This window comes from Apium graveolens, chromosome 2, assembly GCF_009905375.1.
Source record: "Apium graveolens cultivar Ventura chromosome 2, ASM990537v1, whole genome shotgun sequence".
NCBI lineage: Eukaryota > Viridiplantae > Streptophyta > Magnoliopsida > Apiales > Apiaceae > Apium > Apium graveolens.
In genome coordinates, this window is record NC_133648.1 from 55243833 (window position 1) to 55388011 (window position 144179).

General features: G+C 35.5%; 3 protein-coding genes across 3 annotated transcripts; 2 read left to right on the plus strand and 1 right to left on the minus strand.

Annotated features, from left to right (window-relative positions):
* Window positions 1-4625: 4625 nt before the first annotated feature.
* On the plus strand, window positions 4626-107749 carry LOC141689775 (uncharacterized). Its single transcript, XM_074494167.1, has 4 exons — window positions 4626-4842; window positions 4922-5304; window positions 5386-5756; window positions 107707-107749. The coding sequence occupies exons 2-4, from the start codon at window positions 4975-4977 to the stop codon at window positions 107747-107749; spliced, it is 744 nt and encodes a 247-aa protein (XP_074350268.1). The 5' UTR covers window positions 4626-4842; window positions 4922-4974.
* A 25501-nt stretch (window positions 107750-133250) lies between these two features.
* LOC141689782 (uncharacterized) lies at window positions 133251-134486 on the minus strand. The gene is made up of 2 exons (XM_074494174.1): window positions 134320-134486; window positions 133251-134148 (listed from the first exon to the last, which is right to left on the minus strand). The coding sequence occupies exons 1-2, from the start codon at window positions 134484-134486 to the stop codon at window positions 133251-133253; spliced, it is 1065 nt and encodes a 354-aa protein (XP_074350275.1).
* Window positions 134487-139810: 5324 nt separating this feature from the next.
* On the plus strand, window positions 139811-142789 carry LOC141707437 (uncharacterized). The gene is made up of 11 exons (XM_074510601.1): window positions 139811-140084; window positions 140167-140238; window positions 140324-140416; window positions 140524-140582; window positions 140797-140904; window positions 141173-141246; window positions 141479-141555; window positions 141693-141776; window positions 141864-141956; window positions 142051-142158; window positions 142273-142789. Exons 1-11 carry the CDS (start codon window positions 139899-139901, stop codon window positions 142648-142650), a joined length of 1332 nt encoding a protein of 443 aa, XP_074366702.1. The 5' UTR covers window positions 139811-139898; the 3' UTR covers window positions 142651-142789.
* The last annotated feature ends 1390 nt before the right edge of the window (window positions 142790-144179 follow it).

Here is a 144179-nt window from a genome sequence, read left to right on the forward strand (position 1 = left end):
GAATGTGGCAGCCTATTTGCAGGATTTAGAGAACAAAGAAGCATATCCATTTCCATGCTGAACAGATAATATTCAAAGATGTTGGAAAGAGAAGTGTAGCAGCATGAAATTAGACTAGAAATAGTTTGTCTTATTATCTTGTCTTTTTGTCATGTAACTTGATGATATATAAACCAAGGGTAGCAAGTTGAATTCCATCTAAGAGAGTTAGTAAGCAATTACCAGAGAAATAGATAAGGCAAAATCTGTAAAGAATTTCTCTGTTCTTGTATTTTAACTTGTAAGCAGCTGTGAACAATTTTGTTACACAGAGTTCTCAACTTAATATATATCTCTGGTGGAAAAGTTCAATCCACCAGAAAGTTTTTAAATACTTGTATTTGATTACTTTGTGATTTGATTTTTTTACTAGTTTCATTCCACACCATTGCTAAATCAAACACAGTTATATATTTATAGTAGAACTGTTCTTAAAATTAAAAAGAAGCCAGAATTACATTCAACCCCCCTTCTGTAATTCTTGTTTAGATTGTTTGGGAATAACAAAGTGCATCTTTCTCCCCCTTACTGACTGGGACAAGTGCATTTTTCTCCCCTTTTTTGTTATCATCAACTGCAACGCCCCCAAATCCGGGGTCAGGAATCTGGGTCGTCACGCCATCCTTCACTCATGTGTAACCTGATATTGATTCAATAATCCAACAGACCCCAATCTCATACTCGCACACACAAGTTATAGCCTTAGAAACGACGTAAAAATGTAATCTTCTTTTATTACACTCAAATGTACTTTACAGGATCTCAAACAATTATTTATAACCTCTACATGAAGTTACAATAATTACGATCGATATCTTATATCTATCTGATACTCTAGCACACCTGAGACAAAGCTTCCAGGTGTAATAACCCCAATTTTTGGAATTTTTGAAACCCTTATTAATAGTGCTTTTGCTGATTATGCTGAGTAAGAAAACTTTTCATACCAAACTATGTAGGGGTTCTTTTATTGATCTTTCGAGATATTATTAGTACTCTATATGGTATATAAGTGTATGTAAAGATCGTCAGAATCCAAATCTGAACACTTTGATTTTTCCCGAAAATCCACCAGATACCGAAAGAATTGAGTATAAGGTAACATGATTAAAAGGATTTAAATTCAAGGATTTTAAGAGAGGATCATAAAAGGAATATAATGTATTGAGAAATGTTAAGGGAGCCCAAGTAATAAGATCCCGGGTATGATCTCTCAAACGATAAACGAGAACGAAAGTTAAGCGAACCGTAAAATAAATAAATGGTCAAGAAACAAGCTTGTAAAAGAAGCAAGGGAGATTAATCAAGTGGAGTAGAAAATAGATGACATCATCACTCCATAAGAATTAGACAAGTGGCTAGATGGTGAGGTAAGCATGGTGATTGTTATGGATAAAAAGCTAAGGTTATTATTTGCTGTATTTATTACTAAGATTCGGGAGCTCAAGGCCTTTAATGGCTGCTCTCGTGCTTCGTGACTCAATCTGCCTTTACGAGATGCCTACGTATCTCTGTGAATTAGAGAATCAAGCCAAAAAACGTAGTTCTGATTTGTGGGGTGAGGCCCCTTATATAGATGTTGGTGGTCCTTAAATTGGACTTGGTATAGGAGACTTGGTGGGCAAGTCTCATAATTAGAATGGACTTTGGAGTCCTAGATAGTAGGAAACTGATTCCTTATCCTTTTAGGTCCCCTTGAGGATAATCTATAAGGATTTATATCCTTATCAGGACTCTTCTCAATAGCTGATTTTTCCCTTATTAATTAATTACGAAATTAATTAATAATCAGGGCTTTTGGGCCTCTTTTATTCCATCAGACCTGATCTGGTCCATCAGGCTTAACCTTTCTGGTCTGAATATCATACATCTTCTTATTGGGCCTATCAGCCCATTAATTATAAAATCAGGACTTATTTATCCCTATCATTTGCCCCCCAACTTTTGGGAAACATTGATTAGGTTTCGCAGAAGTTAAATCTATTCGTTCCCTTTCAGGGTTTCATCTTTGCGTAAAGTGTGGAGCGACCTACACATTTACAATGAATCTTCCTTTTGTTCAGAAATTATCTTAATTTCCAGGAATTTTTCCCTAATTTTCTGGGATTTTCCCTAATTTTCTGGGATTTTTCCCTAATTTTCTGGGATTTTCCCTAATTTTCTGGGATTTATCCTTAATTTCTGGATTTTTCCCTTAATTTCTGGATTTTTCCCTTAATTTCTGGGATTTATCCTTAATTTCTGGATTTTTCCCTTAATTTCTGGGATTTATCCTTAATTTCTGGATTTTTTCCCTAAATTTCTGGGATTTATCCTTTAATTTTCTGGATTTATTCCTTATTTCTGAAAATATTAACATTTTTCAGAAATTATTTAAGGAATTTCCTTATTTTCTGGATTTTTTCCCTAATTTCTGGGATTTATCCTTTAATTTCTGGATTTTTCCCTTAATTTCTGGGATTTATCCTTAATTTCTGGATTTTTTCCCTAAATTTCTGGGATTTATCCTTTAATTTTCTGGATTTATTCCTTATTTCTGAAAATATTAACATTTTTCAGAAATTATTTAAGGAATTTCCTTATTTTCTGGATTTTTTCCCTAATTTCTGGGATTTATCCTTTAATTTTCTGGTTTTATTCCTTATTTCTGAAAATATTAACATTTTTCAGAAATTATTTAAGGAATTTCCTTATTTTTTCTGTAATTTTTCAGATTTTTTTTTTTTTTTTTTAAAATTTCGACCAGGAATCCATTCGACCAGGATCCTGGTCGAATTAACCTTCAGATTGCCCTGGTCGACAGGGTTTCGGGCAGGATGCTTTCGATCAGGAATCCTGGTCGAATTTCGGCCAGGATTTCCTCCCTTCGGTCAGGATTCTATTTCGATCAGGATTTTCTTCTTTCGGTCAGGATTCAATTTCGATCAGAATTTTCGGTCAGGATCTCCATTTTTGACCGAATTAACCCCCTTTTGGTTGCCCAGGTCGACGCCAATTCGGGCTCGAGGATTTCGATCAGGAATTCTTCATTATTTCTGGTCGAATTAGTCCTGGTCCTGGTCGAATTAAGGCCGTTTTTTACCCCTGATCGACAGGGTTTCGACCTCAGGCCATTCGACCAGGATTTCTTCGTGTTTTCTGGTCGAACAGGTCAGGAATATATACATATTTATATATATATTATTTATTTATTTATTTTCATACACTTGGATTTAGGCCCTTAACCCTGGGCTGAATTTGTTGGGCTGATCTTTGGGCTTATTTTTTCAACAGGGCTTTGGCTCATGGGCCTGATATAACCCCTTTCTTAAATATAGTGGGCCTTATCCCTGGGCCTCCAACTTCAATTATCTGGGCCCTTTTCTGGGCTTGTTTCTTATTGGGCATCTTTTCCACAGGCCTTGTTAATTGGGCCCCTAGTTTTTCCTGGTTTTTTGAAGATAATACTCACATATATTTTCTTCCAGATTTTGGACCCTGGTGCAGGGCTTTGATTTGAATATTTGGGCCCTTATCTGGGCTTGATATTTTTTTTTAGGCCCAATAATATTTAATTTCATTATTTTTCCTGAACTGGGCTTTTATTTTGGGTCAAACCTTTCACTGGGCTCTCTTCGGGTCAAACCTCTTACTGGGCTCTTATTTATAGGCTCCAAATTCTTCTGGGGTGTTTCTGGATCCTTCCAGATTCTTCAAAAAATCAAGTTTTCTTCTGATTTTTGCTAGAATTCTCTTGAATTTTCCAGGAATTTCCTGGATAATTCCAGAACCTTCTAAGTTTTGGGCCCAAATGGGCTTTTTAAGGCCCATTATCCCCCTTCCTTGGCTATATAAAGGTGGGGTGAGAGTTTGATTTCTCCACACCTCTCATTTCACCTCTCTACTCATTCTACAACTTCTCCTCATCCTTCCTCTAACTTTCTAACCTTTCCTCTCTCAAATCCCCTCCCTTAGTTTTCCAACCTCTCCTTCAGGCTTTTTCTAGCTTACTAATGGCTGACAAGAATTCTGAGAGGGCGGCAAAGATAGCCTCGGCTTCAAAACGAGGTAAGGATATCGATATTCGTTCTTCGTATATGTCTTTAATCGATATGATTAACACTAGGGGGGATGAATATCCCTCCACTACACATCTCGACTCTTTTAATCATTGTAATACTTGGCACAACATAGACTTCAATAAACTAAATGCTCGTTATAACGTCCTTCCTCCTCTTAGATTAGTTCCAGTCTCTGGTGGTGATCGTACTTGCCACTGGAGACCCGATACTCTTTTCATTTACACAGATGCCCTTAATGCTGGGCTTAGGTTTCCTTTTCACCCCTTTATTCCTCATCTTTTGGCTGATTTACAAATCAACCCGTGTCAGCTTCCTCCAAACGCCTGGAGGAACATTCTATGTTTTATGGTCTGCTGTCTTAGGGAGGGCTTTCCTCTTTCCGTAGCTATTTTTAGGAAAGTCTTTCAGTGTTACAATAGTTCTTCCAATATCTGCGGCTGGGTCTATGTCAAGCAAAGGCCCAAAAGCAAACATATCTTTAACAGCGCCTCTATTCCTGATAATAATCAAAATTGGAGGAATAGTTTCGTCGGGTTACGTTGGGAGAATGGTGACTGGGGCACACTTTTTCGATCTTCTTTTGGGAAGGTCAGTGATGGTAGCCTCAAATCCATTCACTTAACTCCTGAAGAAACTATTATTTATAATGGGCTTACTCAGGATGATGGCTCGACCACCAGCTGGACTCTCTTAGAGGAGTTTTCCCTGATTCATGTGGGACTATCCTCTGTTTCTCAACAGGGTATTTTTCTTCCCTTCTCAATTTTACTTCATTTCATGCATTATTAACTTCACTTATTTTGTCCTTTGCTTTGTTTCAGCTGCTAAGGAGATTAACGAGGACAATGTTCCTTTGGTTGAGGAAACAGCTAGGATGAAGAAAGCTCGGCTCGCAGGCCTAGACACCCGGGGAAAGGCCACGGAGCCTATCTTTTTGAAGAAGCACAAAGAGCCTATAGGGGAGGCCTCAACTGAAGGAGCTGGAGGCCATGGTACTCCTATCACTGCTGCTGCCCCTACTGCTGCTGCCACAGGCGCCTTTCAGCCTCTCTGGGGATTCCGCCGAGGGGACACCGTAGTTGGTTCCACGAAACATGCTTGGGATTGGTCTTACCATAGCGTGACCCCCAAGGATTTTACTGATGTGGTGGCCACCCCTGATCTTGAGAGGATCAAGCTCATGGGAGCTCAGTCTCTGGCTTCGGTATGCCTTCTCTTTTTTGAACTTATTTTTCGTTCTTGTAGCATTTTCTTGCCTTATACTTTGTTAATTGCTTTGTTTCAGTCTAACGCCTATTTTCAAGGCGCTGTGAGGCAAGCCGAATCATGGAAGCGGGCTTCTGATAAGGCCGATAATGCCCTCAGGAGGCAACAGAAGAAGTACGCTACCCTGGAGAAGAAGCTCAAGCGCAAGGAGGAAGAACTCGGAGAGTCTAACGCCGAGCTGGTGGTACTTCGGGCGGAGAAGGATAAAGCTATAGACAACTATCTGGACTCGGAGGAGTTTGCCCAATCCATGAGGATTAGGGATGATTCAGTCTTTCCTGGGTTTTTTAGGACTGGTTGGGACACGGCCCTTGGGACCGTGAACGAGGCTTGTCCTGATATTAACCCGGCGGACTATATCTGCCCTGATGACGAGGCTTTGCTACAGAGGTTTCATACCCGAGTAGTTGTCTCGGACCATGTTCCTCAGGATCCACTCCTTCCTCCTCCCGAGTCTTCTTCCAGACCTGCTGAGGACGACAGCTCTTCCTCCTCCTCCGAGACGACAGAGACATCCAGCGAGAGTGGAGAGGACGATGATATGGATGCCGAGGGTACTTCAGCTCCTTAGAGCTTTTTCAGCCCTGCGTGGCTTGTTTTTTTTTATTTTCGAGACTTTATTTATCAAACTTTTGTAACATCTATCAGATCTATTTCATTTATCACCTTTTATGCTTGCATCCATGCATTTGATTTTTATTTGTTAGGCCACAAACATACTTTGAAGAACTCATGAATTTCATAAAATTGTCTGGGATTCGTCCCTTACACAAGTCTTAATAAACTTCGTAATAAAACTAAAACATATAAATCCTAAGCAAGCAAAGCTTCAAGGTGCTTTTCAACCTACTCGCCATCCTGACGAGTGAGAATCGTATCCGGCTTCCCTACACATAGTAAACCTTCAGGTTTTGTGCATGCCAAGTTCTCGGGACTTCAAAACCATCCATAGTCTCTAGCTTGTAGGTTCCTCTACCTTGAACACTCTTGACTCTGTACGGCCCTTCCCAATTCGGGGCAAGCTTCCCTTTTTGTCCTACACCAGATGCTTCTATCTTCCTCAAGATTAGATCGCCTTGTTTAAAAAACCTTTCTTTAACCCTTAGGTTGTAGTAGAATGAAGCTTTTTTTTGATATTCTACTATCTTTGCATGTGCTTTATCTCGCACTTCATCAATTAAATCCAGGGCTAATCTCTGCCCTTCCTCATTTTCTTTCTCATCGAAAGCCTGAATCCTTGGAGAGGAATGTGATATCTCCACGGGAACTACTGCTTCCGCCCCATATGCCAACATGAAAGGAGTTGCATCTGTCGTGACTCTACAAGTAGTCCTGTAGGCCCATAATATTGGAAGTATCTCATCTACCCAATTATTTCTTGACTTCTCGATCCTCTTCTTTAGTCCATCCAGGATTATCCGATTTGCTACCTCTGCTTGTCCATTGGCTTGCGGGTGAGCCACAGAGGTGAATCGTAACTCAATTTCATTTTCTTCACAATACTTCTTGAATTCCTCATTGTTGAATTGTGTTCCATTGTCAGTGACAAGGATACGGGGAATTCCATATCGGCACATAATGTTTTCCCACAGGAATTGTGCAACCTGCTTAGTAGTGATTTTGGCCAAGGGTTTGGCTTCGATCCACTTGGTGAAATAATCAATGGCTACAATCAGAAATTTCCTTTGTGCCGTGGCCATAGGAAAAGGCCCTAGAATATCCATCCCCCACATGGCAAAGGGAATAGGCGAGTTGATAGAGGTCAGCATCTCAGGGGGTTGTCTAACAATTGGTGCATGCTTCTGACAGCAGTCACACTTCTTTACATATTCTTTGGCATCAGCCATCATTTCTGGCCAATAGAAGCCTAAACGAGTTATCTTATGAGCCAAGGCCCTGCCCCCGAAGTGTTGTCCACAAATACCTTCATGCACTTCTTCAAGAGCCAAGCGTGCCTCATCGGGCCTGAGACACCTCAAGTAGGGAACCACGAAAGATCTTTTGTAAAGAATCCCATCTATCAAAGAGTATCTTAGTGCCCGAACAGTTAACTTCCGTGCTTCAGTTGCATCACTTGGCAACCAACCGGTCTGAATGTGAGCCTTGATGGGATCAATCCATGACGTCCCCAAGCCTATGGGAGCCACTAGCTTAACATCTATGCTCCGTGTCTTCAAAACACGGAAGTACACACTTCCTGAACTTTCTTCAATCTCAGACGAAGCGAACTTTGATAGCGCATCTGCCTTAACATTTTCTTCCCTCGGAATGTGTTCAACATGGCATTCATTAAATTGGGTCATCACAGCCCTTACTAGGCGGACATACTTAGCCATCGTATCATCCCTTGCCTCAAATTCTCCCTTTACCTGGGATATGATCAGCTTCGAGTCTCCACGGACCTTTAAGTTTTTGACTCTAAGTGTCCCAGCTAGACCAAGGCCAGCTATCAGGGCTTCATACTCTGCCTCATTGTTTGTGGTTGGAAAATCTAACTTCATAGCATACTCAATTAAGAACCCATCAGGGCTTTGCAAAACCAACCCTGCTCCACTGGAATTTGTTTTTGATGCTCCATCAAAATAGAGAACCCAATATTCTTTCTCCTTGTCATTCTTCTCCCTGTCCCCATTGTCGACTCTCTTGTCTTGAGGTATGGTATCTTCCTGCCCCCCGACTTCTTGGTTGGGTATGGTACATTCCACCACGAAGTCAGCTAGTGCCTGGGCTTTTATGGCCGTACGTGGCTTATACTTGAGATCGAACTCTCCCAACTCTATTGCCCACTTAATCAGTCTCCCACTTGCCTTGGGACTGTGAATGATATTTCTCAGTGGCTGATTTGTTAGCACTTCAATTTGGTGAGCTTGAAAATAAGGACGCAGCTTTCTTGAAGCCATTACCAAGGCTAAAGCGAATTTCTCAATGGCTGAATAATTCAACTCAGCACCATACAAAATTTTGCTGACATAGTATACGGGTTTCTGGATTTTCAGTTCCTCCTTAACCAACACCGCGCTCAAGGCGCTTTCTGAAACAGCCAAGTATAAGAATAAAACTTCACTCAGAACTGGCTTGGCCAACAACGGGGCCTGGCCCATATACTTCTTTAACTCTTCAAATGCCTTCTGATTTTCCTCACTCCATACAAAGTCTTTAATGTTCTTTAATGACTTGAAGAATGACAAGCACTTGTCTCCTGACTTGGAGATGAATCGTCCTAGCGCAGCAACCCTTCCTGTGAGTTTCTGAACATCCTTGACAGTTTTTGGGGGTTCCATGTCCAGGATTGCCTTTATTTTATCGGGGTTAGCCTCAATTCCCCTCTTTGAGACCATCAATCCCAAGAATTTTCCAGATCCTACTCCGAAAGCACACTTCGTAGGATTCAACATCATCTTGTGGTACCTCAGGACCTCAAAAGCTTCCCTCAAATGGGTTATATGATCAGTCTTTACTAGACTCTTGACTAGCATGTCATCAACATAGACTTCCATAGTCTTCCCAATAAGATCCTTAAAAATTTTATTCACCAACCTCTGATAGGTGGCTCCTGCATTCTTGAGACCAAACGCCATAACAAGATAACAATAAACACCAAAGTCAGTGATAAATGATACCTTTGGAATGTCATTCTTATGCATTTTGATCTGGTTGTATCCGCTAAACCCATCCATGAAACTCAGCATCTCATGTCCAGCGGTGGCATCAATCAAAGTATCAATTCTAGGCAGCGGAAAACAGTCTTTGGGGCATGCATCATTCAGATCGGTGAAGTCTATACACATCCTCCACTTTCCATTAGCCTTCTTCACCATTACAGGGTTTGCTAACCACTCCGGAAATTGAATCTCCTCAATGAAACCGGCCTCTAAGAGCTTTTCCACTTCCTGCTTTATAGCCTCTTGTCTTTCCGGGGCAAAATTTCTTTTCTTTTGTTTCACTGTCTTCCGGCTTGGATCTACGTTTAGCTTGTGAGTAATCAACTCCGGGTCTATGCCTGGCATATCAGCTGCTGACCATGCAAACACATCACTATTTTCTTGCAAAAATTTCACTAACTTCCCTCTAAGGGGCTCCTCTAATGTGGCTCCAATGAAAGTCGTCCTCTCAGGATTCTCGGGGTCTAAAGGAACCGAGACCAATTCTTCTGCTGGCCTTCCTCTATTCTCATCATTTTCTCGAACATCCATATCTTCAATAGGAAGAACCTGCCCCCCGACTCCATCTGCCCTCAAAGAGGCCACATAACAGCTTCTAGCCATTTTTTGATCTCCTCTTTCTTCTCCAATCCTGTTTCGGGTGGGAAACTTCATGACTGAGTGGTAGGAAGAGGGAACTGCCTTGAAGGCATGTATCCCTGTTCTTCCCATGATAGCATTATAAGTCGAACTAGCCTTTACCACCACGAAATCCAGCATCTGCGTTGCTTGCCTTGGCTCCGTACCTATGGTGGTTGGCAATTTGATTATCCCTTCCACAGGACATTCTACTCCAGCAAATCCATATATCGGCATGTCGGTTGGTGTTAACTGGGAGTCGTTATACCCCATCCTTAGAAAGTGTCGTGGAGCAAGATATCCACAGAAGCACCATTATCCACAAGGACCCTCTTAACCGGGCTATTTCCTACTATTGGTGTTATGACCAGCGGGTCGTCATGGGGAAACTTCACACCCTCTAGGTCGGAATCATCAAAAGCCAATGTTACTTCTGTCCTGGCCCTCTTCGGGGCTTCTCCAACAATATACATAACCTCTCTAGTATATGCCTTTCTGGAATTTTTGGACAATCCAGCAGCAGTTGGACCTCCAAAGATCGTGTTTATCACAGGCCCTCGAGGTCTCGGCCCTCCATAAATGGTGTTTATAACTGGTCCTCTCGGCTGGGGGTTTCGCCCCTGATCGTCTTGGTCCCTCCTACGATCTTCAAAGTTCTTCCTTCCATTATTATTTCTGTCCCCTCCATCTCCAGTATACTTGTTCAATCTTCCTTTTCGAATCAAAAACTCAATTTCATCTTTCAATTGCCTACACTCATCGGTGTCATGGCCAACATCTTTGTGAAACCTGCAATACTTGCCCTTATCTAGCTTGGCGGGATCAGCCTTCAAGGGCTTAGGCCAGCGAATATCTCTGTCTTTCTCAATCTCCATCAAAATCTGACTTCTGGGAGCATTCAGCTTAGCGTATTCAGTGAACTTTTGCCCAGGTCCTCCCTTCTTGGGGGTTGAATCAGGGTTTTGTTCGGTTCTAGGATATTTGTCCTTAGCGATATACTCCAAATCAGTTTTTCGTTTCTTGCCTCCAGTGGGCTCATTACTTACTACGGTCTTCCTCATACTTTCTTCAACCTTGATATACTTCCCTGCCCTCTCTTGGAGCTGCAACATGCTCTCAGGGGGTCGTTTGGCCAAAGACATCTTGAAAAACTCATCCCTAGTTCCTTGTTGCAGTGCTATCATGGCTACCTTATCATCAAGGTCTGGGACTTTTAAAGCTTCCTTTGTAAAACGATTCAGGTAATCTCTTAAGGATTCCTTAGCTCCCTGCACAAGACTCATAAGAGATGCTGAACTTTTTTCATGGACTCTTCCACTGATGAATTGCTTAATAAAAGCCTGACTTAATTCTCTGAATGATCCAATAGAATTTGGGGGTAGGCGACTGTACCATCTTTGAGCCATACCCGACAGGGTTTGAGGGAAGGCCCAGCATTTTATAGCATCATTCACGGGTTGCAGCAACAGTGCATTAGAGAATGTCCTAACATGATTAGCGGGGTCTCTCGTGCCATCATAGGCTTTGATAGTGGGCATCTTGAATTTCCTTGAGATATGGGCATTCATTATCTCTTCTGTGAAGGGTGGAGTTGGATCGTCAGGATCTCCAAGGGGAAGGAGATTGCTTGGATCAGTTCTTGGGACAGTAGCCCTTCTTCTTACCGGACCATCCAGGTCTATGATAGGAGGAGGATTTCTCCCCCTAGGAGGTATGTGGGGTCTGGTGGCTTGGTGAGCCTCCAAATCACGCCTCAGCCTTTGGATTTCAGCCTCATGAGCCCTGATCTTTTCCTGCACTTCTTGGGGATTCACCCCTGGGGTGCTTTGGGGGCGTTGCCTTCCATCGGCCATTGGCTCTTTTCCAGGACGCCTCCTTCTCGGGGCCACTTCATCATCCGAAGATTCGGAGTCTCTCTCAGTGTATGGACCAGAAAATTCCCGATCCTCAGGGATAGGATCCAAACCTCGTATATAGGGGGGCGACCGCCCTCGTGCTTCACTTCGCCCAGCATATCCGCTTCCTCCAACCTCAGGGTGAAGGGGCATCCCATAAGGGGGGTTAGTAGTAACAACAGTTGAATATTCATACCCGACGGGTCGAGAATTCACAGGTATATGTACTTGTTGAACTTGAGGATTCGTACCTTGAATAGTCGGGGGAGTTGTCCCTTGTGGCTGAGGTTGAGTTGCCCCTGTCTGGGCTTCCCCCTGAGTAGATGCATAAGTTGAATGGGGAGGAACCTCTACGGTTGATGAAATCACCTGGGTTGTCTCTGATGGTGTTCCTTCCTCTAGAGCTCCAATTGTTCTCCGTGTTCTCGCCATGGTTGTTGTTTTTCCCACAGACGGCGCCAAATGTTATGGATAAAAAGCTAAGGTTATTATTTGCTGTATTTATTACTAAGATTCGGGAGCTCAAGGCCTTTAATGGCTGCTCTCGTGCTTCGTGACTCAATCTGCCTTTACGAGATGCCTACGTATCTCTGTGAATTAGAGAATCAAGCCAAAAAACGTAGTTCTGATTTGTGGGGTGAGGCCCCTTATATAGATGTTGGTGGTCCTTGAATTGGACTTGGTATAGGAGACTTGGTGGGCAAGTCTCATAATTAGAATGGACTTTGGAGTCCTAGATAGTAGGAAACTGATTCCTTATCCTTTTAGGTCCCCTTGAGGATAATCTATAAGGATTTATATCCTTATCAGGACTCTTCTCAATAGCTGATTTTTCCCTTATTAATTAATTACGAAATTAATTAATAATCAGGGCTTTTGGGCCTCTTTTATTCCATCAGACCTGATCTGGTCCATCAGGCTTAACCTTTCTGGTCTGAATATCATACATCTTCTTATTGGGCCTATCAGCCCATTAATTATAAAATCAGGACTTATTTATCCCTATCAGTGATGCAAGCATTAATCAAGATATTTATCCAAGATTAAACCTCCACCAAGTATTCTAATCACATTTTTAACCAAGTAATCAACCAATCAACTCCTTTCTTCTTTCCCCACCTTGTAGCTTCGACTTTTTCATGAAAAATGGAGGTTTAGAAATTCAAAGTCCAAGCTTGGCTCATTCATAATTCTCAAGGTAATTCCCATGGCTTCTTGATATTATAACTTAGTTATCCTAGAAGTTTGAGCTTCAAAAATCATGTCTTTCTTAGCTAATTAATTCATCAAAGATGATGATGAATAGTAATGAATAGTAACTTTCAAGAACTAACTTTGATTTCTTGATTTCTTTTGGAAGTTCAAGGTTGTTTAAGCTTAGATCAGGGCTCTCTTAGAAATTTCAAGGCTCTTTGATGGTATTAAGAAGCTCCAAGAAGGTATAACCAAGCTTTCCCCTTTGATTTAAGTTATAAGTTTGTATGAACTTGGATTGTAAATGGAGGTTTAAATGGTTGAATTAGTGAATGAGAGATTAAGCATGTTTAGTTATGTATGTATGTTATTGTAGTTAATTATTGAGCCGTTATTATACTTGGTATTAAAATTATGATTGATGGATGTTTTGACTTAGAAAATGGTGGAGTAGTATGTTGGTTTGTTTGTGGTTGATGTTTGGATTGTTGATTGGTGGTGATTTGATATTGAATTGATTTGGTAAAATTTGGGAATCGCTAAGGTATAGCCGTCATAATGCCCAATTTTCCTTAGACTGTTTTGTGCATGCCTTTTGCACCCGAACACTAACTACCATGAACTGACCATTACCATTATTAGATAGTTTATGATTCAATCTTCGTTTTGATATGTGGTTCGCTTGAATCCGATGTACGGTTTAGGAGAAACGACCGTTTTAAGTAACGACGTTTCGCGAACGAACCATTACCCCTCACCTTACTTTGAAACCTTGGTTAAGGCCCTTAAATGACTAATTGGAGTATGAAACAATTATGTAAAGTGGAGTAGGCAGTTGTAGAGTACTCGCGAAAGAATCGCCTAAAAATTCTTAATGGTTAATTTATTAAAAATGGTAGAGCCGAGGGTACTCAAATGACTTATGTGATTCGTTAAGCGTAGAAGTGACCATAAGCGAACGTTAGGGTTCAATTGGTTAAAGTCTAGTTTCTTAAGCGACCGGGGTTTAATTCCGACTTATGTTGTTGTTCATAGGTTATCGGACCCACTCTAAGCTTAAGTCTATCCGGGAACACTCAGGCAAGTTTTCTACCTGTTATACTATTGTTGTGATGTATATATATATATGCATTATCTTGTGATAAGTGCATGATTATTATTAGCAAAGTCTTGCGATATATTGGAGCATGTGATATGATATTTATATGCATGCCTGTTTCGTAATTTTGATATTCTATTATCAATTCAAATGCTTATAAGTTGCATAATACCTATGCTAGAGATAAGCAGTAGTTGCGTGTACCCTTAGTATAGGGGACCCAAAGGTGAACATTTTTCTAAACTGAGAGTCGATGTTCCCGAGTATAATATATATATATATATATATTGATATAGTTTTCAAAACTATTAATTGAATATGGTTTATTCGATAACTTTATTTTATTTAATGAATATTATTCTGAATATTCATTCGAGGACTTATGACTCCGCTTACTTTATTTAATGAATATTATTTTGAATATTCATTCGAGGACTTAAGACTCCGTTTATTTTATTTAATGAATATTATTTTTGAATATTCATTTGAGGACTTATGACTCCGCTTATTTATTAAATAATATTCTTTATTTTATTAAAGAATAATGTTTCGATATTCAAACTTATTTTCGATTATTCAAATAAAGATCGTACTTTCGTATAAGTATATCTTTGGTTATTTACTATTCATTTCAAGTATAAGTTTTAAAACTTCTACTTCAATTATTTTTATAAGGATTATCCTTTTGAGAATATTATTTAAATAATAATATTCAGATATTTTCTAATATATCGGGACTGATTTATTTCATTAAATCAGCATTACTCCAAACATTCTTAAAAATGTTTTCGAGTCTTCAAAATGATTTTAAAAGTTAGAGCGGATCCCAAAACTCGTTTTCAGATTTAAGATCTTCCTTTCGAAGGAGACTTGAATATTCGCTCAAAAATCTTGGGGATCCGGCTCTGTGGTGTATTTTATATTCGCAACGAGGTTGCTGTTTTGAGAAAACAATTTGATTACTTGCCCAACGTTCGGGAAGTAAGTCCATCTAATTGAGTCTGCATAAGCGACAGGCCGGGGTACGGTCTATGAAGGTGTAAGAGGCTGGGTGATAGTCCATCCACGCGTGAGTGGCCGGGTAACGGTCTAGCGCGAGGTCCTAATGCGGCCAGGTTGATGACCGGCGAGGAATTCATCCATCTACAGTAGAAAAAGTTACTTATTGGTATCTTCGCCTGATCAGCAAGATATCAGGTTTATGCCAAGGTTTTCTCCTTTCCAAATTCATTGGATATTGCAACTCTGTTTATTATTTTCATAACAGAGGTTTTAAAGGAGTGTATAAAATGTATATATATAGGTGTATATATATATCGGGACTTAATGAAGTATCTCGTAACTTAATTATTTATAATGATATTTCAAGGATTGAATCTATTCAAGTCTTATCTTGTAGTCTCATCTATGTAATGAACTTTTGAAACTGATTATAACTTGAACGGTGGTAGTTCAAGTAGTATTTGGGAAAGATATAAGTATATTGGGGTATCTTGTAACTTCATCTTTTCAACTTATATCTGGTTATTGATTATCTTATGCATGACAAAAATTTTCAGAAAAACGTTGAGACAATGTTAGATATATGAGATCACCTTGCAACGATATTTTTATACAGTTATAAACTGGAACTCTGTGTATATTATACATGTCAGAGGATTTCAAAGATTGTGAAAAGTATATATGTATATATATACTGAATATTTTGTGACTTGGTCGCGTTAAGATAACAAACTTGGTTCATTTCTTCTTGACCAAGACTTTCATGAGTACTATGAGAATGCTCATATATTGTTAATTATTAAACATATTATTTCGGTGGGCTTGTTGCTCACCCTTGCTTTCTTCTTTCATCACACAACAACAGATAGATAAGATGAACATGATCAAGCTCCCAATTCGCGAGCGGATAGGAAATGTTCCGCAGTTTCCTGTAGGCGTTGATGCCGTTGTAGCTGAGGTAGGATCTACCAATAGGCTAGACTTTCAACTTTTGATATACCACACTTATGTATATTTATAAATTGTAATAATGGAAAAGAAATGTAAATTTATTCAGAAACCCTTTTAAGGTGTAATGACATATAATTGTGGAATAAAACGACTCGTGTTATTTTTGGATATTCATCTCTGAGACTATAACTTGTGGTGTGTGTGTTTATTGTGGGGTCACAGTACAGAGTAGTTGATTATTTATTAAGATTGGGTGTTATTAAGGGAAATGGAACTCGTGACAACCTGGATCCCCGACCCCGGATTTAGGGGTGTTACACCAGGGATCCTCCCCATGACTGCAAGCGACTAAGTCCCACACCGGCATACTGGTTATCTGTTGTGTTGTGTCATTTAAAAGAAAGCAAGAGTGAGCTATAATGCCCAGCATAACAATGTACGGTATGAAAATGACTGTATGATAAACTCACGTAAAATATCATATTTGATATATACGTTTTCTTCAAAAATAGTTTTCCTTGGTGATACACACCTCTTTATGAAAACAATCCTTTAATGTATTTTATTAACCTGCGAATACCTTAATTGTAAACCCAACACCTAGGCTTGGGTTATGATATTGCATCACAATTCCAATTGGAAGAATAGGACATTCGTTGGAGCTACCGCATACAATGATCAGTCGTACTACGATAAAAGTGACCTTTTCAACTAGTAGAAGGACGATTTCCTTTTTATTATCGGTTATCACCCTGGCCGCATTCGGGCCTTTTCTGTGTCCATCCCTCTCAGGTACACACTTTGTAGATCCATAGGTACATATTGTACCGTCTCATACGGAAGCAGTAGTCTATCCAATACACGAAGTACTTGGATCCTACCCCTCCCTTGTCCTTTAGGAAATCCTATCATATCTCGAGAACTCGAACCACATCGAAGTTCCTCCAAGCGTTTTGCTTATTGATAGCCTTACTGTATATATATATATATATATATATATATATATATATATATATAGTTCCGAAAGTTTCGGAGGAAGTACTAAGGATGTGAGTTGACCGTTGTCAACAGATAATTAATAAGGGGGAAAAGTTTCTCTTTGAAACTATATTCAAAATATTAATAAGTCGGGATAATATTCACCGACAATCTGAAATTATTCGAATGATATTCCGAAATCGGAAAGTATATTTTAAATCAGGATCTATGATTTTTAAATCAATAATAAACCCTTTAAGAATAATAATTAAATAAATGAGAATTGATAAATAATTAACCTCAAATAAGTTTACTCTTGTAAAAGAATATTTAAAATAATATTCCTCAACTAGTTTCTGTCTATGAAATTAATAATCTTTAATGATTAATCATGTTTGAATAAATAAGCGTTGGAGAATACTTCTCCTATAATAAATGATTAGTAGATAAATAATTCTTGTCTGAACGATAAAGTATAGTTGAGGGAATACGGTCTTTGGAAATTATTTTAATAAAAGTTCGAGGTATTTTAATATTTCGTAAGTGGACGTTGAGTCCCTTTAAAACGTACTATTATGGACTTATAACCGTCCTATAATATCACTGGGATGATTTTCGGGTTTATATTTTTAAAACAAAACTGACCGACTCTCGGTCTTACGACTTATACATCACGCTCTACTATAGCGTTAATATTCTTAAATAATCACCTCCGGAATACTTCCGGGTTTTCATCAATTTTTACTGACCGATCCTCGGTCTAAAATATATACATGTCACGCTACTCGCTAGCGTTAACGTTCTCAATTATAAACTCCTCTGGGATACCTCCGGGTTTTTATAAGCTTACACCGATCAACTCTCGGTCTAAATATAATATTTCGAACTCGGTATGAACATATATTAGAAATTATCAATAATTGAGTAATGTAATACATCTCAAACTTCGTAAAACAGTTTAAAGCAATCTTATGCATATATCACAGTTTTGTAAAATATTCACAACACAACAGTTCTTAAAAGGTAGGGATTGAAAACTTGCCTGGGTATCTTGAGGTGGAGGATGCTCTATGTTCCGCTCAGAAATCTATAATCATAAACACAATTCGTTTTGTTAGGTCCCGTCCTAATTTACGGCGACTCGCACTCATGCGCTACTTATTATGCACCCTCTCAACTTATACTACCCTTATTATTCCTTTAAGTCCTTATTCAAATCATGGTCGCTTCATTTTTCTAAGTATCTTAGGTTCATTCTCTTTATCGTCGTCGGCTCCGCTTATGGATTCAAGAAAAAGTTTCAAGAATTCCATTCAACCCCCCTTCTATAATTCTTGTTATATTGTTAAGGGACTAACAAAAAATGAGGCTTATATACTTTCTCAGAAATAAACAAGTAAAAAATTGTAAAGTAAAATAAAGTACCCAATGAAATTTTCCCAAAATAGCAGTTCAGAAATAAAATAAATTGTAGAAATTCTAAAGGTTATCCATCGAGATATACTTACAGACTGTAAGTAAATGCGATGGTTAAAAAATAGAATAAATAGCTATGATTAAAGCAATTCGACGGATGAAGATTAAATAGATATCCGTCAAGATAAAAAGTACCCAGAATTATATATGATTTTTCAACAGATAATAAAATGCAACGGATATTCATTTTCGACGGATAATGAAAATCCGTCGAGATGTAAATTCTGACAACCAAAATTTCATCTTTGACAAGAAACATCAAATTTTATTCTGGATGCATCATATTGCTTAGACATCAAAACAGATCATGAGTAATTAAGAATACCTAACTCACTTACCAACCTAGTAAAGGTGGACTCATCAAGTGGTTTGGTAAATATTTCTGCAAGTTGTTTCTCACTTGGAACAAAATGAAGTTCAACAGTACCATTTATGACATGTTCTCTAAAGAAGTGCTACTTGATTTCAATGTGCTTTGTCCTTGAATGCTGCACATGATTTTCAGTAATAGCAATGGAACTTGTATTATCACAGAAAATTAGGATCCCATGTAGACCATAGTCCAATAGTTGATTCTTCATCCATAAAATCTATGCACAACAACTGCCAGCAGCAATATATTCAGCCTCAGCTGTAGAGGTCGAGACTGAATTTTGTTTCTTACTAAACTAGGACACTAGCTTGTTTTCTAGAAATTGACAGGTTCCTGCTATACTTTTCCTATCAATTTTACAATCTGCATAATCTGCATCTGAATAACCAATTAGATCAAAATCAGAATCTCTAGGATACCAAATGCCAAGTTTTGGTGTTCATTTGAGATATCTGAAAATTCTCTTAGTAGCTACTAAATAAGAATCTCTAGGATCCGCTTAAAATCTAGCACAAAGACAAGTAGTAAACATTACATCTGGCCTACTAGCTGTTAAATATAAAAGTGAGCCAATCATGCTTTTATAACTTGAAATGTCCACAGACTTTTTAGTAGTGTTCAATTCAAGTTTAGTGGCGTGGCCATGGGATTGCAGATGTGCAATCCATCAAGTCAAACTTCTTTAAAAGATCATAAATATATTTGATTTGACTTATGAATATTCCATCATTAACTTGCTTAACTTGTAAACCAAGAAAGTAAGTTAGTTCTTCCATCATGCTCATTTCATATTTACTTTACATTAATTTGGCAAACTTTTTGCAAAGTTTCTCATCTATAGAGCCAAATATAATATCATCTTCATAAATCTGAACAAGTATGCTAGAGCCATTAACATTTCTAAAGAAAAGGGTTTTATCAACGGTACCTCTTATGAAATTAATTTTTAGAAGGAACTTTGACAAAGTATCATACCAGGCTCTAGGTGCTTGCTTCAATCCATAAAGTGCTTTTAAAAGATAGTAGACATAATCTGGAAATTTGGGGTCTTCAAAACTAGGAGGTTGACTGACATAGACTTCCTCCTCCAAATCTCCATTCAGAATGCACTTTTAACATCCATTTAATAGACCTTGAAATTGGCATGCACTACATATGCTAGAAAAATTATGATGGCTTCAAGTCTTGCAACATGAGCAAATGTTTCATCAAAATCTATTCCTTCTTGTTGACAATAGCCCTTAGCAACCAATCTAGCTTTATCCCTGACTACTATGTCATTTTCATCCATCTTATTTATGAATATCATTTTAATTTCAATAGGATTTTTGCCTTTAGGTTTGGGTACCAGCTTCCAAACTTTATTCATTTCAAATTGATTTAGCTCTTCACGGAAGCTAAACCCAATCAGGATCCAACAAAGCAATTTCTACTTTCTATGGTTCTTCCTGAGATAGGAAGCTGCTGTATAGACATTCTTCATGAGTTGCTTTCCTAGTCTACACTCTTGAAGTTGCATCACCAATAATGAGTTCAAATGGGTGATCTCTAGTCCATTTTCTTTGTTTTGGTATGTTATGTGGCTCCCTCCAAACCCGGGTCAGAAGTTTGGGGTCCACACACACAAACACCTTATTTATAACCTGCTTATAACAATAATAAAGAAAATAATAATAATATGCAGTGACCCTACTTACCAACTACCACGGACCGCAACAGGTTAAAGTATGTACACAAGCCATACACACACTTTATATTACAACCATTCAAATCCCAACCATTCAAACTCAGAACTGAGTATTAAACATTATTACAAACTTTTACAGACTTAAATTATCCCAAAAGATGCCTACTAGCTAAACTCGATCAACCTGGACCCCTAGCTCTCGTGCTAGATTGGGGATCCTCGCTACCAACTGGTTCCTTCTTAACTGGAAAAGAACATAAACAACATCGCACAAATGAGCTAACTAGCTCAGCAAGTCACAATGACAAGACTGAGAATAATGATCATCAAGTGAAAAGGGTTATGATATCAAGTGAACAATGAGTTATGATTTAGAATTGGATATTATATTTTTATTTTAAAAACCAAGGTTAGGCTGCTGATCAGTCATGCACTAACCCCGAGCAAAGCAAACAGCACTGCTCTATCTACTGGATCCAAGGCACACATTGGCCTAACTTGACCGTTAATATGGTCTGACCATGAATCTGGTCCATAATTTTATAAAAAACAATCCAATTCTAACATAATAACAGAATAAATAATGTAAAGCAATAACAGAATCATAAACAACATTGGATGTTTGATAATGAAATGGTTTCAATCTTCACAATCAATATGGCAATTTCAAAGCTTGGCTGTTTGGTAATGAAAGAATTTGATAAGGAATCAACATTTTAAGGTTTCAAGGATTTGGTCTTTCAAAGCATAAGGTACAATGGTTTGAATATGTAAGTAATCCGGTTCAGTGTTTGATATTCAGTTTGTATGTATTTGTGGAGTAGTATCGTATATTTATGGTTCATATTTGGGTATACAACAATCAATGGTTTAGAAAGAATAAGGTTTACGGCTCAAGATCAATAATTGGAATTAGGGTTTAGGGTTCAGTGCTTTAAAACACTTCTAATATAAAACAGGACTATTAATCAACTACAATATAACTCGAGAAAGTTCTGAACACTTGCCTGGTACTAGCTTGCTATACTGCACTAACTTCCAATCACAACCGTCTACTCCTCGACTATCTGTTTCCCTTTCCTATGCCTTGCCTCTTCTGCTCACATATCATAAGCATCTATCATTACTCAACTTATAAGATTCTATTCGATACACACTTCTATCTACCCTTCGTTTTACCCGAATCCGATTAACGGATTGAAAGTTATACTATAAACAAGTAAATACCGAACATATAGACCGATAGTCAACCAACAAGTCACATATAGCACATAACACGTCAAACAATCAATGATATATCATTTATAAAGGAGTCTCGGGTTATAAATAGGCTTTCGGGTATTTAAAATGATTTTTAAAACATTTTTCGGAATTAAAACGGATCATTGGATCAATTTTAAAGTAATAAACAGGGTTCGGTTGGCCAAATCTGGCTTCAAAACAATTTTATAATAATTATCGAGCCTTGAAAACAATTTAAAATAATATTTTAAAGCTCGAAACTATTTTTCAGAATTTTTAAATAATTTTTAAATAATTAAATCTAATTAAATAATTAATTAAAATCAATTAATAATTAATTAAATCAATTAATCAATTAATTTTCGAATTAATTGACCAGTTAATAAATTAAATATTAACTAAAATTAATTAACTAATTAATTCAGATTTATTTTTGAATTAAAAATAATTTTTAGAATTAAAATCATAATTTTTGGAATTTTTCAGAAATTAAAAACGAATTTTTTTATAATTAAAATAAATAGAAAATATGATTTTTAAATAATTTAGAAACAGGAATCCAGTTTTTGAAACTTCTGGAAATCTCAGGGACTAATCTGTATATTCTTCAAAAGTTCAGGGGCCTGTTTGTAATTTTGCAGCCCCCGTCGTCGACTCATCGGAGTGTGGCCGGAGAACACGATTCCGGCCACCTCAGGTCCCCAAACTCTCCAGAATTGGAGTACAGATCACTAGGAACATATACATATAATCAAAACACATAACCTATTACGGGATTCGCCGGAAAATGGCCGGGAAATGAAGAACACTGGCGAACTTTCAAAAGACAACTCCCTTCGATTCACACATCCTCTGTTAACGAGCTATATACCAATCGATTGCAAATTTTATAAGGAACACAACCCACTGTAATACAACAGCTAATAACTCCTAGATCAAAAAGCCCTAAATTTCAATTAAAAACATTCATACGGGTTATAAACCCTAATTTCAGAATTCGAAAATCAAACTCAATTTTGAACATGTTATTGAACTCCAAATCAGTCATATGACATATGAAAATCATCAGGAAAACAAGCTCTACAACATGCAATCATCAAATCATTCAAATAATCATCCGAACAAAAATTCATATTTTTAATTAAAATAATTCAAAAAAAAATAAAATTATAAAAAAATAACCTTGATTTCTGCAGGTGTATGGATCACAGATTCTGAAAGTACTCCTCAAGACCTTCGATTTGGTTACTCGAGCTTTCCAAACAGAGATCACTAACACCTTGATTTGTTGGTTTGATTCTCAGAAAAGTTTATGAATATATAAATTTTCTCTGGAAAATTATATAATTACTGTTTGCAAATGATTTTCGGTACGAAATAAAATACGGTAAAGGCTATTTATAATTACGGAAAATTAGTATCCCGTTGGATCATTCCGGATATAAAATGGTACGTTTATTTATAAAAACTGATCCAAACGATACCGGTTTCGGGATAATTATCCAAATCAGTACAATTTGTACTGCGGTCTTGGTCTCAGCGCCTGGTTACACGTATTACGAGGTGATAATTGTGATAGTTTAATAAAAAGATCTCGTTTATCGAAAATACGAGTTTTATTGATTTACGGAAACGAATAATGTATCGAAAATGTTGCGCCGGGACCCGCGCAGGACAAACCGTACGCCGGAACGAAAAAGTCGAAACATGGAAAATGCTCGGAATATTGCAATTAAGTTAGGAATGAGTTTTCGGAAGAGTTCCGGGTTATAAAAACGTAAAAACGGATGACGTCGGTTGGTTCCCGATTGCATAAAATAGTTTTTAAATACTAAGAAAAAGATTATATAAAATCCATATATTTCCTATAAAATCATAAATCAACATAAAAATAATTAGGAAGATATGACAATTATCTATATTTTATTTTGGACATATAAAAATTAAAATACTCAATTAATATTAGTTTTAAACATCCAAACACATTTAATACTTAACAAATAATTCACAGAATAGATACTAAACATACATAATAATTATTTATTAGTAAAATAATTACATGGTATATCCCTTATTTACATCCTTCCCCCCTTAAAAGGATTCTGTCCTCAGAATCTTCTAAGAAATCAAATGAGGGTACTTTTCTCTCAAATCACTTTCTAACTCCCAGGTTGACTCTTCAACCTTTGGGTTTCTCCACAATACTCTTACTAACTTTACCACTTTATTTCTCAATACTTTCTCTCTTTCTTCTAGAATCTTTATCGGACTTTCTACATATGACAAATCTGCCTGAAGCTCTATTGGGTCATATTCTATTACATGCCTGGAGTCTGGATTATACTTATTAAGCATCGATACGTGAAAAGAAATGTGAATGTGCTCCATGTGCGGAGGTAACGCCAATTGGTAAGCTACTTTGCTAACGCGCTTTAGAATCTTAAAAGGTCCAACATATCTTGGACTCAGTTTTCCTTTCTTTGCAAATCTCTTCAATCCCTTCCACGGTGATACTTTCAGTAATACCAAATTCCCTTCTTCGAATTCCATATATTTCCTTGATTGATCTGCATACTTCCTTTGACGGTCTTGTGTTACTATCAATCTCTTTTGGATAACTTCAACAACTTCCTTCGTCTGCTGCACTAATTCAGGTCCAAGTATTTTGCGTTCTCCTACTTCATCCCAATACACTGGAGATCTACATTTGCGTCCATAAAGGGCTTCATAGGGTGGCATCCCAATACTGGCATGATAACTGTTATTGTAAGCAAATTCTACCAGGGGTAAATGCTCGTCCCAACTTCCTTTGAAATCAATAGCACAAACACGTAACATGTCTTCGATTGTCTGGATCGTTCTTTCACTCTGGCCGTCCGTCTGTAGATGGTAAGCCGTACTCATATTTAGTCTCATTCCCAAACATTCTTGAAAACTCTTCCAAAATCTTGAATTAAATCTTGGATCTCGATCCGATACGATAGACACGGGAACTCCATAACGAACTACAATTTCTTTCAGGTACATATGGACTAACTTGTCTAGTGAAAATCTTTCATTTATAGGCAGAAAATGAGCTGACTTGGTAAGTCTATCCACTATAACCCAGATGGCATCATGACTAGCCTTTGTCCTTTGTAATCCAACTATGAAATCCATGGCAATATGCTCCCACTTCCACTCTGGAATCTCCAATGGCTGTTGCAATCCACTTGGTCTCTGATGATCTGCTTTAACTCTCTGACATGTATAACATCTGCTAACCCATTTCATAATTTCCCTCTTCATATTTGGCCACCAATAATTTTCCTTTAAATTTTTGTACATCTTGGTACTCCCTGGATGGATGGAATACCTTAAACTATGAGCTTCCTGTAAAATTTCATTCTTCAACTCCGTTACTGGTGGAATCCAAATTCTAGAAGAAAACCTAAGAATACCTTGATCGTCCTTTTGCGTGCATAATTCTTCACCTACCAAACGATTTATGTCCTGATCCATTACTTCTTCCTGACATTTTTTTATCTTCTCTAACAACTCCGGCTCGAAAGTCATACTATACACTTTTGCTTCATCAGGCTTACAAATTCTAATTTCCAATTCCAATTTCTGAAAGTCCTTATATATTTCTCCGGGTACTGATAACACATTTAACTTTTCTTTCCGACTTAACGCGTCCGCTACAACGTTTGCTTTACCGGGATGATTGTTAATCATGCAGTCATAATCCTTAATCAATTCTAACCATCTCCTCTGCCTCATATTAAGCTCCTTCTGTGTGAATATGTACTTCAAGCTTTTATGATCCGTGTAAATATCGCATTTTTTTCTATATAGATAATGTCTCCAAATCTTCAAAGCGAAAACTATGGCTGCTAGCTCCAAATCATGAGTAGGGTATTTCTGTTCGTGTGGTTTCAGTTGTCTTGACGCATACACAATCACCTTATCGTGCTACATCAGAACGCATCCGAGTCCTTTATGGGAATCATCGCTATAGATTACAAAATTTCCTTGATCGTCTGAAAGTGACGAAACAGGTGTCGTGAGTAATTTCCGCTTCAATTCCTGAAAACTTTCTTCGCATTTATCGTTCCATATAAACTTTTCATTCTTCCGTGCAAGCTTTATCAATGGTGTTGCAATCCTTGAGAAATTTTGAATGAATCGACGATAATATCCCGCTAATCCCACGAAACTTCTTACTTCTGTTGGTGTTCTCGGTCTTTCCCAATTTGTAATTGCCTCAATCTTTGCTGGGTCCACTTTGATCCCTTCATTACTGACTATGTGTCCTAAGAACTGAACTTCCTGCAGCCAAAACTCACACTTCGAGAATTTAGCATATAACTTCTTTTTCCTTAAAATCTCCAAAGCTGTTCTTAAATGTGCTGCATGATCCTCTTCTGTCTTTGAATAAATCAAAATATCGTCTATAAACACAATAACAAACTTGTCCAAGTATTACTTGAAAATTCTGTTCATCATGTCCATAAACGCTACCGGAGCATTGGTCAATCCAAAAGACATCACTAAAAATTCATAATGTCCATACCTTGTTCTGAAAGCTGTCTTCGATATATCTTCTGGCTTAATCTTTAGTTGCTGATGTCCTGATCTCAAATCGATCTTGGAGAAGTACTTGGCTCCTTTTAATTTGTCAAATAAATCATCAATTCTGGGTAACGGATACTTGTTTTTGATTGTAAGCTTGTTGAGCTCCCTATAGTCGATGCAAAGTCTCATGCTTCCATCATTCTTCTTGACAAATAGTACCGGTGCACCCCACGGGGATACACTGGGTCTGATTACTCCTTTCTCTAACAACTCTTGCAATTGTTTTGCTAGTTCCTTCATCTCAATGGGCGTCATTCTATACGGGGCCTTGGATACTGGTTCTGTTCCAGGTGCTAAGTCGATCACAAATTCAATTTCTCTATCTGGAGGAAGTCCTGGTAATTCATCAGGAAACACGTCTGGAAATTCATTAACTACTGGAATATCTTCAAGTTTTACTGGCTCCTGACTTCTATCAATCACATATGCCACGAAATGCTCGCATCCTTGTCATAGTAACTTATTGGCTTGAATCATCATTAAGAATTTCTTTACCTGCTTCTGGCCCTTAAACGTTACTATCCTCTCATCTGGCATCTTCACCATTACCTTCTTATTTCGACAATCTATCTGGGCATCGTGCTTAGATAACCAATCCATTCCTAAGATAACGTCAAATTCTCGTAACTTAAATGGTATCAAATCTATACAAAACTTTCTTTCGGAAATCTCAATCTCACAATTCCCACATACTTGATTAACAGATATACGTTCTTGATTTGCTAATTCCACAGTCATTATTTCATTTAAATACTCAACTGGACAATTTAGCTTATTAACAAAATCTTGTGAAATAAACGATCGAGTTGCTCCCGAATCTATTAACACTTTGGCACATAAAGAATTCACATTAAGCGTACCTGCCATGACATCAGTATCCTGGATAGCGTCCTTCATAGACATATCGAAAACTCTAGCCCTTGGAGTCTCACTGCTGGGGTAGATCCCATAATTCTCAATGCATTACTGACTGGGGCTGGTGTCTTGCAATCCTTGGCTATATGTCCTGGCTTTCCACATTTAGAGCATGTAAATCCAATAGCTGGAACCTTAACTGCTAGATTCCGGATAGGCTGATCCTTGTTTGCTGGCTCTCTTGCTGGCTGATTTCGGCACTCCCTCGAATAGTGCCCTTTCTGGTTAGACTTAAAACAAACTACATTCAACTTGTTACAAACTCCTCCATATTTCTTCCTACATACCTGACAATCTGGAAGAGTTAACCTTAACTGATTCGACTGATTCATATTGACTGGATGGTTGCCCTGGCCTTCGTCGCCTGCATTTGGTCTCTTGAAATTAAAATTTCTCCCTGGCTGAAACTTGCCCTTCTTAAAATTTGGAAACTTCCCTGGTTGTGACTGACCTTCATTCCCTTCAAATTTCCTTTTCTTACTTTCTTTTTCCTTCTGTGGCATCTCACTCTCTGTCTCTGCAATCATGGCCTTCTGTACAACTCCTGCATAGGTATCCAATTCAAAAATGGCTACCTTCCCTCTGATCCATGGCTTCAGACCTTGATGGAATCTTTTAGCCTTCTTCCTATCAGTATCCATATATGACGGCACATACCTTGACAACTCTTGAAACTTACTCTCATAATCTGCCACCGACATATTTCCTTGCTTTAACTCTAAAAACTTCAGCTCCATCTGATCCTAGAAAAACTGAGGAAAATACTTTTCTAAAAACAATTCCTTAAACCTCTCCCAAGTAATAGCATTTGTACCTTCCAATATCTTCACAGTCTCCCACCAATAGGTGGCCTCATTCTTCAAGTAATAACTTGCAAACTCAACCTTCTGTTCTTCCTTCACTTTTACTAGAGCAAATGACTTCTCTATTTCCTTTAACCAAACATTTGCTTCAATCGGATCCAGGGAACCCTTGAATTCAGGTGGGTTTACTGCCTGAAAAGTTTTGAAAGTTACCTGGGAATTGGTCTATCTTTGTTGTTGTTGTGCCAGGTGAACTGTTTGTTGGGCCAAGATTTGAAGAATCTGGGCTATTGCTGGGTCTATGGGTCCTGGGTTCATATTCTGGTTTGTATCATCTTGGTTGTTATTATTGTTGTTGTTGGTTTCTTCATTCTGGGTGTTGGTGCGGGTATTTCTTCTGGGAGGCATTTTTCTGTAAAGATTCAAATAACTTATTTAGCTTTTAAATCAAATCCTTTATATAAAAGAGAAGTTTTGTAAAAGAAAAATATCTTATTTTTGAAAACAGTTGTAACGGTTGAACTAAGTAAATTGCATGCTTCTTTACAGAATATAAACAGTTAAGGGAACAGGGTACATGGTATCACAGGGGTATAACTGGTGCAATAAATAAGGTAAAGTAAAACAGGTGCAGTAAAGTAAATGACAGTATTGGAAAGGAAAAGTTACTGATATATATAGATCAAAAGTTTTAAGTAGTACAAGTGTAAAGACTCTTCGGAAGTAAAAGCAAAAATGGATACAACAACCTGCTCACTAGTTAGTAGATCTAGTCTATAAATACAACCCAAAAGTCTACTGATACATACTACACACTACTGTACATACTACACAACCCTAACAGCTCTGATCAACATCTCCATCTCTAGAACTCTGGCTCAACTCCAAGGAAACTCTGTAATAGTATGGGCTGCAACACAGGTGGAGGTAGAATAGCCAACACTGGTGGAATAGCAGGACATGGATCTGAAGATGGTACTCCAACTGAAGGCTCTTAGTGATCAGCTGATACGGGTATGAAAGAGTCGGCCATCGCAGCTATCTGAAATCATATCGCAATATAAGAATCTCGAACCACGACGTAAATTATAATAATACCTATTATACCATAGCACTCAACCTCTCGACATTCTATTTTTCTATTTCTTACTTCTAACCCTAACCCTCTACCCATTCCCATCAACCTAGGATTGTATCAGTGACTTATAACCTGTAGCTCTGATACCAAACCTGTGGCGCCCTCCAAACCCGGGTCAGAAGTTTGGGGTCCACACACACACACACACCTTATTTATAACCTACTAATAACAATAATAAAGATAATAATAATAATATACAGTGACCCTACTTACCAAATACCACGGACCGTAACAGGTTAAAGTATGTACACAAGCCACATACACACTTTATATTACAAACATTCAAATCCCAACTATTCAAACTCAGAACTGAGTATTAAACATTATTACAAACTTTTACAGACTTAAATTATCCCAAAAGATGCCTACTAGCTTAACTCGATCAACCTGGACCCCTAGCTCTTGCGCTAGATTGGGGATCCTCGCTACCAACTGGTTCCTTCTTAACTGGAAAAGAACATAAACAACATCACACAAATGAGCTAACTAGCTCAGCAAGTCACAATGACAAGACTGAGAATAATGATCATCAAGTGAAAAGGGTTATGATATCAAGTGAACAATGAGTTATGATTTAGAATTGGATATTATAATTTTATTTTAAAAACAAAGGTTAGGTTGCTGATCAGTCACGCACTAACCCCGAGCAAAGCACACAACACTTCTCTATCTACTGGATCCAAGGCACACATTGGCCTAACTTGACCATTAATATGGTCTGACCACGAATCTGGTCCATAATTTTATAAAAACAATCCAATTCTGACATAATAACAGAATAAATAATGTAAAGCAATAAAAGAATCATAAATAACATTGGATGTTTGATAATGAAATGGTTTCAATCTTCACAAGGATCAATATGGCAATTTAAAAGCTTGGCTGTTAGGTAATAAAAGAATTTGATAACAAAGGAATCAATATTTTAAGGATTTTATCTTTCAAAGCATAAGGTACAATGGTTTGAATATGTAAGTAATCCGGTTCAGTGTTTGATATTTAGTTTGTATGTATTTGTGGAGTAGTATCATATATTTATGGTTCATATTTGGGTATACAACAATCAATAGTTTAGAAAGAATAAGATTTACGGCTCAAGATCAATAACTGGAATCAGGGTTTAGGGTTCATTGCTTCAAAGCACTTGCAATATAAAACAGGACTATTAATCAACTACAATATAACTCGAGAAAGTTCTAAACACTTGCCTGGTACAAGCTTGCTATACTGCACTAATTTCCAATCACAACCGTATACTCCTTGACTATCTATTTCCCTTTCCTACGCCTTGCCTCTTCTGCTCACATATCATAAGAATCTATCAAAACTCAACTTATACGATTCTATTCGATACACACTTCTATCTACCCTTCGTTTTATCCGAAGCCGATTAACGGTTTGAAAGTTACGCTATAAACAAGTAAACACCGAACATATAAACCGACAGTCAACCAACAAGTCACATATAGCACATAACACGTCAAACAATCAATGATATATCATTTATAAAGGAGTCTCGGGTTATAAATAGGCTTTCGGGTATTTAAAATTATTTTTAAAATATTTTTCGGAATTAAAACGGATCGTTGGATTAATTTTAAAGTAATAAACATGGTTCGATTGGCCAAATCTGGCTTCAAACCAATTTTATAATAATTATCGAGCTTTGAAAACAGTTTAAAATAATATTTTAAAGCTCAAAACTATTTTTTCAAAAATTTTAAATCTTTTTTAAATAATTAAATCTAATTAAATAATTAATTAAAATCAATTAATAATTAACTAAATCAATTAATCAATTAATTTTCGAATGAATTTAACCAATTAATCAATTAATTATTAACTAAAATTAATTAACTAATTAATTCAGATTTATTTTTGAATTAAAAATATTTTTTAGAATTAAAATCATAATTTTTGGAATTTTCAGAAATTATAAACGAATTTTTTTATAATTAAAATAAATAGAAAATATGATTTTTAAATAATTTAGAAACAGGAATCCAGTTTTTGAAACTTCTGGAAACCTCAGGGACTAATCTGTATCTTCTTCAAAAGTTCAGGGCCCTGTTTGCAATTTTGTAGCCCCGGCCGTCGACTCGCCGGAGTGTGGCCGGAGAACACGATTCCGGCCAACTCAGATCCCCAAACTCTCCAGAATTGGAGTACAGATCACCAGGAACATATACATACAATCAAAAAACATAACCTATTACGGGATTGGCCGGAAAATGGCCGGGAAATGAAGAACACCGGCAAACTTACAAAAGACAACTCCTTCGATTCACACATCCTCTGTTATCGAGCTATATATCAATCGATTGCAAATTTTATAAGGAACACAACCCACTATAATACAACAGCTAATAAGCCCTAGATCAAAAAGCCCTAAATTTCAATTAAAAACATTCATAGGGGTTATAAACCCTAATTTCAGAATTCGAAAATCAAACTCAATTTTGAACATGTTATTGACCTCCAAATCAGTCATATGACATATGAAAATCATCAGGAAAACAAGCTCTACAACATGCAATCATCAAATCATTCAAATAATCATCCGAACAAAAATTTATATTTTTAATTAAAATAATTCAAAAATAAATAAAATTATAAAAAAATAACCTTGATTTCTGCAGGTGTATGGATCACAGATTCTGAAAGTACTCCTCAAGACCTTCGATTTGGTTACTCGAGCTTTCCAAACAGAGATCACTAACACCTTGATTTGTTGGTTTGATTCTCAGAAAAGTTTATGAATATATAAATTTTCTCTGGAAAATTATATAATTACTGTTTGCAAATGATTTTCGGGACGAAATAAAATACGGTAAAGGCTATTTATAATTACGGAAAATTAGTATCTCGTTGGATCATTCCAGATATAAAATGGTACATTTATTTATAAAAACTGATCCAAACGGTACCGGTTTTCGGGATAATTATCCAAATCAGTACAATTTGTACTGCGGTCTTGGTCTCAGCGCCTGGTTACACGTATTACGAGGTAATAATTGTGATAGTTTAATAAAAATATCTCATTTATCGAAAATACTAGTTTTATTGATTAACCGAAACGAATAATGTATCGAAAATGTTGCGCCGGGACCCGCAGACGACAAACCGTACGCCGGATCAAAAAAGTCGAAACATGGAAAATGCTCAGAATATTGCAATAGGTTAGGAAGGAGTTTTCGGAAGAGTTCCGGGTTATAAAAACGTAAAAACGGATGACGTCGGTTGGTTCCCGATTGCATAAAATAGTTTTTAAATACTCGGAAAAAGAGTTTATAAAATCCATATATTTCCTATAAAATCATAAATCAACATAAAAATAATTAGGAAGATATGACAATTATCTATATTTTATTTTGGACATATAAAAATTAAAATACTCAATTAATATTAGTTTTAAACATCCAAACACATTTAACACTTAACAAATAATTCATAGAATAGATACTGAACATACATAATAATTATTTATTAGCAAAATAATTACAAGGTATATCCTAGATATTACAGATTAGCTCTAGATGAAGAGGCCACATAATTGTCTTGATGTGTGACTGAGTTTTGATTAGAAGAAACTTCCCCTGAGTTTGTGGATTTTTGACTTAAAGTTGGGGTCCTTTCTGATTGTGATCTGTGTTGAGAGGCATTTATGACACTTTATTATGCTCCGTAAAGCTTTGAATTGGTGTATTTGTACTCAAGTTATTGGTGTTTTAATGTATTTTCTAGTGTTTTTGCATTTTCAGGCATTATCCAGGTAATCAGGTGAATTAGCATTGTTTTGGTGCTAATTTGGTTTTAGGAAGGTGTTGGAATAAAAGCTCTTGGAAAACCGGCTCAAATCAGCAAGGAAATTGAAGAAGTCAGAATTTTTATCAAGAATTAATGAAGGACCATATAAGCCTATCAAGCTCTATGTTGTAGTTGCTGATCTACCAGCAAAGACCATACCAAAGGAGAAAGGTGAGTACATAGCTGAAGACATCTCATATATTGCCAAGGATGCAAGGGTAAGGCATTTGCTGCATAGTGCCATTGATAATGTCATGTCAAACAGGGTAATTAATTGCAAAACTGCAAAGGAGATACGGGATGCTTTGGAGACAAGATGCCAGGGAACTGATGCAATCAAGAAGAATAGGAGGACAATACTCACTCAAGAGTATGAGCACTTTGACTCAAAAGGTGATGAGTCATTAACTGACTTATATGACAGGTTTGTTAAACTCTTGAATGATCTGTCACTAGTGAACAAGGAATATGATCTTGAAAATTCAAATCTAAAATTCCTTTTAGCTCTTCCTAAAAATTGGGATTTGAAGTCTACTACCATAAGAGACAACTATGACCTTACTGAAACTACTCTTGATGAAATTTATGGTATGCTCAAGACTTATGAACTTGAGATGGATCAAAGGAGCAAGAGGCATGGAAGGATGTCAAGGACAGTTGCTCTTAAAGCTGAAGAGGAATCTCCTAAAGTTGTTGCCTCAAAGAGGGCAAAAGGAAAGGCTCTCATCATAAAGTCTAATTCAGAGTCATCATATTCTGATGATGATGATTCAGAAATTGAAAGTTTACCTGAAATAGATGTTGATGAAGAGATGATGAAATTGTGTGCCCTTATGGTAAAGGGTATCACAAAGATAGCCTACAGGAAATTCAGAAAAGGCAAGAAGTTTTCCAGGAAAAGTGGAAGTTCTGATAAGAAAGGTTTCAGAATGTCTGAAGGCAAAGGAGGAATGTCTGACAAAGGAGACAACACAAATGTCAAATGCTACAATTGTGGTGAAAGAGGCCACATATCTCCTGAATGCAAGAAAGAAAAAAGTGACAAAGGCAAGGCACTTGTCACAAAGAAGAAAAGCTGGACAGACACTTCAGATTCTGAACATGAGGTGAACTATGTCCTGATGGCAAATGCTGACAGCAGTCCTGAAATTGCTGAATTGAAGGTATCTCAAACAACTTATGCCTTTCATACTGATGATATTACTGAGTTGAGATTATATCTTAAAATCATATTCATTAGTTATTGAGATCAGACTTTAACATGTGAAAGATTAACATTTGAAAATCTTGCTTATAAAAAATGAAATGATTATTTAGAAAAGGATTTAGTTTTTCTTCATCAAACTAAGAAAGAAAAAGATGATGCTTTATATGTTAGAGATAAAGTGTTAAAATTGAATGAATCTCTAAAATCTGACTTAGAAAAGGAAAGAGAGATTATCAGAACTTGGACTAACTCTGGCAGAACAACTTAGAATTTATTAAGTAGTGGAAACTGGAAAGAGGGCTTAGGTTATGGAGATAATAAAAGTCAAAAATGAACTGAACAAATTGAGCCAATTGTTGTTAAATAGACTGTTAATCCAAAGGAAAATCCTGTTAATTTGTAGCAAAAACTGTAAAGTCTGATTCTGAAAAGATGAAAGAGTCTGTGATAGAAGTTAAGGAAAAGTCAACTTCTGACAAATTAGAATAGGATAAACTAGCTGAAGTAAACATAGGCTTAATGACAAAGAAGCAGCTTAAGCATAAGCTGAAAGAGATTAGGAATGTCAACAAGATAAAGGAAGCTAAAAAAAATAGGAATGGAAAGGAAGGTATGAATAAAAGCAATAATTATATGCCTGTTCCTAATGCTCCTAGAAAGAAATGTTACAACTGTGGAAACTCTAACCATCTTGCTTCTTTTTGCAGGAAAAATAAAGATAAAAACTCTTTATCTCCTAAATCAGGAGTTAAGAGTCAGTCTATTAGGTTTAAACCACAAAATCCTTGTTTTCATTGTGGTAGTTTATGGCATTCCATTTATACTTGTAAGGAATATCATAGTTTGTACTATGATTATTATCAAATAAAACCTTCTTTGAAGAAAGTTAGAATTGTTCTTTCTAGTATAAAGTCTAATGCAAAGTCTGATATAAATTCTGATAAACAACATGTTAGCATAAACTCTGAAACTAAATCCGCTGCAAATGCTCACAAACTTAAAAAGGCCAAAGGATCCAAGCAAGTCTGGGTCCTTAAAACTAACCAATAGTGGTCTTTGTGATTGCAGGGCAACAGGAAAAACATCCTAGTTTTGGACAGTGGATGTTCAGGACATATGATTGGAAATAAAGCCCTGCTATCAGACTTTGTGGAGAAAGCTGGCCCAGGAGTTTCTTATGAAGATGGAAATATGGGAAAAACTCTGGGATATGGCAATATTAATCTTGGGAATGTCATCATTGAATCAGTAGCTCTTGTCTTAGGACTTAAACACAATCTGCTAATTGTGAGTTAAATCTGTGAGAGAGGTTATCATGTGGATTTCTTTGAAGAAAACTGTGAAGTTGTAAGCAATTCTACAGGCAAAGTGGTTCTGAAAGGTTACAGGCATGGTAACATTTATGAAGCCAGACTTTCAACAAGTTTTGATGGTTCTGCAATCTGTTTGTTGAGTAGAGCATCAATTGAAGAAAGCTGGAGTTGGCACAAAAGACTCTCTCATTTAAATTTCAACAACATAAATGAGCATGTAAAGAAAGATCTTGTGAGAGGACTGCCAAAATCAGTATTTGCTCCTGATGGTCTTTGTGATTCATGTCAAAAGGCAAAACAAAGAAAATCTTCTTTCAAGAGCAAAACTGAATCTTCAATTCTTGAGCCTTATCACCTAATGCATGTTGATCTATTTGGTCTAGTCAATGTCATGTCTATTGCAAAGAAGAAATATGCTATGGTTATAGTGGATGAGTTCACAAGGTACACTTGGGTGTATTTCTTGCACAAGAAGAATGAAACTTCATCTACTCTAACTGATCATGTCAGACAGCTGGATAAGTTGGTCAAAGATTATATTAAAATTATAAGAAGTGATAATGGCACTGAGTTCAAGAATTTAATCATAGGAGAGTTCTGCAAAGAGCATGGAATCAAACAGGAATTTTCTGCACCTGGAATTCCACAGCAAAATGGAGTTGTAGAAAGAAAGAACATGACTCTCATTGAAGCTGCACGAACTATGCTTGATGAAGCAAAGCTATCAACCTACTTTTGGGTTGAAGCTGTGGAGACTGCTTGTTTTACACAGGATGCTACACTCATAAACAAGCATGGAAAAACACCATATGAGATGGTGAAGAAAAAGAAGCCAAATTTAAAATACTTTTATGTATTTGGTTGTAAGTGTTTTGTTCTTAAGACTCATCCTGAATAGCTGTCAAAACTTGATCTAAAAGATGATGAAGGAATTTCTGTTGGATATCCACTTTCCACAAAAGCCTTAAGAGTCTACAATTTAAGAACAAGGGTTGTCATAGAATCTATCAATGTATCTTTTGATGATAAGAAGATTACTGGACTTGAAGATTTCAATGATCATGATCAGCTGAGATTTGAAAATGAAGATTTAAACTATGATACTGTAAATTCTGATGACTTAAACTCTGATCATGTAAGTTCTAATGGGTTAAGTTCTGATGTCATTGAAACTGTGGTAATAACTCCAAAGGAAAATGCACCTGTCCAGGGGGAGCAAGCTGAAGATCCTACCACAACTCAAGACTCTCAAGAATCATCAGAACCTTTCACTGGCTCTTCAAGTTCTGTTTCATCAAGTTCTGATGAGCCAAATTCTGATAATTCTAGAAACTCTGATTCTTCAAATCCCGAAGAATCTAAATCAAATTCTGAAGTCTCAAAGAGCATAACTATAGGGGGAGCATCAGAAAATGCTTATAGAGACAGCATGGATCATGGGGGAGGATCCAGTTCTAGAAATCAACTTCCATCTGCAAGGAAGTGGACCAAATCACATACACCTGACTTAATAATTGGAGATCCTGAAGCAGGTATCAGAACTAGAACTGCAACATCAAATGAATGTCTCTATCATTCTTTTCTATCTCAGACTGAACCAAAGAAAGTGAAAGAAGCTCTTCAAGATGCTGATTGGGTGCAAGGAATGCAGGAAGAGTTAAATGAATTTGAAAGAAATAAAGTCTGGACCCTAGTACCAAGACCAAAGAACAGATCTATGGTTGGCACAAAATGGGCGTTTAGAAATAAAATTGACAGGGATGGCATAATTACAAGGAACAAAGCAAGGTTGGTTGCTAAAGGCTACTCTCAACAGGAGGGTATTGATTATGATGAAACATTTGCACCAGTTGCTAGATTGGAAGCCATAAGAATCTTTTTGGCTTATGCTTCTCACAAAAAGTTTAAAGTCTTTCAAATCGATGTGAAAAGTGCTTTTCTCAATGGAGAATTGAAAGAAGAGGTATATGTTGAACAACCTCCAGGATTTGAAGATCCAAAATTTCCAAAACATGTCTACAGATTAGACAAAGCACTTTATGGCCTTAAGCAAGTTCCAAGAGCATGGTATGAGACTTTAGCTCAATTTCTTCTGGAAAGTGGATTTCATAGAGGTACAATTGATAAAACACTGTTCTACCTTAACCATGGAAAGGACTTACTTTTGGTACAGATATATGTTGATGATATCATATCTGGTTCTACAAATGCCAAGCTCTGTGAAAGATTTGCAAAGCTAATGCAGTCTAGATATCAAATGAGTATGATGAGAGAACTTAGCTATTTTTTGGGACTTCAAGTCAAACAAAATGAAGAAGGTACTTTTATCAATCAATCCAAGTATACCAGAAATTTACTGAAGAAATTTGGAATGCAAGACTGCTCAACTGCATCCACTCCCATGGCCACTGCAACCAAGTTAGATAAAGATACTGGTTCATCAGTAAATATTACTAACTACAGAGGTATGATTGGCTCTTTACTCTATTTAACTGCAAGTAGACCTGATATCATGTATGCTACCTGTCTTTGTGCAAGATTTCATGTGGCGCCCTTCAAACCCAGGTCAGAAGTTTGGGGTCCACATACACACCTTATTTATAACCTGCTTATAACAATAATAAAGATAGTAATAATATGCAGTGACCCTACTGTTGGGAACCACGGACTTAGGGTGTTACTACGTTTTACGATAAAGATTACGAAAAGAGGATTACCTTGTTAATGGTTGATTCCACGCTCTTCTATTGTATTCCCAAATTCCCTTGAGCGAAGTGTGGCCTCCATCTTCTCAAGTTATCCTCTCTTCTTGCTCCTTGGTGGCTACAATATGTTTTCACACAATCCCAAGCAAGAAGAGAATAAGAATATATATAGGCTACAATAGGGACCATGGATAATTAGGTTGGGCCTTCTAATTACATCTTGAGCCTAGCCCAATGTAATTAAATATTAATTCAATCCGCTAAATAATTAATATTTGCACTACCTTTCCTAATACCGTAATTTAATTAATTCGGTTCCAATATTATTTGCTTATTAAATTCCCCATGTTTAAAATATCATATGTCCATTAATTAAATAAATTATTGATAATTTATTTAATTAATATCTTTTATCCTTGATCATCCACTCAACCTTTATTTAATTATGCCAGAATAAATTCCACCTGCAGGGTTTCACATAATTAAATCTTTTTGAGCTTTCAAGGGGACATCATTAACCCGAATATTATCAGGACATGGATTCCTTCAATAAATAATATCCACCATGTATATAATTCCATCACCCAAAATATAATGATATAATTCAAAAGAATTATTTCATATATAAATCAAAGCATGTAAATAATATACACGTGTCAATTATTATTTCCGGATTAAGAACCTAAGCATTAATAATAACATAGAATCTTAGTTCTCCTTCTTAATCAGTATTAAGGGAACAATTCTAAATTTGATCATGTTCAATATACACAAAGTATACTAGTATTCTTTATTAGTCAATATAAACTAATCTAAATAATACTACAGCCATACCAGTGGATTGTCCAACACCACCTGTGCTGTGAACCTTATTATATTATATAACCGTATTTAACAATCTAATATTCTGTATCCCATTTGATACTAGATTGTTCACAATATATAATATTAGACAACATGTAAACATTTAAATGATTCTCAAATAAACTGGCCAAAAATAAATGTACATACTTCAAATAAATATTTTCAGTATACACTAACAATCTCCCACTTATACTCAAAATATTCTATGTGTACATCAGTGTTTTTTTTAATCCACTATTACATAAAAATCTATGTGTCCATCCATCTGACTCCTATCGCTTCCACATGCTTGTCAAGAACCTTGGTTGGCAAGCTCTTTGTGAAAGGATCTGCTCGGTTGTCTTCTGATGATATGTGAGCCACAACTATATCCCCTCGCTTTGCGATTCCTCGTATGAGATGATACTTACGTTCAATATGTTTAGCTGCTTTGTGGTCTCACGGTTCCTTTGAATTTGCCACAGCACCAGTGTTATCACAATACACCGTCAAGCTCCTAGGCAAATTAGGTACCACATCTAAGTCCAAAAGGAAGTTCCTGAACCATACAGCCTCCTTGGCAGCCTCAGAGGCCGCCACGTACTCGGCCTCCATGGTGGAGTCTGCAATGCATTTCTGCTTTACACTCCTCCATATAATGGCTCCACCTCCCAAATTAAAAACATATCCCGAGGTTGATTTCCTCTTATCCCTATCTGATTGGAAATCTGAATCAGTATATCCCAAAGGAAATAGATCTGAGGCCTTGTAAATTAACATATACTCTTTAGTCCTTCTCAGGTACTTGAGTATAGTTTTTACTGCACTCCAATGTTCCTGACCTGGGTTCGACTGATATCTACTAACCATGCCTACAGCAAAGCAGATGTCAGGCCTCGTACATAACATAGCATACATTAAGCTTCCACATGCTGAAGCATAAGGAACTGCTTTCATGCTCTCTATATCCTTAGGTGTCGAAGGACACTGCTTCTTAGATAGAGCAACTCCATGCTTAAAAGGTAAAAAACCTTTCTTGGAGTTCTACATGTTAAAACGAGCTAATACTTCATCAATGTAGGGCTCTTGAGATAAAGCCAACATCCTTTTCTTGCGATCCCTTATAACTTTGATCCCAAGGATGTATGTCGCTTCACCTAAGTCCTTCATGTCAAATTGTTTGAAGAACCATGCATTTACTGATGACAACATCTCAACATTGTTTCCAATGAGTAAAATATCATCTATATATAGTACTAGAAAAACCACTGCATTACCTTCACTTCTCTTATACATGCACGATTCGCTTGGACTTTGATCAAATCCATATGACTGGACTGCCTGATCAAAACGAATATTCCAGTCTCTAGAAGCTTGTTTAAGTCCATAAATAGACCTCTTAAGCTTACATACCGGATGCTCTTGGCCTTCCTTAATGAATCCTTTTGGTTGTTGCATATAGATGGTTTCTTCAAGACTTCCATTAATAAAAGCTGTCTTGACATCCATTTGCCAAATCTCATAATCGAGATGAGCTGCTATAGATAAAAGAATACGGATTGACTTAAGCATGACTACCGGTGAAAAGGTTTCCTCATAATCGATACCTTCTTTCTGAGTATACCCTTTCGCAACAACCCTTTCGCAATAAGTCTTGCTTTCCAGGCTTTCACCTTTTTATCTAATCCCCTATTTTTCTTGTAGATCCACTTACATCCAATAGGTTTTATACCTTTGGGTGGTTCCACGAGCTCCCAGACCTGATTAGAATACATTGATTCTATCTCAGATTCCATCGCCTTTCGCCAAAGATCTGCATCTTTGTCTTGTACTGCCTCTTCGTATGTACGGGGATCATCATCATGTCCACCAGGGACCAAGTCTGAAGACTCTCCCAAAAACATGAATCTATCAGGCTGTTGAACAACCCTCCCACTACGACGAGGCACTGGTGCGGTATTAGTGACAGGTTGTACATTATGTTATGGTTGTTCTACTTGTACTACAGCTTCATGGGTATTATTTGTCCCTCCCACTAGTTCCTCTAAAATGACACTACTCATGGGTTTATGATTCATTATATAGTCCTCCTCCAAGAATCTTGCATTGGTGCTAACAATGACATCCCGATTCTTCGGACTATAAAATAAATATCCTTTCGTTCCCATGGGGTAGCCTACAAACAACCTTACTTCTGTACGAGATTCTAACTTAGTCGCGTTCTTGTTCAGTACATGTGCTGGACAACCCCATATTCAAATATGTCTTAGACTCGGTTTATCCCCGGTCCACAATTCTAAGGGGGTTTTAGGAACCGACTTAGAAGGTACTAAGTTCAGAAGATAAGCTGTTGTCTCTAAGGCATGTCCCCAAAATGACTTGGGTAAATCCGAATAACTCATCATCGATCTAACACTCTTTAAAAGAGTCCGGTTCCTTCTCTCTGCTACATCGTTCTTCTGGGGTGTGCCTGGTGTAGTTAACTGGGATTCTATCCCATTTTCTGATAAATATTCCCTAAATTCTCCAAGCAAGTATTCGCCACCACGATCTGATCGTAGTTACTTGATACTTTTATTAAGTCGCTTCTCCGTTTTAGCTTTGTACTCTTTGAACTTATCAAAGCACTCAGACTTACGGTGCAACAAATAAACTTACCCATATCTAGAATAATCATTAATGAAAGTGACGAAATATTCATAACCACCTCTTGCTTGGATATTCATGGGTCCACATAAATCAGAGTGAACCAATTCTAACAGTTGTTTGGCTCTATTCCCTTTTGCCTTGAAAGGCCTATTAGTCATTTTACCTTCCAAGCAGGATTCACAAACCAGAAATGGCTCCACTGCCAATGAGCTTAAAGGCCCGTCTACTACCAGTCTTTGAATCCTCCTCAAGTTAATATGACCTAATCTCAAGTGCCAAAGATATGTTTGGTTCAAACTAGAAGGTTCCTTTCTTTTAGTAGAGTTAGAAGATGTGTTGTTCAATTCCCTAAATTGCAGTTGCAGTGCAGGTTGACTAGGATTAATTATATACAAATTGTCTTGCAATGTACCAGAACATATAATTCATTTATTCATCATAATAGAAACATTACGATCCAAACAAACATTATAACCATCCAAAGCAAGTTTAGAAACCGAAATTAAATTCCTTCTAAAAGAAGGTACATAAAGATAATTGTTCAAAACCAAAATCCTATCAGAACCAAAAGATAAATGAATAACTCCTACTGCAACTACTGCTACTTTCGTAGCATCTCCCATGAACACGTATATCTCACCATCTCTAAGCATTCTGGATAGTTGGAACCCCTGCATAGAATTACAAACATGATCAGTGGCTCCTGTATCTACACACCAAGTTCTCGTAGATATAGCCGCTATAAATGTTTCTGTAACTAGAGAAAGAGACATACCAGTATTGTTTGTCTTCTTAGGAAGAGGACAATCTTGTTTCCAGTGACCTGACTATTTGCATCTGAAGTACTTTCCTTTAGGCTTTTTCACACCACCCTGAACTCCCACTGCCTTCACAGCTTTCTGTTTCTGAGCCTTTTTCTTCTTCTTAATACCTTTCGGCTTAGAGGAAGAACCTTTCTCAGCCACATTCACTTGAACACTCTGCCGAAATAATCCTTCAGCTTCCTGAAGTTCTGTCAGCAGTTCCGTGAGACTATACTGCCTCTTGTTCATGTTGTAATTCAAGCGGAACTGCTTAAAACTCTTAGACAAGCTCATAAGGATAATGTCAATCTGGGTTTCCCCGTCAAGTTCAGCACCAAGGATCTCTATCTCATTCAGATGAGACATCATCTTGAGAACATGATCCCTTACAGGTGTGCCTTCAGCCATCTGAGTGTTCATTAAAGCCTTCATGGCTACTTGCCTAGCAGCCCTATTCTGATCTCCAAAAAGTTCCTTGAGATTAAAGAGTATGTTGTGAATATGTTGTGTACTTGATGATTACCTAAACAAAACATCTAAGTAAATTTTACTTAGTGAAATAATGTAACACTCCACGGATAAGAATTATAGTCCCGACGGGTAACTCGTTTTAGTCCCGACGGATGAGTAACTTATTATCCATCGAGTGAGTAGCTTATGTAATAATAAGTTTGTAGCACAGTGTTGTATGCACCTTTGTATAGAATCTGTAGTAGTATATAAGTCATGTTGACTTTAACTAGATATGCAGAATAGGTTGATTAACTGTACATAAGCAATGTCTTGTAATTCTGTATAAGTGAAATGAAGTCAAGTGCCAAAATAGCTATCAACGGATACTTAACAAAGCTTCGACGGATGATCAAATGACTTTCAACGGATGTTTAAAATAGCAGTCGACGGATGATCAAGTAACTCATCGACGGATGATCTGAAAGTCGACGGATGATCATATCAAGATTCAAACATCAGTTGAACAGTGAAAGCTGACACACAACCGTCGAGTTGGATACAAACACACTGTGGAAGCCCATTAACTGGGTAATAGAGGACGAAAAGCAGCAAAGATCAAGACTGTTAGATTTTATATTTATTCAGTTCTTTTGACTTTGTAATCTTGGTAATATATAAACCAAGAGAGTAGCAAATAGAAAAACAACTAAGAGAGCTAAGAAACAAACACAGAGAAATCTTTGTAAGCACTATCTTTAGCATTTCCTGTGTTCTTAGTAGTTCTATTTTGTATAAGCAGCTGTGAGCATTTCTGCACACAGAGTCCTCTCGATATATTAAATATATCTCTGGTGGAATTGTTTAAATCCACCAAAAAGTTTTTAAAGACTCTTGTTTTTAATTACTCTTATTTTGATTCATTAAAGTTTATATTCCGCACTGTGCTAATCAAAACAAATATATCTATAATCGAGTTGAACATTTTTATTTCAAGAAAAAGTTCAAGAATTCCATTCAACCCCCCTTCTGTAATTCTTGCTATATTGTTAAGGGACTAACAATTGGTATCAGAGCAGGCTCTTAATCTACAAAGAGTTTAAAGATCAAAACAATACAGCAAGATGAACAAGAAAGATGTTGGAGTCAAGATTCCTTTTCTTGATAAAGATAATTACCATCATTGGAAGGTAAAGATGCATCTTCATATGCTTTCTCAAGATGAGGCCTATGTGGACTGCATAGAAAGAGGCCCTCATGTTCCAATGAGAGCTGCAACAGGAAATGAACCATCTGTTCTAAAGCCAAGGCATGAATGGTCTGAACCTGATCTTGAACAAGTCAAGAAAGATAAAAAGGCCATGAACATTCTGTTCAATGGTGTTGATGCAGATATGTTTGATAACATCATCAACTGCAAGACTGCCAAGGAAGTTTGGGACACAATACAGATAATCTGTGATGGTACTGAGCAAGTAAGAGAAAATAAAATGCAGCTCCTGATTCAGCAATATGAGCATTTTCATAATGAAGAAAGTGAGTCACTCACTGATATTTTTAGTAGATTCCAAAAGCTACTAAATGCTCTTAAATTGCATGGAAGAGTCTATTAGACTAAAGACTCCAATCTGAAATTTCTCAGATCTCTTCCAAAGGAATGGAAACCAATGACAGTCTCATTGAGAAACTCTCAAGATTATAAGGAGTTTACTTTGGAGAGACTGTATGGCATTCTGAAGACCTATGAGCTTGAAATAGAGCAGGATGAAAGAATGGAGAGAGGAAAGAAGAAAGGAGGATCCATTGCACTAGTGGCTGAACTGGAAAAGGAGAAGGAAGTGAAGATGGAAGCTGTGGAATCAACTTCAAAGGCCTGTGAAAGCAAGGGTAAAGGGCTAGCTGCAGAAAGTGAAGATTCTTTGAGTCAAGATGACATGGAGGACATTGATGAGCACCTAGCATTCCTTTCAAGAAGATTTGCCAAGCTCAAGTTCAAGAAAAACTTTGGAGCTGCCAAGCCAAATAGAAACATGGTGGATAAGTCAAAATTCAAGTGTTTCAAATGTGGCTTGGCAGGGCATTTTGCAAATGAGTGTAGAAAGTCAGATTCCAGTAAGAAGAGATTTGAGTCTGTGGATTATAAGCAAAAATACTTTGATCTACTCAAACAGAAGGAAAGGGCTTTTATTACACAAGAGAATGACTGGGCAGCTGATGGTTTGGATGAAGATGAGGATGTCAGCTATGTCAATCTAGCCCTTATGGCCAAATCTGATGAAACAGAGACAAGTTCCTCAAGCAATCAGGTAATTACTACAAACCTTGCACATTTATCTAAAGCTGAGTGTAATGATGCAATAAATGACATGTCTACAGAATTGTATCATTTGCGTGTTACACTTAAGTCCCTCACTAAAGAAAATGCTAAAATCAAAGAAAACAACTTGTTTTTGAGTGAGAGGAATAATGTGCTTGAGTCTCAGTTTGTTGAGTTTGAGAAACTAAAAATTGAGTGTAGAATTGCTAAGGAGGAATTAAATGAGTCCTTGAAAAAGGAAGAAATTTTAAAGAAGCAGCTTGATCGTGAACAGGAGGTGATTAAAGCATGGAAAACATCCAGAGATGTTCATGCTCAAATCACCAAGGTTCAAGGAATTGAGTCCTTTTGTGATGAAGCCTGGAAAAAGAATAAGGAGAAACTAGAACCTATTTTGGTAGATGGATTGCTGACAGATATCTCGACGGATGATGAGGACTATCCGTCGGATAACAAAATGTGTTATCCGTCGAATGATAAAAATCCTAATCCGTCGGCTGTGAGCAAACCCATTAGCAAAGCCAAATTAACCAAGCTAAATGAAAAGTATGGGTCTGTTTCCAAGAACTTTGTTTCAGGGGAGTCAAGTCAAGCCAAGAAAGGGAAGAAGGCTAATGTTGGTCACATGACTGTCAAACAGTTGAGTGACAGACTTGAGAAGATAGAGGTAAAAACAGAGACTAAAAGGAAAAACAATAGGAATGGTAAAGTAGGGATTAACAAACATAATAACTACACACCTGACAAATATGCTCCTAAAAAAATCTGTGTCAAATGTGGTAGTGTAAATCATTTGTCTGATAATTGCAAATCTGCCATGCCTACTCCCATGTCTGTTCAGCCTCAATTCTCTAACATGAATGCCATGCCTCCTATGCATGTTAATGCTATGCCTACACAGAACATGAATGCACATTTTGCTAACATGCCATTTGCACCTAATCCATATTATTCTGCATACAATATGCCTCAAATGCCATTTAGCATGCCTTACTGGAATAACATGTTTGCACCAAGCATGCCATTTCCTGTTAGCCATAACATGCATAATAATTCTGTTGCATCTAGTGGTTTCAAAGGCCCAACCCAAATGACTAAGGAAGAATCTGAAATTCCTAAGTCAAATGAGTTAAGACCTAAGAAACAGAAGAAGAAAGCTAATAAGGCAGGACCCAAGGAAACTTGGGTACCAAAATCAACTTGATTTGATTTTGATGTGTGCAGGGAAACAGAAGGAATCTTTGGTACTTGGATAATGGTTGTTCAAGACACATGACTGGTGATTCTACCCTGCTCACGGAATTTAAAGAGAGAGCTGGCCCAAGTATCACTTTTGGAGATGACAGCAAAGGTTATACTGTGGGATATGGCTTGATTTCAAAGGACAATGTCATCATTGAAGAGGTTGCCTTAGTGGATGGTCTGAAACAGAATCTGTTGAGTATCAACCAGCTTTGTGAAAAAGGCAACTCAGTAACCTTCAACAAAGAAACCTGTGTTGTGATTAATAATCAAAACAACAAAGTGGTTCTCACTGGTGTGAGAAGAGGAAATGTGTATCTAGCTGACTTCAACTCAACTAAAGCAGAATCTGTAACTTGTCTTCTCAGTAAAGCAAGTCACGATGAAAGTTGGCTATGGCACAAGAAGCTATCCCATTTGAACTTCAAGACCATGAATGAGCTGGTAAAAAAAGAGCTGGTTAGAGGCATTCCTCTGGTGGAGTTTACAAAGGATGGACTGTGTGATGCCTGCCAAAAAGGGAAGCAAATTAAAGCATCTTTCAGGAAGAAACTTGATTCAGCAATTGAAGAACCTCTGCAACTGCTTCACATGGATTTGTTTGGACCAGTCAATGTATTGTCAATCTCAAAGAAAAGATTTTTCCTAGTAATTGTAGATGATTTCTCAAAGTTCTCTTGGACCTGTTTCCTAAAGTCCAAAGATGAAGCTAGTGAAATCATCATCAATCACATAAGGCAAGTTAACAATCATCCTGATTTCAAAGTTAGAAGAATCAGGAGTGACAATGGAACTGAGTTCAAGAACTATGTCATGAGAGCATTCTGTGAGGAAAATGGGATCTTGCATGAGTTTTCAGCAGCAAGGACTCCACAACAGAATGGAGTAGTGGAAAGAAAGAATAGATCTCTTATTGAAGCTGCAAGGACAATGCTTGAAGAATCAAAATTACCAACATATTTCTGGGCTGAAGCTATCAACACTGCATGCTACACTCAGAACATCTCTCTGATTAATCAAGCAAAATGCAAGACACCTTATCAATTGTTCAAAAACAAGAAGCCAACTCTGAACTTTCTTCATATCTTTGGCTGTAAATGCTATATTCTGAGAAATCAAACTGATCAAAATGGGAAGTTTGATGCTAAAGCAGATGAAGGAATTTTTGTTGGATATACTGTTGGTAAAGCATATAGAGTCTACAATCTAAGAACCAACATTGTTGTTGAATCTATACATGTTGTGTTTGATGATAAAAAGATTGAAGGACTAAAAGATGGAGATTACCATGAGAGCCTCAAATTCGACAATTTTGAGATGGTCAGTGATGATGAGAGTGATCAAGAAAAAGTGTCTAAGGATAATGCAGACAAATCTACTACAAATGAAGCACAAAACTCAACATCCGTCGAGTTACATAATGCTTCATCCGTCGGAAGGCAATCTGTATTATCCGTCGGAAGACAACCTGCCTCATTCGTCGATACTCAAAATTCACCATCCGTCGGGTTATCAAAAGGAGCAAGAAGTCAAGGCAGATCACCCATAGAAAGCACCCCAATCTCAAATCAAAGATCCACAAACTCAGGGGGAGTTTCTAGCAATCAAAACTCAATCACACATCAAGACAACATTGAGTTCTCTTCATCTAGGGCTAATCTACCTCAACCAAGAAAATGGACAAAAGATCACCCCTTTGAACTGATTATTGGTGATATTTCTTCCAGAGTTCAAACCAGGAGAGCAACTCAAGAAGAATGTCTATACAACAGCTTCCTGTCTGAGGAAGAACCAAAGAAGGTAGAAGAAGCCTTATTAGATCCTGATTGGATTTTAGCTATGCAAGAGGAGCTAAACCAATTTGAAAGGAATAAAGTATGGAAGCTGGTACCCAAGCCTAAAGGAAAGAATCCAATAGACACCAAATGGGTATTCAGAAATAAGATGGATGAAAATGGCATAGTAGTAAGGAACAAAGCAAGATTGGTTGCTAAAGGCTATTGTCAGCAAGAAGGGATAGATTTTGATGAAACATTTGCTCCTGTTGCAAGACTTGAAGCCATCAGAATCTTCTTAGCCTATGCAGCCCATTCCAATTTCAAAGTCTATCAAATGGATGTCAAAAGTGCCTTTCTGAATGGAGATTTGGAGGAAGAAGTGTATGTAAGTCAACCTCCTGGCTTTGAAGATCCAAATTTCCCAGATTATGTCTATTATCTACTGAAAGCACTTTATGGACTGAAGCAAGCACCTAGAGCCTGGTATGACACTTTATCAAAGTTCCTTTTGGAAAGTCACTTCACAAGAGGTACTGTAGATAAAACTTTATTTTTCAGAAATGTGAATGGCTCTAACATACTTGTTCAAATTTATGTAGATGATATTATTTTTGGCTCTACAGATGAGAAACTTTGTAAAAAGTTTGCCAAACTGATGCAAAGCAAGTATGAAATGAGTATGATGGGAGAACTAACTTACTTTCTTGGTTTACAAGTTAAGAAAGTTAGTGATGGAATATTCATTAGTCAAACTAAATATATTTTTGATCTTTTAAAGAAGTTTGATCTAATGGATTGCACATCTGCAAAAACTCCCATGGCCACTGCAACTAAGCTTGAACTAAACACTACTGAAAAGTCTGTGGACATTTCAAGTTATAGAGGCATGGTTGGCTCACTTCTGTACTTAACAGCCAGTAGGCCAGATATAATGTTTGCTACATGTTTGTGTGCTAGATTTCAGGCTGATCCTAGAGAGTCTCATTTGATAGCTATTAAAAGAATTTTCAGATATCTCAAACGAACACCAAACCTTGGCATTTGGTATCCTAGAGATTCTGGTTTTGATCTAACTGGTTATTCAGATGCAGATTATGCAGGTTGCAGAATTGATAGAAAAAGCACAACAGGAACCTGTCAATTTTTAGGAGACAAGCTTGTGTCCTGGTTCAGTAAAAAGCAAAATTCAGTTTCTACTTCCACAGCTGAAGCTGAATATATTGCTGCTGGCAGTTGCTGTGCACAGATTTTATGGATGAAAAATCAATTGCTAGACTATGGTTTGCAAGTTGAAAGGATTCCTATTTTCTGTGACAACACAAGTGCAATTGCCATCACTGAAAATCCAGTGCAATATTCAAGGACAAAGCATATAGACATCAAGTACCATTTCATAAGGGAACATGTAATGAATGGTACTATAGAGTTACATTTTGTTCCAAGTGAGAAGCAACTTGCAGATATTTTTACCAAGCTACTGGATGAATCCACCTTTTCTAGGTCGGTAAGTGAGTTAGGTATGCTTAATTACTCTTGAATTTATCTGTATTATTCTTGCAATTTGAAAAGAAGCCAGAAATTTAGTTGATTTTTAGTCTTGGATGAAATTTTGGCTAAGTCAAAATTTGTATCTCGACGGATGACCATTATCCATCGGGTTGAGTCATCCGTCGATATACAAATTGTAAATAAAAATTAATTACTTTTCTGGAATATGTTAAAGCTCGACGGATAACATTTTATCCTCATCCGTCGAAGTATCTAAATCTGAACCGTTAATTCCCTGAACATTATCCATCGAGTATACTTACAGTTTATAAGCATTACACGACGGATAATGGGTGGAATTTTTAAAAGCTTATTTTAAAACGGTCGTTTTAGGCAATTTCTATTGGGTAATTTACTTCTCTTTATTATTTTCTTCCATTGAGTCTGAGCAAAGTATAAAAGCCTATTTCATTCTAATCATTTTCTTTTATCATTCTCAAATTCAACTGTGTTATTTCATTCTCTCTCAAGCAAAAATCCTCTTTCTCTTTAAGCTTTTCTTCTTTAACAATTGCACCCGTAGTAAAGATCATGTCACAGACTGGGTTCATCTATGAGAAGAACAACTTCACTGCCTTGGTCAATAAGGGGATTCAGCAATCTGAAGACTATCATAAGATAATGGACTTCGTGAAGAACTGCAAGTTAAGTTTTGCTATACTGGAATCACCCACAATCTATTGTGAAGTTGTTGAGGAAATGTGGACAACAGCAATCTACAACTCTACTGACAAAACCATCACTCTGACCATCAAAGGTAATGATTTCTGTATCAATAGTGATGTAATAAAAGCATGTTTCAAGATTCCTGATGATAATGTAACTGCACCACACACTGACACCGATATTGTCAATATGCTTAATTCCATTCATTATGCACTTCCTACTGCAAAACTAAGTGAAATTAGAAGACTAGGTCTTAGGAAGGAATGGAGTTACTTGTGTGATGTAGTAACTAAAGTCTTTTCTGGAAAAATCAGTAATTTTGATTCTGTGAACATTTCCATGCTTAACATGCTATACATGCTAGTTACAGACAAATATTATAATTTCAGTGACCTTGTTGTGTATGAGTTAGGTTTTAAATTAGGTGACTTAGCCAAAAGAGGAAAGAATATTTACTATGCTAGATTTTTTATGCTTTTGGCTAACCATCTTTGTCAAGAGATTGAACTTGAGAACCCAAACAACAAATTAGCTTGTTGGGTTCAAGAGAGAAGAATCATTACAGACTTGAACAGAGCCAACCATCACAAGGATGTGCTAATGTTCTATTTTCCTGTAATGCTGACACCTCAGGTAAGTAAGGTAAGTTTATCCATACCCTCAACTATTCCAATCTCTTCTATTTCTTTGACTTCAGGCATAGCTATGGCAACTGTGAAAATGACCAAACAGTTGCCTGCCAAAGCTGCCAAAACAACTGCAATTCCCAAATCCAAATCAAAGAAAACCCCCTCTGGTATCTCTCAAAAGGTACCAGTTGAAAAATCTACCAAATCCAAAGAGGGGAGTGTGAAGGAGGGTAAGATAGGTGAGGGAAGGGGTGAACATCAAAGAAACCCCAAGGATAAGGTTGGAGAGATGAGTGAATCCCAGCCTAGCCACACTGCAGTTTCCCAACAAACTGCAATGCTTAAAAAGGACAGAAACTCACTTTTAGCTGCATCCTCCCAAAAGGATGTGGCTATTGAACAAAGCTCTCATCCAAGAGCACAGGCCAAGAGGGTTAGGGACACAAGCTCACACCAAACTTACACTAGAAAGAAGAAATCCAAAACAACTGGGGATTCACAGGGCACACAATTAGTGCAAACTGGTGCTAAAGACACAGTCCCTGCACCTTCTCAAAATCAGATTGATGTGGCTCCAATAAATGTGGAGTCACAGCCAAAATCTCTCATTATAGAAGCCACTGAAACACAATACTCACCAACCAACTCACTGGAAGTGGACATGATAAACACTTTAATTCCTGATTCCCCTTCTTTAACTCTGTTGGGGAAGCCAAAATCCAGTGCAAGTGAGCATCATCTTTTAGATGATTTGTTGGCTCATTTGCCAATTCTTTCTGATTCTATTGTGACATCTGTGCCTCAAATAACTTCAATCAACACAGAGTCAACAATAGTTTCTCTTCCCACCTCATTCATTTCCACTCTCTCGATGGATATTGCTCATCCGTCGAGTAGTGATTGTATCCCGACGGATAAGCTTAACAGCAGTTATCCGTCGGATAACTTTACCACTCACCCGACGGATATCACTTATCCGTCGAGTGTCTCTGCACAACTTCAAACTTCAATAATTTCAAGTGCAGAAGATTTGGTGGTAATACAATCACTCTTAGGACTGAGAGAGGAGAGTGCATTGAGTGAGAGGCTGGGTTGCTCCCAGGCAAAAGGAGAGGAAAAGAGTGAATCTCAGTAATCCATTCATCCAGGATTGGCAAAAGTGAGTGAGAGGAGTCCCACCTTAGTAGGTGAAGGTGAGGGTGTGAGGGTGGGGAGCCAGGGTGAGATCCTGATGCAACAAAAGAGAGAACATGAGAGAAAAGCAGGTACTGGAGAAATAAGGATGGAACCAGCCATTGCTAGTGAGTCAATGATTGTGGATGATGCTGAAAAGGAAAGATAATTTCAGCAACATTACAAAGCTGTAATTGATAACATTTCCTTGGATGCTGACACTTTTACTCACCCTATTTCAGCCTATCAACTGTTGGCTGCTCAGGGCAATGTGGAGGCAGAGCATACTTTGCACTTAGTGCACACCACAGAATCTCTTTAAAGAGATAAAGCTGCTGTAAACAGGATGCCTCCTCAAGCTGGAGAGCCATCTGAAGAATTTGGAGTAAATTCTGATGATGATGACTCTAGTTCTTTGAATGGTAGCATGAACTTAGGGGGAGCTGAAGGCCCAAGTTCTGCTTTAATTTTACCTGAATGGGCATGGGCAAAGGAATTTACACCAGGACAATTTGAGGTGTCTTTGGTAAAACAAGTAACGGCTATTCAGCAAGCCCTTCAGGAAGCTTCAGATGCTGGTACCAAGGCTGTTCTTAAAGCTCATCTAGACTCTTTGTACTTAATGAAGATCCAACACTCAAGATAGAATATCAGTGTGGATGAATTGAAAAAGGAGATAGCTGACTTAAAGATATACAACTCTGAGAAGCTGGATTCAATAATGCCATATGGTACCATGCATGATCTATTACTAAGGTTGAGAAGAGAATCAGATTCTGACAAGAAGATAGCCAAGCTGGAGACCAGAGTTCAAGTTATTGAGAATTCAGTGGCTCTACTTCTTCAAAATCAATAGACTCAGACAAATCTTCTCATGCAACTGACTAAAGCACAAGGCCTAACTCCTCCACTTGATGATAATAAAAAGGGGGAGAGAGAATCAAGTAAGGGGGAGAAAGGACCAACTGAGGGGGAGAACATTTTAGTTCAAATCAGCAAAGTAATTGTACCTTCAATTACTATCTCCAAGCCACCAGTTGCAGATGGTATAGATCTTATAAATGCAGCAGCAACAAATTTGAAAGATGTTGATAAAGAAGAGTTGACTCTGATCAACTGGAAAAAGATTGATGAGGAAATACAGAAAAAGTTTCAATTAGTCAAGGAACCAGATCAGTCAGCCATCCATCACTCTCATGTCAAGCCAATCAATGTGAATGAGATGAGCATGAACTATCTGGAGAAAGGACAATCTTCCTGCATCAAGACTAAAAAGGCTGAGATAATTCTTAAACCAAGGGCAAACTATCCAAAGTCATCTTTGAAGAACTCTATGGATACTGTGTATGAGACACCCAAGCCTGATGAAAAGAAGCTTCTGTCAAGATATATTCTCCTCTACAAAGATCCAGCTGATTCAGCCTCAAGAAAGAGAATTGCAAAGATATTCAGAAATGGGAAGGAAATTTGTGTGGTAGCTGGACATCCACAATTTGCTCATGCAAAGGAAGAAGAAAAAGTCAGATTGAAGCAGGAAAAGAGGCAAGCTGCTCTAGATGCAAAGAAATCTAAACAAAAGAAAGAACAGTTTGCTATCTTGACCAAGCTACAGGCTGTGAACTCTTCTCAACAAATTCCCTCTCAACCAACTCAAGCTACTGAATCAAAGAAGAAGATTGAAGAACAGAAGAAATCTCCAAGAAAGAAAGAACTGGCTAAAAGAACAAAAAGAAAGTTGGATATTGTTAACAAGGAATTGGAAGATCAATTTCCAATGGAATCCACTAAAGCTGAAACTCAAGCATCAAAGCCCTCTGTGGTATTTGAAGACATAAGGGTGGTGGACCCCTACAGGAACATACATGGAGAGCCTATTGTGCCAAAGGATGAGACAATAGAGTGGGATAAATTACCAATTCCTGACTTCAACTTGCCAATTCTCACCAAGCCAAGAAGGACAAAATCAAGGGCAGTCAAGAAAGTGAAGCTGTCACCTCTCAAATCCAAGGCAGTAGTCAAAGCTCAACTCAAGATCAACAAGGGAGACTACTTGTACTTGTGTGACATCAAAGAATTCTCAGACCTAAACCTTTATCTGGAGGAGCTGGATGAGGTAAGGGCAATTGATGCATACAGAAACCTACCTGAAAGGTTGGTATTCAAGTACAAAGGAGGAAGAGAGATTCAGTGGCCTCTTCACAGGATACTTCAAGAAAGTCAAGCTGTGTTGATCAAAGTCTATTCATCCTTCAAGAAAAACTTTGGGTTTAATGTAACTGCAAGAAGATTAGTATTGAAGAAGATTGAAGAGCTAAGGAGTGTTAGAGCCAAATATGCACTACCCAAAACTCTTAACATCCCATACACAGGGAGAAGGGTGCATCTAAGGCCCTACTGGCTGATGGAATTCATGGATGACAAGGGTGTGAGAAGATGCTTCAGATTAGAAGACCAATTGAGTATCTCTAGCAATGAGACTCTCTTGGAAATGCAAGAAATGTTAGATCTCTCAGAATCTGATGAATTAGAATTCCACAGACAGCTCCAGAATCAAATTGAAGAAAACAACAGAAAGCTTGGAAGAAGATCCAGACCTTCAAGAAACTAGAAAAATCTGCTCAGGCTAGAGGAGCATCTTGAACTGACTGTGAGCCAAACCTTGTATATCCTGTTTAAATTGAAGCACTCTCAGTTTTATCTACTTATCTTTAAAGATATATGTTTAGGATGTTTTGTTATCATCAAGTATCTCTTAATTTATGGCTACAATTCCAGTAGACATAAATTGGGGGAGATTGTTGTGAATATGTTGTGTACTTGATGATTACCTAAACAAAACATCTAAGTAAATTTTACTTAGTGAAATAATGTAGCACTCGACGGATAAGAATTATAGTCCCGACGGATAACTCGTTTTAGTCCCGACGGATGAGTAACTTATTATCCATCGAGTGAGAAGCTTATGTAATAATAAGTTTGTAGCACAGTATTGTATGCACCTTTGTATAGAATCTGTAGTAGTATATAAGTCATGTTGACTTTAACTAGATATGCAGAATAGGTTGATTAACTGTACATAAGCAATGTCTTGTAATTCTGTATAAGTGAAATGAAGTCAAGTGCCAAAATAGCTATCAACGGATGCTTAACAAAGCTTCGACGGATGATCAAATGACTTTCAACGGATGTTTAAAATAGCAGTCGACGGATGATCAAGTAAGTCATCGACGGATGATCTGAAAGTCGACGGATGATCATATCAAGATTCAAACATCAGTTGAACAGTGAAAGCTGACACACAGCCGTCGAGTTGGATACAAACACACTGTGGAAGCCCATTAACTGGGTAATAGAGGACGAAAAGCAGCAAAGATCAAGACTGTTAGATTTTATATTTATTCAGTTCTTTTGACTTTGTAATCTTGGTAATATATAAACCAAGAGAGTAGCAAATAGAAAAACAACTAAGAGAGCTAAGAAACAAACACAGAGAAATCTTTGTAAGCACTATCTTTAGCATTTCCTGTGTTCTTAGTAGTTCTATTTTGTATAAGCAGCTGTGAGCATTTCTACACACAGAGTCCTCTCGATATATTAAATATATCTCTGGTGGAATTGTTTAAATCCACCAGAAAGTTTTTAAAGACTCTTGTTTTTAATTACTCTTGTTTTGATTCATTAAAGTTTATATTCCGCATTGTGCTAATCAAAACAAATATATCTATAATCGAGTTGAACATTTTTATTTCAAGAAAAAGTTCAAGAATTCCATTCAACCCCCCTTCTGTAATTCTTGCTATATTGTTAAGGGACTAACAGAGCATATCTGAAGCAGTGGCCATAGACTGATGATGATGCTGCAAAACACCCGACATTGCTGCCAGAATATAACATCGCGATATTTCATCAGCCTTAATCCACCGTTTATAATACTCTTTCTCATCTTCAGGAGCATCAACAGCAGGCTGTTCAGGCTTGGGTTCATAAGTGCAAAACTTGTACTCCTCAGCAATCAACACAATGTCCAAATTTCGTTTCCATTCAATATAGTTAGGTCCGGTAAGTTTGTTATCCTTAAGTATGGTGAATAGTGGATTAAAACCCATTTTATCCTGAGAATCATGCATAAAAACATCACATAAATAAGGGTGCATTAATTATTAAGATCTATTGATTCCTCTAACAATTATTAAAATTTAATGCACTAACATATAAACACCATAAGCTTCTGGTACGCCATGATGTGTGACATGAATACCACCAAATTTTGTTTAAATGTTACTTCGGTCCTATTACTAAACAATATGCCATGTTGGGGTGGACTATATTATTTTTCATAGCTAAGTGTATACCATCATCAAATCTTAAATTATTCGAAATCTATGGAACTTGGTACGCCACGATGGGTGGCGTGTATACCTTCCAATATTCGTAATTTTGCCTTGAATAGAATACTTCAATTCAATATTCATCAATGGTTTGATTTCCAGGTAGTGGAGGAGTCACATCGGTCTCGCTTAAAACCCACAGCCTTACAAGTTCGATGAACCCGTTTTTGACAAAATCGCCCAAATCAGAAATAAAGAAAATCCATATTTATTCCTTTCAAAATGTATTAATTTAAGAAGTTTGTTCTAGTAATTTCTATAACCTTCTAGACACCATAAATTACATGCCACGATGGGTGACGTATATATAATTTATATTCGTCTTTATGTTAAATTACCTACAACCAATAATGGAGATCATGGGATTTAATTTCATATTAATTCCCTCTCCCACATAGATTTTTTTTATTAAAATTGAGGAATTTTAAAATTAAATGGGGCCCTATGTTGTTATAATTATGTCTAATCATGCATTCAAAATACACACATAATTTTAGCAACATATAACATTTAATTAAAGCAATAAATAAAATTTATGTCCATGTCGTCCTAATTAAGTTAAACATGCAATTTTAAAAGAATTACACATATAATTAACGACACACATAATCAATAAATTAAAGCAATAATTAAAATTTAATGGAAAAAATTAAAATAAATTTTCCACTATTATGGACCTTGAAAAAAAATCCAGCTCTCAAAAAAAAATCTGCCCCAAGCGCGCCCCGACGCCCTCAGCAGCCCCAGCAGTCCCAGCTGCCACAGCAGCCCCAGCTGCCGCAGCGGCCCCAGCAGCCCCAGCTGCCGCAGCGGCCGCAGCGCGCGCGCCTGTTGCTTTTCTGTGAGTTTTGTTTTGATTTTGTTCGATCCAAACATCAACAGCATCCCCTTGTAATCGCACAGCGGAACAAAAAACTACCAGAATTGATTTCCGATCGCACATAACTATTACAAAATACCCGGAACAATTACAAAAAAAATAGATCTAATACAAAACTAATTTTGTAAAATCTATTCTAACACGATCAACCCTCGTGTAAATTACAACCACAATTAAACCACGTGGAAACCAAAACAAAAATTAACCACGATTAAACCACGTGGGATCCAAACACATAATTAAAATATACATGGCCATAATAGTGGATTAACAACCTGCATCAAAACCAATACAAGCAAAACACTATATACACGCATATATAATTACGACATGGACATTATATCATAAAACGTAGAACCCATTACCAGGCTCTTGATACCAATTGTTGGGAACCACGGACTTAGGGTGTTACTACGTTTTACGATAAAGATTACGAAAAGAGGATTACCTTGTTAATGGTTGATTCCACGCTCTTCTATTGTATTCCCAAATTCCCTTGAGCGAAGTGTGGCCTCCGTCTTCTCAAGTTATCCTCTCTTCTTGCTCCTTGGTGGCTACAATATGTTTTCACACAATCCCAAGCAAGAAGAGAATAAGAATATATATAGGCTACAATAGGGACCATGGATAATTAGGTTGGGCCTTCTAATTACATCTTGAGCCTAGCCCAATGTAATTAAATATTAATTCAATCCACTAAAGAATTAATATTTGCACTACCTTTCCTAATACCGTAATTTAATTAATTCAGTTCCAATATTATTTGCTTATTAAATTCCTCATGTTTAAAATATCATATGTCCATTAATTAAATAAATTACTGATAATTTATTTAATTAATATCTTTTATCCTTGATCATCCACTCAACCTTTATTTAATTATGCCAGAATAAATTCCACCTGCAGGGTTTCACATAATTAAATCTTTTTGAGCTTTCAAGGGGACATCATTAACCCGAATATTATCAGGACATGGATTCCTTCAATAAATAATATCCACCATGTATATAATTCCATCACTCAAAATATAATGATATAATTCAAAAGAATTATTTCATATATAAATCAAAGCATGTAAATAATATACACGTGTCAATTACTATTTCCGGATTAAGAACCTAAGCATTAATAATAACATAGAATCTTAGTTCTCCTTCTTAATCAGTATTAAGGGAACAATTCTAAATTTGATCCTGTTCAATATACACAAAGTATACTAGTATTATTTATTAGTCAATATAAACTAATCTAAATAATACTACAGCCATACCAGTGGATTGTCCAACACCACCTGTGCTGTGAACCTTATTATATTATATAACCGTATTTAACAATCTAATACTCTGTATCCCATTTGATACTAGATTGTTCATAATATATAATATTAGACAACATGTAAACATTCAAATGATTCTCAAATAAACTGGCCAGAAATAAATGTACATACTTCAAATAAATATTTTCAGTATACACTAACACCTACTTACCAACTACGGATCGCAACAGGTTAAAGTATGCACACAAGCCAAACACATCTACTTATATTACAAACCGTTCAAATCATAACTATCCAACTCAGAACTGAGTATTAAACATTATTACAAACTTTTACAAACTTAAATTATCCCAAAAGAAGCCTACTAGCTCAACTTGATCAACCTGAACATCTAGCTCTCGCGCTGGACTGGGGATCCTCGCTACCAATTGGTTTCTTTTTAACTGGAAAGAACATAAACAACATCGCACAAATGAGCTAACTAGCTCAGCAAGTCATAATAACAAAACTGAGAATAATGATCATCAGGTGAATATGGTTATGATATCAGGTGAACAATGGATTATGATTTAGAATTGGATATTATATTCTTATTTTCAAAACTCAGGTTAGGTTGTTGATCAGTCACGCACTAACCCCGAGCAAAGCACACATCATTGCTCTAACTACTGGATCCAAGGCACACATTGGCCTAACTTGACCATTATATGGTCTGACCACGAATCTGGTCTACAATTTTATAAAAACAATCCAATTCTAACATAATAACAGAATAAGCAGTAATAAACAATAAACAGAATCATTAACAACATTGGATGTTCAATAATGAAAATGGTTTCAATCTGCATAAAGATCAATATGGCATTTCCAAAGCTTAGCTGTTAGGTAATGAAAGAATTGGATAACAAAGGAATCAGTGTTTCGAGGTTTCAAGGATTTGGCCTTTCAAAGCATAAAATACAATGGGTTGAGTGTGTAAGCAATCTGGTTCAGTGTTTGATAATTAGTTTGTATGTATTTGTGGAGTAGTATCGTATACTTGAGGTTCGTATTTGGGTATACAACAATCAATGGCTTAGAAAGAATAAGGTTTACGGCTCAAGATCAATAACTGGAATCAGGGTTTGGGGTTCAGTGCTTCAAAGCACTTGCAATATAGAACAAGATTATCAATCACTACAACATCTCGAGAAAGTTCAAAACACTTGTCTGGTACTAGCTTACTATACTGCAGTTGCTTTCAATCACCACCGTCAACTCCTCAACTACCTGTTTCCCTTTCCTATGTCTTGCCTCTTCTGCTCACATATCATAAGCATCTATCAATATTTAACTCATACGATTCTATTCAACACATACTTTTATCTACCCTTCGTTTCACCCAAATCCGATTAACGGATTGAAAGTTACGCAATAAACAAGTAAACATCGAATATACAGACCGACAGTCAACCAACAAGTCACATATAACACATAACACGTGATATAATCAATGATATATCATTTATAAATAAGTCTCGGGTCATAAACAAGCTTTCGGGTACTTAAAATGATTTTTAAAACATTTTTCGGAATTAAAATGGGTCGTTGGATCAATTTCGGAGTAATAAACAGGGTTCGGTTGGCAAATTCTGACTTTGAAACAATTTTATAATAATTATAGAGCCTTGGAAACAATTTAAAATAATATTTTAAAGCTCGAAACTATTTTTTGGAATTTTTAAATCATTTTTAAATAATTAAATCTAATTAAATAATTAATTAAATCAATTAATAATTAATTAGATCAATTAATCAATTAATTTTTGAATTAATTGACCAATTAATTAATTAAAAATTAACTAAAAATAATTTAACTAATTAATTTAGATTTAATTTTGAATTAAAAATAATTTTCAAAATTAAAATAATAATTTTGGAATTTTCAGAAATTAAAATCGAATTTTTATAATAAAAATAAATAGGAAATATGATTTTTGAATATTTTTAAAACAGGAATCCTATTTTTGCAAATTCTGGAAACCTCAGGGACCTAACTGTTTCTTCTTCAATACTTCAGGGGCCTGTTTGCAATTTTGCAAACCCCCGCCATTGACTCGCCGGAGTGTGGCCGGAGAACACGATTCCAGGCACCTCAGGCCACCAAATTGTCCAGAATTAATCTACACATTACCTGGAACTTATTCATGCAATCAAAACACATCAATCATCCATGTCCTGGCCGGAAATTGGCCAAGAACATCGCCGGTTTCCGGCGAACTTCGAAAATTTTCAAAACACAACTCCCTTCGATTCAAGCATCCTCTGTTAACGAGCTATATACCAATCGATTGCATAATTCATAAGGAACATAACCCACTATAAATCAACAGCTAATAACCCCTAAATCAAAAAGCCCCAAATTTCAATTGAAAACATTCATACGGGTTATAAACCCTAATTTTAAAATTCAATAATTAAACCCACTTTTGAGCATGTTATTGAACTCCAAATCAGACGTATGACATATGAAAATTATCAGGAAAACAAGCTCTACAACATGCAATCATCAAATCATACAAACAATCATCCGAGCAAAAATTCATATTTTTAATAAAACTAATTCGAAAATAAATAAATTTTTAGAAAATAAACCTTGATTTCTGCAGTGATTTGGAATACAGAATCTGATAGAACACCTCAAGACCTTTGGATTGAGTACTCGAGATTTGAAAACAGAGATCAATAACACCTTCGTTTTGCTGTTTGATTCTTGGAAGATTATATGAATATAGGGTTTTTCTCTGGAAAATTATATAATTAACTGTCTGCAAATGATTTTGATACGAAATAAAATACGGGAAAAGGCTATTTATAATTACGGAAAATTAGTATCCCGTTGGATCATTCCGGATATAAAACGGTACGTTTATTTGTAAAAACAGATCCAAACGGTATCGGTTTTTGGGATAATTATCCAAATCAGTACAATTTGTACTGCGGTCTTGGTCTCAGCGCCTGGTTACACGTATTACGAGGTGATAATTGGGATAGTTTAATAAAAAGCTCCCGTTTATCGAAAATACGAGTTTTATTGATTACTGAAACGAATATTGTATCGAAAATGTTGCGCCGGGACCCGCACAGGACAAACCGTACGCTGGATCGAAAAGGTCGAAACATGGAATATGCTCGGAATATTACAATTAGGTTAGGAAGGAGTTCTCGGAAGAGTTTCGGGTTCCAAAAACGTAACAACGGATGACGTCGGTTGGTTCCCGTTTTTATAAAATAGATTTTAAATACCCGGAAAAAGATTTTATAAATTTCATATGATTCTTATAAATTCATAAATCAATATAAAAATAATTAGGAAGATATGACAATTATCTATATTTTATTTTCGACATATAAAAATTAAAATACTCAATTAATATTATTTTTAAATATCCAACACAGATAACACTTAACAATTAATTCACAGAATAGATACTCAACACAGATAATAATTATTTATTAGCGAAAATAATTACACGATATATCCCGGAATTTACATTTCAGGCTGATCCAAAAGAACCTCATCTAATAGCTGTGAAAAGAATTTTCAAGTACCTCAAGGGTACAGGTGATCTAGGATTGTGGTATCCTAGAAAATCAGATTTTAAGCTAATAGGTTACTCAGATGCAGATTTTACAGGATGCAAAATAGACAGGAAAAACACTAGTAGAAGCTGCCAATTTCTTGGAGGTAGATTAGTTTCTTGGTTTAGCAAGAAACAGAAATCAATTTCCACATCAACTGCAGAAGCAGAATATATTGCTGTAGGAAGCTGTTGTGCACAGATTCTTTGGATGAAGAATCAGTTACTGGATTATGGGTTAGAATTTTCTAAAATACCTATTTACTGTGATATTCAAGTGCTATTGCTATGACAGGTAATCCAGTTCAACACTCAATGACAAAGCACATCCGCATTAGGTACAATTTCTTAAGGGAATATGTGATGGAAGGTACAGTGGAATTGCATTTTGTTCTAATAGATCAACAACTAGCAGATATCTTCACAAAACCACTATGTGAAGCTACTTTTACAAGACTGGTAAATAAACTTGGAATGGTTTCAGGTTCTTTCTCTAAATCTGCTTAGTTTTTATTCTCATGCATCAGACTTTATGATCAGTATTTACAGATTGTCTTATCTTCATGTAATATGTGCTTAAACTGTTAATATATTAAATACTGATTGTTATCTGATGTGATTCTATAAACTCTGATAGTGTTTTGAATGTTCTGTGACTATTCAATCCAATGAGGATTACTATGCTAGATGCTGACCTAGTAGTCTTTAACATACTAGAAATCCCATGTTTGAATTAGTTGTTTATATGGAAATTCATTAACACAAGCAAATTCTGATATTGAGTTTAGTCAAATTTACTTTGTGTATCTTATTACTAAGTCATAAACTAGATTCTTGCTTCTTATCTGTCAAATTCTGATGTCAGTAAATCTTAAGGATGAACTAAATGCTGATAAGCCTCACTTATCTAAAGAAAAGAAAAAAAAATTAAAGTCTACTCTTTTGAGATCTAGAGTAAATATGTGGAAGGGAAGACCCAAGTGCATTGCTGGTATTAAGTTATATGCATTAGAAAAGCAAATAAATTTTTCTTGGTGACTTTTCACATTCTCTGATTACTGGAGAAATACTCTGATAATAGCATAAATTTTGATAAGCAGTTGTGACTCATTTACACTGAGGAGCCACTGTGAAAAAGAATTCTAAAAGATGCATAAAATGAGCAAAAAATAGTTGGGGTGGACTCATGCACAAATTTATCCTATAGTAGACTTCAAAATTAATGACATATTTTAAGCATTTTTCTTAGTTATGCCTTATTTCTAAGATGTACTGAAGTTTATCAGACTTTAATTTTTATATGATATTTTGCAAAAGCACACACTCTCACTCCATATGAATGATGAAAATTACTGTGGTGATCAAGTTATTTTAGATAAACAGTTAAGTGTCATATGCATAAATTATGAGGATAAGTTTTGATGGAAGTTCTGATGATTAAACTCTGAAGAAAACAAGTCAGTATTTGTATAAGAATCACGGAAACAAACATTCACTTTTTGAGTTGATAAGCCTGTAAGGCATATGTCATAGCCTATTTGTATATTCGAGGATTTAACTCAACTCAAATAAGAATATAATAAGTAAATAGTGGATCTACCGTCAAAGAGATCTCGCAAAGTAACATCTGTCAAAGAATTCAGAAACAAGGTTCATCTACAGACTTGAGGAGTTAATTCTCTGGAAGAAGTTCAAGAAATTGATCAAGCCTCAGTGATACAAATCAAGATTGTGGATTTAATCAAGTGACAGAGATCTCGTCAGGGTATCAATTAATTACAGGGATTTAATCTGAAGAAAATCAAGTATAAAAGTCAAGACATGAAGAAACATCACGGAAGTTAGTAACTCATGAACCAGATAGTACATCGAGTGTCAACATTGAAGTGGTGGAATTGATTCATAATTCTCAGTGATTTTCAGAAGATTTTCAGAAGAATGGTTGCTGCTCAGGATTAGTAATAATTCTCTATTAATTAATTAAGTCATATAATTTAATTAATAAAATAAATTATATCTACAAAGATTAATTTATTTATTAATTGAATTAATTGATTAATTAATTCAGGATTAATATTAAGAATTTTCAGAAGTTTAATTGGATTAAAAACAGTCTTAAATCAGCAAGACAATTGAAAATGAACTAGCATGACAATCTCGATTGTCATACCGATTGTCATGCCAAGTCATTTCAATAGTCATACCTAAAGTTCTACTAGGAAGGAGATTGTCTTGCTAGTTCAACTGATTGTCATACCAAAAGTCATTGTAGTTCAATCAGATTGTCTTGCTAGTACAATCAATAGTCCTACCGATTGTCTTGCTGAGCTCAGGATTGTCTTTCCAGTTCAATGAGAGTCTGTTGATTGATTTAAAAAGAAAAGAAGCAGCATACATTCATTATCATCCAACTCAAGAACAAAACACAGCAGCAGCAGCAGCAAAATATTCCATTTTCATCTGCTGAATTCAAGATCACAATTTCTAGTTTTTAAGTTAAATCCAAGCCACTAGAACTTAATCTCAAATTGCATTTAGCATTTGAATCTTTTTATTGTAAAAATAGAAAAAGTTCATGTCGAATTTATTCTAGATTTGTGATAATTAATTTGAGATTAATTCCTTGTAATCGATACCGTTGTTGTAACACCCTTCAAGTTTAATAATATTCTTATTTAACTTGACTTTTCTTTTAATTTTTATTCCGCACTTAATTCGGTTATTCAGTATTGTTTGTATTCAACCCCCCTTCTACAAACACATTGGGACCTAACAATTGGTATCAGAGCCTTCTGATTAACGAAAAAAATCAAGATCCTAGACTTTTGTGATTTTTCAACTCCTTGAATTTTTATTTATTCAAAAATTCATAATGACTTCACAAAAAATTGGAACCGTTAAAATTGCACTATTTGATAAAGAAAATTATATCATGTGGAAGAAGAAGATGTTCTTGTTTTTACAAATTGCAAATCCCAAATATCTGAAAATGTTAAAGAAGGGTCCAACAACTCCAATGGTTATTGAACCAGAGGTGATAGTAGATGATGTTGTGATTACCAAAGCTAGAACCTATCCAAAAGAGCCTGAGGATTTTTTTCCTGCTGAAAAAGAAGAAGCCTCCTTGGATGCCAGCCTTCAATTAATATTAATTGATTCCTTTGATCCCTTGATGAACAGACATGTGATGAACTGTAAAAATTCCAAACACATGTGGAAAACTATTGAGGTGATTAATGAAGGCACGGAGGAAGTTAGGGAGAACAAGTTGGAGATCCTAACCTCTGAGTATGAACATTTTAAATCCAATCCAGGAGAAGGAATTACTGAAGTATTTGAGAGGTACAATGCGTTGATCAACAACCTGAATATAAATGGAAAATATTATTCAATCAGGGAGGTCAACAAAATGTTCCTTTTAACACTGCCAACTCATCTTAAACATAGAATCACTGCCATTAGAGAAGCTAGAGATCTGAGTGAGATTTCTTTGGATAGACTCTATGGTGTGTTAAAAACCTATGAGTTGGAGCAGATTCAGCAAAAGGAAGTCTACGGGAAAGATAGAATGGTCAGCATATCTACTGCTCTTATAGCTGAAGGTCAACAACAACAACAATCTCAACAGTTAGAGAGAATGGTACAGTTTTCCAAGGCTGAGGAAAATGTGTTAGTAGCAGAATATGATCCTCCTACTACAAATCAATCCAGTGATGATTTTTATTCCTTGGAAGAGCTGGAGCAATTGGAAGATGAGTCAATGGCCCAAATTGTCAAGAGATTCTCCAATGTCAGATTCAAGAGAAATCCCAAGTTCAAGTACAAGTCCAACTACAACAGATTCCAGACAGGTGGATCTTCATCCTCTAACACCAGCAGTGGTGGATACAAAACAGGATGGTTGATCGGAGCACCATTAGATGCTATAACTGCAATGAGTTGGGACACTTTGCCACAGAATGTAGGAAGCCAAAGCAAGTAAGGAAGAACTCTTATGATTCAAATCAGAAGAGTAACTCTGAAAGGGCTTATCTGGCAAAGGGAAGAAGCTGGGATGATACTGATCGTGAAGATAAAGAAGAAGGGAATCTTGCTCTTATGGCTATTGATGGAAAAGCTTCATTGTCAAGAAAAGAGGTAAAATATACTGATGTTGAATTAGTTTATCATCTAGGAGGTAACTTAGATTGTGCTCGTCGTGATAATGAACTGTTAAGTCAACATATCAAAGACCTTGAAAAAGAGGTCAATGAATTAAGACTTGTGCACATTAATCAAGACAAGTTAAAAGAACAAGTATCTTTTTAAGAGAATAGAGTTAACTGTTATAGACAACTCGAAACTATTCTCAAAGACAAGATCACCGGTCTTGAGACTAAGGTTAGAGCCTACTTCAATTCTTGTTTGAAGGCTAAAGAGTTCTACAGTAAGCAAGCTGTTAATCAAACATCTGGAATAGGTTATGATTACAATACTGCTATTGGAGAATTAGGCATAAACTCCCCTCCTCATGTATGTGCTAAAGGTAGGGAAGTACCACATGTGCTTAAGGGTATTGATGAACCCCTCTATAAAGCATCAATTACTGAACCATTTGATGCGACCTCTTCTGTTATTCAAGAAGAAATACGTGCTGAAGATCATGCTAATGAGAAGGTTGTTTCCGAGTCAAGTGTGTTGAAAGTTCCAGTCAAAGTTGTGAAAGCAACTGAGACTAACTCAGACACACATGAGTTGGATAACAAAAATGCCATGTCTACCATGCATAAATTGCCTGTTGTTAATCACTCTCATAAAGCATGTGGTGTTGCTAATTGTATGTCTTGTGCTTTTAATTTGATGTATGCTTATTTTAATGGTATGCATGTTTCTAGTGATAAGACTACTCCTCGTCAGCATGTGAATAATAAGAAGCATGATAGGTCTAAGACTGCTTGTCCTTCTAAGGCTAGAAAGGAGACATTTGTGCCTAAACTTAAACAGAAATTTGTTAAGGCTGTTTACAAGGTCAAATGTTCAGTCATTGAGAAAGTTGAGACCATTAAAATTAAAAATGTTGTTTTGCCTGACAAAGGACAATTCTACAAGTATGCCGGGCCCAATCAAGTTTGGGTTCCGAAGAAGGTCTAATCCATTTGTAGCGCAGGGTATTAAACAGGTGTAACTGGTAGTGTGGATTCTTGACAGTGGATCATCAAGACATATGACTGGAGATAGAGCCCTGATATCAAATGTGGTTGAGAAAGCTGGCCCACTGGTTACCTTTGGAGATAACAACAAAGGTTTATCTGAGGGATATGGCTGTTTGCAAGCTGGGAATGTTATCATTGTAAATTTGTATATTGTGCTAGGTTATTATCAGGAAGCAGTATCTAACATATAGCACCAGTGACGAGACTTGAGAATATTATGACATATCAGGCACATGATGCACATTACACTTAGAATTGGACTCTAGTAAGATGTGTACAAGTGTACTCCTGGTTGGTGAGTCAAAAGAGGAAGTCAATGCACCACAGTTCATGGACTTTGCAGCTGCAGATCTATTGGACTATGCAATCTCTTCTTCACAATCTCACTTCAGGTTGGTATGAACTAGTGTACTACTCAAGCAATCGTCAAGGACTTGGTATGGCACTCTAACTGAAATTATAATTTAATATGAACTAGTACAGTCGTCATATTTATAACTCTCTTATCACTAGGCACAAACATATTGTTTTATATGTGCAGTAAGTGTTAGGAGAAAATCAAACTTCTTTCTACATTAGTGATTTCTTATTTCATGTAAAATCTTTTGAAATCACTATTGTACATCATTTTCTCTCTATTACCATATGTTCTGTGATACAGGTCCAGTCTCCAATGACTTTCTTTCATTGACAGTCATGAGGTTGAAAACCCACAACATATATCCCAGACTGTAAAGACAAACACAGAAACAGAACCAACCAACACTCTCTTACCACTAAATGTAATATGAATGAGCGTGAGGGAGATAGTGCCTTAGTGCACCATATAAGGAAGGTTCTGTAGTCAACCCAGTAGCTCTGTCTCCTACATAGATGAGTAGTATTTAAATCGAGACAACTGCTAGCCCCTATACATCTTCTCAAAAAGAAGTAATGGCTGAAAAGGCACAAAAACAGTTACTAGATTCATTCTCTCAACAGGGTGCGTCTATTGAAATTTGCCTTGTCGGCCAAGGCATCCGATGTAGTGTCACCACTTCAAACATAAACAATTCTTGATGCACAAGGAAATGTTACACACACAAAGGATGAGTTGACAAAAACAAGAGTTTTGACCATTTTAAGGTCAGATTCGATTGTTCAAGGTTCGTTAATGGACCAATTGCCTATACAGGTGTTAGGAGAGGATACTGATCCAAAAGCCATATGTCAGTGGTCAGTGTCTACCTCCCCAGGCTTAAATCCCCTGGATGAATCTGTGAATAGTGGATCTGACATAGGTGCAGATCGGCAACTTGTTGACAATGATTCAGATATTACCTGATGAGTCACAAGGAAATGTCTTCACAGACATTAGAAGGGAACTTTGATCTTTATGCTAAATTTGTTGGATCATTGTTTACCTTCCCAGAATTCAAATTTGGAACCCTAAAAGGGAAACTAGCAACTTGTAGATTATGACTCAGATTTATCTGACGAGTTTAACAAGGATGGGGATTTGCGAACTCCCATTGCACCACCTGTGACCTCCTTAAGGATGGCTAAGGTGATTTTCCTTGCAGGTACAGCTGAATGTTGGAGCTATGAGTGGAGTGATACACTTGTGTGAATGAGTGTAAACACGAGTGGAGAGAAGAGTGAAACACATGTGAGGTACACTAAACAGAATCACACACTCACAGTGAGGAAGAAAGAGAAACTACTTGTTATTTCTTTTCCAACCAAGTGAAATATCAGAACTCCTTCAGACGACGGCATACATTCCTTCTTTAAGGGGGAGATAAAAGCTTAAGTAATAGTTTGGAGGATTCCTCAACTAAGGGGGAGAAATAGCATGGAGGAAGAAAAAGATCAAACATGTACACTACACCACACCATTGTTATTTGTAACTACGGATCCTATTGTACGGGAGAGGTGGTAAACACAAGGTGATTTTTTAGTAAGGAAGAAGCTGTTTTCCAAAAGGGGACTACCATTGGTTTTTATCTGCGGATCCTATTGTACGGGAGAGGTGGTGAACGAAGGTGATCTTCTTTAATCAGTTGATTCTCATAGGGGGAGAAGCAAGAGAGATATGGTCTTCTCAACAGGAAATGTGGTTATACAAAAGAAGATGAAACTACTTGAAGATATGTTCAGTCTAGAGGAACATCTACTTGGAATCTGGAATATGTTAAATCTAATCCAGAACTTTTCTACTATTTACTTTGCATTTCTGTTTATATCTTTTTCTTATTTGTTAGTTGAGTTATCCTCTAGGTATTTATGTGTTATTATCTAACAAACAAATAGGGGGAGATTGTAAGGCATATGTCATAGCCTATTTGTATATTCGAGGATTTAACTCAACTCAAATAAGAATATAATAAGTAAATAGTGGATCTACCGTCAAAGAGATCTCGCAAAGTAACATCTGTCAAAGGATTCAGAAACAAGGTTCATCTACAGATTTGGGGAGTTAATTCACTAGAAGAAGTTCAAGAAATTGATCAAGCCTCAGTGATACAAATCAAGATTGTGGATTTAATCAAGTGACAGAGATCTCGTCAGGGTATCAATTAATTACAGGGATTTAATCTGAAGAAAATCAAGTATCAAAGTCAAGACATGAAGAAACGTCACGGAAGTTAGTCACTCATGAACCAGACAGTACATCGAGTGTCAACATTGAAGTGGTGCAATTGATTCATAATTCTCAGTGATTTTCAGAAGATTTTCAGAAGAATGGTTGCTGCTTAGGATTAATATTAATTCTCTATTAATTAATTAAGTCATATAATTTAATTAATAAAATAAATTATATCTGTAAAGATTAATTTATTTATTAATTGAATTAATTGATTAATTAATTTAGGATTAATATTAAGAATTTTCAGAAGTTTAATTGGATTAAAAACAGTCTTAAATCAGCAAGACAATTGAAAATGAACTAGCATGACAATCTCGATTGTCATACCGATTGTCATGCCAAGTCATTTCAATAGTCATACCGAAAGTTCTACTAGGAAGGAGATTGTCTTGCTAGTTCAACTGATTGTCATACCGAAAGTCATTGTAGTTCAATCAGATTGTCTTGCTAGTACAATCAATAGTCCTACCGATTGTCTTGCTGAGCTCAGGATTGTCTTGCCAGTTCAATGAGAGTCTGTTGATTGATTTAAAAAGAACAGAAGCAGCATACATTCATTATCATCCAACTCAAGAACAAAACACAGCAGCCGCAGCAAAATATTACATTTTCATCTGCTGAATTCAAGATCACAATTTCTAGTTTTTAAGTTAAATCCAAACCACTAGAAATCTTTATCTTGTTCTTGTGTAACTATCTAGCGGATCAAAATCCCTAGAACTTAATCTCAAATTGCGTTTAGCATTTGAATCTTTTTATTGCAAAAATAGAAAAAGTTCATGTCGAATTTATTCTAGATTTGTGATAATTAATTTGAGATTAATTCCTTGTAATCAATACCATTGTTGTAACACCCTTCAAGTTTAATAATATTCTTATTTAACTTGAATTTTGTTTCAATTTTTATTCCGCACTTAATTCGATTATTCGGTATTGTTTGTATTCAACCCCCCCTTCTACAAACACATTGGGACCTAACAAAGCCATATTCAGATGACCATTAAGTTCTGATGTAAATCCTGATGGAAACTCTGATGCTTGCGTGGAATTATTTATTTACTTGACTTATTTGTGGTAAATACTGAAACGGTCATATTTTATCAGAATATATTTAAGTGAGATAAAATAGTCATAATTATTTGGGTTAGTGGTAAACTTGTTTGTCTTGAAAAATTGCATGTGCATATTAATTATTACTTATTTCCCGTGCCCACTAACTCCTGCTTTAACTATTGACTGTTCACATGTTGCCATGTGTAAAATGTCCGCCATACTTCACATGGGTTGTATAAATAAGAAAGTTAAAAGGTTTTACAATCTTTTACCTACTTCTCTCATTCTCTTATCTCTCTTATTTTCTCTCACCCACTAATATTCACTGAAGTTCTTTTTCATACAGGCATTTTATCAAACACCTTGCAAACACTCTTCTTCTCACTTAATTTTTAACAGAAATGGCACCAAAAGATATTATTTTCAATGGAGCTAAGTTTGTTCCTAACAATTACTTAGTTATTCTCAACAAGGATGAAGGCCCAACTGAACTTCACTTCATCCAAGACTTTTTATCTCGAAGTGAAATAGGTTATGCACTGACCCAGCCAGACTCATTCTCAGGAACTCAAGTGCTGGAGTTCTGGAGGTCAGGAGTGTATGATGATGGTGGTGCCAATGGGTCTCCAAGTATTGTATTAACAACAGGGGAGGATGCCCATGTGGTGACTTTGGCCACAGTTCGACAAGCACTTCATTTGCCAGACAACTGCATTTTTTCCACAATTGAGGAGCCAGCTTTTCAACAGCTAATGGCCAATCTAGGCTATGAGCAAACTTTGGCAAAGCTTGGACAACTAAAGAGACCCCACATCAGGAGGGAGTGGAGTTTCTTCTTTGATTGCATCACAAGAATCTTTGCAAATAAGTGTTCAAACTTTGATGCAATTCTTATCCTCAGTCAGCAAATTGGGTATGCTCTGATTACTTAATCTCATTTTGATTTTGCTATTGCTGTACTAGGATTCATAGGTGATAGGATGACAGAAGATAGAAATACTGTATATTTTGCTATATTTTGTCAACTTATTTACAACTTTTGTAATCCTGATACACCCCAATTAGCAAGTGAGCTGATTTCACCATTTAAACTTGCTAAGAGAGCATTTACTGACTTATTATCTGCTGATAATAAGAAAACTATATTGAGACCCCTCTGAATTCCTACATCTATCAAACAGTTTCTGGTAAACTTTGACCCAGCCAGATACACTACTAAATTTCCTGATGTACAACCAACTCAACCTCCATCAGCACCTACAACAACTACACAACCAACAACCTCTCAACCTTGACCAACTCAGCCTACAATCAGAACTTACTTCCAACCATCAGCTCAATCCCAACAACAACAACAACAGCCATCAGCACATACCATCAGACCTTCATCCTCTAGGCCAAAAAGGGCAAAGTCTGTTCCTCAACCTCCACAAAAGAGATGGAAGATGATTCTCAGGGATGAAACTAATAGTAAGGAGGAAGCACGGGTTCATGCATTAGAATCTGTGATAGTTGAAGCTGAAACTCTGGTTTTTCAGAAATAAACAGAAGCTGTAGGGTCAACCCAACAGGTAAGTGCTGAAGCTCAAAGTTCTAATACTTTGAAGAGCACTAAGAGGCACATGGCTAAGCCTCCATCAGAAGATACTATTAAAGAAGCCGAGGAAGGGGATCAGGAATCTCTGATCTCAAATCCAATTGTGATTGAATCTCTGCCACCTCCAGTTAAAGCCAAAGATACTGCTAATGATACAGTGGTTACACCTCTTATCTCTCCTCTTCATGAAGATGTTACAGTTGAAGATTCAGGCTTAAGTCCTGAAATTGACATCAATAGGTTGCACATTCCTGCTATTCTTTATTTAGAAGCTTCTACAACAGCTCAGCCATCTACTGATAATTCTCCAATCTTAAATGTTGATGCTGAGATACCATCTACACCAATTCGGGATCAAGAACCTGAAGGTCAGAATTTAGATGAAGTTGAATCAGAAACTCCTATAGCCTCACACAATGTTGTGTTGTCAGAGGATAATGAGTCTTCTTCAAGCTCTGTAGACAGTGTTTCTGTACATACTCCAGCTTATGTACTTGGAAAGGATGCATTGGTCAAGAAATTTGTTGAACAAGATGCTCCTGTACCTTGGGATGAAACTCATAGAGGAATAGAGTGGACCAAGAAGTGGAATGATTCTGATTTCATTCCAAGCTCTAAAGTTCTGACAAAGCACATTGCTAAAGCTGATGAGCTGATGATGAATTCTGATATCAAGACACAGCTCAAGATCACTGCTCTATCTCCCAAGAACCTTCAAGGTCTCCACTCTCAAACTCAAGTAAAGACTGATACACTACAAGAATCATTTAATAAGCTAGATATGCAGATCAAGCTTGACAAGACAAGGATTATCAGACCTACACTTGAGAAAGTAGAAGCAATTGAAAAAGCTCAAGAGAAGCAACATGCTCAAATCTCTGAGGTCCTGGCTAATCAAGCTTCTCAACAGGCTCAATTGGATGAGATCCAATCTTCAGTTGAACTTCTTCTCTCACTCCTACTATCAGATGTTGCCAAAAAGGGGGAGAATATAGTTAAGTCCAAATGCTCTAATGATCAAATACTGAAGAAGAAAGATGATGAAGCTGATGACCAGGGAAACCCTAGCAAGGGTAGAGGTCAAGTTCAAAGTAAAGAGCACAGCAACAAGGTTTCTTCAAGGAAACTAATTACTGATGCAAGCAAATCTTTTATTCAAAAGAAGACAAGTTCTGAAGCTGCTCAAACTTAAAATCTGATAGCAAGTACTGATACTTAAAATATGATATCAAGTTCTGATGAGCACAGTCTGATGACAAAGCCTGATGTCCTGATACAAGGTGGAAGTCAAGATTCTCTAAGGTTTATGCAAACTCTGAAGCTCAAGGGAAAGCAGACTACTGTCTACTATAAAGATCTCAAGATTTAGACACTTGATGAGGAAATTGCTAGAAGATTGTTTCTGAAATATAATGCTGGAATGGATTTAGAAAATCTCAAGGAGAAGGAAGCTAGATTTAAAGATAAAAAGAAAAATCTAAAGCCAAAAGCTTCTGTTGCAAAGAAACCTCCAAGGCCTAAGGTAAAAGGCATTGTGATCAAGGAGAAGTCAAGTACTGAGGCATCAAAGCCCAAAACAAGATCACAATCTGAGATTGATCCCAAAGACAAAGGGAAGGTAAAAGTTGATAAACCAACCAAGACACTAGAGATGAAAATTCCTCAAATTCTGATAAAGCCGGTGTGCAAAATGGTTCAAGTTACTGATGATACTCTTGCTGAAGATGAAGATGTTCAAACTCTGAAAAGAAGGAATATTTCTAAAGAATCAAAGACAACCTCTGACAAAGCTCAAGTTGTTCAGAGTGAAGAACTGCAAGCTACAATAGAAATAGCAAGTTCTGATAAAATCATCAAGACATCAACCTCTGACAGTGCTCAAGTTGATTTAGAAAAGATGAAAGTAGCTGATAAAAAGAAACTTCTGTGGAAAAATGTCAAACCATCAGATCCAAAGAAAAGCCAATTGTTGTCTACTTTCATGATTATTGGGTTAAATGCTAGAGAACCAAGAGACAGGGCTGGACTAGGTTCTGATGAAGCAAAGATCAAGACAGGAGTTGGAATTGCTACTAGAGATCCATTTCTATTGACTGACAGACCTCTTGAAGATGTTACACAGAAACACCTTGATAAGGTTATCTCTGTTCAAGTGGTACAGGATGCTCATGACAAGCACAATGTCAAGGAAAATCTGATTCTATTTCTTGAAGATGGAAGGACATATCATATGTTAGAATCAGATGTGCTAAACAAATCACTGAAAGAACTTCAATTCTTTCATTACCTTTTAGAGGTGAAGTCTGATATTACCAAGAGATGGTCAAATTTTATATTGAAGACCATCAAAGATAAAGCAAGAATTTCTGGTTCAAGAGTTACAAAATTCATTCCTAATATTATTGAAGATGATGGAAGTGAAACTCCAATGAGGAAGGATTCTTCTAAGCTTGAAGTGTTACTAAATGAGAAATGTCTGTGCTATAATGACGATTTTTCTCATCCTAGGGTAATAAGACTGAATGATGGTTTAGAAAGAAACCATATCTCTACTTTAAGGACTGCAATCTATCAGATTGGGAGTCAAGATGAAGAGATGAAGAAAGTTAAAGCTATAATGTCTCATGTCATGAGGATTAAAGAAGAAAAGTTGATATCAAGATTTGTCAAGAATCATTATGGATTCAGATTAACTCAGTGAGATTAGTAAAAGATACAAGGACTGTAAGTTGTAGTTAGTTATCTAGTTAAACTCTTATTTGCATTTATACTTAAATGTTTTTGACATCATCAAATCTATTAACTTGTATATTTTGCATAATTTACAAGTTGGGGGAGATTTTTAGATATATTTCAGATGTCATGTCTAATATGATTCATGTTTAGTTTTCAGATCTTAACAAACAGGACATATCAGGACTTACTAAAATCAGGACTTACTGGAAGTCAAAACTTAATATCAGAACTTAAGGTCATATCAGAACTTAAGTGCGGGAAGACTTTCAGTTAAGGAAGGAAGCTGATTTACAGGAGAAGATTGAGACTAAAACAAAAGAAGATATGCATGGAAAGAGTTAGAAGACTGGAAGACTTGTAGAAGATATTTGATTGATATATTTTAGGAGACAGAATTATATTCCATATCAATTAGAAGTTATCTTGTAACTGTGTACTATATAAATACAGACTTAGGGTTTACACTATATGTGTTATCATTATCGAGAATATTATACATTGTAACCTAGCAGCTCTTAGTGATATTTGTTCATCACTGAGAGAGAACAACAGTTCATACTGTAACAGAGTTTATTTAATATATTTGATCTTTGTTACATACTTGTGTTAAATCGATTTGATTGTATAAGTACTGTATTCAACCCCCTTCTACAGTGTTGTGTGACCTAACAGAGTTGATTTGCATGCTAGAGGCAATTATATTTCACTAAGTCTTATAGGTTGCTTGAGTGCTAGATCATGGTCATGGTTCATTTGTTTGTCGAGGTTTAATCGCTTGTTTATATTTAGAATTTAGGATATTCTCTTAATAATAAAGTAACATGGATTTTTAAAAATTGGAGGAAATTGGATTTTATTGCTAGTTTTGTGGCTAGGTGTCAATTGGCTAGTAGACGGCTCATATTTATATGAGTAGTCTAGGGTTGAGCGAGATGGAGCGAAACACACTAGTTCAGAAATTTGTGAAAAAAGAAAAAAGAGAAAGAAAAATAAAAGAAAAAATATTTCAGTGATTTGTATAATTGATCACGAGTGGGCTCTTTAGTACTCGAGTTATTAAGTTCTTAGGGGACTTTATGCCTAGTGACATAAGGCTTTTATAGTCTGGGATTCGCTAACCTAATGCTCGCTACATGGGTACTATTGTATAAGTCTTTTGTGGACCTCACTCATTGCACGATCAAATAAGCATAATTGTGTTATTTTGTTGTGAATAAAAGCGTGAATCCATGTAAAAATCCGATAAAATAATTGAAGTGTTATAAGTTATTGTGAGTCTAGCTTTTATTTTATGTATAAACTTGCGATTGTTTTGATGAGTAGTGAGTTATGATTATTGATCTAGTTGCGATAGTATATCTGTAAGCATTTGCATACACGCACGTCTCTGGTTTGTAGGTTGATTTGTGAGGTTTGATTATTCTTTATGCGAGTAACTGTGTGGTGCCCTCCAAACCCGGGTCAGAAGTTTGGGGTCCATAACATAAACACAATATATCAACCTGTATATGAAATATTAATTGCAATGACCCTTCTCTATATAACCACGGATCGCAACAGGTTAAAGTATGAAAACAAGCCACAACCTTAACTTTTATTACAACGTACCAAATCCTAACTAATTTAACTTACAACTGATAATAAAATTATTCTTATAATCTTATTATCTCACTACCGCAATAAGCTCCTGCTAGCTCGATCCAACTCAATCTGAAACCCTAGCTCGTACATTGAACTGGAAAACCTTGTTATCAACCGTATCCTTCTTAACTGTAGAATACATAAAAAGATTCGCAAGAGTGAGCTAACTAGCTCAGCAAGTCATAATGACAATAATTGAGATTAATCAATGATCAAATGAGATGATTCAGAGGAATCAAATTTATTGCTAAACAATCATTAGAATTGGACATTCATTTTATGTTTTTAAAGCCAAGGTTAGGCTGCTGATCAGTCACGCACTAACCCCGAGCAAAGCACACAGCACTGCTCTAACTACTGGATCCAAGGCACACATTGGCCTAAATTGACCATAGATATGGTCTGACCTTGAATCTGGTCCACATATATATAAAAACTATCCAATTCTAAAGCAGTTCAATACGATAAACAATATAATTCGATAAACAAGATCATAATCAATGATGGTTAAACACTTGAATAAAAACATAAAGAAACTCATGGATATCTCAAGGGTATATCAAGATATGTATAAGAAACAGTTTTCATTCTGTAAAATGATCAAGTATTGGACGAATACTGATTTTTCAAGGTATAGTTCTTTGATGTTATAAAGAATGGTTGGAGTATAAAAGTTTCTGTGTTTTCAAACAATTTTTGCTCCAGTGTTTGGTGTTTGGTAGTTATACATTTGGGGAGTGGTATCATATTGGTGTGATTTGGTATCTGAGGATCAACAAAGGATGGTTTACAAGAAATAAGGCTTACGGCTCAAGATCAAGAAAAATCATGGTTCAAGGGTAAATAGTTTAAAGCACTTGCAATATAAACAAGAGTTATTTTGAATAAGAACGACATGTTATGAAACAGTTCGAAAATAATTGCGATATATCTTGAAGAAAAGTTTGAAAGTACTTGCCGTACAGGGCTTTACAACTATTACTGATTAATTCTGAGCTGATTCTGTCGCTCAGGCTTTAACGTCCGATCACTAGATCCCATTGGATTCGACTTTGATACTCAAGTTTTTCTGTTGAAACTCTATTGAGCTCGTTGACTGACTATTAGGTCATCTTTAGTCCATCGTCCACTTTCAGGTTCCCGATTAAAACCTACAGGGTCGAAATACCCTACGTTAGACGTCTAGGTATGCTTGACATATCCTCGATACAAATTTTAACCCACGTTATTCAAACCCGACTCGTAATTATGTATATTATAATAATACATGCAACAGGTAGGGTTCACAATCTCGAAAATCAGTTCGGTGTCCGTTCTCGGAAAATACATATACTCTTTCTTTTACGAATTCAGGGTTATCGATTTGACAAAATATTTCATCACATCGTACAACCAAGTTTCATATAAAACACACACACCTATATATATAGTCTCTCGACGTCCTAATATGCATTGGATACGTTCCCGTATTTACATAATTCAGTTTCCCGGAAATCGGGCAGCGTCTCCTTTGTTTATCGGACTACCCGTCGAAACATCAATCGACGTCAAATCCCAAACACAACAATCGCAACAATTATTCAATCATATTCCAATTCCACAAATCCCAATCACTGATTTAAACCAACTAATTATTATTATTCGCATTTTTACATCTATTTCTTTTAAAATATTAGGACTCAGAATAAACATCAAAGTCCATCGTCGGCTCGCCGAGGCTCATCGCCGATGGCGGTAAAATTCGTCGGTGCCCGACAAATTTCGGGTTTCCACACGAAATTTCACCGATTAGCATAATAATTATTCCCGTATAAATTTAGTATTTATTTCACGAAAGCCATCAAGATTCGATCCTACAGAAAATAAATAAATAAATAATTCAGATTAACAAAATTACAACAGAACTACCGCACACTCAAGTGCACACACGCGCTGCGTGTGAACGCCCACAGAACCACCACCATCTCGCTGCCGGAATCCGGAGAGAGGCGGCAACAACGAGCAGAAACACCACACAAAGAACACACACAATCAGACACACACACACTTCTGTCCACTTAGCCGGAATTCAAACGGCGGAAACTAGAAATTAAGAGGTAACAAACAGCTGCACGAATACATACGTATATACAAATGTATATATATATACAATCAACTGAAGAAATCGAAGCAAACATCCGGAAATAAAAAACCGAGACAAGAAGGGCGGCCGGAAAAATTACCGGAAACGGAAATCGACTAGGAGGAAGGAGCAGGAACAGGGAATCGCAGGAAGTAGAAAAAACGAAGAACAGGGAGGGGGGGAGAGTGCGGGAGAGAAAGAGAGATTTGAGAGTAGAGATTAAAAGAGATTGAGTGAATCAATCTGCACAGATGGGAATGAAAAAAAAATAATGGTGAAACACGTATCAAATAAAACGGATACGTGTCAATTTCTTTTATTAGATTTTGACACGTGTCCCTGAAATTACCGACGGCCTAAATTATATCTCGAATCGAGCCAGCTATCGAACAAAGTTACGGTTAGAGATAAACCGAAAATTACCAAACAAGTTTGAAAATTTAATAAATATCCTGGAGAAGATAAAAACATAAATTTCACAATTTTTAAACAAACTTCGGGGCGCAACAAATACCCGCATTTCACAATTACACAATTAACGAATCGAGCTGCACTCAAAACAATTTCAGAAAATCATGAAAATAGTTTTAAAATGTTATAAGTATCCCGAAGTTTATAAAAACATAAATTTTGAAATTTTAAAATAATTTCTGAAATGCCATTTATACCCGCTTTTTCTCGATTAAACGAACCAACGCGCGGGTGAAAATAAGTCTCAAAAATCCCCAAAATAATTTTAAAATTCCCGGAATATTCCCAACTTAAATAAATATGAGTTTCATAATTTTTAAAGAATTCTGGAGTTATATACAGATTTTACAATTAAATGCAATCAAAAAAATCATACAAGGTTAAATAATTGGTAAATTTTTGATTTCTAAATTTTATAAAATCCCAAAAATAATTATTGTAATTATAAAACAATAAAAATGATTTTAGAGATAATCTAAATGTTTATGCAAATAAATTTGCATTAAATCCACTTTTAAAAGTGAAACAACTCAGTACAACTCCTTAATTAATTACGAGGACAACCCGACACACTATAAATCACACATACATAATAATAAAACAACACCGAGTTGACAAAACTATACACATAATTCATTTATTTAATAATTCCACAATTACACATTTAAATTATATAAAAATACACGAGTCGTTATATCATTCCCCCCTTAAAAAGATTCTGTCCTCAGAATCTGATTTAGTTAAATAAGTGAGGATATTTGTCAAGCATATTTGACCCTAATTTCCAAGTAGACTCTTCTACTCGAGGCTTTTAAATATAATCACTATAGATATGCATTTATTTTCCAAGGACTCGCCTTTAACGATCAAGAATTTGGATCGATCACTATATGCGGATCAAACTTGGACAAGGGCCCATTGGCTCCTAATCAATCGCTGAATTTAAATCGGACACTTATCGCTTTAACCATAACAGGCCAAATATATTACATGTATACACTGTTGTGACGGTAACATCAACTCATGAACAACTTTATCTATATTTATCGATAACTCAAATGGTTTACTAAATTCAGGACTCAACTTGTCCTCTCTATTCAGATCTATCCAACCTTCTTTGAAGTAAAACTTTTACTAACACTACTAGTCTTATTTCTATACTCATACTTTCTCTCGATATAATTTTGCCTTCTTTCTTTGTCTACTCTGAGCTGCTTTAATCAATAGTACTATGCTCTTGGTGTGCCGATTTAACTTAGAATTTGACAACTTTCTTTCTCCCACTTTATTTTAATAGAAATGGGGACCTACACTTGTGTTCACATGAAGCTTGGTAAAGTGGCATTCCAAAGCTGACATCGTTGATACATGATCATTCCAGTGTTTCCTTAAAACTCAACCTCTCAACATATCTTACATTTCTTGAACCACTTCCGTACTTTGACTCTTCGTTTAAGGATGATAGGCGGTGTCATTTTCAACTTGGTTTCCAAACATTTAAACATTTTTTTTACTCTTTTTTATTAGTTAAGGCTGAAAAGTAATCTCATATATTCATGTATTATCACCTTTAAGTATTTGAACTTCAGATTTCACTCTTTCCAATTCGTCTATTAACTTCTCGGTGGTCTTAATTATATCCAATCATTTCTGTCACCATAAGGCATCTGTTACCATACGGCTTTGCTTAGGTAGTTGTTAATGGGTTAATTCAGAATCTTTTGTTAACCTTAGTCAAAATTTCATTCTTGAAGACTCAACGTATAGTTGTTTTCCTTCTGATCTTTGGAGAAAAATCCTTGGGCATTCCACGCAGACTTTCTTATTCCTTGAGTAGCTGAGGATGTTATCAATAAATACAGTTTGCTCATCTAAGTACTCCTTATACACCATGATCCTTAATTTCTTATAATCACCTGATACACTTGTTATTTCACATAATATTATCCGAGCTTGCAATGTCCTTAACTCACTTTAATCATAACCTCTGATATGTTTTCAGGTCGGATCTTAAGTTAATCCTCAAGATATAACATATTTCTTAAATTAGGTCTCGTAAGTAGCCAATTCTTTATAGGGTTTCATTTCTTCTTATTCGTTATTTTATTAAACTCCCGATAATCAGTACATACTCTTATACTTTCATTCTTTTTCCTCCCTTAACATCACTGGTACACTTTACGATTCGCTTCTGGTAAACCACTCCCTGGGTCTGCCTTATTTACTAGGCCTCCAATATTTCTCCTTGATTCTTTGACATGTCCATACTTCCTAATCCATCTTGAAATTTCCTTCTTATACCTTGTTATCACTATTTTTCTTTATTATTTGTATGTCTTGGCATTTCTTCAGTGAATTCCATACTTTCTATTGTGAATTCCTTGTGGGATCTCATTTCTTAATCCTTCTACTCATAGCATCCAAGTGCTGGAAGAAAACCTAAGGATATCGTGATTATTTTTCCTGGGCACATTAATTTCCTCTTACTAACTACTAACATCGTGATCCATTATCTTCTACTGACATCTTATCTTTCCCTTCACATCCTCGACTGAAAGGTCATACTATCCATCCTTGCTCCTTTTGGATTATGAACTTTAATTTCCAATTCCAACTTCTAAAATTCCATAGATAATTCTTCTGGTGCAGTCTCTATGTTCGTCCTCTCTCTTTTTTACTTATCTCTTGCCACTACATTTGCTTTTCCTCGTGAATTCATACTTCAAACTCTTATAGTCCGTATAGATCTTACACCTTTCTCCATACATATCATGTTTCGCAATCTTTTAAAACCAATATTGTTACTGTTAGTCCCAAGTATGAGTAGGATACTTCTGCTCATAAGGTTTCGGTTGTCTGGATGCATATACAATAACTTTATTGTGTTGCGTCAACACACATCCTATTTCCTTATGAGAAGCATCACTATAACCTACAAAATCTCCTTGATACTTTCAAAGTGATAAAGCAGGTGACGTAACCATTCTTTCATTTTACTCCGCAAAACTTTCTTCACCCTTCTCCATTTCATATAAACTTCTTGCTTTTTCTTGGTTATCTTCGTTAAAGGTATTGCAACTTTCAAGAAATTTTGCACAAATTTTCAATAATAACTAGTCCATGGTAAAACTTCTTACCTTTGCTGGTGCTTTTGATCTTTCTTTATTCATAGTAACATTAATTTCTGCTGGATCCCCTTTGGTCTCCTCCTCTCTGATTATTCATGCTTCCTACCGCCAAAACTTTCACCTTGTAAACTTTTCATGCAACATCTTTCTTCTTCGACTTCCCGGTTATCGTTAAATGCTTTGCATGGTCCTTCGTTGATTTTAAGTAATACAACTACAGCTTATCCAAATATTCCTTAAAGATTCTGTCTATCAAATTCAAATATTACTGGTATATTGGTTAATCCAAATGACAACACGAGAATTTTATAACACAATACGTAGTTCTGGAAATTATCTTTGATATATCCATAGATTTAATCTTCAATTGGTAAAATACCAAGTCTTAAATCAATCTTATAAAACTACTTTGCTTCTTTCGTTTGATTCAACAAATTATTGGTTCGAAGTAACCGATACTTGCTCTTGATAGTAAACTTGTTGAGCTTTCGCTAGTCGATGCATAATCACATACTTCCATCTTTCTTTTAATAATTAATACCGGTGCACCTTATGGGATACACTGGGTCTAATCGCTTCTTCTTCTAACATCTCTTGCATCTACTTTGCTAATTTCCTCATTTTAACTGGTGCCATTTTGTATAAAGCCTTGGTCACTGGCTTTGTCTCAGTACTAAATCAATCGCGAACCTTATCACCTTCTCATTTGACGTTCTCAGAATTATCTCTTTATCGCGACGGTTTATCTGTACATCACGCTATACTAGTTAATCCATTCCTTAGAATAATGTTAAATCCTCTTATCTCAAATGATATCAATTCTTCACAACTTATTGCCAGAAATCTCCATTCCACCATTGGTACTCACTTATTTAACAAATACACGTTCTTAAATTTGCTAGTCCTTTAGTCATAATCTTAGTAATTCAACGGGGTAAATCATTTTATCATCAATACCTTGGGGAATAAACAATCAAATTGCTTCCACATCTTTCAATAATTTAACGCATAAGGTATCCACAATAATTATTCACGTCCCCGCATCCATATTCTGAATAACATATTTCACAGACAAATCAAAAGCTCTCATTATTGGAGACGTATTCCTTATTGGAGTAGATCATTTTGACTCTTAGTGGATCCTTCACTGGGGCTAGTGATTTGCAATCCTCGCCATGTGCCCTTATTTCCTTCCCATGCATAAGACGTAGATGGAACTTCGTCTGCTTGATTCAGGATACGTTGATTTCTATTTGAAAACCTCTTGCAAAGAACGACAGTACAACGAAATGACTAGAAGGATTTAAAGTTCAACAAAAATTAGAGTAGAAAAGAAAGAAGAAGTAAGGATTTGAATATGAATGAGACAACCACATTGGTACTTAAGATGGCCAGTCTTTCATACCATAGGGCATACAACACATGATTAGGTGGTGTCCCACCTGACTCTTCGTCATCCCGACAAAGCATCTCATCATAACACTGTTCGTCCCAATCAGAAAACAAAATTTGAGGGGAACAATTAAATTTGAAAGGAATGCAATATCCTCCCTTTCGATGTCATAGCAAAGAGTTTATTTAAGAAAAGAAGTTCATACTTATTTAAGAATAAAAAAGGAATATACGCTGTAATATTGAAGACAAGAATGATACCATTGGTCACCATTCCCATTTCACTTGTATTCATCTTTCAAGCTTGTTCGATCATATCCCAATTGCGTCATATAACAACTTTAGAAAGTCCGCTGAAATGTCTTCGCAAATCAAGCATTATAATGAATTCTTACTTGTTAAGTTTTGCGTCTTTAATATCACACTTACACGTAAAATATTTTAACAATTTGATCATAATGGTGTTTCTACCAAGTAACTTCGAGTTTCCTCTTTTAATTTAGAATAACCACGTACCATTCGACATAACGATCCTTTTGTTAATAATATTCTTCTTTTAGAGAGGTCTGGAAATCTTCCCAATCTTCTTCGGTCATATCCAGGCTTCTGTTAATCAATGAATTCTTTAAAATTTAATGTTCTCTACAACTGGATGAGTGATTACTCCATACGCAGATTCTGTTATTACTCTTGTCAAACCATATTTGCACATTACCGTTAGGAATAGTCAGCTTCTTCATAATCACGGGTTACTTGATTCTCTGAATTAACAATACTAAGTCTAAAATAAGTATCCTTCCAGGTAATCCGGGTCTTTTAACAAACAAGAAACTCAAGTAGTAACTTGACAACCAAGGTTTAAAACTTATTTTATTAAAACAGCCTTTGAAAATTTGTTAAGAAAATTTTGAAAATCACATACTTGGTTGTCCTTACTATATGAGTTGGTTGTTGTCCTTCTGACCTATAACAAGGTACCAAATTAAAGAAACGATCACACAAAGGTCCATTTACTTTCATTTATCTTCTCTCCTTCATTGGATCCATTTGCCTTCCTTAATCGACAAAAACTTTAGTTGTCATTGCATGTTAGCTTATTCGTAGTTTCACATCAAGGCTCTCATACTGGTAATACTCCCGTTAACAACTTTGCAATCGTTATATAGAACAGACTATCCAATAGTCAACAAGTTGGCTAATGTCACTTTATCTTATTAAAATATATATCACATCATCATAACACCATTATCTAATTCCAAGAAATCTCCAGATCCATAATCTTCTCTAAATCACTATTTTTAACACTTATCTACTCTATTCCACAAGCTAGTCATGGGTGGCCTAATTACTAATAGCTTCTTGTAACCAGATAACAGCTATCCTCCGAAATACTTGAATCTTCTTTATAGACTTATTCTCACCTTTATTTGTATCTCAATACTCACCATTTACTGCGACTCCCGCATCCACCCTCATAGGTACAATTGCTTCATAGGACAAGTTTTAAACTGAGGGTATAGAACAGGGTGTAAGGTAAACTGAAGAGATATACTCACAGCTGAATGTCTAGTAAAACAAGAATACACAGATGGAGGTTCTTGAATAGGCAGTCTCGTATCAAAAGGTAGTAGAATAGCGTAGAATAGCTTGAAGAGGTGCAACTATCATAACGGAAGGTAGTACCATTATTACTGATGGAAGAACAAGGTGTAAATCAAATCTGATAGAAGATGACGATCCTCGAATGGAAAACTCTAACGATCCGATGATACAGGGAAATCAGGATCTGCCATTGTCGTTGTCTAGAGATCACGTCGCAAGTTAAGAATCCTGAATCGCAAAACGAACCGCACCGAAGACCTACCATACAATTGCACTTAACCTCACAGCGTCTTATCTTTCTATTTCCTATTCCTAATCCTAACCCTCTACCCAATCCCGACAACCTAGGCTTGTTTCAGTGACTTAAAACATGTAGCTCTGATACCAACCTGTGGCGCCCTCCAAACCCGGGTCAGAAGTTTGGGGTCCACAACATAAACACAATATATCAACCTGTATATGAAATATTAATTGCAATGACCCTTCTCTGTATAACCACGGATCGCAACAGGTTAAAGTATGAAAATAATCCACAACCTTAACTTTTATTACAACGTACCAAATCCCAACTAATTTAACTTACAACTGATAATAAAATTATTCTTACAATCTTACTATCTCACTACCGCAATAAGCTCCTGCTAGCTCGATCCAACTCAATCTGAAACCCTAGCTCGTATATTGAACTGGAAAACCTTGTTATCAACCGTATCCTTCTTAACTATAGAATACATAAAAAGATTCGCAAGAGTGAGCTAACTAGCTCAGCAAGTCATAATGACAATAATTGAGATTAATCAATGATCAAACGAGATGATTCAGAGGAATCAAATTTATTGCTAAACAATCATTAGAATTGGACATTTATTTTAAGTTTTTAAAGCCAAGGTTAGGCTGCTGATCAGTCACGCACTAACCCCGAGCAAAGCACACAGCACTGCTCTAACTACTGGATCCAAGGCACACATTGGCCTAAATTGACCATAGATATGGTCTGACCACAAATCTGGTCCACATATATATAAAAACTATACAATTCTAAAGCAGTTCAATACGATAAACAATATAATTCGATAAACAAGATCATAATCAATGATGGTTAAACACTTGAATAAAAACATAAAGAAACTCATGGATATCTCAAGGGTATATCAAGGTATGTATAAGAAACAGTTTTTAGTCTGTAAAATGATCAGGTATTGGACGAATACTGATTTTTTAAGGTATAGTTCTTTGATGTTATAAAGAATGGTTGGAGTATAAAAGTTTCTATATTTTCAAACAATTTTTGCTCTAGTGTTTGGTGTTTGGTAGTTATACATTTGGGGAGTGGTATCGTATTGGTGTGATTTGGTATCTAAGGATCAACAAAGGATGGTTTACAAGAAACAAGGCTTACGGCTCAAGATCAAGAAAAATCAGGGTTCAAGGGTAAATAGTTTAAAGCACTTGCAATATAAACAAGAGTTATTTTGAATAAGAGCGACATGTTATGAAACAGTTCGAAAATAATTGTGATATATCTTGAAGAAAAGTTCAGAAGTACTTGCCTTACAGGGCTTTACAACTATTACTGATTAATTTTGAGCCATTTCTGTCGCTCAGGCTTTAACGTCCGATCACTAGATCCCATTGGATTTGACTTTGATACTCAAGTTTTTCTGTTGAAACTCTATTGAGCTTGTCGACTGACTATTAGGTCATCTTTAGTCCATCGTCCACTTTCAGGTTCCCGATTAAAATCTACAGGGTCGAAATACCCTACGTTAGATGTCTAGGTATGCTTGACATATCCTCGATACAAATTTTACCCAACGTTATTCAAACCCGACTCGTAATTATGTATATTATAATAATACATGCAACAGGTAGGGTTCACAATCTCGAAAATCAGTTCGGTGTCCGTTCTCGGAAAATACATATACTCTTTATTTTATGAATTCATGGTAATCGATTTGGCAAAATATTTCATCACATCGTACAACCAAGTTTCGTATAAAACACACACACACCTATATATATATAGTCTCTCGACGTCCCAATATGCATCGGATACGTTCCCGTATTTACGTAATTCAGTTTCCCGGAAATCGGGCAGCGTCTCCTTTGTTTATCGGACTACCCGTCGAAACATCAATCGACGTCAAATCCCAAACACAACAATCGCAACAATTATTCAATCATATTCCAATTCCACAAATCCCAATCACTGATTTAAACCAACTAATTATTATTGTTCGCATTTTTACATCTATTTTTTTTAAATATTAGGACTCAGAATAAACATCACAGTCCACCGTCGGCTCACCGAGGCTCATCGCCGACGGCGGTAAAATTCGTCGGTGCCCGACAAATTTCGGGTTTCCACACGAAATTTCACCGATTAGCATAATAATTATTCCCGTATGAATTTAGTATTTATTTCACGAAAGCCATCAAGATTCGATCCTGCAGAAAATAAATAAATAAATAATTCAGATTAACAAAATTACAACAGAACTACCGCACACTCAGGTGCACACACGCGCTGCGTGTGCACGCCCACAGAACCACCACCATCTCGCTGCCGGAATTCGGCGAGAGGCGGCAGCAACGAGCAGAAACACCACACAAAGAACACACACAATCAGACACACAACACAGTTCTGTCCACTTAGCCGAAATTCAAACGGCGAAAACTAGAAATTAAGAGGTAACAAACAGCTGCACGAATACATACGTATATACAAGTGTATATATATACAATCAACTGAAGAAATCGAAGCCAACATCCGGAATCAAACCACCGAGACAAGAAGGGCGGCCGGAAAAATTACCAGAAACAGAAATCGACTAGGAGGAAGGAGCAGGAACAGGGAATCGCGGGAAGTAGAAAAGACAAAGAACAGGGAGGGGAGAGAGTGCGGAGAGCGAAAGAGAGATTTGAGAGTAGGGATTAAGAGAGACTGAGTGAATCAATCTACACAGATGGAAATAAAAAAAAATAATGGTGAAACACCTATCAAATAAAATGGATACGTGTCAATTTCTTTTATTAGATTTTGACACGTGTCCCTGAAATTACCGAGGGCCCAAATTATATCTCGAATCGAGCCAGCTATCGAACAAAGTTACAGTTAGAGATACACCGAAAATTACCAAACAAGTTTGAAAATTTTATAAATATCTTGGAGAAGATAAAAACATAAATTTCAAAATTTTTAAACAAACTTCGGGGCGCAACAAATACCCGCATTTCACAATTAACGAATCAAGCTGCACTCAAAACAATTTCAGAAAATCACGAAAATAGTTTTAAAATGTTATAAGTATCCCGAAGTTTATGAAAACATAAATTTTGAAATTTTAAAATAATTTCTGAAATGCCATTTATACCCGCTTTTTCTCGATTAAACGAACCAACGCGCGGGTGAAAATAAGTCTAAAAAATCCCCAAAATAATTTTAAAATTCCCGGAATATTCCCAACTTAAATAAATATGAGTTTCATAATTTTTAAAGAATTCTGGAGTTATATACAGATTTTACAATTAAATGCAATCAAAAAAATCATACAGGGTTAAATAATTGGTAAAATATTAATTTCTAAATTTTTTAAAATCCCAAAAATAATTATTGTAATTATAAAACAATAAAATTGATTTTAGAGATAATCTAAATATTTATGCAAATAAATTTGCATTAAATCCACTTTTAAAAGTGAAAAAACTCAGTACAACTCCTTAATTAATTACGAGGACAACCCGACACACTATAAATCACACATACATAATAATAAAACAACACCGAGCTGATAAACTATACACATAATTCATTTATTTAATAATTCCATAATTACACATTTAAATTATATAAAAATACACGAGTCGTTATAAACTGCATTTGTTGAGATGTTGCTTGTTGATTGGTTTAGTTATTCTATTGGGGATCGTTGCATTCATTTAGTTGCATTCATGTATTTTTTATTTATTGTTCTTTGAGTCTGTTTATGCTTGAGGACAAGCATCGATCTAAGTTTGGGGGTATGTTGAGTGGCATTTATGACACTTTATTATGCTCCGTAAATCTTTAAATTGGTGTATTTGTACTCAAGTTATTGGTATTTTAATGTGTTTTCTAGTGTTTTTGCATTTTCAGGCATTATCCAGGTAATCAGGTGAATTAGCATTGTTTTGGTGCTAATTTGGTGTTAGGAAGGTGTTGGAATTAAAGCTCTTGGAAAACCGGCTCAAATCAGCAAGGAAATTGAAGAAGTCAGAATTTTTTTCAGAAGGGCAGAGCGCCCGCGCTGTGATAGCGTGCGGTCGCGCCCAAAGTCCAGAAACTCAACACGCCCGCGCTGGTCAGGCGCGCGGCCGTGCCAGGTCTTGAACAGAAATCCTGATTCTATTGGGATTTTGATCCAAAAGACTTCTACTCTGCATGGGGCTGCTATATATACATAATTATGCTCGTTTTTTATAGAGAGACATACCAGAGCACAAGGAGAAGGCGTAAGAAGACCGTTTTAGCATAATTTAACCAAGGCGAAGAAGATATAGTTTTAACTTGTGATTCTTTGTTTAAGTTGTAATGTTGGATGCTAGTTTTCTTATTCTTGAACATATACTCTTGATTTGTACTTGTTTATTATTCGTTTATAAAGACTACGTTTATTATACCATGCTTTCATCGGAACCCACGTTGATGAGGAGTCTGATTATGGGCTAATCGTTATTGTGGGGTTCTAGCGGATTTATTTATGGATTTCTTTGTTGATTTGTTTTGATGCCTTAGTGTGTGATGCGTGACGCACTCAATCTCGGAGTTAGAAAATGAGGACCCACATACCAATAAACTAACAATAAATAAGCATAAACCCCGATTAACTATTAACAGGATCTATACAGGATTAAGTTTGAGACAAGATTACAACTACCAACCAGATAATATATATTACAACCCAAAATAATCTTTAATTTACACAATCGATTCTGACTTGGAACCGACATAACCCATTGCATCTTTACCACCTTCCAACTACTGTGCGCTCACACACACTGCTACCTGCTCTGGCATCTGGAAACCTATGACACGGTAGGGACTTCCAGAAACGCTCATGCGAGCTTAACGCCTAAGTCTGGCCATCTTCTTTCTTAACTGCCATGGTTAGAGCAAAGCAAATATAAATGAGGACAAAAGCTCAGCAAGTAACTACATAGTAGTTCTATAAAGCAATAATAATAACAATAGCGAAATCTGAGGCATTCTCCTTGTAAATCTCTAGGTGGCAGATTTCTATCTTTGGCTATACAAGGTAATGAAGAAAGGTTTGGGCTTTCAAGAATCAAGGATTAAGATAGGGTGAAAGCCGATATTCATAACAATTCAATAGCAGGAGAATCATATCATAAAGGCATAATAGCATCATGGACAAGATATATGGCATCATGGCATCATTATTCAAATCAAAACTTTTTAACCAAATCATTGCTCAAAATCATTTTAGGATGCTACGGATTACAGCCGGTGATCAGCCGTGAAGTAATCCTGAACCGCACTGGGTTCTCAAATATAATGGGATCCCTAAGCAACATTTAAGCCTATCAATTGGTGTGAAAGGGACTCGCGTCTGAGTCCAATCCACTAAATCAAGAAAACATTTTTTTGTTAAAGAGCAATTATCTTTTATAAGACTGATGCCAGGGAGAAATTACAAGGATTCTAAACAATATGATTTAAATTATCAGTCGAGGATTGGATTTATGGGACTCTTATCAGAAATTGAATTATCTTCTCACAAGCGGGATCATCAAGGATGAGTACCAATGATTCAACAACTAAGGAAGAAAGTATTGAAAAAGAGTTATAACGATAATCAACAAAGGTAGGAGTGTCTAATATCAAGTGCAGTACATGGCGTACATCTAGTTACAAAGTTTGGATATAGAAATAAAGGATAGTTATCAAATAAATGTAATTCAAGGAATTCGAATTATAAGCAATGGTCAATATAGGGAATTATTGAAGCAATACTAGAAATCAAGTTCGAGGTATAAAAGAGAATTAATCATCAAGGCAAAGGTATTCAAGTTAATGAAGAATTCAAGTTAATCAAAATATTTCGCAAGGAAATTCATATAGGTTCTATTAGGATTTACGAGATCAAAGGGTGACAAAGGAAATAGGAAATGTAATAGGGTATGAATCAATCAAATTGTTATAAACGGGACGAACAGGATCCAACAACAAGTTATCACAAGAATTAATAATAGGGTTTCTCAGAAATCAATAACAGGTTTATCACAAGTATTAAAAAGGATCACTACTTTATCATGACATTAGCAATATCAATTCATAAGACAAGGCAGAGTTACTTGCCTTAAATCATTTTCTAGCTTTACTGAAATTGAAACTGAACTATTGAAGCTGAACTACTGCCACCTAAGTTTCCTTTCCCTTTTCTAGCATGAATGTCTCCACTATTTGAATCTACAATCCTGAATGCCTCCGCTATCTGAATCTACAATCCAAAACGTAATCCCTAATTAGATACTTATTCGCACTCGACGTTCCCTGAACGTCTAACGGTTATCCCAACTCGCATTGAAGCTTAACTTATATACACGAGTATAATCACCGAATATTCACATAGCACTTAGTAGTATATACTTATATACTTAACTCGTATATTCAAGCATAATCATAGAGTACTCATATAACACATAGCGAGTATATACTTGTATACTTAAATCTATATCTTAACAAAACAATCATGATCTAAATAACTCGACAATCAAACAACTATTTCTTCATTTTTAACTATAAAATTCAAACCAAAACAAATGGTACCAAGCCAAGAAATCAACATGCAACCACTTAACTTGACATGCAACTAACCAAACATCTTTTAAACACCAAATCAATCTTACAAAAACCATATAATTAGACTCTAGAATCAAATTGACCAAACAACTTGAATCAACCCTTTTTAATACCATATACCATTCGGCTTTTTCAATAAAACACAAACAATTTATCAAATATCGACATGCAAGGTTCCATTCACAATTTAAACCTATTTAATCCATTCCAAACAAGAACACTTCTTGAAATCATTTCTTTTAAACCAAAAATCAAACCAAAACATTATTTTTGAACAAAATCTTAACATGCATAAATCCAATCATTTATTACTTTGAAAATCGAATGAAATCCATGATTTTAATAATCAAAACTTAACTTATTCATACTTATTTACTCACATATCCAATATAAACCAAATTCTATTTCCAAATTAAACAATAACCCAATTAACGACAAAATAACTTGTAGAATCGACATGCAGTCAATCAACTCAACATGCGCTACTAGAAAAAGTAGAATAGACATCGGCTAAAAATCGATGTCTATGAACAAAAAAATCCGATGTCTTCGTGGGTGATGTTAAAGACCCCCATTTAATATCTATTTTAAACTGATGTTAAAGAAGATGTATAACATCAGTTTTTAAATATTTTAAATTTCTAATGCATATCTAATCTTCATATATTATCATAATATGATATTTTTATCAATTTAAACATATGTGAGATAAGCAAAATATTTTAATTTACCCATTAAACTGATGTTACTAATACCAGTAACAACGGTTTTCAAGATAAACTGATGTAAATATAACTTTTGACATCGGTTATTTATTTCAAACCGATGTTTATAAAGCTTAATAAAATCGGTTGTCTATTTTAAGATTTTTTTTGTTGTAGTATTTAACATCGGTTTTAATCGGTATTACTGATGTCATTGTTCAACTAAATCTGATGTATTAAGTTTTGACAGACATCTTTTTCCACTGTAGTGATGTTTGTACCTGTTTTATTAATGCACATTTTAAAAATATAGATACCAAAACTTTTCCAAATCAATGAACTACCAAAACCAATTGCTGCAAAATAGCAGCTATCTATAAATCTAACAACCAATATTCAAACATCTGGTACAACAGATTCATCTAATCCAAACATCAAATACTACACATATCCATCAATCTATTCTACTAGAAGAGTATCACAGTACTACTCAAATTGCACATTGGATATTATAGAAGGAACCCAAAACTCTAAAAACATGGAAAAGCTTGATTTGCCCTCACACGCAGCATATCGATCGTGATAACCTCTCTCTCATCAACTATTACTACTTTCCATTTAATGGAGTCCAAGAATATAAAATCCTGGAAAAATATATACCCGACATAAGTTTGAATACAATGTCAAAGAAATATAATGTTAAATGCAGCAAGTAAGCGGAGAACTTTTCTCTGATACTGGATCTTTCACTAGCAGGATAAGCAAAGGGCTTTCCATTTTGCATGTCTTCAAAGGTAGGCACAACTCTTTGTCGATCATCTGACACAACCATGTACTGAATCCTAGTCATCCAACATTGTATATAATTATTATAATAACTTGGTCTAGAATTGTGTCAATACTTTAAATATAAAGGAAAGAGGGTTTCACAAGAAACATCCATATGCTAGTTTAATATATGGATTCGGTATTCATAACAACATGACACAAAGAAAATAAGCTAATTTAATCACATAAAATCAACAATAACAATGAAGACAGCGAGAATCATCACAGCTTAAACCTTGCGATGATGAAATACAACATGCCGCATTATGCAAGTACTAACACTTTAGAGTAACGGGGATACAAAAATTTGTCATGAACATATAAAGCTAAAAGAGGCTGCTAGTTAAAAGCAAGAAGGAACCTAAAGGTAAGCTGTGAAGTGAAGTTATTCCAAAATGCTACTTATAGATTCTGACTTGTTCAATTAGGCACCACCCTTTTCTTATTAGAGTAAATAGTAAGATTTTGACTTTGCAATGTCCCTATAATGTCTATTATTATAGATATTTAATATATATCTGATATCAGTTGGGGCCTTCTACATCAATCTTAATTTCTGAAACAATTGGTCTTAATCAAACTCATTTACAACTTCTACTTATATATCCATTTTCGAATTTGTATCAGTCAAATTATGTTACATTAAGTTTACATAATTGTAATATTTCAAAGAATTCCAAGTACTAGCTGTTTACAACTATTTGGCTTGTTTATACTTAATATTAATAATCAGTTCATTAAACATAACACAAGCCTAAAATGTTTCTTTCATAATTAGCTTAATTAATTTTCGTAAAATTATTACTCCTTATTTAGTTATATAAAAAAACTAAAGTGAGATTTTGAAATGATACCTCATTCAAAATTTGTGAAACCCTTCTTCGAAATATATTTGTTGCTGCTGGTGTTAAAAGAAATCCTCAAGGACATGATTCGACATTCAGTGGAGGCATGTGCACAGACCATTTCTGAAAGAAACATAGATTTGGTTTTTCTATTACAGATGGTGAAGATAGTGGAAAAATTTTCATGCTTCCACTACGAAATGTACCCTCTCTACTTTACCCAAGTCAGATTCTTTCACCATCTCCACGTATTCCCTTCAGGTCTTTTCAAATGACAAAAGGAAAAACAAGTTGTTTCTCTATACAATAGAACTACTTGGTGACATTGTTGCAAAAAAGTCACACACGTAGAGCCATTCGTATGCCTTGTATTCGTGAAAGATAAAGCCTATAACATACAATTCAAGTATAGGGACACCATAAACAAGCTAATAACGAGATGCCTCGTGGTTCCAACAGACTTTTGTTGGCATACAGAGTAACATAACAAACTTTTCCTATCAGATTATCAAGTGTTCACAGTATGACAGACATGACAACTACTTAGTAGGTACCCAAACCAAGACAAGCAAGAAAGAAAGTGGATGCTCCTTGTTTGCTGCACATATCAGGAAAAGACTCGCACTGAATTGATAAGAAATGCTATAAAATGCTCAGACCCTAACGTCTTCATTGTTATCCCTATCCTAACAATGCTACACGTAGGGGACTTGATTTTTGATAAAGGTTCAGGCTTCCTAACTTTAGTTGGGTGATATGCACAAGTTACCAGACAAGAATGGACAATTACTCACCTCTTTTCTGGTAGGAAATGAACATACATTCTGAATGCATGACTTCATCTATTTCGTCGAACTGAAACATTTAAAATCTATTAATGCTCAGACACATAGAAACCTCTGACAACTAACTTTCGAGTATCATGTAAGAAATATATAAAGGTATGTGGCAAAAAACATGTACATGTAAAAAGAATATATAAGAAATAACATTGAAGGTCCTTGAAGAACTTCTGACTTTCTATGTTGTACACATCGCAACATTTGTTCAAGTTAAACTGTTTAAACTATTTAACAGATTCACGTGTCAGTAATTTTTAATGAGAGAAAAAATCATCCATAACCAAAAACCTATTGGTTATGATCTGGTGACAGAAGAGATAACCAAAAACGTATATAGTAGAGATAAGAAATGCTCGCGTACTGATGACAGGAAGGTCCATTTCAAGTCCAACAAGCTCCAGTAGCTTAAAACCTTCCATGTCCGGCATATGCACATCACTAATAATCAGGTCAAATTTGTCTCTGTTTTCTCTCAGCATATTTAATGCTGCTCTTGCCTGATTTGCAAGTGTAACTGCAATAGCAAAAACAATAATAAGCTAACCTTTTAAGAAATAACTAGATAGAGAGAACAAAAGCCATAATTATGGGAATAAAATTAAAAAATGTGTGTCAGTTAAACCATGCCGTGCTCTACTGAATGGAATCAAAGTGACAACAAATCTTATAAAGCTTTAAAAACTTTCGATGCATAATTGATTATGTAATAACATAAAGAGTACTACCCTGCTAACTAAAATTCATGATAAACACATCCACAAATTGATAGGTAATAACACAAAGCCCTTTCAAGGTTAGTAATTTTCAATAGTGAGTAGAATGCATTTGCTTACCTCAGTTTTAAATGCCCTTATAGATGGGCACAGGGTTACATAATGGAAAACTTCCAAACAGCCTTAATTATCATTCCAGTTTCATCACCAACCAGGAATTCAACAAAACACATTTGCTGTACTGGGCCTCTTTGTGTGACCACCTCAGTACGAACAACCTTTACAGTGAGATTAAGCCCATAAGTTCCCGGTCGAAATTCCGCAACCTTACTATAACCAATAATTATGTCAATCAATAACCAATACAAAAGTCAAATCTTCGAATAAATTGAACATTAATCCAACTGAAAATTCAACAATTTACAATTCTACAATTAAAGAGCGTACAACTTAGTTTAATTAGAACCGATTAAAAATTAAAAATTAGGGTTTCAAATTGAAACCCCCAATTCTAAAATTAGGGTTCAAAACTTACCAAATTTAAGCTTTAACTTCAACTTAGCTTTAAACTTAGACTTAGCTCTAAACTCAGACTTGAACTTTTACTCTAACTTAAACTTCAACCTTAAACTTCGACTGAGCTTTAAACTTCAGAGAGAGAGATATGAGAGCACAAAGAGATATCTGAGAGCATAGAGACAGAGAGACAACATTCCTCTGAGAGAGAGTGGTGGGTGTTCTTGGATGAGAGGTCGATTTGAGTGAGAGACGAGAGAGGAGAGTTTTTGGATATATTTTAAGATCGGTGTTTTATGTTTTATGTTTTTAATTTTAATCTTTAATTTTTTTATTAAAAAGAGAGGAGAGATCTTTGTGAGAAGAGAGGGAATTTTTCTAAGACAAAAAATAAGGGGGAAAACAAGGAGGGAATGAATTATTTGACTAAGGGGAAAAGGGGGAACGCGCGCTGATTAAATTTTTTAAAACAGACTTATAACATCAGTTGGGCTAAAACACCGATGTTTATAATAACAAAAGACATCGGTTGGTTAAAACTGATGTAGAAAACACCTTTTATATCGGCTCCAAAAGCAACCAATGTCTAAGAGGCGATGTTTATTCTACTTTTTCTAGTAGTGATGCAATACGTTAAATCTCAAATCCAACTTAATTAAACTCATGATCTAATCATTAACCCATATTCTTTCCAAACCAAACAAAATATAACTTGATTACACTTAAGACTTTACATTCATGCAAGGAAACCAACTCAAAAACAAATATATATATATATATATCAAAACCAATCGAACATTAAAACCCTTTTGTAAAACTCATTCATTCGAACCAAAAACCAAATCTTTGAACCAAAACCCTTTATAAAATTTGAATCAAAATCAAAACCCACCTTTTTAATAGCAAAAAGTCGAACCTACCTCCAAAACAAATCCAAGAAAATCACACAACTTATGTACTATACTCTCTCTTAAGATTATACACTTAGAAATTGTGTTTTCTTTGATATAACCAAGAGATGTTGATGCAAAAACTTTCTTAAACACTTGCATGCAAAGAATATATGAATAGGGGATTGAAAATGATGAAGATCAATGGCAAGATCTTTAAATTCTAAGTAGATTTTGGTGTTGTATGTAGGAGAGAGAGAGAGAGAGAGAGCTCGGTGAGAGAGAGAAGAAGAGAGGGAGAGAGAGCCGAGAGAGAAGAAGAAGAGAGTGGAAAAAAATGAGATGAGTGAAGTGGTGAGTTGAATGACAAGATTTTTATTTGATTCTCCCATGTGAAAAGTTAGTGGATTTTGGAATTTACCAATCTATCCTTCTCCTACTACTAGCACAAAATGCATGCAAGGCTAGAGTGATAATTTGGTTAGGTAGAAAAGAGTTAGTGGGGTGGAAAATGACACAACTACCCTTATCTTATATTGTGAGTGGAAATACATGCAAGGGCAATTAGGTAATTTAATAATCATTAATCTAATTAATTACAAAGAATACATTTTATAAATAAAACCATAAATCTATAAATTACAAGAGTGACATCATAAAATAGCTTAAAATTTTAGGAATTTAATAAAATCAAATTCAAAATTTATAAATAAAAATAATTTTAAAAACTATTGTTCTTAAAGAATAAAAATGCATTTATAACCTATATAAATAGCAATTAATGCACTTCTTATTTTCTAAAATTCCAAATAATATCATACAAGCGTATAATCACATAATCATGCACCTTAACATAGATTCACATATCATGTATCGTAATGAAATATACTTAATCATAAAATTTTCCTTTTCACTAATATTCATTATTCGCGTAATCGGTCGCGTCCTGTCTAACGGCCCGACGCTGAGCGTTTTCAACTACGCTTCAAAATCATTCTCTTTATACCAGATGACACATCAAACTGGAATATAATATTTATTTAAATATTTCCATTCTCACATAATAACACATAATTTACATAATTACACTTTACTCGCATAATTAATTCGTGAAAATTCCCAGTCGTTACATGGTGATTGTATGATAACCTAGTACTGGTTGTGCTTATTCGTCTTATGAACGTCGCAAACTTATAAAATAGTGTATTAATTCTTAATGAAGCGAAAGTGAATTTAGGGGTTTAGAACTTGCCATTCTAGCATAGGTTCATGTGTTATTGTTATGCATGATTCGTAGGTAATTTTAACCATCTTATTTTCCCTATGTAATCATGATAGATAACTTGCGCATTAAACCGTTATGTTGTTAAATTCTATAGAAATATAGGGTCTCAATATAATTGGTGTCTATTCAGCTTCTATCTCTTTTGTGGATGTCTGGTAGTATGGTACTCGTGCAACCAAAGTTAGCGTTTATCAGTTTCGTGTTATCTGATTAGTGTCATCACCATTACATGCTAAAAATTAAGAACGAAAAGGTTATTGAATGAAGTATTTAATGAAGTTAGAATCACATGTTTGCCATATATATTAATTTAACCATTCTTATTCTCTTAATTATAATTGTTAGCTTAAATTTATTTAAAAACCATCTCAATTTGTTATTCGTCTTAGCATTGGATAATAACCATATCATTGTTGCATAGGTGCATATTCTTAAATTTAACCAAAGAGTCTATGTGGGAACAAATTTGATCTAAATCTTATACTACTTGCGAACACGTATACTTGCTTGTATTTTAGTGCATGTTTAGAGACTAATAATCTGTATTGACTTTCAACTCCTACTGATGGCTCAACGGATGTTGATCTTTGCCATTCAACGGATGATGCAGATTGTCTCTCAACGGATGATGCACTTGGTCTTTCGATGGATGTTGAATCATGTGCTTTATTTGTTGCTGATTTTCCAGCATTGTCCTTAGAGATTATTACTTGATCACTTTCATCTTCACCATCATCGCAAATCATCTCAACATTGTCAAATTTGAGGCTTTCATGGAAACCTTCATCTTGCAGTCCTTCAATCTTCTTACCATCAAACACAACATGTATAGATTCCATAACAATGTTGGTTCTGAGATTGTAGACTTTGTACGCTTTTCCAATTGCATACCCAACAAAAATACCTTCATCTGCTTTGGCATCAAACTTTCCATGTTGATCAGTTTGATTCCTTAGAGTATAGCATTTGTAGCCAAAGACATGAAGAAAGTTTAGTGTTGGCTTCCTATTCTTGAACAATTGATAGGGAGTCATGTATTTTGCTAGATTGACCAAAGAAATATTCTGAGTGTAGCATGCAGTATTTACAGCTTCTGCCCAAAAGTATGTTAGTAACTTTGATTCTTCTAGCATTGTTCTTGCAGCTTCAATAAGAGATATGTTCTTTCTTCCCACCACTCCATTTTGTTTTGGAGTTTTAGCTGAAAATTCATGCATGATTCCATTTTCTTCATAAAACAACCTCATAACATAATTCTTGAACTCGGTTCCATTGTCACTCCCGATTCTTCTAATTTTAAGATCAGGATGATTGTTGACTTGTCTTATGTGATTGATAATGATTTCACTAGCTTCATCTTTAGATTTAAGAAAATATATCCAAGTGAACTTTGAGAAATCATCAACAGTCGCTACGAAGTATCTTTTCTTTGAGATTGACAATACATTGAGTGGTCCAAACAAGTCTATATGCAGAAGTTGTAGAGGTTCTTTAATTGTAGATTCAAGCTTCTTTTTGAATGATGCTTTGATTTCTTTTCCTTTTTGACAGGCATCACACAGTCCATCCTTTGAGAACTCAACTTGAGGAATGCCTCTTACAAGATCTTTCCTGACTAATTCATTCATAGTCTTGAAGTTCAGATGGGACAGTTTCTTGTGATATAGCAAACTTTCATCTTGAATTGCTTTGCTGAAAAGAAAAGTAATAGAATTTACACTTGATGAGTTGAAGTCAGCTAAATACATATTTCCTTTTCTCACACCAGCGAGAATCACTTTGTTGTCCTTCTTGTTTGTAACAACATAGGCTTCAGAATTGAATGTTACTGAGTTACCTTTATCACAAAGTTGGCTGATACTCAAAAGATTATGTTTAAGTCCATCCACTAGAGCAACTTCTTCAATGATGACATTGTCTTTTAAAATCAAGCCATATCCCACAGTATACCCTTTGCTATCATCTCTAAAATTAATACTTGGGCTAGCTCTCTCCTTGAACTCAGTGAGCAAGGTAGAATCTCCGGTCATGTGCCTTGAGCAATCACTATCCAAATACCACAGATTCTTTCTGTTTCCCTGTACACATCAAAACCAAATCAAGTTGATTTTGGTACCCAAATTTCTTTGGGTCCTGCCTTGTTAGCCTTCTTTTTAGGTTTCTTAGGCTTTTCCATATTTGACTCAGGTGATTACGATTCAACCTTGGTCAATAGAGTAGGGCTTTGAAAACCATTCAAAATTATAGAATTATCATGCACAGGTTGATCAACATGAGATGGCATATTATATGCAAACATGTTATTCCTGTATGGCATGCTAAATGATATTTGAGGCATATTAAATGCAGCATAGTAAGGATTTTGTACAAATGGTATATTAGAAAATTATGCATTCAGATTTTGTGTAGGCATAATAGGCATGACATTCAAAGGCAATATAGGCATGTTGGGAAATGAGGGAGGTGTAGGCATGGATGCAGGCATAGAAGATTTGCAATTAATAGACAAATTATTAACACTACCACACTTAACACAAATTTTTCTTGGAGCATATTTATCAGGTGTGTGGTTGTTATGTTTGTTAATTCCTACTTTTCCATTCCTGTTATTTTTCCTTTTTGATTCTGCCTTAACCTCATTTTTCTCCAATTTATCATTTAATTGCTTCATTGATAGATGCCCCATATTGACTCTTTTATTCTCCTTGATTTGACTTATTTCTTTTGTAACAAAGTTCTTGGAAACTGATCCATATTTTTCATTTAACTTAGCTAGCTTGACTTTGCTAACTGGCTTTCTTTCACTAGATGTGGTTCTTTTCCTTTCGACGGATAATTCTTTTTATCATTCGACGGATAATCTTCATTATCCGTTGAAAGTCCTTCTACCAAACTAGGATCCAGTTTCTCTTTAATTTTTTTCCAGGCTTCCTTACAGAAGGACTCTATACCTTGAACTTTGATAATTTAAATATGGACATCTCTAGATCATTTCCAAGCCTTTATTACCTCTTGTTCTCGTTCAAGTTGCTTTCTTAAAACCTCTTCTTTGTTTAACGATTCAGTCAGTTCTTCCTTAGCAATTCTACACTCTATTTTCAGTGTCTCAAACTCAATAAAATTAAGTTTCTAACACAACATTTCTCTCACTTAAAAACAGATTGTTATCTTTAATTCTGGTGTTTTATTTAGTGAGTGACTTAAGTGTAACACGCAAGTTATACAACTCTATGGACATGTCATTTATAGCATCATTACACTCAGCTTTAGAAAGATGTGCTAGATTAGTGGTGATTACCTGATTGCATGAAGAACTGACCTCTGCTTCATCTGATTTGTCCATCAAGGCTTGGTTGACATAGCTTGGTTCCCATCTTCATCTTCCCCATCTGCTGCCCAGTCATTTTCCAGAGTCAAGAAAGCTCTTTCTTTTTGTTTGAGCAATTCAAAGTATTTCTTTTTATAGTCAACTTGCTCAAATTTCTTTTTCTCAGGATTAGGCTTTCTGCACTCATTTGCAAAATGACCACTCAAGCCACATTTGAAACACTTGAATTTGGATTTATCTGCCATGTTTCTATTTGGTTTGGCTGCTTTAAAATTCTTTTTGAATTTGAGCTTGGGAAACCTTCTTGACAGGAAAGCTATATGTTCATCTATATCCTCCATTTCATCTTGTCTAAGATGGTCTTCATATTCAGCTACTAACCCCATTCCTTTGCCTTCACAAACCCTAGAGTTTGGTGCAGATTCCACAGCTCCAACCTTCATTTCTTTCACTCTCTCTTATTCATCTACCAGTGCTATAGATCCTCCCTTCTTCCTTCCTTTCTCTATTTGCTCATCTTGTTCTAACTCAAGTTCATAAGTTTTTAGAATCCTATACAGTCTCTCCAAGGTAAACTCCTTATAATCTTGTGAATTTTTGAGAGAGACAGTCATAGGCTTCCATTCCTTTGGTAGAGATCTAAGGAACTTCAGGTTTGAATCTTTTTTCTGATAGACCCTTCCATGCAGCTTCAGTGCATTTAGTAGTTTTTGAAGTCTACTAAAGATATCACTTAAAGATTCACTATCTTCACATTGAAAATGTTCGTACTACTGAATTAAAAGTTGCATCTTGTTTTCCCTCACTTGCTCAGTTCCATCATATATGATTTGAATTGTATCATAATTTTTTTTAGCAGTCTTGCAATTTATGACATTGTCAAACATATCTCCATCAAGAACATTGAACATAATGTTCATAGCCTTCTTGTCTTTGTGTACTTGCTCAATATTTTCATATGTCTATTATACTTGTGGCTTTGGGACACTTTGCTCATTGCCTACAGCACCTCCAGTATCTGTAGCAGCTCTTATAGAAACATGAAGGCTTTTCTCAATGTAATCAACATACCTTTCATCTTGAGAGAGAAGATGCAGGTGCATTTCCACCTTCCAATGGTGATAGTTGTCTTTATCCAAGAATGGAATCTTCACTCCAACATTCTTTCTACTCATGTTGTTAGTTGCTTTGATCTTTAAACTCTTTGTATGTCAAGAGCTTGCTCTGATACCAATTGTTATTCCCTAATAATCTAACAACTAGAATTATAGAAGGGGGGTTGAATGTAATTCTTGGTTGCCTTTTGATTTCAAGAACTTCTTCACAATATAATATAAATGTGGTTGAATATGCTAAGTACGTATAATAGAAATTGAAGTAATTCAAACCACAAAGTAACTAAATACACAATGTTTAATACTTTCCGGTGGATTTGTTGTTTCCCCCAGAGATATATATTGCTGAAGATCTCTGTGATGTTGTAAAGCACATAGCTGCTTATAAGAGAAAATTACAGAAGGACGAACTCGAAATTCTTGACAGATCTTGCTTTTTCTATTTCTAAGTTCTCTCTAATGCTCGACTGATATTCTCATTTAATTATTCTACTTGCTACTTCCTGGTTTATATATTACCAAGTTACATGTTAAAAAGAAAAACAAATAAAACAAAACTATATATGTCTAATCACATGTTTCTTCATTCCTCTATCCAACATCTTTGCATTTCTCCAAATTAGCATGGAAATGGAAATGCTTCTTGATCTTCATAATCCTAATTACAGGCTGCCACATTCCTTTTGTGTATAATCAATCCATGTGACTGTCAAGTCACTATCAAATCCTATTTGAAATTCGTCATCCGTCGAGGCTCAGTTGGATCATTCGTCGAAATATGACTTGGGTCATCCGTCGAGGCCTTGTGAAGAACATCCGTTGAAAGTGTTTTTATAGCAGTTGACTCAATTTCACTTATGTAAAATTACAAGGCATGTAATATTTACAATTTGCCAGCCTATTTCACATATCATTCTTGTAGTCAACATGACTTAAAATGTCCTACAACTTCTAATTCTTTAAGACATTATAATACACAGGAATGTACTACAAAGACTTATTAATACATAAGCTACTCTTTCAACGGATGACTGTTAGGCTCATCCTTCGAAAGCTACAAACACTTATACAAATCTACTAAGGTGTTTTGACAACTTATCATCAAGCCTACAACATATTCCTAACAACTTTCTAAAGCAACCTTTTTCTATTTCCATTTCTAGCTTAGCAAATCTGTACAGAATCATGTAGGTCTGTGACCATCCTTTGTCCAGGTAATCTTGGCCCTTGATCTTGTATTCTCCCAGCTACTTTGTAGACTTTTCAATCTATTTGATAGTTCATTTGTTGACTGATAATCTTGAATCTTGAATTTTTTTGCATTCTGTATTTGAGAGGCATATCGAGATCTCCAGTTTGTTTTATAGAGATGTGATATCTCGATAAGTATAATGACTTATCGAGATCTCTGAGTTCTCTATAGGTATATTTGACTTGTTGAGGTCTCTTGATCTTTGCATGTTAAATGACTTGTCGATATGTCTGAGATCTCTACATGTAGAATTGACTTGTCGATATCTCAGAGATCTCTAAATATATTGTGACTTGTCGATATCTTTGAGAGCTCTAATGAGAAATTGACTTGTCCATATCTCCAATCCTCACATCTTCATTTGACTTTTCGATATCTATGAGTTCTCTACATGCAGAAATGACTTGTCAATATCTCCAATCTTTACATCTTCATTTGACTGTTCGATATCTCTGAGACTTCTCGATAAGTCATTCCAGACTTCTCGAATGACTTCTCGATATTATTTAATTTGTGACTTGTCGATATCTTGACTTAGAATATTGTTCATAAAACATTTTTATTCAACTCCAAGCTTCTTCACTTTTCTCTGAGGCATGATCATGGCTTGATCTTCTTCCAGATTTTATTCCTTAGCTTGAATCTGTTTACGGAAAAATACTCCAGTCTAATCTTCTAACCTTTTTACAGACTCAAGGAATATAATAAAAAATACAAAGTTGATTATCAAACAACTAAATCTTAAGATTGTCAATATGACTTAGTCTTGTATAGGCATGTCTTACACAACATGTAGCCTTAAACCAACTTTGGGTTTATGTCAATATTATTCACGATTTTTATATATTTTCAAATGTCGGCAAAGACCATATATGTTGTAGTGTCTGTTGTAATGCCTTTTCAAAAATATCATAATAATTTAAAAGTGTTACTATAATTCGCAAGCTTGTAACACTTTTTTTTTATTTCTTCCAAAACTTTTCAAAAATATGGCAATAAACAAGAAAGTTATATATATACATAACATTTTATGTAACATAAATGAAGTTTGGGTTTGTAATAAGCCAAATGTTGTGTTTGTAGTTTATACAGTTGTTTATGTCATTATGTATGTGTTATTACGGTTTATGTTAATAATTATGATGTTTGTTTAATCGAAATAATCGAAGCATGTAGCAACTCAATTGTTCGTTGTATAAGTATAGTTATGATTATTTTGTATATTCTCTTTGATAATCAGAAATTATATTAAGGAAAAGAGAAAGACCATTTAGTAAAAATATTATCACTATTGATAAGGAGAACATAATACCAATTGTTGAAGACTCCAGTATCCTTCAAAATAAACTAACATCCGCGTGCGAGTAATTGTCAACAAGAATTGTTACGTTCATCTTTATATATTGAAAATATTTTGTATGTAGCAGGTTTATCGTAAATGTTTAATGTAATTAGTATAATCTACAACCAATATATCAAAATAGAGACGAAGACCATCTAAGAAGAAAATCTTATCAATTGGTAAATAGAATATAATACCAATTGTCCATTCTTCAAATTTCCAAAAATATGATAACACGGGCGATAAAATGTCTTAACAAGGTTGTCAACAAGGTTTGTTGTGTTATAATAATTGGGCATCAATCTTTATGTTTAATAATTTTTAATATGCTTGTTGTGTATTTCAGATGTTATCCAAAAAAAAGAAGAAGACCATTCAAAAATAAAAAATCTAAATTCTGATTTTATAGAGGATGTACGACTGTCAATATCAGGTTTGTTATTACCAAGTTGAATATTTCGAGTATGTACCATAGTTTATAATATGATTGTTTTGTTTCTTAGATGTTATTCCGAAAAAAAAAGATGAAGACCATTAAAACTTAAAAATTTCACATCCGATGAAGCTGAGAACGTATACTGTCTCAACAAGGTTTGTTATTTTATAGTTTGAAAATGAAAAGTATTAGAATGATTACTCACATAAGATTCTATTGTAATTTTTAATTTATAATGTTTAGATGTTTTACCAAAAAAGACTAGAAGACCGTGCAAAAATAATTATTTTTCCTTTTTAACTATTCTGATGTTACATGTTAGATGTTTCGTTTACATGAGAAGAACTTGTGCAGATTCACTGCCGCTTACAAAGCCAAATGATCTTTTGATTTTGTGTATCATGGAAATTCTAAGTTTGATTTGGAAACTCCCTTAGAAAAACCATTTAATGGAGTTCCTGAACAAATTCATAACATAAGCCCTAATTTTAGTCCCTTTTTATAGGCTTTGCGAGATGCGAAACAACTGTTAAATTACAATTTTTAGTACAAAAAATTAGGAATATTCTGACCAAATAATTTTAGTTATTGCCTTTATTGAAAGATATTTTTGTACCACTTATGGGTGGATAATTTGATATCATATATTTTGGCCTTTTAGAGGCAATTATGTGTCATTTTGATGATTGTTTGTGTCTTTATTGTTATATTATCTATAGATTAATTTATTTACTTTAGTATGTCATTAAAGATATTTTTGATTAAACTCTATGTTAATACAATCTTTTTTATAATAAATTATTATTTATCTGATTTAATTTCCTTTTATTATTTTAATGTGTTGTCCTTATTTAATTTGTTTTTATTTTCAGGGTGGTTGATGAAAATACACCTAGAGGGGGGGTGAATAGGTGATTATGGCTAATTTTGATTACTTTTAAATTTTACCCGATAATAGCTTACTGAGATTTTATCAAAAGAACTATAATCTGACAATGATAGTAAGCTGAGATGACTAAATTCAATGCAGAAAATAATGTGCAGAAAAGTAAATAGAACACACAAGAATTTTAGCCAGGTTCGACCCCTAAGCCCCTATGGTCTACGTCCTGGTCCCTTACCAACTTGGTAAGAGAATATATTATTGATCAATGAAACTTACAACTACAAGATACAACAATATATCTCCATTTATCCCAGCTGCTGATAATGGCTTGCTGAAACCCTGTTTAAGAACCTGCTCTCTAAGTACTATACTACCTCGTAGTACAAACTCCTCTAGCAAGTACCACTAAATCCTTATTTCCCTAAGCCAACTTATCCAGCAACTAATCAATATAATTTGAACAATATAAATCAATGATAAAATTTACAACTCAAACTATAGACTCTCTAAGATGACAAAATGTGTTTATAATTAGAGCTCAAGAGAGTATATGTTAAACAATAAGTTCAGGAGTTGTGAGTGTTCTTGCTTGCAATTAGTTCATTTTGAAAATCTACAAGAATGCTCATATATCAACACACATTAACGTTTGAAACAACCAAATTACAATGGCTAGAATCCAATTCTACCGTTTAAGATCGTTGGCATGGTTTCCCACATTCATGTATACGTTAGATAGAAGAGAAACAATGATGTTCAACGATCAGAAAACATCTCTTCTATTTTGTAGACTATAAAACGTTTTTAACAGTTTGTAGAAGATAGAGTTTGATAGAAAAACAAACTCCTATAATTTAGGAAATCAATTTGAATAAGTTAAAACAATTTATACTTGAGCTCTATATATATAATGCATGTATATTATATTAGAGAAGTCCTTACAACTGATATAAAAGAAGTTCCTATAATATCTCCATAAATTCGACTTCCTGGTTAAATCTGGACTGTGCATCTTGGCCTGCTGTTATTCTGACACTGTTGATCATAGCTTGCTGAAATACAATACTATTTTATGATAGCTTGCTGTCATTATGCTTAACTGACAAGGTCATTAAGCTGTGATTACCTGCAAACAAGCTTGGATAACAGTATGATAGCTTGTTGTATTGATCATCAAAACTAAGGAGTTAAAATCTCCCCCTTTTGATGATTACACACATTTAGGAGAATTATAAAAACTCCCCCTAAATCTATGCATATCTCAAAACTTTATAACCAATTACTACAATTAAATAAACTTTAAATAACACACATACATATCCAACATAACTAATATAACATCATTATATCACCAAGTCCAAAAGCGAACAAAGTCTTAAATAACAATGAACATAAACCAAGTTGCAAATCACAAAGAAAACATAAGCCAACAGATAGTCTTAAATAAGTCAACAGAAGAGAAACATAAATCCAAGTTTTAATAACCAAACATAAACATAAATATAAGTCTCCTAAATTTCTCCCCCTTAGAGCATCAAAAAGATCTAGGTTGAAGGATGATGTTATCCTAAATCAAAAAACATAAAATAATGTCTATCTATTAAAAACTACCACATGTTATCAGTTTAAAAAAATGATAAGATAAAGCATCAAAACACACAAACAAGTAAGCAGCAATAAACAGATAATGGCATGTCAAAATTAATAAATCAAATTAAACACAAATTATGACATTTAATAAACAATCATAGTAAGCTAACATGAAAATTGATAGTAAGCTAACATTACCAAATTTCCAAAGATAGCTTGTCATTATACACTACACATGCCAAGTCCCCTTCGAATGGTAGAAAATCTTGCTTCGCCAAGGGGTTTTGTAAAGATATCTGCCAACTGATATTTAGTAGGCACAAAAATTAATTCAACCTTACCTTTAGCACCATTATCTTTCAAGAAATGGTGATGAACATCAATATGCTTTGTTCTTGAGTGATTCACCGGATTCTTTGATATGTTGATGGTGCTAGTGTTATCACAATAGATTGGAACTTTGCCACACTTGATTCCAAAATCTCGTAGAGTCTGAATCATCCATAAAATTTGAGAGCAACAGCTACCAGGTGCCAAATACTCACCTTCTGTTGTGGATAATGCAACTAAAGTTTGTTTCTTATTTTTCTAAGATACGAGACTTTGTCCTAAGTATGTACAAACACCACTTGTGCTCTTTTTATCATTTTGACATCCTGCATAATCTGCATCACTATACCTCACAAGATCAAATATGCTTGTAATAGGATAAAATAACCCAAGATTAATAGTCCCACTTAAATATCGAAATATTCTTTTAACTGCATTTAAGCTTGAGTCCATCAGAAATATCACCAATAACCTGTTCTGGAGGGTGATTCTTCACTGTCCATGTAGCTTTTGGCAATGAATGCTTTGAGATATCTTCATGTGAGGTCTTCCTTATCTTAGATGGAGGAGCTAAGTCTTCACCATCATAGATTGGCATTTTATCCTTCGCTCTATATCCTCTAGGACCATCAAGAGTCATATTTTCCATCTTTATAATTTCATCATCAACTGGAGTAGAAGTTTCTGAATGCTGATTTCCAAAATCAGTTTCAATTTCAGCTTGCTATTTTGGAGTATCCTTCTATGTTTCAGCTTGTTGTTTTCCAGCTTCACCTGCATCATCTTCCTCGTCTCTTGGAAGATCATTGTTAGGTTCTTGAAAAGTAACATCTATAGATTCCTCAACAATATGCTTAGACAAATTATAAACTCTATAGGTTTTACTATTCATAGAATAACAAAGAAAAATAGCTTCATAAGATTTAGCATCGAATTTACCATCATTACCAATTGTCTTGAGCACAAAACACTTTGAGCCAAAAATCTTGAAGTAACTGATGTCAGACCTCTTTTTCTTTAGCAATTCATATGGAGTCTTGTCCAAAATAGGTCTTATCAATACTCTATTCAGAACATAGCATGCTGTGTTGACTGCTTCTGCCCAAAAACTTCTAGGTAGCTTGCTTTCTTGTAACAATGTCCTTGTTGTTTCTTGCAATGACCTATTCTTTCTTTCTACCACACCATTTTGTTATGGAGTTCTTGGAGCAGAGAATTCGCGTGATATTCCTCTTTCTTCACAATAAGTAATAAAGTCTTTTTGGAATTCACCACCTCGATCATTCCTTATACCTACAAGCTTTGTATTGAGCTTATTCTCAAGTAACTTAATTAGTTTCTCAAACTCAATAAAAGCAACATCTTTAGTACGAAGAAAGAATACCCATGTAAAATGAGAATAATCATCAACAATTACAAAACCATATTGCTTACCTCCAATACTTTTATAAGCTTCTGGACCAAATAAGTCTAAATGCAAAAGTTCTAAGGGTTTAGAAGTAGATACCATCTTCTTTGCTTTGTGAGTACTTCTAATTTTTTTTCCTAATTAGCATTCCGAACATACCTCAATCTTGACATACTTGATTTTGGGTAAACCTCTGACTAGCTTCTTCTTTGAAAGTTTATTAAGCAAGTCCATGTGAGCATGACCCATTCTTCTATGCCAAACATAAGGATCTGTGTCTATTGCAGCAAGACAGCAAGCTATTTTCTGCAACTCAAAGTCCAAAAAATATATATATATTTTCTTCCCTTCTAGCAACTAGGGGGACTTTGTTAGTACCGATAGTAATATTACACTTCCCAATACCAAAATCAACCTTATGACCATCATCATATAACTGACTTATACTAAGCATATTATATTTTAGGCCTTTAACCTATTGAACTTTATCAATTGAAATGTGTTTATTACCTATTTAACCTTTTCCAAGGATTTCAAGAGTTTTGCTATCACCAATAGTCACTCTTCCACCCTTTTTCATCTGAAGACTCAAGAATTGTGCTTTGTCTCCACTCATATGTCTAGTACATCCGCTATCCAAGATCCATTGAGTTGATTTGACTCGAGCGGCAAGACACATCTACAAAACAAATAAAACAACTCAACCTTTTGGTACCCGTAATTTCTTGGGTCCAACATGGTTAGCAGATAAAATATAAAAAACATGTAAATCAGATTTCTTTATCCATTTTTGGATAAATCTGGGTGATTTAACTCTGCCAGCCTGATGATAGTAAGTTGTCTTTGTTCTGCCATTCTGACCATAGTAAGCTATTTTCTGTTTATTTCCTTCATGGTATGATTTATGTCCATTCTAAACTTTGCAATTTTTTTCCAGATGCCCTTTCTTCCCACATCTGTTGCATATCTTCCAAGGCATAGCATAATCATAGGGTATGCCATGTTTTCCTTCATATCTTGGAGCTTTGTCCTTCTTGTTTGCATTAATTCCAATTCCTTCTCTGACCAATGGAATATTTGTGTTGTTCATCATTGATTTGAGACTCTCTTCTCCTTGAACAAAAGATCACATGCCCCTTTTCAGATCCTCAACTTCCTTTGTGAGCAAATCAATCTTTTTAGCTTCGGGACTTATGATTCTAGCTTGCTGAGATGGTTCTTCTGCTTGATTTGTAGGTTCTGCATTGATTGATTCTCTGAGTTTGAACAGCTCCAAATATTCATCCCTTGCTTCAATCTCCTTCTTTAGCTCTGTGATCTCCATTAATTTAGTCTTGTTTCTTTTGAGGAGAATTTTGTTGAAGTTTTCCACATGACTGACTTTAGCTTGAAGATCCTTGATTTCAGCTTGTTTATCAGCTTGTGTAGGTACCTTCTTGTCAATCCAAGTATCCACTTTGCTCATCAAATCTTGAACCATGGTCTTGAGATAATTATTCTTCTCTTTTAGCTTGCTATTTTCAGCTTTAAGAGAATAATATTCTCCCATAGATACATCCCCATATTCCTGCATGGTTAGTGGTTCCAAAATAATATTTTCAGAAGATAAATTATATTTACAAGAGTTTACTTCACTCTGATCTTCTTCTGAATCACCTTCTAGATAGCCACTTTCTGAATTTCCACGAACAGAATCATCATCAAGTCCAACTAGGGCAAGATTAACCATGTCTCCACTTAAATCATCACTGGAAACTGAGTCATCATCACTCCAAGTCATTAGAGCTTTAGCTTTCTTCTAATCCTTGAAGACAGTTTGTTGTTTTACTTCAATTTGTAGCAGTCCCGCTTATAATGGCCTGACTTTCCACATTCAAAGCATGTCTGATCTTTTAAATCCTTGTTGGCCTTTTTGTTGTTGGAAAATCTGCCTTTATCTCTTTTCAACTTGTTCTTCTTCTCGATCATCTTTCTGATCTTCCTGGATATTAAAGCTAGTTCTTCATCTGATTAATCTTCAGATTCCAGTAAGCTGTCATTAGTGTGAAGATCTAACTGCTTCATTTGAGCAACTGGAGCTTGCATAGAACTTGATTGGCTTTCCTTGATTTTGCTTTCAAATTGTTCCAATTCTGCAAAAACATCCAATTGATATATAGTTTCTATAGTTGGAGAGGATTTTAAAGCTGTTACCTTTGGTTCATATATAAATGGCACAACACTAAGTATCTTCATGTTAATTTCTTCTTGAGGGATATGTTTGCCAAGTTGCTTTAAGGCTTTCAAATTTGTCTGGAATTTAGCTTGACTTTCTCGAATAGTTTCTCCATCTCGAAGCTTGAAATTTCCAAACTCATTCATTAGTTTGCTCAATTTCACCTTCTTTAAGCTCTTGGATCCTTCGTGATACAATTCCAGAGTATCACATATCTCTTTAGCTGATTTGCATGAAGCGACTTTATCACATTCACTAGGGCATAACCCATTCATGAGAGAATTCCTAGCCTTTCCATTGAAACTGTATTTGAGTAGTTCAGCCTCTGTGAGATCATCAATGTCTTTCACTTTACCTTCTTTGTCCTTGAACTCAAATGGACCCTCTTGAACGAATCTCAATGCTAGTGGCTCCCTGGATAGGTATACTTTCATGCAACCTTTCCACCAGTTGTAGTTTTCTGTACCAAGCAAGAGAGGTGCTCGGTAATCTGAGGTTCCTTCGGGATATTTGTCAGCATTTCGATCGAATACTATTCCTGTTACAGAAAGATTAGTATACCAAAGCTCTGATACCAACTGAAAATACACCTAGAGGGGGGTGAATAGGTGATTATGGCTAACTAGGATCACTTTTACATTTTACCCGATAATAGCTTACTGAGATTTTATCAACATAACTATGATCTGACAATGATAGTAAGCTGAGATGACTAAATGCAATGCATAAATAATGTGCAGAAAAGTAAATTGAACACACAAGAATTTTAGCCAGGTTTGACCCCTAAGCCCCTACGATCTACGTCCTGGTCCCTTACCAACTTGGTAAGAGATTATATTATTGATCAATGAAAGTTACAACTACAAGATACAACAATATATCTCCCTTTATCCCAGCTGCTGATAATGGCTTGCTGAAACCCTGTTTAACAACCTTCTCTCTAAGTACTATACTACCCCGTAGTACAAACTCCTCTAGCAAGTATCACTAAACCCTTGTTTCCCTTAGCCAACTTATCCAGCAACTAATCAATACAATTGAACAATACAAATCAATGATAAAATTTACAACTCAAACTATAGACTCTCTAAGATAACAAAACGTGTATATAATTAGAGCTCAAGAGAGTATATGTTAATCAATAAGTTCAGGAGTTGTGAGTGTTCTTGCTTGTAATTAGTTCATTTTAAAAATCTGCAAGAATGCTCATATATCAACACACATTAACGTTTGAAACAACCTCAATAAATTACAACGGCTAGAATCTAATTCTACCTTTTAAGATCATTGGGATGGTTTCCAACGTACATGTATACGTGAGATAGAAGAGAAACAATGATGTTCAACGATCAGAAAACATCTCTTCTATTTTATAGAGTATAAATTTTTTTTAATAGTTTGTAGAAGATAGAGTTTGATAGAAAAGCAAACTCCTATAATTTAGGAAATCAATTTGAATAAGTTAAAACGATTTATACTTGAGCTCTATATATATAATGCATGTATATTATATTAGAGAATTCCTTACAACTGATATAAAAGAAGTTCATATAATATCTCCATGAAATTCGACTTCCTTGTTGAATCTGGACTGTGCATCTTGGCTTGCTATTATTCTGACACTGTTGATCATAGCTTGCTGAAATACAATAATGTCTTATGACAGCTTGCTGTCATTATGCTTAACTGACAAGGTCATTGAGTTGTGATTACCTGCAAACAAGCTTGGATAACAGTATGATAGCTTGTTGTGTTGATCATCAAAACTAAGGAGTTACACTTGAAAGATATTTAGTGGATGTTCTTTTATTTGACTTCAAAACAATTTATCTATCCAAGGATCTCAGATTACATAATAATTTAGCAGCAATTTTTTGTGACACGAGCGACTTCCTATAATTATAACTATTAGAAAATACTAATTTTATTCTTATTTTTTTGTATATAATGTAATTTTGTAGATGGCACCGTTTTTTTCCAATAACTTTCCATACAGTTTTATTCTTCTATGGTCTGAATTTGGGTGTACGTGGTTCAGATCATATCGATTTTGGGTAAAAGTCGAACCAAACTGCGAAGAGCAATTTTAAAAAAGTGACATTCGCAACTATAAATGCGGTTACAGTTAACCGCTTCAGTTGCGATTATAGCCTCTTGACACTAGCTTCTACTTGCTCATGAGAGACTGCCCTCGCTCTCTTGTGATATTGCATGACTGGAGTTTTAGACAGTTCTACAAGCGCCTCTACAGTAGACTGAATGTCAGAATTTAGATCCAATGCACTCTGTGTGTCCTCATCAATTTCCAGTTTAAGCTTGAGCAAGTGCTGATTATAATAGGCTTTGACCAATCTTCTTCTCTTTGGTCTGGAATTTGCATTAGTATCAGCAGCTGTGTATTTTCCAGTTGATGGAACAACTAGTTTTGGAGAAAAATCAGATAAAAGGTTTGAAAATCTAGAAGATACGGTAGCATTGTCCTCATCTGAATATGATTCTAATCCAGCAAGTACAAGTTTCCTCTTAACAATTTCTGAAGGTTTTGAACAATGAGGAACTTGAGATACTTCGAGTTTTGACTTAGCTACGGCAGGATTTGTAGCTATTTTTACCAAGTCTTCCTGTCTTTTTACAACAAGTGTCTTTTGAGAGACACTTGAGATGGCTTCTGTTTGAGATTGTTTTAGTGTTTGAGTTGATGTGCTGAGGTGAGCTACGGGGGGTTTCCAATGGTGATTTCCCGCAGCTTAGCACTTTGACTGTTAAGCAAACCATAAGTCTCAGGAAGTCTTTCCAAAAGAAAGTTTCTTGCAACTAAAGATAACCTCAAAGGAGCTAAATGCAACCGCTTTTCATCTTGTGAAATTAAGTCAGAGAAAGCCCTTTTTGTCAACTTAAACACTGAAACTATTTGATTAGAGGGGATAGGGGTATTAGGAAAACAAGCATTGAAAATCAACTAGCAGAATCTAGCATAATATACTATATTTCTATCAGCATTTATCCCATCACCAATAAAAGACAGAACTACTCTACCATAATCATAATGTGAACCATGAATTAGAGAGTACCCTATCTGTTGTGTCATAATGGGCAAGGCATCAAAATTTGAAGATTTGTTATTGAACGCCTTTATGATGCAATCAAAGAAGAAATTCCATTCCTTTTGAGCCCATTCCTTTTTAATTGACCAAGGTTCTTCAAATCCTTGTCATAACCAATCTTAGTAAAGAATCTCCTCATCTCAATATCACCTACCAAACTTGAGTAGGAGGTATGAGTAGGCAACTGCAATGCATCTCGTACAGTTTGAGGAGTTACTATCCTTGTTGTATTGTCAAATTCAAAAACAAGGCTTCGAGATCCACTAGCTCCCCCATCATCAAATACGCTAGTTCTCCAGATAGCAAGCACCTGGTCACCAGAGATTGTAGATGGAGCTGTGAGAGCAAACCCAATCTCACTGGATCTAAGAAGGTCCTAAAAAATATGAAAATCAATCTTCACGCTGTTGTTAGACAAGATAGCTGAATAGTTGTTAGTCACAAACTTTGCACCACCATAATCAAATGGTTTAGAAGCAGCAGGTGAAGTCATGGTTAATTTTTCAAGAAAGATTTACGAACAGTAGTTAGGGTTTTAGAGTTTACGATTTTGAGAAGGGTAAAGTAGCGGAGAGAGGATAACATAGATAAGTAAAGTATTATCTAAAATCAAAAATTGATTTTATACAATACTTCTCTCCACTAATTTAGTCACGTTCAGTTTAATAGGACACGTGGCGATATACGATTGACTTAAAAAGTATCATGTAAACTTGTGTTACTGTATGCACAGTTCCCGAGAATAAAGTTAAGCATTAAACGAACATGTTCCAAATCTTACTCAATGGGAAACACCTATAACCATGAAAACTTTCCATCTAAGGCTAACTTCAACCTTGTAATTATAATGCTGATTTAAAATCATTATCATCAAAATAGTCAATCAAAGTTTGACTATGAACAACATATAATTACTAGTATCAGGATTTATCAACTACTGACATAAACTATCAGTCAAAACAAGTTCAACTAATAACAAAGTTTATAAGTATAATTAGTAGTTCAACAACAATTTTCACATAAGATCATTTAGCACAGTTTGCATGTTATCATGGCATCAAACATTTAGCACAAAAATCAGTATCTAGCAAGTACTGACACATAATAAGATACCATGCTTCAAAAATATCAGCAGACTTAATTATCAGAGTTTGAGAATTGTCCTGATATCATTCCTAATTCATTCATAAATCTTGTGAATGTGTCTCCACAGAGAGGCTTGGTGAATATATCTGCTACTTGCTGATCTGTTGGAACAAAGACCAATTCCACTGTACCAGCTTCCATATGTTCCCTTATGAAATGGTATCCGATGCTGATGTGCTTAGTCATTGAATGATGCACTGGATTTCCTGTCATTGCAATAGAACTTTGATTATCACAATATATAGGAATAGAAGAATAGTTTAACCCATAATCCAGCAGTTGATTCTTCATCCATAGAATCTGAGCACAACAGCTTCCTGCAGCAATGTATTCTGCTTCTGCAGTTGAAGTGGAAATTGACTTTTGTTTCTTGCTTTACCAAGAAACCAATCCGCCTCCAAGAAATTGGCAACTTCGAGAAGTGTTTTTCCTGTCTATCTTGCATCCTTCAAAATCAGCATCTGAATATCAAATTAGCTTAAAGTATGAATCTCTAGGATACCATAATCCCAGATTCATGGTGCATTTGAGATACTTAAAAATTCTTTTCATAACTAATAGATGAGGTTCTCTAGGGTCAGCTTGGAACCTTGCACAGAGACAGGTAACATACATGATATCAGGTCTACTAGCAGTCAGATATAGGAGTGAGCCAATCATACCTCTGTAGTTAGTTATATCTACTGAAGAACCGGTATTTAAATCTAACTTGGTTGCAGTGGCCATGGGAGTTGATGCAGTTGAGCAGTCTTGCATTCCAAATCTTTTGAGTAAATTCCTGGTGTATTTGGATTAATTTATGAAGATTCCTACATCAGTCTGTTTAACTTGTAACCCAAGAAAGTAACTCAATTCTCCCATCATACTCATTTGATACCTGGATTGCATTAGCTTTGTAAATCTCTCACAAAGTTTATCATTAGTAGATCCGAATATGATATCATCAACATATATCTGTACTAATAACAAGTCCTTACCATGGTATTTATAAAAAAGAGTTTTATCAATTGTACCTCTTGTGAAACCACTCTCTAGAATAAATAGAGCAAGTGTTTCATACCAGGCCTTTGGAGCTTTCTTTAATCCATAAAGTGCTTTATCCAGTAAGTAGACATGATCTGGATACCTTGGATCAATGAACCCTGGAGGCTGTTCAACATAAACTTCCTCTTCGAGTTCTGCATTTAAAAATGTACTCTTCACATCCATTTGGAACACCTTAAACTTCTTGTGAGTAGCATAGGCATGAAAGATTCTTATTGCCTCTAACCTTACAACTGGAGCAAATGTCTCATCATAGTTAATGCCTTCTTGTTGTGAGTAACCCTTTGCAACCAGTCTTGCTTTATTCCTTGTGATAATGCCCTTACCATTAGTTTTGTTTCTGAACACCCACTTTGTGCCAACTATAAATCTGTTCTTTGGTCTTGGCACAAGAGTCCAGACTTTTTTCCCTTCAAATTCATTGAGTTTACTCTTGCATTGTCGTGACCCAATCAGCATCTTGCAGTGCTTCTTCAACTTTCTTAGGTTCAGTTTGAGATAGAAAAGAATGGTAGAGACATTCATTTTGAGTGACTTTTCTTCATCTTACACCACTGTCAAGGTTTCTAATGATTAAGTCAGGCGTGTGTGACTTAGACCATTTTCTTGCAGATGGAAGTTGACTCCCTAGAAAAAGAACCTCCCCCTTGATCCATGAATTCTCTATTATTTCCTTGAGTAGTACCACTATTGTTTCCTGATGCTCCCCCTGAATCAATGTTCCTATTGTTATCAGTATTTGACTCATCAAAGTTTGAGGAAGATGAGTCTGATAATCTTTCTACTGATGTTTCTTGAGTTGAATCACTTGTAGTAGTCTCTGAATATGAGTCATGTTGCTCCCCCTCAACATATGCTTCGGTGTTAGAAGTATTTCCACTGTTCTGTGGAACCTCAGAGCTTTGAGTGATATCAGGATTTACTGAATTAGAGTCAGGATTTATAAGTTCAGCATAAGGTACTTCATTTTCAAATCTCAACTTGTCATGGTCATCTGCATCTTCTAGACATGTTATCTTCTTGTCATCAAAAGATACATGTATAGATTCCATGACTGTTCTTGTTCTCAGATTGTAAACTCTGAAGACTTTTGTAGACAATGGATATCCCACAAAGATTCCTTTATCAGCTTTTAAGTCAAACTTGGTAAGTTGCTCCAGATGAGTTTTGAGAACAAAACACTTACAACCAAATATATGAAAGTATTTCAAATTTGGCTTCTTTCCTTTCACCATCTCAAATGGTGTTTTCCATGCTTGTTGATCAATGTTGCATTTTGGGTAAAACAAGCAGTTTGCACAACCTCAGCCCAGAAGTAGGTAGGCAGTCTTGCTTCTTCTAGCATGGTTCTTGCAGTTTCTATCAGAGTTCTATTCTTTCTTTCAACAACTTCATTTTGTTATGGAGTTCCAAGAACATAAATTCTTGTGGAGACCCTGGCTTCATATAAACTACCATGTCTTACACCGGTTAATGTGATCTTGCCATCAGACTTACTGACAATTTCACAATGCTCCTCATAAAATTAACATGGTAAACTCCATCACAGATTTGACTCACACTGATCAGATTATGCTTGAGTCCTGCAACCAGAACTACATTTTCAATGATGACATTTCCAATTTTGATTTTGCCATATCCAAATATTTTTTCTAAGTTGCCAACTCCATAGAAACACTTGGGTCAGCCTTCTCCTCAAATTCTGATAGTAAGGATTTATAACCAGTCATATGTCCAGAGCATCCACTGTCCAAGACTAGAGCATTCCTCCTGTCACCCTGCAATCAGTAATTTGAATTAGTTAGTGTTTTTAAGGACCCAGACTTGCTTGGATCCTTTGACCTCTTTAAGTTTGTTAACATATGCAGCAGAATGTTGGATTTTAATCGCAGCGGAAGCATGTAAAAGCACTTTTACACATATAAAATCCAAATAAAAGCATATAAATCGTGATTAAAACGTAGGGATCGATTACTAACCTTTAATACGCGATCCAAGAGCAACGATCGGAGATCCTTAGCAGCTGCTCCTCAAACGTGAAGCACTCCACCGGTATCCACCAAGAAAACGACGTTAAGGAGGAGGAGGAGGTGGAGAGAATTGGGTTTTATAAAATTTTTGGGGTTAGAATAAAAATAGGGTTTATAATAGTATATTTATAGGCAAAATTTTCAGCTGAAATTTTCCCATAAATATTATTATTATTATCCCATTTATTATTCTCATTAATTATTAAAACACCTTTTAATTATTAATTCTTTTTCTAAACACTTTTAGAAATAATTCTCTCTCTTGATTTAATTTCCAAAAATTAAATCCTTAATTAATAATATTAAGAACTTTTCTTAATTAATTTATAATCAATTAAATCTCATTTAATCAATTATTAAATTTGCCAATTAATTATGTATTTCATAAATAAATAATTATTAGCCATTATTAATTAATTCCTCCACCATTAAATCATTCTCCTTTTATGGTGTGACCCTGTAGGTTCAATATTAAGCCGGTAGTAGAAATAAATAATAATAAAACTATTTTATCATTATTTATATAAATTCTCTAATTTATTAAATATGATTAATTAATTAATCATATTTATTCTACATCGTGAGGGATACTTCTCAGCATATCGCGACTATCCGGATAATACGAATTCACTGCTTAGAATACCAAGAACCTATTCAGTGAATAGTTACCGTACAATAAACTCCTTCTACCCTAAAATGTCCCGATTAAATACAAGGCATGGATCTCGTGTCAAGCCTATCTAATTCAATCACTTGCTTACCATTTACTATGCTTAGTTCTATGCAAATTAGAAACTCCTTTCTAATTTCATTTACTCTGGCCAGAGATTCCTGAACTAGCATAAGTGGATCAGCCTTGAACATTCGCTTCCTTCACTGGAAGGGGTAGATCCTTTATTGATCATACACTATCTTTGTGTACAAATTCCTATACCCAGTAGAGCCCTAATAATTGTCCCTGGAGACTAAGAACTAAACCAAAGCATAGTTCAGTGTACACAAGATAACTATGATGACCTCAAGTCTAAGGATACTTGTACAACTATCACTATGTGAACAACTGCTGACACATGAGTGAACTCCATCAGTTGTTCAGCTGTGCGAGTCATGTTCAGTGAACTTATTCTATAATAAGCACCTACATACTAGCTATAGTGTCACCACACAAATGTCTATGAGAACAGACATCCTTCATAATGAAGCAAGCATAGTATGTACCGATCTCTGCAGATTATTAATTACCAGTTAGTAATCCTACGACCAGGAACTATTTAAGTTTAGAGTTATCATCTTTTAGGTCTCACTATTATGATCTCATCATAATCCATAAAAAGCTTTACTCTAAACTATGATATATCTTATTTAAACACTTAAATAGATAAAGCCCGTAATAAAAACAAAACAAGTCTTTTATTAATATCAATAAAATCAAAACAGATTACACAGGAAGTTATTCCTAAATCCTAATACATGATTGGACTTAGGACATATTCCTTTCAATCTCCCACTTGTACTAAAGCCAATCACTCTGGTATCTAATACCCATCTTGTCTTTATGACGATCAACGTGACTTTCATAAAGTAGCTTTGTGAGTGGGTCTGCTATGTTGTTATATGTGTCAACTCTAATTCAATACAACACAAGAAATGTTATCGCGCTCCCACTAACCCTTTTGTAGACACATGGTTCATCTACGTTTTTCATAAAATCAAACTCTTTGATTGTCTCATCAAAATGAATGTTCCATCTTTCGAGAAGCTTGCTTTAAACCACATATGGTGCGCAGCAGCTTACACACTAGGTTTTTATTTCTCTTGGAAAGAAAACCATCTGGCTATTTTCCAGATATCATAGTCGTAGTAAGCAGCATTCGCAAGCAAAATCCGAACTGATTTTAACAGGGCTACAGGTAAAAGGTTTCATCAAAGTCAATCCATTGCCTTTGTTTGAATCCTTTTCCCAAAAGCCTGGCCTTAAAGGTCTCCACCTGGCCATCTGCTCTAATCATTCTTTTGTATCCCGTATACATAGATTTCATTCTGGATTTCATGGCACTATGCCATTTCTCTGAGTCAACACTACTCATAGCCTCATTATAGGTCACAGGGTCATCATCATCAATGATCGACAACTCATTGTCATTCTCAATGACAAGGCCATATTACCTCTCAGGTTGGCGAGACACTCTCCCTGACCTACGAATGGGCTGTTCCACAAAAGGTTGTTCAGTCAGAACAGGTGTTTCCACTTGATCCGTAGTAGTTTGTGCTTCTTGAACTTCATCAAGTTCAATTTTGCTCCCACTGTTTCCTTCAAGGATAAACTCCATTTCCAAGAAGGTAGCATGTCTGGAGACAAACACCCGATGATCGGTGTAAAAGTAATACCCTAAAGTCTCTTTAGGATATCCCACAAAACTACATTTTACGGATCGATATTCCAGCTTATCTGGGTCAACTTTCTTGACATAAGCTGGACATCCCCAAATCTTAACGTGTTTAAGACTCGGTTTCCTTTCTTTTCATATCTCATACGGAGTTTGAGGAACAGATTTGGAAGGCACCTTATTCAGTAAATATGCTGAGGTTTCCAATGCATAACCCCATAGGAATACTGGAAGATTTGCATAGCTCATCATGGACCGAACTATGTCTAACAAAGTTCGATTTCTCCTTTCAGATACCAATCTGGAGGGGTCCACTGGGAGAATATTCCATTTACTTTGAGATAATCTAGAAACACTCCATTAAAGTATTCACCACTTCGATCTGATCGAAGAGTTATAATACTATGTTTGGTTGTTTCTCCACTTCATACTTATATTCTTTGAACTTTTCAAAGGCCTCAGACTTGTGTTTCATCAAACACATATCCGAATCCAGATCTATCATCTATGAAAGTAATGAAGTATGAAAATCCACCCATGGCTTGCGTAGACATTGGTCCACATACATTTGTGTGTACCAATCCTAGCAAATCTGCAGCCCTCTCTCCATGTCCATTAAATGGAGACTGCAGTGCCACAATAAAGTGAGATTTTCATCATCCCTTTTCTTTTATTAGTTTGTTCAATCTGAAGTAAATCATGCTCTATGTCATATACATACAGACCATTATTTAAAGTACCACGTCCATAAAGAATATTATCTCTAAGAATAGAACATTCATTATTCTCAATAATAAATGAAAATCCAGCCAAGTCTAACATGGGAATTGAAATAATATTCCTCACAATCGAGGGAACAAAATAACAATTTAAAACAATAGTCTTGCCCGTAGGCATATATAAATGAAATGATTCTACATCTTCAGCAGTAACTCTTGCTCCATTTCCTATCAGTAGAATCACCTACTCTTCCTCAAGAGTCCTACTTCTCCTTAGTCCCTGCAACAAATTGCAGATATGAGAACCACAGGCGGTATCTAATACCCAAGTAGAAATTTGATTTAATGACATATTCACTTCTATCATGAACATACCTGAATCAGAAGCGGTAGTCTCACTACCCTTCTTCTTCTTCAATTCTGCAAGGTAAACCTTACAGTTCCTCTTCCAGTGCCCCACCTTGTTACAGTAAAAGCAAACAATTTTGCTCTTGGGGTCTTCAGCTTTTGGTGGAACCGGCGTTTTCTCACCTACTTTCTTCTTCTTGGAAGAGTTCCTCTTCCTTTTCTTAGGATTGGAACCTTCATCAATTAGAAGAACAGAACTCTTCTTAGGGGGAAAATTCGATTCCGCAGTCTTCAACATGTTGTGGAGTTCAGGCAGGCTAACATCCAACTTATTCATGTGAAAGTTCACAACAAACTGCGAGAACGAACTCGGAAGCGATTGCAAGATCAAGTCTTGGCTCAGCTCCCCATCCATAGCAAAACCAAGTTGTCCAAGACGTTCAATCAAATTGATCATCTTAAGTACATGGTCATTCACAGATGTTCCCTCAGACATCCTACAACCGAACAACTCCTTCGATATCTCATATCGAGCTGTCCTCCCTGCCACATCATACAACTCTTATAGATGCATGAGGATAGTGTGAGCATCCATATGCTCATGTTGCTTCTGTAGCTCAATGTTCATGGAAGCTAGCATGATGCATTGGGCAACATTTGCATCATCTACCCACTTACGATACACAACATGTTCATCATTATGTGCATCACTAGCAGGTTCAGTAGGCTTAGGTGAGTCAATCACGTATTCCAGCTTCTCAATCCTGAGAACAATTCTCAAGTTTCGAAGCCAGTCAGCATAATTAGGACCAGTCAATTTGTGAGCATCCAGTATGCTCCTGAGTGATAGTGCAGAAGACATAATGTATATTGTAAATCTGTAAATGATAAACACATAACAACACTTAGCAAATATTCGATTTCATTTTAAAACACTATATGAATCGACTCTTTATTCATAAGTGGCTCCCACTAGTTTATCTAATTTATTCAACCCCTACGTGAAAAATTAAGCATTCATAATGCTAGTGGGAATAGGGATCCTACATTCCATTACACAACCCCGGCTGTAGCACGAACCGCCATGTAATATTCAATAGGCAGACAACTCTTGTCAATTACATCTTATGTTATTCCCTAATCAAACTTTAGCCTCTTGAATAATTGAGTCACAGTTGTGGCACGACAAACTCAATATTCTAAGTCAAGTCTAACCCAACATTCCGTACAATTGAATCAGTCCCCAACGGCCCACGGCTGTGGCACGTACCGACCTTTAGATTCTAATTCAATGTACACATCTCTATGTAATAGACAAGTATTTCTTATTTCGAAATCAAAGCCCTCGGCTGTAGCACGAACCGACAATGATTTAAAAATAAGAACTACTTTCTATCATGTTGGAAGGCTATGACTGACACAAACCCGTTGTGTCATTGGCCAATTACTACTTGATATTATTTAATTTTAGAGGGATTATATTACATTACAATCATAATCATATTATAAAGAGATTCTTCCTTTTAAATTAAATATTTCAAATTAATAATCAATAATCAGATGATTTCCAGATCGGGTGGAGCATTGTCAAGATGCGTCACTTAATAACCCTTTCTTACAGATAGAAATCTGTTGTTGACAGAATCATCCTTTCTCTCATATCGAAAATTCATATTCAATTACGTGTTTCATAAACACAAGAATCTCATGATTGTATTCATAATATTATTATTAAGGTTATGAAACAATTTCACTATACTAGGTTGTCTAACAAACGCCTTATGTTCATTTAAGTTCACCTAAATCTATCATCGCATGATAAACTAAGCATATATCACATATATAAACATGAATAAACATCAAGGTAGGCATGTTATATCATCTAGCACATTAGTCTAAGCATTATACATCTCTATGTATCACATGAAGCATTTAAAAGCAATTAAAACAGTTAAAACAGCTTTTAAAACACTTTCGGGAATATAATCAGTTCAAAACCTTTATATAAACTAAAATTTGATCACACCATTAGATCCGTCTCGGAAAAACGAATCCAACGATATATTGTACGCCCAAAACGGAGTTACGAAACTCCCAGAAATCAAATTTAAAATTAACAGACGGGCTGTAACGCATTACAGGAACGCGTTACAAGCCCTGTAACGCATTCCGGTGATGCGTTACAACCCTTTTAAGCCATTAAAAGGTGTAATGCATTCCGTGAATGGGCCACAGGGTGTAACGCATTCCCGGAATGCGCGACACCCCTTTCCCTTCTCTTCCAGCAGCCGCCGCCTAACAGTCCTTCTCGAACGCCGCGCCTGACTTCTGTGTCTTCTTCTTTTTCCGTGCTTTTCTTGTTTCAACAGATGACAGCAGACAAGCAGATGCATATATATATACTAACAATTTATATATATATATATATGATTATTTAATTACGAATTTAATTGTAACAATTTCAAAAATTCATAATAAAAAATCTATACATCATAAAATTATGAAAAAAATACCCAGACGATCTACAACACTTGTAGAACCCAGATCAACATTCAAAATTATTCTGAGAAACGATTTCTCATCAGACAAAATTAATCCATGATATAACTTGTAAAAATCATAATTAATTCATACAAGCACATAAAATTCTGAAATTTTTACCACAGATCTATATACATACAACCTAAGCTCTGATACCATTGTTGGATTTTAATCACAGCGGAAGCATGTAAAAGCACTTTTACACATATAAAATCCAAATAAAAGCATATAAATCGTGATTAAAACGTAGGGATCGATTACTAACCTTTAATATGCGATCCAAGAGCAACGATCGGAAATCCTTAGCAGCTGCTCCTCAAACGTGAAGCACTCCACCGGTATCCACCAAGAAAACGATGTTAAGGAGGAGGAGGAGGTGGAGAGAATTGGGTTTTATAAAAATTTTGGGGTTAGAATAAAAATAGGGTTTATAATAGTATATTTATAGGCAAAATTTTCAGCTGAAATTTTCCCATAAATATTATTATTATTATCCCATTTATTATTCTCATTAATAATTTAAACACCTTTTAATTATTAATTCTTTTTTTAAACACTTTTAGAAATAATTCTCTCTCTTGATTTAATTTCCAAAAATTAAATCCTTAATTAATAATATTAAGAACTTTTCTTAATTAATTTATAATCAATTAAATCTCATTTAATCAATTATTAAATTTGCCAATTAATTATTTATTTCATAAATAAATAATTATTAGCCATTATTAATTAATTCCTCCACCATTAAATCATTCTCCTTTTATGGTGTGATCCTGTAGGTTCAATATTAAGTCGGTAGTAGAAATAAATAATAATAAAACTATTTTATCATTATTTATATAAATTCTCTAATTTATTAAATATGATTAATTAATTAATCATATTTATTCTACATCGTGAGGGATACTTCTCAGCATATCGCGACTATCCGGATAATTCGAATTCACTGCTTAGAATACCAAGAACCTATTCAGTGAATAGTTACTGTATAATAAACTCCTTCTACCCTACAATGTCCCGATTAAATACAAGGCATGGATCTCGTGTCAAGCCTATCTAATTCAATCACTTGCTTACCATTTACTATGCTTAGTTCTATGCAAATTAGAAACTCCTTTCTAATTTCATTTACTCTGGCCAGAGATTCCTGAACTAGCATAAGTGGATCAGCCTTGAACATTCACTTCCTTCTCTGGAAGGGGTAGATCCTTTATTGATCATACACTATCTTCGTGTACAAATTCCTATACCCAGTAGAGCCCTAATAATTGTCCCTGGAGACTAAGAACTAAACCAAAGTATAGTTCAGTGTACACAAGATGACTATGATGACCTCAAGTCTAAGGATACTTGTACAACTATCACTATGTGAACAACTGCTGACACGTGAGTGAACTCCATCAGTTGTTCAGCTGTGCGAGTCATGTTTAGTGAACTTATTCTATAATAAGCACCTACATACTAGCTATAGTGTCACCACACAAATGTCTATGAGAACAGACATCCTTCATAATGAAGCAAGCATAGTATGTACCGATCTCTGCGGATTATTAATTACCAGTTAGTAATCCTACGACCAGGAACTATTTAAGTTTAGAGTTATCATCTTTTAGGTCTCACTATTATGATCTCATCATAATCCATAAAAAGCTTTACTCTAAACTATGGTATATCTTATTTAAACACTTAAATAGATAAAGCCCGTAATAAAAACAAAACAAGTCTTTTATTAATATCAATGAAATCAAAACAGATTACACAGGAAGTTATTCCTAAATCCTAATACATGATTGGACTTAGGACATATTTTTTTCACAGAAGACTTCATATCAGAATTTATATTAACATTCTTACTATCAGTATTTATACCTACAGAAACAGATTTTGCTTTAAATAAAGAGAGTTTCAGTTTATTAAAATCATAATACAAACTGTGATACTCTTTACATGTATAAATAGAGTTCCAAACACTTTCACAATGAAAACAAGGATTTTGTGCTTTATATCTAACTATTCTATTCCTAAACTCTGATTTGGAAGGAACAACTTTTATCTCTTTATTCTTCCTGTAAGAATTAGCAAGATGATTAGTGCTACCACAATTTGAACAAGTCTTTCTAGATGCATTAGGAGGAGTCACATAATTTCCATTCTTATTAACACTTACCTTGTCATTCCTATTTTTCCTAGACCTTTTCCTCTTATCTTTCATGTGTAAGTCCTTCAGCTTTTGCTTAAGCTGTTTCTGAGTCATTAAACCAATATTTACTGAATTTGTGTGAACTTGTTCACTCTTTTCAGTAATTAAGTTTGATCTAGGTGCTGAGGTAGTACCTTCCTCATGGATTGATTTAACATTATTAACACTTGGATTAAACTTAATGGTCTTTAATTGAACCTTGTTCAATTTGACCCAACTATCAGTTTTTATTGGTTCTGTTTTCTCAATTTTTTCTCCACTTTTCTTATCATAATTATATCTAGCTGAATATCCTAATCCTAATCCCCAACAACCATTTTCTAAGATTTCCTGAGTTGTATTTCCTTAGTTAGTCCAAAGTTTAATGACTTCTCTTTCTTTAGCTAGCTCCTTTTTTAGATAAGCATGTTTTTCTAACAATTTTTCTTTAATATAAACAACATTATCTCTTTCTTTTTGAATTTCTAGCATGGAAAGCAACTCAATTTCTAGGTGATCATTTCTTTTCTTTAGCACAAAGTTTTCACTCTTGATTCTATTATTCTCTAAGGTTTCATCCCTAAAACTAACATGCAGAAATTTAAGAAAAAATCTTAATTCATATATATCATCAGTATCAAATGCAAGAGTAGTCTGAGGTACCTTTAATTCAGCATTGTCAGCTTCAGCATTAGCATTTTCCATGAGAGCATAATTGATCCCATCATCTGAGTCTGATGAATCATTCCAGTTTCTATTCTTTGAGATCAAAGTTTATTTTTTCTCAGCTCTGGGTTTTCTACAGTTAGCTGCAAAGTGTCCAAGTCCATAATAGTTGTAACATCTCTCTTTTGACTTGTCGAGTTTTCTAGATCTAGCTTCCTTCCAATCAGTATTTCTTATGTTGTTCCTCTTATCAGAGTTTGAGGAACTGGAACCTTTTTTGGAAAATCTTCTCCCTTTCTTGAAAATTCTGTAGACCATCTTCTTGAAACTTTTAACCGGTAGGACAACCATTTGATCCATATCTTCATTATTGTTGTGATCACTGTCAGTATCTAATTCAGTATCAGGATTTGAGTCATCATCATAGTTTGATGATTCAGTATCTGACTTTGCAATCATAGCTTTCCCTTTGGAGTAGCTTTTCCTCCTAGCTTTCTCCTTTGGCTTCTCTTCAACCTTGAGTGCAACTGGTCTAAATTTTAATCATTTCCTCTTACTCATTTGCTCCATCTCTAGTTCATGAGTTTTCAGAACTCCATAGATCTAATCTAGAGGTGTAATATCAAGTTTATAGTTATCCCTGATTGATGTGACTTTAAAGTCCCACTTTTCAGGGAGAGCAAGTAAGAACTTCAAGTTTGAGTCCTCTAAATCATATTCTTTGTTAACAAGGGATAAGTCATTCAGCAACTTCTGAAACCTGTCATAGATCTCAGTTAGGGACTCGTTGTTCCTTGAGTCAAAGTGCTCATATTCTTGAGTAAGTATTGTCCTCATGTTCTTCTTGATAGCAGTTGTACCTTGACACTTTACTTCTAAAGTATCCCATATCTCTTTTGTTGTTTTATATCCAATGACTCTATTGGATATAACACTATCAAGACTGCTGTGCAGGATATGTCTAACCTTAGCATCCTTCATGATAGACGAGATATCTTCAGGAGAGTAGTCCTTCATGTATTTGTTTATCATCTTCTCTGGTTCTCCTAAAAGCGAAATAGCTACCTTCATTGGTCTATGAGGACCATCATAGATCCTGCTTAGGTATTCAGGATCCGTGGCTTCCAAGCACATGGTCATCCTGACTTTCCAGATTGGATATTCATGTATCTTCAGGATAGGCACCTTGATTGCTTCATACCTACGAATGTTGCTGCCTATCTGTGATGTGGCTGGGGGTTGTGGTTTCGGATTCTGTGTCTCTTATTCTTTGTCTGACATTGTAGATTGATTTTCAGATCTTAAACTGTTTGTACATTAACAGCAGGCTCTGATACCAATTGTTAGGCCCTTAATCAACTACAAGGGTGAACACAGTTAATAAAATCTATTCGACAAAACTTCAAGAGAATCAACAGTTTTTATATTATCAGATAAAAACTTATTACAAACGTACTCTCTGGAAAGGATGAACAATTATCCTTGAGAGCTGCTAGGTTATGCGAAAAATATAATAATGTCACAATTGCATATAGCATGAACCTAAACTATGTTTTATATAGAGCACAACTACCAATATATAAGGATTCCTATTCTATTAACAACAAGGAAACCTATACAATTGCTTCTGAGATAAAGTCCTTCACCGCCTTGAGTTCCTGTTTCCTTTTCCTCCTCGAAGATCAAATGATGTGACAAATATTGATTTCAATATCCGTCAAAATCATCATCCATCAAAATCATCATCCGTTGATACCCTATCATCCGTTGACATTTCATCATCCGTTGATATATAAGTTCTGATGTGAATTTCTGATAGTTTCTGTTTGATATCATCAATTGCTCCTAATAGTTTGGTTATCCCCATTTATGACTGTTGGATCTTTTTAATCAAGTGATAAGAACCGTTAGATCTAAATACTAAAATAATATACACTACTCAAGTTTTCAAGTTCGAATCCCGATAACAACAAATATTTATACTATTATTTTACACTACTCAAACTCCCAGATTCGAACCCCGTCAACAACAAATATTTATATTATTGAACCCTAAACTTGATTAGTTAATGGTCAGAATCTCAATTATGTACTATGTAATATTAATTAAAGAAAATGTATTATAATGTTTAAATATATAAAAAAATATTAATAAAGACCCGTGTATTGTACCAGTGGTAAAACTAGTAAACCCTAAAGATGGAGTGGACAATTTGATAGCATATATTTTGGTATTTTAGAGGCAATCGTGTGTCATTTTGATAATTATTTTTGTTTTTTTAGTTATATTATCTATATATTATTATTTACTTTAGTGTGTAATTAAATATTTTCTTTGGTTAAACTCTATGTTAGAACGTTCGTTATTATAATAAATTATTATTCATTTGATATAATTTTCTTTTATTATTTTTAATGCGTTGTCCTTATACTTCATTTGTTCTTATTCCAGGATGGTTGAAAGATATTTAATGAGTGTTATTTTATTTGACTTCAAAACAATTTATCTGTCCAAGGATCTCGGGTTATAAAATAATTTTACAACAAATTTTTATGACACGAGCAATGTCCTATAACTATAACTATTAGAAAACACTAATTTTATTCTTAGTTTTTTTTGTATAGAATATAATTTTGTAGAGGGCACTCGTTTTTCCATGTGTTTTTTCATACAGTTTTACTATTGCGTGGTTTGAATTTGGGGTGTTCGCGGTACGGATCAGAGATTGATTTTAGGTAAAAGTCGAACCGAACTGTGAAGAGCGATTTTAAAAAATTGTCACCCACAACTGTAAATGCGGTTGCGGTTAACTGCGTCAGTTGTGATTGCGAATTTGTGATTATTACGGTTCGGTTTGCGGTTTAATCACTTAATATAAAATCTTAAGAATTACAAAAAAATAAAAAATCAATATATTCAAGTTCGAATTACTTAATAACCTAACATTTAGAACTAAGAAATACAAAGTGTCCGATTATTAAGCAATAACTAATATAAGACAGTTATAGGGCTCCGTCCCTTTTTTGGTATATTAGAATGGAGAAGTCATTTTTTTGGTACATATGTTCAAAAAATTCCATTTATGGTACAGAACGCCTGTACTCTTGGGATTCTACAACTGACACCCTAAACAAGTGGCGTTCTAGGGTCTTTTTAATTATTTTTCTCTTTTTCCCGTGATGAAGTTGTGTTAATGTGTTTTTGAACGAAATAAAATTAGATAAAGGGCTATTTTTGGACTCCCATATTAAAAAAATGGAAAATGTTTTTAGTAATTTTTTTTATTGGCTTGTAATGTAAACCTAATTTATGTGTGTATTTTTTATTTTAAATAAAAAACCATCTAAATATGAAATTTGTAGCTCCAAAAAGGGTGCCGTGAAATGTGAGTGTATATTTTTTAGGGGAGTGCATATTTTGGCACATGCGTTTGTAAATAACCGTAGTTTTTCTGGGTTCCAAATTTTTTTGTTGTGTTGTAATGTAAACCTATATTTTGGGAAAATTTTAATTTTGAATTAAAAAATTATATGACTAACACTTGTGTAGCTTCGAAAATGGTGTCCTGAGCGGCGAGTGCGTAATTGTCACGGGAGGGCAAATTTGTGTACGACATATTTAAATAACCGGAAATTTGTTTAGGGCCACATTTCTATTGTTTTGTAGGTAGACATAAAATGAATGTGCATTGAGTATTGGAAACCAAAATATTATGATAGAACAAGTAAATAATGAAATGAAAAACAAGGAAACAGAACCATATTACAAGTAGGCTGCTTGTAATAGCAGTAGTACATATGTTTGACAAGAAGATCACGTGTTTTAGTGGGGGCGCCCTGGGCATTTCTTACTACGCTTGGTGTGACCTTCTTGGTTACATAAACTACATTTCTTTCCAGACCGCAGACTATCAATCTCCATTCGGATCCGCACCGATTCTCCCTTATCCCCGCATTTTTCCTTTAATTTTTTCAAGGACTCTTCCGGCACTAACTTTCTATACCCCTGCCAAGGTACGGGTAAGTCATAGTTCCAGTATTCAGTTGGTTCCAACGGATAAATTATTGGCCTGTACAAGTCCTGCATTGCTTGATTCTTATGGAAATGATCGATGAAATGCTCCCAACTCAATCCATGTGTTATACAACCTGCCATTGCATGGGAGCACAACATGTGATGGGTCGCCCATTTTCCACAGGTGCACGTACGGTCATTCAAGTTGACAACCTGGGTTTTACCTCCCTTTACCGTCCCCTTTGCAGTTGTGTACTGATGTGTTAGTATTTTCATAATCCCGCGGAGATGATGGAAAGTAATAACTGTATGTCCTGTTGCCTTTCTCCGAATTTTAGCTAACATAGCGGCGGAACGTGCACATAACTGTTGCCCCTCTTGTAGACCGTCATCCACTATGTTTCGATGTTTATCTACAATTGTGACCACCTTGTAGAAGAGGTACTCCATCATTGCTGTTACTGGAAGAAAACGAGCTCTCCTTATGTTGTCGTTGAAGCCCTCAAGCATGTTTGTGGTTGTTTGACCGTAGCGAACACCACTATCGTGGGAAAGTGTCCACCTCTCCACGGGTATTGTAGCAAGATATTGTAGGGCGGTGGGGGAAATTTCACCAATCCTTGACATATATGCGTCGTGCTTTGAGACTTGTGTGGTTCTTCCAGCTTTCCACATTAATTTTTTTAGTTCACCACCTGGGTGATGACTACAAAAATTACTTCTTACATGGAGGAGACAGAATCTATGGATCCCGAGTGGCCCAGCAAAACCGTTTTGAGGGTCTTGTAGGGCGGAGATAATGCTGGCAGCACGGTCAGAAATGATGAAGACGCCGGTCCGTTGCCGACAGACATGTCTTCAAAGTCGTTGTAAAAACCAAGACCAGTTCTCGTACGTCTCCTCATCAACCAAGCCATAACAGAGAGGAAACGGGTGGTTGTTCGAATCAACACCCATAGCAATAAACAGCTTGCCCCTATATCTTCCTTTCAAGAATGTCCCATCTATTGAAATCACAGGACGTGCATGTTGCCAGTCGTCCATCATTGCCTTTAAAGACTAAAAAATCCGCTTGCAGACGGAGGTGCCCCGCTCTTTAGCATGAGGGACAGCATCGATCTCAGCAATGGTTCCAGGATTTGTCTTCATAATGGCTGCGAGGAACATGGGTAGAGTTTGGTATATTTTAGCCCAACTGCCATACACTTCCTCAATTGCTATTTACTTTGAGCTTCGAGCAGGGGCGTCAGATGCATACACCCTATCAGATGCAGGAGGAAGATATGGGGGATGACAGTGATGAGCAGGATGATGCTAGTGAGGAAGCCGATACTCCTGTGCATGTCAGGCAGCAGCCCCGTAGAGCAGTAAAAGGGAAAGGGAGGCTATGCCACACCGGCGGGAGGTTCTGTGGCTGATCAGTAGTGTTGCTCATGTTCCCAGACTTCTCGTCTTTATTTATGCCATGTTTTCAGTTTGTATGCAGTTTAGACTTTACTTTATTAGTTTGGACTTGTTGTATTTTATTATGTCACGATCAACTCATTTTCGTTCCTGGTTTTAGTATTCACAATGCTTTCTAAACTAGCTCCAAATGGTGCACACTTCAAAAATTTAGAACTTGATCCAAATGAAAATAATGTTACAAGGGAACCATTGGAAAAATAAAATGATACATCAATGATAACGGGAAATATGATATTGCAACACATTGCCAACATGAGATAATAAACTCAATACTTATCTACTCGCATTTTCATTTGTTCTAACAACTGTAAAGCTACTTCGAATGACAGTAATAGACTATACAACCCACTGATAAAAGTAATTCAAACACGCAATGGACTATTAAGGACAATCTTATTTTGCTTTCAATCTTTATTCACGCTCTACAGTTGTTATATTATGACATTTCATTTTTCTTACTTTCACTACAACGAGTAGTCATTTCAAAATAATTGAAGATAATAGCATGTGAAAATATGACAACTCAAAGTCTTTATTAAAGGCTGATAAGATTTCAGTGGTTGTTGGATGACATATTAATATTATATTTGTCATTGAGTATACGGTAAAAATGCAAAATAACCTTTAAGTTGTACCACTATAAGGCTCATTTTTCCCTAAAAATACATCATACTTCATAACTTTAAACCATATGTTCCAACTGTAGGCATCTTATTACACATAAAATGGATAAGGGCAAAGGGCATGCAACGCCTACAAATGTTAAGAGAGGTATGCGTCAACTAAGTTTAGCTGAATCCGTTGAACGTGGAAGGAAAAAGAAAGAATCCAAAATTGTGAAGAAATCATATGGTAAAGTTAATCACAAAATATTGGACGAAATAAAAGCTGATAAAATGAAGATTGAAAGGGCCTATAACGATATGTCCCAAACGGATGAGGAATGTATCCGTCAGGTGGATGAGGTTTACAAAAAATATGACATAATGGAAATCAACCTTATCAAACAAGACGATAACTTAATAGCAAGGTATGTTGTGGCTCATCAGCAACACCTAGAGATGTAGGCTGAGGATGAAGAGTCTGGTGAAGAGTCTGATGAATATGTTGTTAACCTTGCTGATTTTTAGCAAACAATGTAATTTCTTTGCCTCATTGTAATAGTTTTTTCCCTCAATTATCTTCTTCTTGTCCATCACTGCATTAAACACCCCATGTGCGCATCTCCTCGAAAATAAGATAAGTTCAAACAAGTATTGTGTGTTTTCAAAGGTAATGCACATGTAATAATTCAGAACTTTAGTCACGTGCAAATGTTTTAAATGATTTGAAAACTCAAACTATTAAATTCACCTTCATCATTATTGCCCCAGTTCAAAGTTTAAAGTTTTACCAGTTCATTTTTTGGCCTATAAATATCTGCGGACCTATAAGTCATCATCTCAATTTCATCCCTCTCCACTTTAACATTCTCCATATTTTTAGATTCATACACTGAGGTCATGGACAAGGGCAAGGGACACGCAAGCTCAGAAATGCGTAACAACGGGGAAGTTAATTGGTATAAATGGACCGAATCTCAGGCACCTACTGAATCTCACAGAGCAAAAATCAGTGAGGTCAAACAATTTATCCGAAGAATGCGAGCTATACGGGCTGCACAAGGATTCGCCGTCCGTGATAATGAACATTTTATTGGGTACGGGGAAATGCACTTCGAGTTTATGAAATCATCGATCCGGTACGAAGATAACATTAATAAGAATTTCAACGCTGGTAACATTTCAAAGGAAGAATATGATTATGAATTAAAAGAAATGTGTCGATACTACCACTTCATGGAGGACGAGCTTGAGATGAGGAAAAGGGAGGCCGAGGATGTAGTCGCAAGGTGTAGGAGTGAAAAGATACGTGAAGAGGAACAACAGTGGGATAAGAAATATGCTAAGTATATTATCAAACTTGGGGATTTTTCTCAAGGCCACGATGATGTTGGTATGGCTACAAACATCTGTTATAGCACTCACGGCCCCGACCCGTGGCCACCGCGTCAAACTCGGCCGAGTAGGCACGCATCAACCCACAAAAATGGGGAGGGAGGTCATAAGCATACCTCCCCTCACATTTAAGGGGATGAGGAAGAAAATTATGAAAAAGCTAACGAGATTGAAGATCAAGAATTTGATCATTACGTTGTTAATCTTGCGGATGACTAAAGAATTTGAGAGTTCTTTCATTATCCTTTTTTCAGTTGCAATGTACTTCCTACTTTATCATTTTCATTATCCACTTTCCGTTACAACGTACTTTTAAATTCTTTATCCCTCATGACACCCTTTCTCGAGTTTTAAATTAAAAACTAAAATGTAACATATACAATTTTTTTGCCAATTACGCCTAAACATGACCTCGCTTACAATTAAGCACTCGCCGCTCAATACACCATTTTCGAAGCTACAAAAGTGTTAGTGATATTGGTTTTTAATAAAAAAAACTCCAAATGTTTATTTATTATTTAATCATACAGACTCCAAATGTTTTTACATACCTACAAAATGGACCTAAACAAATTTCCGGTTATTTAAATATGTCGTGCACAAATTTACCCTCCCGTGACAATTACGCACTCGCCGCTCAAGACACCATTTTCGAAGCTACAAAAGTGTTGGCCATATAAATTTTTAATTCAAAATTAAATTTTTCCCAAAATATAGGTTTACATTACAACACAACAAAAATATTTGGATCCCAAAAAAACTACGGTTATTTACATACGCACGTGCCAAAACATGCACTCACCTAAAAATTATACACTCACATTGCACGACACCCTTTTCGGAGCTAGAAAAATCTTATTTGTACGGTTTTTTATTTAAATTAAAAAATACACACATAAATTAGGTTTACATTACAAGCCAACAAAAAAAAATTATTAAAAATATTTTCCATTTTTTTAATATGGGAGTCCAAAAATAGCCCTTTATCTAATTTTATTTTGTTCAAAAACACATTAACACAACTTCATCACGGGGAAAAAGAGAAAAAAAAAATTAAAAAGACCCCAGAACGCCACTTGTTCTGGGTGTCAGTTGTAGAATCCCAAAAGTACAGGCGTTCTGTACCATAAATGGAATTTTTTGAACATATATACCAAAAATATGAATTCTCCATTCTAATATACCAAAAAAGGGACGGAGCCCAGTTATAGGACTTTTTCAAACTCTCGTGCTCGGCTAACTTTTTGAAGAGTTTGAGAGACAAATGTGGAGGTAATAGACCGAAGTGGGTAATGCGCATGTGGATAATTAACTAATTGGGTTTGAAACTTAATGGAATACGTAATGATAAAGGAGTGTTTATCTTAAAATATTAAATAATAAAAAAATTAGCAAAATAAAAATGTTCACTTATTAGCTTATATCATATAAAATATATTTTATTATAAATGAATTGCTCTTGCATGATTTGAACGAGACATTTTTTGTGATTCATCTATTTATATATTAAAATCGATATTATCTAAATTTTTGGGAATATATGTTGATTATCGGTTATAGTACTTGTCTATAAGAAGGAAATTCCGTTCCTTTGTATTGTTTTTTTATTTTTATCAATGAAAATTATTTCCTGCAAAATTAAAAAATCAAAACTTGTTAAAAAAATTGATTTTAAATTTGTTACTACCAAAATTTAATTTTGAACTATTTTACAAAATTTTAATAAATTTTTAAAAGGAAATTTTTGTAATTTTGTTTTTGATTTATAAATTAAAAGTTAAAATTATACACCACTATTAAAAAATTGAGTAAATGCACCGTTATAAAAATTCCTGATTAATCCCCGATTAATCGTTAAAATATATATTAAAATTTGATTAATAAAATTATTTCTGAATTAAATATTTCATAACAAATAAGATAAAGGGCTTTTCTCATAAATACCTGAATTTTATAATTTTTTTGTAAAAATACTGTCAGTTTAAATTGCAAAAATACTATCTTTCAAAAAATATTTGTAAAAATACGGAGGTTGCAGTTGCAACCATATCTGCAATTGCTAGTAACCATATATGCAACCACATATGGAAATTTGAAAAACTATGTTGAAAATTACATTTAGTTACAAAATAAGTTGTTCCAATGGTTGCAAATGAAAAATGAATGCCCCTGCGAGCCAATACTAATATCAACTAAAAACAAACATGAAATTAACTAAAAATAACCCCAAAATTCCTTTTGTTGATTTGGCAATCAGTCCTGTTTTTTACTAGTCTCATTCTAGATGGATTCTTGAGGTGCGTTTGTGATAAATTGCTATGAGGCTTATTCAAATGAAGAGACGACCTAGGTAGATCATCGTGATCATGACCAGACGACGAGGACGATAGAGATAAACAAGACGATATTGAAATCGACTCGTTATCAGCCTCTAAGCAAAGGGAGGCTCAGAGATGAATCAATTGTAGATAAAGTAGCTTTTGAATTTCTATGCAGAAAATGTTTAAGCGACTTAGCAGTATGGAGGAGGATCAGTTGCTCCCATGACGCCGGTGAGTGAATCTCTGGCGCAGGTGCCGTCGGCGGATATAGCGGTGGTGGTGTCGGCAGTAGAGGGTTGAGGAAGATATTGTGGTGGAGGAAGATGAGTTGAGGAAGGATGAGGATGATAAAGAGGGTAGATAGATGGTATTTTTGCAATTTAATTGTTTGTATATTTAAAAAAGTAGTAAATTTGCAAGATTTTAAGTAAGATAGTAGAGTTGCAAATAATTACCCAAAATTGATATTCTTGACAATTTACCTAAGATAAATATTTTAAATAATATTAAAATATATAAATAAATCCGATTTTTATTCGGATACTTACCCGATTTTCCCAACGGGTTAGTACCGATTCCTTATTTTTAATCATGAGTATATGCAAGTAGTTCAAACGTATAACTAGTTGATACTCGCCGAAAAATCCCTAATCCCCAAATAAACCCTAAAGATGGAGTGGGAAGAAATCGATATTGAAATCGGAGAAGCTTTAGATCGATTAGATTGTATTAAAGACGATGGGGTTATTCATTTGTATTCTACAAGACCCAATTCTCACGGAGGTCAACCATCCTTATTATCAAGAACTTTCCAACCTATCTCTAATCGAAACCAGAAATTTGTTGCCCATCTTCAGGTACATTATTTTTTTAATTATTTTTTCCCCAGGGAATCTACTCTTTATAATGTTGCTACTGTATTTTGTTTTGTGATATTAGGAAAATATGAACCTGCTGAATTCTGGTAAAACTAAAACTACTGTCAACAGAGCCTTTGCGAGTCTCGAACAGGTCCAGAACACTTGTTTTTATGTAATGTAAGGAGTTGTCGATACGATGTGATAATCTAAAACCTAATTTGTTGTGTAATTAATAGGCAATTGATCCAAGAACTTGTATGGTGTTGTCCAAATTGCTGAATCATGCTATATTTGATGACTTAAATGGCTGCATTTTCACCGGGAAGCAAGTATGTTTCAATTACTATTCAAATATTAGGCTCCTCTTTTTTACGATGTATCATTGATACTATTGTCCTTGGTTAAAATTTGTGATCACTTCCCCTTTTATTGACAGGCCAGTGTTTATCATGCCACGAAACACGATGGTCAAGAATTTGCTGTTAAGGTATTCAAGTAAGTTTACTTGTATTTTTAGCTTGTTTTTACTAATCATGATTATGCCACAATTAATATGTATGCGGTTCAACTTCGATATAAGTCATAGGTTTTTCAAAGTGAAGATTAACCCATTTATTATTATATGTGTGCTTACTTGCAATGTTCTTGTTGATTTATAGAAGAGTGATGAGAAAAGTATGATGACGATGGTTTTTTTTTGTCACTTCAGGGATAGGGATCATAATACACAAGGGCATTCTAGGCGTGGGAACTTCAAGAGCAATTCCAGGAAAATAGTTAAGACTTGGGCAGAAAATGAAATGAGGAACCTTATGAGGTAATGCTTGCTATAACCCCCGAGTCTCTTTCTGTGTATCACGTGTTGCCTATGCTGCTTTGTGGTTTCTGGACAGATTCACTCTATTTAACCTCAAAAAAATAATCTATAAATACACCAACAGACTTGATCTCTGAGAATTGTAACAGTGAGGCACACTGCTGCATATTTGATAAAAAAAAGAAAGAGAAAAGGTTTCTTTCTTAATTTGAATGCAGACAAGGTTATGTGATGCTGACTGTTGAAGCTCTCTATTTTCTGAGTTCAGGCTAAAGGACGCAGGGATCAGGTGCCCCACTCCAATAGTTTTGAGGCTTCATGTCTTAGTCATGGAATTCATAGGTATGTCTTCTTCTATCTGAATCCTCTTGATTTGAACGAATGTTATTTGAAGTCTTTAGAAGTAAGCTTTCTTTTTTCCACTTCGATTAATGGAAGTGACGACAAAGAGACCTTTACCAATGGTGGTGATTGATCAGCTTATTTTTATCTATATACCACCGGATGCATTTATCCCGTTGCCTGAAAATTTCTAGCGGTTTTTGGAAATTAAGCTTATTTTAATTTCTTACAGGAAAATCAGGGTCGCCTGCTCCTTGTCTTAAGGATGCAAATCTATCTGAAGACAAGATGCGTGAATGTTATATACAGGTGTGTCTACATTTTTTAAAATTGTAGAAACAATTTTGTTAAACAGTAAATGGCAAACCCAAGTGTAGTGAACTTTAGCTGTTTTTTGTTGTTAAGGATATTTAAAATTTTAATTTGCATTGTTTATGAATGATCAGATGATTATAGTGATGCGAAATTTATACCAAAAGTGTAAACTGGTGCATGGAGACTTAAGTGAGTATAATATACTCTATGACGAGGTGAGTCCAATAGCCTATTTTTGCATTGAATGAAATTTTCTTCTTTATGATCATGCACACATCTATCCTTCCCTTCTGAATCTGCAGGGTGACTTGCACATTATTGATGTTTCTCAATCTGTGGACGTTGACGATCCTCTTTCCCTCGACTTGTTATACTGGGATTGCATTCATGTTTCTGTAAGTTGGTTTGGGTTACATTTATACACCTATTGTTTCTTTAAATTTTATCTGAAAATAAGAACAATGTTGTAAACCAAATGGTGTTGCACAGGATTTTTTCGAAAAGAATGGCGTGGAAGTTATATTAAAATCGTACCTGTTCAATTTTGTAGTAGATTCATCTATCCCGGATGAATCTGTGGGTCGCTATTTAGAAGAGGTTTGATGCTCTATTATCATCCATATTATCATGCTCTAAGCCCATAAATCATAATATGTACCTGTGACTTCAAAATTTGAAAATCTTAGAAGTCGATCGTATGTCTTTTTTCAGTCTGGCATTCCAAGAGTCAGAAGTGGCACTTGCAGCGGTCGTTTTCGTATTTTCGCAGATAAAAACCTGCCACCAAAGCATCCAGAGGTATTGGAAAGTTGCATCTCTCCTAAAGATGCATCTCTCCTAAAGATTCAGGTGGGGGGTGATGATGATTCTAGTGATTCAGAAGGAGTAAATCATTACGATACTATGAAGGAAGATACACAGAAAACACTCCCTGCAGATAAAAAAGCAGCGAGAAAAGAGAACAAGAAGAAAGTGAAAGAAGAGAAAAGAGAGGCTCGCAAAACTAAGACTGAGAAGTATGTGAAGAAAAAGAAAAATAGTGTCAAAAAAACTTCAAAACCATGTAATACTATTAGTTGGTTCCTCTAAATAATAGGATAGCGTAGACTCAGCTGGATGACTGATTCTGGTGAAACTTTTTTGCTTTGAATGAGTGCATAATCTCTGCAAGTTCAAAAGGAATGGAAACACAGTTATTTTAGAAATATATTCATGTTTTACATCTTTATTTGAGGTTTCTGGTCAAGCAAAATGGAACTGAACAGAGGAATAGTCTCTGCAAGAGCAAGGGCAAGAAGAAGGTGGCCGGAAAAATGTTGGTGTCTCAATCGACCATGGATAACCTGTAACAAATTACCTACAAATATGAGAATATCTGTAAGTAAGCAGCGGCAAACATCATTGGCACTGGTGAAGGATATCATATCCCACTCAAATCTAACGTTCCTCTCGAGTCTCGATTGCTGTCCAAAATGCAAATTTAACAACCCAAACCTTGAAAGAAATTGATAAACTTAAGTATTTTAGTATTAAAATAGAATAAGTACTAAACTAATATACGTACAATTGCGACTCTGCATGAGTTGCAAGGTTTTTCGTCTTGTTCCCGTAACAAGGGTTTAGTTTGTTTCATTTTATAATTATTCCATTTCATTTTGTTCATTTGGGGTGTCAAATACTAATGTCAAATACTAATGGCAACATCATCGATGAGTCTGGGGGATCTGTACTCGTGGCTAGCTCAGGAAGAGGAGGAAAATGGGGTGATTATTTCGGAGGGGGAGGAGGAGGGGGAGGGGGAGGTGACTAAATCACATAATACATTTGTATTAGTGAAGAATGTTAATTTTAACGCAATGAAGAATGTTCTGGCTTTGTTATGATGCCCAAAGGAGGGGATGGGAGTTCACGATTTGGGAGGACATAGATATTTTTTGTTTTCTATCATATCTTTGATATGGAGAAGGTTCTAGACGAGGGGACATGGGCTTTTGAGCAAAGTTTGTTAGTATATCATAATCGTAAATTTGAGGGAAATGAAGATCTACATTTAGTCAATCTACGGAAAAGTGACATGGATTCAGGTGTATGACCTTCCAAAGGGGTTGGTTTCTGAGAAAGTCCTCACGAATATAGGAAATTTTGCGGGGAAGTTTGTTAAAATGGATCCGACGAATTTAACAGGAGGATGGAGACAATATACACGCATACGGGCCACAATGGATTTAGACAAGCTTTTGAAGAGGCGTATGAAAATAAAGAGAGACGGTGGAGAATGGAGCCGGTTGAATTTCAAGTATGAATGACTTAACACTTTCTGTTTCTTTGTGGTGTAACGGACATTCTGAGCAGTATTGTAACTTGGTATATGTTAATCCTGATAAAGATATTGCCTAAACGTACAGAGCGTAGCTGCGAGCCCTGACTAGAAATTCGAATAATCAAAACCTAGGTGCAAAATGGCTGAGAAATGGTAATGATAGTGGTGACTGATAACTTTATTTCTTCCAGGATCTTCTCCTTTTTCACGGTAGCTCGAGCCCCGTCTACATGGCGAATGATGTGCGGTTAAGCTGCGATGTAGGGGACTCTGCAAAACAGGATCGGAGGGGGGCTGG

Excerpts from the sequence above, each read along its gene's own strand:
- LOC141689782 (XM_074494174.1), bottom strand. The coding sequence starts at position 134,486 with ATGGACGACTGGCAACATGCACGTCCTGTGATTTCAATAGATGGGACA. Across the intron at positions 134,149-134,319 it reads ACGTACGAGAACTGGTCTTG|TCATCACCCAGGTGGTGAAC; the intron begins GTTTTTACAACG and ends TAATTTTTGTAG.
- LOC141689775 (XM_074494167.1), top strand. The coding sequence starts at position 4,975 with ATGAAGAAAGCTCGGCTCGCAGGCCTAGACACCCGGGGAAAGGCCACG. Across the intron at positions 5,305-5,385 it reads GAGCTCAGTCTCTGGCTTCG|TCTAACGCCTATTTTCAAGG; the intron begins GTATGCCTTCTC and ends GCTTTGTTTCAG. Across the intron at positions 5,757-107,706 it reads GACGAGGCTTTGCTACAGAG|GGTGGTTGATGAAAATACAC; the intron begins GTTTCATACCCG and ends TTTTATTTTCAG.
- LOC141707437 (XM_074510601.1), top strand. The coding sequence starts at position 139,899 with ATGGAGTGGGAAGAAATCGATATTGAAATCGGAGAAGCTTTAGATCGA. Across the intron at positions 140,085-140,166 it reads AATTTGTTGCCCATCTTCAG|GAAAATATGAACCTGCTGAA; the intron begins GTACATTATTTT and ends TTGTGATATTAG. Across the intron at positions 141,556-141,692 it reads TGCGTGAATGTTATATACAG|ATGATTATAGTGATGCGAAA; the intron begins GTGTGTCTACAT and ends ATGAATGATCAG.